This window comes from Orbicella faveolata, unplaced genomic scaffold (assembly GCF_042242905.1).
Source record: "Orbicella faveolata isolate gen_17 unplaced genomic scaffold, um_ofav_v1 contig_15, whole genome shotgun sequence".
NCBI classification, from domain to species: Eukaryota; Metazoa; Cnidaria; class Anthozoa; order Scleractinia; family Merulinidae; genus Orbicella; species Orbicella faveolata.
This window is the reverse complement of record NW_028301542.1, coordinates 7121804-7265982: the sequence shown is the minus strand read 5'-3', so window position 1 is coordinate 7265982 and position 144179 is coordinate 7121804. Positions and strand designations below refer to the sequence as shown.

The window sequence follows — 144179 nt, the reverse complement described above, 5'->3', positions numbered from 1 at the left end:
TGAAGGCTTTTGCTTTTTCTGCCCGATTCGAGTGCGTTCGAACAACACTCGCGCTTTCGGCCGGGCATTCTGTAATTTTTTTCGGCCAATAAGCCCAAGTCCGAAGATACCCGTATGCCTATGCTTATTTAACAGAAGAAGTTAAAACGAAACTTTTAGCCCTATAATTCTTGTGCAAATATAAGCTATCGATTTCTAGGCCAGAGTAAAAAACAAATGTTTAAAAGCCTTGGTTTTGCTATGACTCTCTTAATCTAAGAACTGTTCGAAGCAATGCGACCGTTGATATGAAGACAGTTGTTAAACAGTTCAACTTTTACTGACTTACTCGAAGGGCTTGCCTTTTCCTTCTCCTTCAATCGTGAACTTGTGCCCGTTTACAGCGCCTTCCATACGCAGCTTGATCTCCATGTCTGGTTTAATCACACTCTGTGGAATGAAATTGTGGTAAATCTGAGATCTGCGAATCTTGGAATCTGAAGCAAAACCTTTTCTACGTACAACACTCACCATGATGGTAGACGTCAAAGCACGTTTTCAGCCTTATACAGCTCGATGTTCTCGATCTACTCTCTACCTAATCACTGGAATAAATGGGACCTCAGCTCTAAGAGATGCTGCTATAAATCTGAATGTCACACCCAAACTCTACTTGAACCAATCCGATAACAGAAACCTTTTGTACCAACGCTGATTTGATGTCCATCATAAACCTCATTTCGTTAGGGTCAATTTGTCAGGGGTTTTTCCAAGCTTAAGCCGCAGTGACTTCTACTTTAAATACAGTTGCACGCACAAAACAATTCTTCATTGGTGCGACAGATTATTAAATTCCGATTTGTAAACACGCAATAACACCAGACGACTCTTACACGGCTTCAATATGAGACGGAGAAAAATAGGAAACAGGAGGACTTAAAAATAGTTTTGAGTTTAAAATTGAAAAATGGTATCATCAAAAATGTGTAAGGGCTGTTTAACAGATCAAAACAAAGGTCATTATTAACAATGAGGCTTAATTAATAAATGTAAAGAAAATGCATAGCAATAATATGCTGCCCCTGAAAGGACTCCCACTTTGGCTTAATTTACAACGCTTAATTGGCTTGTTGTCGATCATACATGACCGTATCGCGGGCTAAATTTAAAAGTACGTACGCTTTGGCTTAAGGTAGCTTAGTGGGTTTGTTATAGATCATATATGAAATTACCTTGTAAAATAGATGTCGGCGATTTTTGTTTTCGGTACACAGAAGAGAAATTAGCAGAAATTTGATCAAAAGTCGATCAAACAAAAAATAATTAATTTTGGACTTGCAACGAATCGATCAAGCATTAGCCGGTTTCACTGAAGTCGAAGCCCCCGTGGGTTCTCTCAGGTTTCTCAGTAAGCCGACATCAGTCGACATTTCTCATCACCTGACTTTGATTTTCATGGCAAACGTTCGCACTTCGCGAATGTTAGTTTACTTTCTATGATCATATTTGTCATCAGTTCTGAAGTAAAATTATCGCACGGTGATTGTGTTTCTCACCAAATTTGTTTCAAGCCGAACAAAAGGCTTTAAAGGCACCGTCGTCTCGCCTTAGAGCAGGACGACAAAGCTGACAGATTTTATTTTATTTTTTTTAATTTATACGCTTTAATCTGAAGAAAAACATTCATTAATCTTAATTTGATATTGCTTTTCAAAGAGCTTATCCAGGCCAAAATATACATTATGCTATCAAACTATGAGCATGGATAACGAAAGAGGTTATAACGACGGCTCTTCTTACTTTGGGATGTTAACACGCGTTGCCGCAGAATCCACTCAACTTCAATGGCTCGCAAATTTAAAGATAGGTTGCACGTCCAGGTACAAATAAAGTTGGATCAGCACAATATAATTCCTGTTCAAACTTCCCATGATTGACACTTCGTGGTTATTAAATACCGTAAGTTAAATACCGTTAAGCAGTTCTATTATATTGCTTTTGAAAGAGTTTATCCAGGCCAAAATATTACATTTTGCTATCAAACTATGAGCATGGACGACGGAGGAAGTTATAACGACGCTTCTTCTTACTTTAGGATGCTAACACGCGTTGAGGGAGAATCCACTCAACTACCGTGGAACGCAAATTTTCATTCAAGTTGCGCGTCCAAGTACGAGTAAAGTTGGATGAGCACAATATAATTTCTGTTCAAACCGCCCATGATTGACATTTCGTGGTTATCAAATACCGTAGTATGGTGTTTCCAAGCGCCTACACGATCACCAAAATTGACAGAACTTGTTGAGATATTTAGGTGAGCCATACCACTTTTATCAACTCAGTGCATACGGTACCTTTACAAATTAAAATGAGACCTGAACAGTTTGTTGACATTCTCTCTTTAATTCTATACTTCATTTAATTCAGTTTTCTTTTAGGACTCGTTACACCCCTCCAACTGAAACACATGAAGTATGAAACTTAAGGGTTGCCGCGTACCAAAGTCGATCAGTGCCGCTTGCGCTTGTACTGAAAACAATGTTTGTGAGTTTGCATGGTATTGGCCTAGGCAGTAGTGCGAGTGATATCCGCTATCTTGCTTTTGTCAGAAAAGTTCTGTTTCAGACGCCTCAATATACACTTGTAGAATGTGACAGTTATGTATATGTGACACTCCAAGTGCTGACTATTCTAGAAGCACGTGAACGGGCGTTAATTGTCCTTCTACAAGTTTTTTTTAAAAACATATGAGATAAATACCAGTCAAGAAAGGCCATTGCAAAAGATTTCCTGCTTATACTTTGGATTAGGGCTATTTTGTGTTGTCTTCGAGAACATTTTCAATGAGAAATGAAAACGTCCCGGACCCAAAGCACAATTAACATTCCAGAAATACTTGCATGTAGTGTTCACTTTTTGCACCGAGAAATCAAGGGTGAATGAAATCATCGTGTTTTCTCTGGGCTACACATGAAGCAATAATGATAAATAATGATATAAAATTGTAAGATTTCTCAACAAAGATTTCGAGATGGACTCCTTATCGGATTATTAAGTTAGTAAGACTGAAACATCTTAACTTTTAATTTTACTCACAACTAACGATTTCCACAAAGATGGACATTCGCTGTACAAAGCAGTCACGTTTAAGCTAACCCATAGTCATCATGTAAACATTGGTTCAAGTCTACCGTACTAGCTGCCAATGAAAATTTTTCCAAACTACTTTGCCATTTAGCTTCCACTTACTTATTTTGTTGCCCTTAATACTGTTTTGGAAGAGCGACGAATTGATCAATTGAATTTGTCTTGATCGGTTTGCGAACTGAACCGGCCTTTCTCAAGTAGACCAGGGTGAAGTGTGTTATTTACCCCGTTCAGAATGACGTGAACTACGAAGAACGCGTGCGACTTTTGCAATTTTCTTTTAGAACAAAAATATGAAAGTAAATTATAATAATCAATTTTCATGTTAGACTATAATGCATGGAGGTTACACCCGATGAATTGCAATGACCGAATCAAGGTCTGTACAATATGAAATCACTGTACAATTTATTTTCAACTCTGTTATGAATGTCGTTTGTACACAATCCGTAAATTTCATACTTAATTAATTCTTTCTGAACACTGTTATTTATAAGTATCACAATATGGATCAAAATGCTCAAAATTATTTCGAAAGTTTAGATTTAATTAATACCACTAATTTTCTTTCTTTCTTTCTTTTTTTTTGTTTTTTCTAATCTTCCACTAATGTGCTAGCGCTTGATTAGGTCAATTTGCCGGCGAAAGAATGGCCGTTATAATTAGCGATTTGGAAAAGTCCCATGATGGAAACCTACCAGTAAAGTCAGTGGAATACATCTCTTTCTTGTCTCGTCTCTTATTCTTTACTCGCTTTTTGTCTTTATTTATTTATTTATTTATTTATTATTATTATTATTATTATTGTTATTATTATTATTATTATTATAGATGACTTTGAAAACGATGGTTAATTCTGCGGAAAAAGGTCTTTTGCCCAAAAGTAAGTATTACCTCGTAGTCCTCGTAAATAAGCGACATGAAGGATATCAGTCTTTAAGGTTATTTTCTACGACAACTTTATTCCAAGATCTCACATCAGAAAGTTTAAGAATCAGAAATGTCGAATTATAGCAGGTTGCTTAGTGATGTAGGACGAAAAGAAAAAGGGATATATAGCAGAGCGAAGTGCGTGCCTTTGGGGAAGAACACGGCTCACAGCCTCGCCTCCTTTTCGCCCGAACGCTCTCGAGAGACCATTTCAAACAGTTATATATTAAATACTGAACTTGAGACAATGGCGATCAAAATTCATTCAGCAAATGTCCATACGGAATGATAGGCTGGTGACGCGATACGTTCAAACAAATCGTGCGTGAAAGCTGAAGAAGGTATCTCTTGGGTGGGTGTTTACGCAATTGTTCGAATACAGCATGCCTTCCTAACTTTTTTGGGGCTTCTTGTATGATTTCTTGGACATATTCACGCCATATTTTTGATACATTTGTACCGTTCATATTATATGGGCGATATATGGGATTTCTAGTCTTTTGTTTGACTGGAGCAAACAAAAGTGCTTGGCCGGGGAATTTTACTTCAATTTTTGGTTACAGTTTGGATATTAATGCACTGCCAGTTGTGGTGCTCGTATTGCGTCAGATAAGGCAGGAGATGTTCAATGGCTTTATGATGAAAAGCGTTGAAGATTGCATCAAAAAACACAGTAGGAAGAACTAGAGATTCTCATTTATACCAGACATTTTTCTTCTTCGCTCAAGGACAACACTTGCTCCATTGTGGAATTTATAATCCAACACTCCTACAGCCGGCTCGTAATCCAACAGCCACTTTTCCACGGCTTGAAACGGTGAGGTATTTCTCATGTTGCCTGGAGTAAATGCGTTATGCCTCAGAACGGTATCGTCGCTTATGAATATTTAATAATGGTAGCCCGATCTCCCATTCAATGCTGCAAAAAAGAGTACATTTCTTCCTGACGCCCAGCCGGTCTTGGGATCAAACAAATAACTGACGTGTGATTGATTGTCTTGTGGAGTCCGACATCTGGCACGAAAACGTAATACTATGGCATCACAGTCGCAAGTCTTGGGATCACCAATTTGAGAAGATGTTGCCAAGTTGGCAGGAAGGCACTGCTTGGTCTCTGTGAGATAGATAAATGGCTTCATGCCTGGCAATTCCATGCGCCTTTGTGTTGCGCCGTGTTCATGAAGGTGAAAGTTGTTGTAGGTAAAAAATGTAATCTCTGCCTGCCGGATAACCTTGTTTAACTTGTGAAAGGTTTCCGACACATAAAAAACCACGCCGACTAATATAACGGAATTAAGGGCTAACGTGTATACAAAGCTTACCCTTAACTTCATTTCAGGAGAATGCAAGAAAGGTCTTTATGCGCGTTGCGCAGTTTGGAAAAACCTGAAGGAGAACCAAGTTTAGTCGCTGATCAGAATAAAAAGGTAAATAACTGTTAAATATTTAACACTTAATGACTGGCCCCAAGAGTACAAGTGAATTTTGTTTCCCGAGAATTTCATTGTTTCTCGAGACGAAGGCGAGGGAAACATAGAGATTTTTTACATAGCAAAACAAAAGCAAAAGCAAATTTTGAAAAACGCGCTGAGATTCCAGCGACAACATCAGGCCACCTTCAACTGCACGCTCTGCAGATCACGTGCAACGGCGGTCAACCTTTCGCGGGTAATAGTGAACTGTTTCCCACAGTTTTCGCAATGTTGCCCGCTCGTGGCATTTGGCGGTAAAAAGTTCCATTGTTAGATGTCATGTGACCATGAACTAGCCAATGAATGGGCGCGCTGTTGCGGGAAAAACTCCACCTATAGGGGAATCCTTGGGCACTTTCAATTCGACCAAAAATTCCGGTGAGAATTTTCGGAAATTTCCATGGGCGAATGGTACAGACTTTTCCAGCGTGGAAAACCTCAAGCCGCACAGGTTTGTTCGCCTGGAATTTTTCAATGACTTCGAGGTTTAAATCGCAAACATAGAGGCACAACAGACCACAACAGCAGGGACCTTATACAAACCACAACGGCAGCGAAAAAGTCGCAACAAAAGGGTTTAATGAGTCGTAAAATGGTTCTGCACGCGTTATAAATCTTTGTGCATTTCCTAGCCAACCTTTGCAAAACAATCAGGCCATTATTTTTATAAAACGCTTTCTTCACGAATTTAGCTACAGCTAGTATTTATCGACATATAATTGGAAGGATTCTAAAGTATATTCATTTTCGAATACGCGTCGCCGTCATCCTTGCGTGAGATGTCCAACACGCTGTGATCGCGGCCAAAAGAACTAACGCTGAATAGGAAATTGCGAATTTGTAACCTCGCAAGGTATACCGAAGTGCAAGGAGCGCGTGGTAGTGTTTAGGTGATCGCCTGTCATCAACGTGAATAAATTTGGAAGTGTTGTCAACTGAAGTAGCGCTCAGAAGGCGAATATACTCAGTTTTGTCCATCACAACGACTCCCGAGCCTTTACCTGGTTTGGTAATAACGATGACGTCACGTTTCTTTAAACAATTCAGGGCTTTAGAGAGAGCCTTGGGTGGATTGAGACTTGAACGCAGAATATAATTTAAGGCGATTGAGCGTAACAATTGAGGAAATTGCAAATACACTCTCTCCGAAAAGTTCCAGGCTTGCCCATCTCTATGGCCTTCCTCAGACTCAGAAAGCCACGTTAAGTATGAGGCCCATTTTATCTGCCACCAGAACGTACAATTATAAGCTCGCCAAGTGGCTTGAAGAAAAGTTTGGAGTTCAATTTGAATGACGTTAGACATGTGAATGTAACATTTATTTACCCTCGGCAGTGTTTATAGCACAAAGGCTAGTGGGGTCAAGCAAATAACTGAAAGAAATAATTCAAATTAAACATAACCAGTTGGCCATTTACAAGCGTGGCCGAGGATTTGAACTCGGGGCTGCCGTGATCATGAAACAAATCCAGGTGGTGGTCAGAGCGGGACTTGAACCCGGAATCGCTGTATTGCGAGTCGTCGCGATGGCCACTCGGCCAGGCTGCGTCCACGGACATTCCCAGGACATTCCCGAAGCGGAACAATAATTCCCTTAGTAGCAGACGACAAACTTGTCCAGTATTCTCTACTTAATGCCTTTCTTGTAGTATTTTGCGAACAGCTGTGCTCGTTGATCGTAATTTTTCTGTATACGACCAACGTTAGCCACAAAATTACTTAAGAGAAAACTACTATTATAAAAAAAAAAATTATAATAAAAAATAAAAAATAATAAAAAAAACTAATATCCAGAACGATCGAAACCGCGGTAATGCCTGAACGACAAGGCTACAAGCCTCCTAACAAAAGAGGGACTATTAACACTCTCAAGTTAACCTGACAACATCGCAAATAAAAGCAATAAGGACCACAACCTGGAGCTGGATGAACAATCATAGGAAGAACTCCTAAATTCAGAGCTTTTGCCTGAACAAAACCACACAATATCATAAACAACACGCAAAACAGTCCACAGACCTGCGCGTGAACATCTACATTTGGAGTGCCAGAACGAACAAACTGGAAGAACAAAAAGCTCGATGAAATTGATGCAAGAAACATAAGAACGTCTCTCTAAGACAGACTTATAGCTAATATTTAGGGAACTTAAAACATATCTTGCAGCACAAATGAGCGGAAAAAAAAAAAAAAAAACTAGCAGGTGGCAAAAACAGAGGTGTCAAACTCCACAAATTACACGCGCATAATAGCGGAAACCACACAGGCCTAGGCCTATGACCTCTAACGGCTCTACTCTGGTGAAATGTCCTCCAAAAGCCACAGGATTATTGCTTAGCGAAACATTCAAAGATCCCTCTATCGTACCATACAAAAGGGGCAGATCCTTAAAGATATACTATTTCGAGCAAAACTTTCAAAGCGGCTATTACACGTGGTTAGGAGTTGTGTAGGCCTGTCACCCCATTGTTATCACTAAATTGAATATTTACAAAGATATATGTGCTCTGAAGCCGCCCTCATTTTGTAATTATTGAACATCGGCTCACTAAAACAAGTATTATCGAAGCTCAGTTTACAGTTTCCAAGACGAACCTACACGTATTGCACTTAAAAACGGCGCAAGCGTAGCTTCTACATTTGTTTAGCGGAGGCTTCTTTCATGAGAAAAGAAATTGTCGAGACAGAATAACTGGAAGGGCGCTGATGATAAAAAAATTTAAGAAAGGTATAAAGCTAGCTAGGAGAATGTTAAATTAAGACTAACAGCCATTCTTGCATTCTGATGTCATTCTTACAGAATTTTATTATTAGGTCATTTCCAAGTTACCTTGTGCCTCTTTTTCAAAACAAGTCTTTATGTAAAACCTTTAGAATGAAATTTATTTATTTCTTTTTTTGTGTGCATGAAAATAAACATCTAGACAGAACACATTTTCATATGATTGGTTTCGCATGAACACTCGATTTGTTGCAGAGGGAAAAGGCAACTCGAAAGTGGTTTATTTTATTTTATAGATAGGTTTTTCTGATTACATTCTTTTTCATCTTTAGCTAGAACGTATGCATTTAAACGAGCCTTTAGATCACGGACCTTTTTTGAAAGAACGATAATTAAGCGTTATTTGGATACCAATTTGTGCGTGTTAATAACATGTTTGCTTGAGATGTCACTATAATGTAACAATATCACGCAAGTTCACACTCCACGTCATGCATGAACGCGCACGCTAAGGAATGAAACGAACAATGATAGGGCAGATGGCCACTGCATTAGCTTTTCCTGGATTTAACAATCTTGGACGTTCGGAGACCCCTATTTTTCTTTTGATGGATCGTTCTCTCTACCGATTTTCTACGTTTAGCGAAAAAATGGAGAAAATCTATCGACTAGAAGTTTAATTTTTTTGCAAAATGCATCATCGAATTCCGTCATTTTTTTAAAATTCTTCGTTTACCTGTGCGACGGTTTCAAATGCCTCCTGAAGGGTTAAGTTTTGTGAAAACGTTGGTAACATCTAGAACTATTTACTCAACAGACCCCCTTCTACAAAATATGACTAAGATCGTTTGCCTCGGTTGACTCACCTTTGATATTTTTAACTATAAAGCCTTGTAGACCGTGCCGAATTACGAGCGTCAATTCTTCAAACTCAGGGTAGTTTTCCACGCGCTTAATCTCTGAAACGAAGTCGGTGACCCCCAATTTTTTTTTTTTTTTTTTTTTTTTTTTTTTCATTTCTGACACGAGTAACTCATTATCTGACTGCAGCAAAAATTAAAAAAAAAAGATCTATCGACTGGAAAATTTTCCCGCGAATGTCCTTAATCCTTATGTTTTCTCCACCTAATTGGAAGCTCAATTTTCACTGAAAACAGTTCTAAACTAAAAGGGTATTAAATTCTCTCGAGAGAAGATGACAAACTTGTCTAGTCGACCCTACTTCCACTCATTTTTGCCATCTTTTGTTTACAACTGTAATCTTTGATCGTAAGTTTCACAAACAACATTAGCCTTGAAATTGACATAAGGGAAGGAAGAATGCTCAGTTTTAGTCTTGACGTTACTTTTGGATGATCTTAAGTTTTTTTAAAGTTTCTAGCGTAAGGACAAATTTTATGTTTTTCCTGCTCGATGAATTTTTCGTTAGGTAAATATTGCGAGGCATACCTCAAACAAACCAATGTAGGCATGCGCTGTTTTCCGGTCTGTTCAAGTGCCGACAGGTATTGGCAGTTGTAACTTGAGCTTCCATTACATATACTTTCCTACTGGTAACCGAGTTACCTGAAATAACCACTTTCCTTTTAACAAACGGGTTAATTCTTTGAAATAAATCGGCTACTTTTAAGAAATTGAGATTCAAAAATAAAAACCTTAGCAATAACCGAATATAATAAGTTTTATTTGAAAAAGTTAAAAAGGCATGAAACTAATCTGATGCTTTGTATGCGCTAAAAGCCACCCTAATGGTGTAATTGTTGAACATCGCATCATTCAAAAAAGTATTATTGAAGCTCAGTTTACAGTTCCCAAGACGTACCTGTACGTATTGAACTTAAAAACAGCGCATGCGTAGCTTCTACATTTGTTTAGGATAGGCTTCTTTAATGAGAGAAAAAATCGTCCAGAGAGAATAACTGAAAAGTTTTCTCATAATGAGAATTTTAAGAAAAGTAAAAGGCCAGCCAGGAAAATGCCAGGCTAAGACTAACAACCAATATTACTGCCTTCCTAATGTCAGTCTTACAGAATTTTATTAATAGGCCATTCTCAAGTTGTGCCTCTTTTTCAAAAAGAGTTTTTATGCAAAACCTTTGAAATGAAATTGATCATGTGTTTGATTTGCATGAAAATAAACATCTAGGCGGAACACATTTTCATATGAATGGTTTCGCACGAAGAATCAATTTGTTGCAGAGGGAAAAGGCAACTAGAAAGTGGGTTATTTCATTTTATAAAAAGGTTTTTCTAATTGCATTTGCTTTCATCTTTAGTCAGCACGTATGTATTTGATCGAGCCCTTCGATCACACACCGCGTTTGAAGGAACGATAATTAAGCGTTATTTGGATACCAATTTGTGCGTGTTAATAACATGTTTTATTTTTTTCTCAGCCCGTGAGCGGGCGGAATGCAACAAATCCTGCAATCTGATTGGTTCCGGGAGCGGGCGGAATTTTCTCATCCCGACCGCCACAGCGGACGGAATCCGTCGAGTTGATCTATTCTCGTGAACGAATTAGCGGTAATCGTCAATTTTTCGCCCTTTTTACACTTCCATCGACGATTAATCAACGCAACTTTATTTCTATTCACCTTTAAATGGCAAGGAAAGTCACTGTAAGTAAATTCAATTTAGTTTTTTGAAGTTGTGAGAGTTTGTTTGCCTGTTGGTAGCTCGACGCTGTAATGGCGCGTAATCCTGCGTGTCTCTCTCTATACAATTTTAATTTAAAAATGACTCAATTTCAGTCGAGTTTACCTCTCTGATCGTTGCTGTATTTGAGAAAATTTCTGTGGAATACACTTAACGAATTTCCTCGCTATCTGCTACTCAATCTACGGTAGAAAACTCTGATTTCGAGTGATTCGCAACGACTGACAGAAATTGTTTTTGTAGTACAACTTCAATCTTTGCACGAAATTTCACACCGGAGAAACACTTTCGGAGAACTTAACCGGTGAACTAAATGCCACTAACATAAAGTAGTTCGAAATAAATCTGTTGCTTAATACATCTTACCTTGTCTAGTATCTGAGTTACTCGCTCGTTCGCTAGTTAGATTTTTTTAGGATTGGTTCGTGCACGGCGCGTAAGCCAATTCAATGACAAAGTTGCGTAAACAAACCCACTTGTAAGCCAATTTACCGCAAGAAAAAAAGATAAACATGTTATTGTCCGTCTCAGGGTCGGTCCGTATAGTGAAAAACTGTGACCTCGGGCTTGAAAATGCTGCCCGAGGCCGCAGGCCCCAAGCAGCATTTTCAAGACCTCGGTCTCAGTTTTTCCCTATACGGACCTCGAAGGCCAATAACATATATTGCTTGAGATGTCAAAATAATGTAAAAATATCAGTTTTCGCAGTGTTTTAAGTGATTTTAATCCTCATGTTTTGTCCATCTACTTCAGAGCTCAATTTTCACCGAAAACAGTGCTGAACTAAAAGGATATTTTACGTATATTTTCACTACTGGTCACGGGTTACCTGAAATAACCCCTTTGCTTCTAACAAACGGCTTGATTCTTTGAAATAAATTGGCCACTTTTAAGAAATTGAGATTCGAAAATAAAATCCTCAGCAATAACGGAAGTTAATAAGCCTTATTTGAAAAAGTTAAAAAGGCATGAAACTGATGTGATGCTTTGTGTGCTGTAAAAGCCGCCCTAATTTGGTAATTATTGGACATCGCATCATTCAAAAAAAGTATTTTTGAAGTACAGTTTACAGTTCCCAAGACGTACCCGGCTGCACGTATTGAACTTGAAAACAGCGCATGCGCAGCTCCTACATTTGTTTAGGGCAGTCTTCTTTAATGAACAAAAAAAATCGTCGAGAGAGAATAACTGCAAAGTTTTGCTCATGATAGAAATTTGATGAAACATGTAAGTCCAGCTTGGACAATGTCAAGCTAAGACTAACAACCATTCTTGCATTCCTAATGTTAGCCACATTGAATTGTGTTAATAGGCCATTTCCGAGTTAACTTGTGCTTCTGTTTCGAAAAGAGCCTCCATGCAAACCTTTTAGAATAAAATTGAGTTTGATTTACATGAAAATAAGCATCTAGCGGGAACACCTTTTCATATGAATGGTTTCGCAAGAAGACTTTTCGTCGTATCTTGCATGGAGAAAATTTGTACCTATGTTGATCACAATATGATCAACATCAACGAGAAAATAAGTACGACAAGAAACCGGATTTCTAGAATTTAGCCGAGGAATCGAAGAGATTTTGTTTCCGTTTGAATCATAATATGACACGTTTGTTTTAAAAAGTCTACTTTTTCTAGCGTTATTCTCTTCGTTACCTGTCTTTCAAATTTGCAGTTCATAACATTGGTAGAAAAATCAACGTTTCATCACCAGTCCCGTGGTGCAGCTCCGCCGACCCCTTTTGCTGAAAAACTTCGCAGCATTTTTGCTTCGTAAGGTGATTCCTGAGAAATAAAAGTTGTCGACCGATTCTTTAATTTTGGAACTTTTTTGAATGTTCCAAAAGTGGAACTAAAGGACAGGTCATCGTTCTAAGCCTACTTGCAGCTCTATCCACCCTCCCCACCCGGGGAAAAATGGGGGCTGGGCACTGCTACATGTAAGCTACATTGTGCTCGAAAAAGGGATATGATTGGCCATTTTAATTTATTCCTGTACTGGTTGTAATCAAGTGCGTTATTTCATCGATTGACGTTGCGTTTTGCGGTAGTTGAAAGAAAAGTAAATTAAACTAACCTGGAACAATACTGGTATGTTTAATACACATATCTGGAACAATCATAAATTTATATTTTTGCCATTTTGGAAATAGGATTCCCTTTCTGACGCTTTGACTTTTTTGGCAGTTCATTTATCTCTCTCAGACATGTCTGACGTGTCGACCGTTTTGGGGCGTTGTTTTGAGACCGCCATTTGGTGGTTTCAAACTGCTATGACAGTCATTTAGCCTACGTGTAGCCGTACCCACCCCCCGAGGAAAAACGGGAGGGAGGGAACGTCTACGAAGAGCTGACACGAATCGTGTTATGTGACGTCACAGTAATTTATGTAAGTTATGCAAACAAATTACATTTTCTGTCTGTACTCGTGTCCTCGCGCAGACAAAGGCCTCGTAAATATTTATTCTTTCGAGCTTATTTGCAAGTCAATGTCCCTTTTCAGTCCCCTTTTCAAGTGTATATTGTGTTTTAAAGAGATTGAAAAGGATTACGAGCGATGTTTGATCCAAAGCAAGAAGAAGACAATCTTTGATGTAAACGTCGCGCTCGCAAATTTGGAGTTCCATGTGTACGCTACATCAGAATACATTTGTAGGCAGTGTCATGTTCTCCTCAATAAGAGAAATGATTTGCAGGAGAACCTGGAAGAATTACAAAAATCTATGAGAATCAACTACGCCACAAGTTTGAAGAAAGTTGGCCTTGTTTTCCAGCCGAAAAATTCGCTAGAATGCGCGAATTTAAGTTCGAAGAGGTTGACTAGCCTAAGCGACCTCTGCGGTTCGTGACATTTGTACATTGCCGTTCTCTGTTCGGTCACTTGACCTTTTTTGTCGCTTCACTCGTATTTATGAAGGGCACTTCATGTTGTGTAATAAGAAGGAATTTTGAGTAAAGTTGAGCCGTTAGATTGTGCTATGGCAAATTTTTAAAGGTCATAGGTCTGCATAGTTTCCGCTGTTATCTGCTTGTCGCTTCGTAGAGTTTGACACCTCTGTAATTTTCCATGTGTTTATGCATTGTTTAGGCTCATTTCTATTGCAAGATATGCTCTCAAGTCTCCACGAATTTGCTTTTGGGGGACAAAATATGAAATTTACCGTGAACATGTTGCTTTATGCTTGCATTCTATATTGTGACGCCGGGCCCGGCTGTGGCTATCTTTAAAACGGGAACGGGGAATCGGGGAATGGGAATGGGAATGGGAATGGGAATGGGAATGGGAATGGGAATGGGAATGGGAATGGGAATGGGGAACGGGAATGGGGAACGGGAATGGGGAACGGGAATGGGGAACGGGGAACGGGGAACGGGGAATCTTTAAAAATGGGGAATCTTTAAAAGCGGGAATCTTTAAAATGGGGAATCTTTAAAGTGGGGAATATTTAATAGCGTTAATCTTTACTGAAAAGTGAACGAGAATCTCTCAGTTTCCCACCGGAAGCTATTTATTCTCTCACATGTATCAACTCAACAGGTACAGAGACAGTTGTGGAATTTATTCATTGTAATTTTATTGCACGCTATTAAAGCACATCGATTTCGCGTGATAGTGGAGCGGTTCAAATCTCGATTCTCACTCTGAGATCCGCTAGACCGACCAAAGAATCTAACCGCCTGGATTTATCTTAACTCCGGACTGTGACGTTTAGTTTCGCAGCGATGGATATTTGTCGTAGCCTTATCATGTGCTAATGGAAGGACTTACGACTTGACGACAAATATATGGCAGGGAAAACACGTTTTTGATTGTTTAATCGATAAATCAACAGTCCCCTCAGATGACGTCGCTAAAATTCAAACTACAAAACTGTTAATCATCCTGAGATTTTACTTTCATGATGTGTAAGAGCAGCTGAAAACTAATAGTCATACAAATTTTTGCTCCAAGTGGGTTCTTGGTTTTGTAATAGACTGCGCTTGAATTTCTAATCTTTTGCGTGACGCGGCATTTACATGACGTGCAAGAAAGCTGTCATGTTGGTTAAAAGAGTGACTTATTTCGGGGAATTTGGCTATCTGAGCAGTTCATGTATTAGAAAAAGTATTATTTTTAAAATGTTTTTGAGTTCTTGAAGAGATAAATTCACGCTTTTGTAGCAAAACTCAGTGACAGATGTTTCGTTGGTTTCCGGCCGCCATCCGGATGGGCGCCAGCATGGCGTCTCCATCAAAATCTCTATAAATTTGGGTAAAAAAATTCTCCGCATGTCTTGCGTAAGAAACATTGCTGTGACCTGAATCTTAGCGAAAGTCATTGCATATTTACCTTCTTTCTCTTCAAGATTCTAGACTTAATCGTTTGAACTGGTTTCATTTTTATTTTGTTTATTTTGAATTGCATGACACTGAAAACCGGCAATAAAGCAATTCGATGCTCGATGCCCGAACGATGTGACGGCGAATTTCGCGTATAATCCGTCATTGCGTGCTTAATGATACCTCTTTCTACGCCATGCAGTCATGCGAAGACAATTTCAAAGTGCCCATTGCATTCACTTTAAAGAAGAAAGAATCGGTCGCTTTGAAGGTCTTCCACAGTTTAAGTGGAATAATCTCGGCGAACAAGATGTGATAGGGGAAGGGTCGTTTGAAGCCGTTTTTATCACAAAAACCAGGAACAAGGACGGAAAGTCAAAACAGTGGTTGACAAGAAATCACCCGCTTTTAATAAAGATTCCCCATGTTAAAGATTCCCGCTTTTAAAGATTCCCCATTTTAAAGATTCCCGCTTTTAAAGATTCCCCATTTTAAAGATTCCCGCTTTTAAAGATTCCCCATTTTAAAGATTCCCGCTTTTAAAGATCCCCCGTTTTAAAGATTCCCGCTTTTAAAGATTCCCCGTTTTAAAGATTCCCGCTTTTAAAGATTCCCCATTTTAAAGATTCCCGCTTTTAAAGATTCTCCATTTTAAAGATTCCCGCTTTTAAAGATTCCTCATTTTAAAGATTCCCGCTTTTAAAGATTCCCCATTTTAAAGATTCCCCGTTCCCCGTTCCCCGTTCCCCGTTCCCCGTTCCCCGTTCCCCATTCCCGTTCCCCATTCCCGTTCCCCATTCCCGTTCCCCATTCTCATTTTCCGATTCCCCGCTCCTCGTTTTAAAGATAGCCCCCGGCTGTGATTAGAGCTGTTTTTACAAGTACAGTAGGAAGATCCTTATCACGCATATCATATTTGTTGTTGGTCATTCTGACACCACATGATTCAAATGTAGCTGTTTACGCGTAAGTCTGTTGACTGTTTTGCGTGTTGTATATGCCATTGTTCGGCTTAGTTCAGGCAAGACCATGGTTTCGATCCTCCATGCGGATCTCATCAGTTGCCGGTATTTCTAAAATGCTCAGAACGTCTGTAGTTGCCACTTACTAGCAGGAGTACCCGTCGGATCCGCTCCGCAAAATATCCGCTCTGCAGACTAAAGTTGAACTGGCTGGGAATTTTAACATTAAACAGAATCTTGCTGAGAATTTAGCTTATCGAGAGCTAGCTAGCTGGAAAATTTTTTTTGGTGTTCAAATAGCTTACATCGTGGTTTTACTAATCAGTTCTGGCTGGAAATTACATTCCGGATGGGATCACTGACTGAAGTGTGTCACTTGACACTCTCTGACTGCTTGACCTTATAATGTTAATTGTTTATTAAAGTTTTATTTACCAGCAAACAATAGAAGTCTGTTCTGCTGTCATTTATAGTGTGAAATCAGATCGTTTTCTTTTCCCTTGACGCTCCTTTTTGCCACGTTCAGTTGCATGTTTCACCACCGTTGATCCGGTCGCGGAAAATCATCGTCTGTTCTGCTTTCATGTTCTACCTTGAAACAACTGGTTATCTGGTGATGACGTTTGTTGGTTCGTGCAGTCTTTTCACATTTTTGCCTGAGGCCCGGTGAGACTGCGGTAACCTCGTAATATTTTGTAACTAAAACATTGTTCCCGTATAATTTTGTGTCCAACGGTCGGTTTCAAGCGCGATCAGATTTTGCCGACCAGTTGTTTGAGGGTTTGGCAGCCAGAGAACTCTGAGGACTCCACTCATAAATTCAAAGGTTCCTACTTTGGAGTTGAACTAGCTGAATCAGCTTATATATTTAATATTCAGTGATAATGTTTAAGCAATGTGTGCGGGAAAAGCCGGCGCAGGTTTTCAAACTGTTTTCGCCACTGTATTGTATTTCAAACCCAACGGAAAGTGCAGCTTCAGTGAAGACAGTGATCATGAAAGCAAGAAAAGGCCTAATATGTCTCAGAACTTGGAAGGGTTTTCGAAATTGTCAGTGCATTCATCCACAGTGATCCTACTTCCAATTGTAACTTCAATTCTGTAATTTTAACGATCAGTAAAATTCGATCCCGGTGCTGCAGTCGATGATGACCGCTTTTTAACGCGTCGAACGTTAAAACATGAACTATTGAAACACATTTGCCGCGTCTTGGACAAACTAACGAGATATTGAAATGATTATTTTTTCCCGGTGTAAGAAAGTATTGTTTCCATCGGTTTCTTTACTGAAGTGCGATCGTGTTCTTGATATAACTGAAGGCTGATTACCTATTGCTGCCTTTTGATATCGCCGAAAATTTGCCCTGAAAGAGCTGTTGACCAACACACCTGATTGATCTAGTTCAATGCTAATTGTACTGTACTTTGGGATTTAAAAAGGGAATACAAAGGCTTGCCATGTGAAAGGTGAGAAAAGACCAGAAGGCAATCATGTCATTCCAGATTTCGTTCTTTCGGTATCGATAGCGCCAGGACAATAATCTGTAATTAAATTTCTTATGCGTTCCCATTTGTTAACGCGCGTGTTTTTCGCACATTCAGTTTCTGTTAGAGAACAAGTTATTTTGCATGCCTACGTTGTTACCGAAAATGGAGACATTTCACCTTATTGTCCTTCTTTTTATGATGGCACAGACAGTGATTTTGTGGTGGAACAATTATCGCGCGGTTCAGTTCATGTAGCTAAGGCAAAGCGCGAAACATGGCACACGAAAAAATAAGGGAGGGGCGTGGCACCAGTTCACACCATTCACTGAATTCACGCTTCTGGGTTATAGTTTGATGACGAAATGAGCGGTAAAAAATTATTCCACAATTATTTTTCTTAAACAGTTAAATCCTTGCTTCTTTGACTTGCCCCAGGGAATGTAATTTTCAGCAATGTAACATCAGTTAAAATCTAAGAGATTTCATTGAATTCTCTCATGAATGAGCTATTTTTGTGAACATAGTTCTTGATCTAGATCTTACATTGAGGGGCCCGATAGTATCACCAATTTTGTATATTATTATGTGTCCGTGGCTGTATGCGTATTTGGATGCATGTGTGTGTGTGTGGATGTGGGGAGGACGCCGGTATAAGAGGGATTGTGCAGTATGTTACATTTTTTAAAACATATCATTTTTCAGGTGTAAAATTAATTGCGTGAACTATAAGAATCACAGCTAAAGATGCTGCAAACGTTACCCGATGTCATGGACTGGTACCCAAGAAAAGATGAGCAAATTTGTTGATGAAATCACGAGATTAAGTTTGTGAATCTTTTATGCTGATCGGCCAGTGTATATTTATGACATTACATTGATCTGATTGATACATTTTGTTCACGAGTTAACGAGGGTTGATGCTGTTAATAGCAATACTTTTACGGTGAGCGGCCTTTAACATTCCAACAATGCCGGGGTCTTTGCTGCGAAACTTTGCACTTAACTGTGTGAAACTTTTACGGTGAACGGCCCGTAACATCCCAACAATGCCGGGGTCTTTGCTGCGAATGTTTGCACTTAACTGTGTGAAACTTTTACGGTGAACGGCCTGTAACATCCCAACAATGCCGGGGTCTTTGCTGCGAAACTTTGCACTTAACTGTGTGAAACTTTTACGGTGAACGGCCTGTAACATCCCAACAATGCCGGGGTCTTTGCTGCGAATGTTTGCACTTAACTGTGTGAAACTTTTACGGTGAACGGCCTGTAACATCCTAACAATGCTGGGGTCTTTGCTGTGAAACTTTGCACTTAACTGTGTGAAACTTTTACGGTGAACGGCTTTAAACATCCCTTCAATGGGTATTTATGAAATTTTTACGGTAAACTACCTCTAGGAATGTGAGTGTCTTGGTTGTTTAGCTTTCAAGTTAAATTAATTTTGTGAAAGTTGTGTTGACAGTGCTTTGCAGTCTTGGGTAAGGCATGGATCAGTGACATGGACTGAGATGGATCACCAACATTCAAGGTATGTATTATCAAGATTTTTTTTACTCATTTTATGATAAAAATTCTAATGTGGTTTATAAACTTTTATCTCGCAATTCCAGAGTGGGAAGCTCAGAGAAGACAGTTGTCCAAAGAAAAAGAAAAACACGTTTTTCAATGCTTTTGAGGTAAACATGGTGTTACTAATCAGCACTAAACCAGCTCCCTTTGGTTGTTTTCAGGAGCTGGCATAACCCTTTATTTTTCAAAAAAAAATAATTAGAAATAATTGTAAACTACTAAATCGGGGTAAACATATAAAGTGTGTTGCTGTTGTTGAAATTACAATCATTATTGCGCTAGCAATGTAGAAGTAAGGCCGATATGTGGTGGTAAAGGACTTCAATATTATTTTTTGTTCATTTCCCTTACAGCATTATATAAAAGTAATTTTGCAACAAGCATTTCTTTGGTGAAACAAGTTTGATCTGAATGTCTAGAAGGATTAGAGGGATCTTATTTTAAACATAAGTGTGAATCGTTTTAGATATCAGAACGTAAAGTGCCCAACTGTCACACGTATGCTGAACCTGGAAGGCATCTGAAGTATCGGAAAACAGCGTGCTGGGAGACACCTTGTCCGATCCGCTTAAGACATAAATGGTAAGTTGTATTGTTTTTTAAGGGATAAGATAATCAAAGTGTAGATTTTGCTCATAGCGGCAAAAATGACCACTGACATATTTAGTGACAAAAATGACCACTGACATATTTAGTGACATATTCCTAATTTATCTCTAATAATATATAGTCAACAGACAATAGGCTGTTGAATAAAGGTCCTAAACAATGCGTTTGTTTTTAATCTAGGTCAAAACGCTGGCCAGAACATTTTTTCGCCTATAATTGCCTTGCTGGCATTTAAAATGTTACCCTTTACTGCTGGCTGGCTACTTGGCTAATTGCCATTTTTCTAGCTCGGTATTCAAAATTGTCATTATGTCTGGCTGGCAGTTTATGAAATAAAGTCGATCTTGCTAGCAGTGAAGAGCGGATATTTTTTTCCCAGGAAAGTTGCTTATTAATGGTAATTGACGTGGGAGCACAGAATCAGTGCTTGGGAAGTCACATATTAAATTTCTAGTGAAAGTGTCGTTGGGTACTCCTGTTACTAGCGCAACTCTAAACTCGTACAGATGTGAGAATGTGAAACATTTTGCGGCTTGGCACAAATCTATTTTAGCCAATCAGTATTCTCGAAAGTATTGCTCGCGGTCTTTATCCAATAAGGAACCATTATATATTTCCATGCAAAAGCGTGACGTCACATAACACGATTCGTGTCAGCTCTTCGTAGACGTTCCCTCCCTCCCGTTTTCCCTCGGGGGGTGGGTACGGCTACACGTAGGCTAACAGTCATTTTGATAGAATTCCTCATTCTTTTTCAACAACACTGCAGATTTAGCACCTTCTTTATCTTCCATTACGAGTATTTAAATGAATTTTCAATCGATTAGATATTTACGTTATTTCCTTAGAGATCCTGAGAAAAGTTTGAAAGTGTAGGTGCGGGGTGAGAGAGAAAAGATAGCGGATCAAAGATGAGAGATGTTATTTCGTAGGGAAAGTTCAGGGCCATAGCTTTTGTTGTCGATGGATATGCATGGAAGTCATTGTATATGGTCTATCCAACTTAATTTCAAGTCTTTGAAAGAAGGACGGGGAATAGCAGTGGAACGCTCTGTATTCGACCAATACGTGTTTCTTTACTTACAGACCTGATCTGAGTTCCTGCTTGATCCGGATCGTTTGAGAGAATTAAGTTGGGACCTTTCGAAGAAGAACAGAGCCGTTCCTGCAGCTTCCGTAATTGTTGCACTTTTAGTTCATTTAATGAATGACCAAGTTTCTTCCCTACAAAGAAAGGGCATCGCAGCAAATTTGCATCGGCCGTTTTAACGACTTAACCGTGTTGAAAGCAGTCGTCGATCGATGAAGGACTTTAAAGAATAGCGCTTTTATTCCCTGCCGTTCGTTGCGACTTCGATTCTCAACGTTATTTAATCAAGAGGGCTTTACAGAATTTAAGTTTTCCCTGACTAATTCCGTCTTCTTTATTTTGTTCGGACTCTTGTCGATACAAGCTTGATCTACATAAGTTTAAAGCATTTGTTAGGCAGAACTCTGGTCGATCGCTGGATAATCTAGACTAAAACAAATAATTCCAGATCGGTTTGAACACGCTTTTGTCTTTTTAGGAGGCGATACTACATACCACAGCTTTTGCCGTTTGTCAATATTGCTGACTACATACTGCACTGTACACAAATAAATTCATTTGAGTTACGGAAGAGAACTCGTAAACGTTTTGATGGAAATCATTTTCTGCTCCCGCGACGATCGCGCGCGGAACACATGAAAAGTGCGAAAAGTCATCGTGTTTTTCACGCCAACAATTTACGCTCTGATTCACATTCATGCAACTGAAACTAGTTGACCACTCACGACTTACGTCGCTCGCACTTGCCCTCACGACTTCGTCGCTCGAAGATTACCCTCTCACTTCACTCGAGGGAGATAAATAAGTCAAGGATTAAGAATAGGTCTACTTGTGACAAGTCTAATGGGGATATTGCAGAAGCATTTCCATTCTAGAGGAAAACTTCTTGAGACAATATAGATCTAAAAAAGAATTTTGCAAGAAAAGGAATCGATGCCCTCACGAGCTTTAAGACGTCTTCAGAGATTTTGTCTGAGTTCGTCGCCTTAGATTTTCATGATTTAGGCAACAAAGAACTCGCTTTTGAAAATTCAGTTATTTAATGTTCTTAGTCATGTTTGGTCCCCTTAAAAATAACATACCGGTAATCTAAGAACAACAGATCGTTCCCACCGAGTTCAGTTTCATCATCATGTACATGTTTTAGCACAGTAGCTCTTGCGCTAGTTTTAGGTTTCAGATCATACAGTCGTTTCAACAAGAATCAAAACTTGACCAGGATTTTAAGTTAGGCATGGAATCATGTCGTGTTTTATATCGCACGGCGAGCACCCCAGAAAACAATTTCTGTAAACGGTTCCGCGAGACTGCCGCGCACCACTCGTCGGCTTGTGTCGATGTGCTTCACCAACCGAGGGGTAAATAGATAGCCTTCATTTACCCTCGGTCATTGTTTATAGCCCGAAAGGTTAGTGAGACCGAGCAACTCAATTTCAGGAATAAATAGTTCAAATTAAACGTAAGCAGGCGAATATTAACGTTAAAAGCCGACGTTTCGGTGTCATCGTGACACCATTCTCAAGGCAAAGTAAATAACTAATGCGAAGATTGGATTTCTACAATGTATACAGTCTCTACAAATTAGCATAATAACAAACGATCATAAGTTCTTCAAGTGAATACCTTTGCGCGAATCGAGTCCGTTTGCACGTCTAGGAATGGTTTAAGTTTTCTTATAAAAAGGATCTTCTTAATTAGGCAATCCAATTTGTTAGAACATTTAGAAAGCACGTGAAATTGTTCTGAAAGACAAGGAGGTACGTTCGAGTTATGTTCGCTCAAATAGACGTAAATATATGTTTACAAATTGACGACGATTTATGTTTGTGTCTATCAACGCGTTCGTGGAGGTGGCCGCGAGTGTAACCAACATGTATATATCCTGCATCACACAGGTTAAATTGAAATTTATATTAAAACTAGGCATTGTTGGTTAACAATGCTAATTTGTAGAGACTGTATAGAAATCAAATCTTCGCATTATTTATTCACTTTGCCATGGGAATGGTGTCACGATAACGCAGAAACGTTGGCTTTTAACGTTAATATTCGCCTGCTTATGTTTTAAGAAATGATTCTTGATCAAGAAATTAAACGTAATATGGTAAAAACCTCTAACTCGAAGTAGGCAAACCGTTAACTATGTACAAACGTAGCCAAGTAGCTAACTCGGGTCGTGAAACAACTCCAGCTGTCAGGGAGAGAATTGAATATGCCACCTCCGGATTTCAAGTTCAGCGCCCTAACCACTCAACCAAGCTGCCTTCCGGCAATAATCTAATTAATCGCCAAGGCTGATGGCGAATTTTGTATTAAATTTCCTAGCTTTTAGTTCCTAATTTTGACCATGTCGATGTGATCTATAGAATTTTTGCAACTTACTGTTTTGTCAAGATTCGATTATGTACGGATACCTCCGCTAAAAGCAGCGACGAGGCGGGGATGGGGGAAAGCGGTAGGGGGTACAAGGACAGCGAAAGAATGCATTGCTGCGCATTACTAATTAACTCAAACCCAGACACAACGATTTTGGTCGTTTAAACACAAATTAAAGTTAATCTTTTGGCCCTTCGTTATATCTGGCTTCCAATGTAAACCCAAAATAGTTTTGTCCCAACAGACCAAGAAATAAACCCAATGAATTCACTTACGCAGTTCATACTAATAGAAAAAGCGTCATTGAATCTTAATTGTTTTCCGTTTCCTGAAGTTGTTTATTTCCGTTTCCGAAACCGTTCAGTTCGTTTCCGTTAGTTGTTCGTGTTTCCTTCTTGTTTTTTTTGCGCCTAATTAAGCTCATGTGCCCTACTGTACATTATGCTCGAATTATCTCAAGCATGTTAGAGCGACTAATGATAAATTAGAGCATTTTTTGATCAGTTCTTGCACGAAAATCATAGTTGACTGGTCGTGTTTCAGAAAAGGAACAAATAAAGACAAAGGTAGTTCGAAATAAAAGACAAAGAAACTTGAGCTCTTGGGCTCAGTTCTCTTGACTCGGTCGCAACCCTCGAATGTCCACAGAGGACTCAGCAGCGATAAACTGTTTCGCCTTGTCGGAAAGCTTTAAAAAATTTCAAAATACGGGTATCAAAGAGCGTTATGCTAAGCACTTGAAGTCCTATACACCAAGAATTAGGCTTCCACGCCTACCAAAGTGTGGAAAACAGAAGGCACAACAAATATTTTCCAAGGTTTTCTAAAATTAGATTTCCGTTTCCTGAAGTAGATTATTTCGTTACCTGTTTTTTCTTTGACTTGGATGTAATTCATTAAATTCACATCACGCAAAAGCATGAATTATAGAGGGCCTATTAAGGTATAAAAATAACGTCTCCAACCATTCGTTGTCAGTTCTTGAGGAAGGTGGTATTTTACATTGCGTTTTAACCTGTTGCAAATTTCAAGGAAAAGGTAAAGATCGAATATTGATTGATTCTGTCACTGCAGTATTTTAAGTTATACACAGAGACCTTTGACTGAAGCTACGCCAGACTGAAATAAGCTCTGAGTGAGGTTCTAAAGAGTTTATACACGTAGGGAAAGTTCAGGGCTATCTGAACGAAAGTAGTTTCTTTTTTTTTCTTTTCGTCTCATTATAACAAACCCCATGAACAGATTTTACTATCATCTCTCTTGTACCACAGTAGATGTGCGAATTTACTTGTAGCTCTGATTATTGTTTTCGATTCATTTCTTGAGTTGCCTGTCCAAGAGCAAATCAGTTCATTAGCTCCGATATTACAACGTATGGTTTTATAAGGAATCTTTGCCTGTCAGAGAGACCTCGCAGACTACTGACCGAGATATTCAGAGCAGGGAAAGGGGTATGGAGGGTGAACATGAGTTTAAGACTCGGTATTCTTAAGGGCTTTTAACATCAGACATGATGATAGACGCGAATGCAGCCATAACACTACTGAACGGAACCTTTTAGCACTGTTTACTGAATTTGATTAGTTGCATCTCATTTAATTTGATGTTTTTTGGGACGTGCTTGAAAAGACAAGAAATGCAAGCAAATGGACTAAAGAAGGCTTCTGGTTGGATACCAGGACTTGAATCCACATCAAGTTCGACAAGTCGTCGTTACTTATTTTTTATGCTGACTTAATTATTGTACACGAGTTAAGGAGCCGCGCGGGAACCATAAGTGTCACACTGACGCTTGAAATCAACCATGTGCAGCTCTAGCATGTCTAAACTTGAAGCTACTTTATATAACCTACACATTTTGTTTCTTTATTTGTCAAGGAATATGAAGTGCTTTATTTTCTTCCTAATAACTTGGTCCTTGGTGGCGCCATTCCCTCTCGATAAACAAGCTCAGGTAAACACGATATCTTCATACCTCTCTACCTCTGTTCATCTTTTTTAAGCAATTGTTCTTTTTTTGCCATATATGATTATTATTTTTTTTCTTTATCAGGATGAAGATCGAGGCAAGGACAAAGATCCTGGTTAGTATACCACTAGGTTTCTTCTAGCATTTTCAGATTCAATATCACTATTTAATTTCTCACCAGCTGCTCATTTCTATCCCTCATCGTCAACAAGACCACAAACAAACAAACAGATGACGCCATCACACGTGGACCTTGAAAATGTTGCCAAAGCCTTTTTCAGCGTGTTTACAGTTTTCAGTCATAGATTCGAGTAACCGATTGGTTCTAAATTGAATTTGCAAAGAGAGGCCCATCAAAATCGTATAAAAGAATGTTACTTAAGAAATAGAACACATCATATGTTTTTATATTACTATCGAGGTAATGAAACTCGAGTAAATTTATAACGTTATTGTGTTGTTATTTAGTCTAAAGCTAACAAAAATAAGTCTTGATAGAGAAAGATACGATAAAATTTGTTTTATGAAATTTTGCAAGGCTGACGAAGTGAAACGTCGTTTTGCATATACAACATATTATCTTTTGGGTGTTTTAAATACATCATGTAAATTAAATCAATGTAATTAAAAATAGTTCCAAGTTATCTGATCCTCATTACCTTTATTAGCTTTTAAGAGTCCCTGTCCATAAAAATGGAAAATAACTCGGCAAGGGTCGAAAATTGGATTTCGCTCATATTTTCATGGTAGATAGGCTAGGGCATGACAAAAACTACTGGATAGTTTTTTTGGCAAAACATCCTTTTATTTCAAAGAAATATGCAAATTACCAAATTCCGTTAAAATCGCCATTTGACGCACCATTTTATTAAACAAGTTTGAGAGCCTCGCATGCAAAACCGCATCATTCTTCCGTCTATAACACTCAAATATTTTTGTGCAATGTTTAAATGTGTACTGGGTTGGTTTTAGGGAATGTTGCGTTGTCTTTTTGGGTGCAAAATAATTAAATTTCGAAGACATGTATCTCATTCACTTAAAAGTACTTCGTGTATATTAATTCATTTTCACCATGTGCGAAACCTTTAAATGGATTAAGCTTCTGGTGGTTGAATCGCAGAAGGATGATTTACAGATTCCTGTAAAAATTTCTTTGGGCAAATGATTATGAGCGACGCGAGGGCTTTTCGAAGTACGTCAAAAATGCAAATATTTGACCATTCCCTCATCAAATTTCAATTTACGGGTTAGACGTATATTTTAGCATGCGCCACATGACTTGACTAATGTTAAGTTGAAACAGACCCAGAGTTGATAATTTCGAAATGCTCTTACCTCATGTGCTGTAAAAGGCAGGTCCAAAGCCGATTTGACGTGTTTCTTTCACCATTCGTCGCAGATAAAGCAGAAGTTTGCTTTTGTTTACACAACGTCCGATGTACATCGCCAACTGTCAACTTATTTAATGGTCGAATACCATGAATCTGTGACCCTCTTTCGACACATATGATCACCACTGCATCTAAGTCAAAAACGACTAAGTCATTTGTAGATAGCTGCTTGCTTTGCACTACACCAAAATATTACGTTTTAATCGTCATGGTTTGATGGCTTGAATCCTTGCTTGCAACGGTTCCTTGTTCGTCACGCAATGCTGTCATCCCATTTGAGGGGGTAGGGGTAGGACAATTTCTATCCTAATACATAAGGCTCCGTAAGGCTGGGAACCACTGGGAGCACACAATCGTGTTGAGTAGGAAGAGATTAAATTAAGAAATGAGAGGAATGAATAGCTTTCCATTGCCCCTGTTGTTATCTTTCACTCGACCACCGCTACCTACATGCCCTGCATAATACTGTAACGCTAAACTCATACCTAGGTCTTTTCGCGCTGTGCAATTATTTTTGGTTTACATGTAATACAGTGGGCTACCCCCGGGGAAATGGGTGGTGACCGCTTAATGGGGCTACGCGCTTAAATAGAGGTTGGTGTACCTTGAATATTTAATTTTTTTTTTTTTTTTGTATTTTATTGATATTTATATAAGTTTACAAATAAGAGTGACAATAACAATTGAAAATACATTTGCAGATAAAAGAAAAAAAAAAACTAGACAAACAAACGTGAGTACAGATGGAAAAAAAACGAGGAATACTATTAGTAATAAGACTACTTAAGAGGAAAATACTAATACACCCAAAATACTTACTATTTATATTAATGAATAAAACTACGCTACTTTTTACTTTTTTAGAAGAAACTACATAGACTAACCCTAGTATAGATGAAAAAAACAAAAACAAAAACAAAAACAAGAAATACTGTTACTAATAACACTACTTATAAGGAAAATACTAATATACCAAAAATACTTACTAATATATTAATAAAAAAAAATTTCACTATCAGGTTATAAATTTCTTGGTGAACATGGAGTCAATTCAAGACAATCATGATCGACATGTATTTGAATTATCACTCGTCATGCACCTTCAATTTCAGACTGTTATCTGCCATCGCCCATTCCAAAACAAAGTTTTTAAATTTTGGGTGGCCACTTAATAGGGGTAAAGACAATAATGAAACCCTTATCGGAACGACCAAATGGTGGCCGCGGAGGTAACCGGTCAATAAGTGTTTTATTTACAATATTTTACTGACAATAATTTTGGACTGTATTGACAACAGTCCTCTATTTCCTGTTACAAACATACCAATGCCTCGCCACGAGGCAAACAAAATACGCCAAATAAAATGGCATGGCCAGGGCTATTTACTCACGTAATTACTAATTAAATTTAGTCTGTTTTTCTCACGAATTAGACACGTTGCGATTTTCTATTTTTATTTCAGCTAGTTCTTGCTTCATTGATCTATAATTTGTTTCATAGCGATTTTTTTTAAATTCTAGTGAGTACAGGCACTAGCTTTATGAGCTGTTGTCTGAAACATCAAAACGTACAACAAACGTGATTTGGACCTAGGCCACGTACACTATAAAATACGATTATATAAATTTACACATGTTATTATACATATGAATAAACAGATGAACAATGATTAAATTGTTTCATTTATCCTGAGAGTGCTCTATACAAAATAGATCAAAATGTGCAGCGTATGCCGTGACAGCATTGCGTGACGAATAAATAACGGCTGTAAGATTGCGGCTGCGCCGACACGCTTATCAGCAATGGTCAGCAATCGATCAAACGTATTATTTTGGCGCAGTGCAAAGCAAGCAACTATCTACAAATGACTCAACCGTTTTTGATTTAGATGCAGTGATGTTCATATGCGCAGAAAGATGGTCACAGATTCATGATATTCGACCAATAATAGGTTGACAGTTGGCGATGTACATCGGACGTTAACCTTGTGTAAACAAAAGCAAACTTTTGCTTTATGTGCGACGAATGGTGAGAGATCGACTAGAAACACGTCAAATCGGCTTTGGACCTGGCTTTTGCAACAAATAAGGTTAGAACATTTCGAAATTATCAGCTCTGTGTCTATTTCAACTTATTATAGGTCAAGTCATGTGGCGCATGCTAAAATATACGTCTAACCCGTAAATTGAAATTTGACGACGGATGGTCAAATATGTGCATTTTTGACGTACTTTGGAAAGCCCTCGCGTCGCTCATAATCATTTGCCCAAAGAAATTTTTACAGGAATCTGTAGATCATCCTTCTGCGATTCAACCACCAGAAGCTTAATCCATTTAAAGGTTTCGCACATGGTGAAAATTAATTATATACACGAAGTACTTTTAAGTGAATGAGATACATGTCTTCGAATTTAATTATTTTGCACCCAAAAAGACAACACAACATTCCCTAAAACCAACCCAGCACACATTTAAACACTGCATAAAAATATTTGAGTGTTTTAAAGACGGAAGAATGATGCGGTTTTGCATGCGAGGCTCTCAAACTTGCTTAATAAAATGGTGCGTCAAATGACGATTTTAACGGAATTTGGTAATTTACATATTTCTTTGAAATAAAAGGATGTTTTGCCAAGAAAACTATCCAGTAGTTTTTGTCATGCTCTAGCCTATCTACCATAAGAATATGAGCGAAATCGAATTTTCGACCCTTGCCGCGAAATTAAGAATTTGTCTGATTTTTACAGACAGGCACTATTAACTGCTTTTGTTTAAGGAACGAGAATAAAAAAAAAATCTTCATATATCTTTCTTGTTAAGTCCATAAAAAATCCTTTTTCCCGATCTGACAAGCTTAGTATATAAACCTACCGATAATAACGAGAACTACGGGTTTTAGTGAATTATATTATGTCCTTTCCATAGAAACACGAGTGAACGACCCACAGTACCTGCCATACATCCCTTATATCCCGTATATTGGCAAACGTCAGATGTCGTTTGGGGCCACCGGTGGCAATGTTGGCCAACAGGGAACCAACTCAGGGAATGTTGCGGTCGGACATCAATGGAACGGCCGACGAGAACTAGGTGGGGTACTGCAACTGGTAAATATCAGTGTAATCAATAAGTTTTCTTCAAGCTATTAGGCCACTATTTCTGTGCACAGGAAGTGTCTGTGATCTGTTGTCATGTTCATGATCAATCTTCTTGTTTTGTCTGCTTAGTGCGCGAAATATATAAAACCCGCTTATGTTTATAGAAAACTACGGGCTATTGTTCAATTGTAATGAATGCCTTTTTATTTAACAGAGGCACGCTCACTTTACCTTCCGGAACCATACATCCCGGAAATCCCGCAGCCATATATCCCACACATCCCAGAGCCATATATCCCGTATCACAAACGTCAGATGACGTTTGGGGCCACCGCTGGTAATGTTGGCCAACAGGGAACCAACTCAGGGAATGTTGCTGTTGGACACCAATGGAACGGCAAACGTCAGATGTACTTTGGCAACACCGCTGGTAATGTTGGCCAACAAGGAACCAACGCAGGGAATGTAGCTGTTGGACATCAATTGAACGGCCGAAAATGAATGCGCATTCCTTTCCTGGACATGCAAAACGGCTGCAGTTGTAGTTTATTGGATATTTGGGTTCATGTTAGCTGAACACATGCAGAAAGAACTAATTGTAAAAGTAGTATGGCAATGAAAGGGGTTTAAAAAGCAGTTTGACTGTTTGTGTGATGAGCTTTGCTTTGATTGGTCTTGCATTGGTATTGCATTGTGGGAAGGTTAGGACAAGAAAAAGATGCCGAGAATGTTACAGAAAACTGGATCCAAAAGTGTCACAAGTTGCAGCTAGTCTAATTGAAAACTAAATTTTACTAGGGTTGTGCCCAACCCGTGTTAATGTGCCTTAAAACTCCCATGACGAGCTCCTCTCCGTACTGAGTACGGGGAGGAGCCAACTCTAAAATTAAACCAAATGCAAAAATCTCGGCTGCTAATATTTACGAGCCACTGCCTGAAAATATGGAGAATCCGACGACAGATCGGAAAATTCGGATTTTCTTTTATTGCGTCAAAAAGACCCTTTTGGTGAAGTATTTACAGAAATATACTTTCAAAGTTCCAGCGACTTCGCATTTTTGTGAAATCTAAGAAAGTTCGAAATACCGATCACTCAACCAAGATGGCTGATGAAATTTATGCAAAATTGCACATTTTCAACAGGCCAGTACAAGAAGAAGGGTGCTTGCCTGAATTTCGTATTCGCGCAGTTTGTAATTTACACTTTGATCATTCCTCTAAGCTAAAAGTCATTTTGAAGTAAATGTGTTTTGTCTACTTCTTGGCCGTTTGAAAAATACAACTATCGCAATTTAATTTACATGTAAAATTTCAACTGATTTTAGAAGGTCATAACTCTTCTAGTATACGAATCTCTCAACAAATAAAAGATCGATTCTAAAGGAAAAGGTATGCTATAGGTATACCATATCTAAATGGCTAGTTTGGCCTGTGAAAATTAAGCGCGCTAGACGAAAAACTCTAAAGGGTATTTTGACCAATCGCGCCTTTTTTGGACGAGCGAGCAAGAACTTCGATTTCGGAGTCATCTTTATGAACATAATTCGACAAGTTTCATCACACAAATTATTCTTTATGTATAATCACCCGTACGATTTGCAAATCGGACAACGGTAATTCGGGAGTCTCATATTTTTAATTCAATACATACAGTCGAACCTCTGGTTGCGAACACCCTGTCGTACTGCAAGCGACAGTATGACAAAATATTAAAACTTTCCAAGAAAAATCAGTATATTTGTATACCTCTTGTAAGCGACGGAAATTTCTCAACGAGAAGTATCGGATTTTCTCTCGAAATTGACTTTTTTATATAAATAAAATATAAAGACCAAATGAAAGCAAAAATAGAGCAAAATTAAAATTTGGCGGCACAAGTAGGTCTTACACGGATATGAAATGCGATATAGTTTTTTTTGAGCTCAACGAGCTTTCAATTCCAGAAAACCGACATAAAACGTTTTTCGCCCAGATGGTTTCCAAAATGGCCGATCGCAGACTGAAAACTAAGAAATCTGAACATAATTTGTGTTCGCGTGTTAATGAGAATCAAAACTTGTCGATCCTTTTTTGTAAAAGTACTTAAAGTATCCAGCTATTAAAAACAAGTTTATACGTTGACTTGAGTGCGATTCGAATTTCTAGTTTTTGCAATCGCAATTTATTTATGCCGCATGCTACCATGACCCAGTACTGTTTCAGTTGCAGAAACAAATCTTGAATAAATAATTAGGACTAAATTGAATTCAAAATTTCCATGAAAACTGTGATGCTGTCAAATCGTCTACTATTTGAGCTGTTAACAAAAGTCAGTTGTCTGCCCCAAAAACAGAAATCAGTCTAAACAAAAACACCCCAACAATTCTCTTGATACGTACTTAATTGCGTGGCATAATTTTGTGGCATAGCCATATTGTTTTGATGCAGAAATGTAGTTTACATTATTTCTGATGCCACCCTTATTTCAAGTCGTATGGGGTGAGCCAGAAATTGAAGTATTTTTCTGCCCCACTAATTAATTTATTTTCCTACCTTTTTTTGTTTTGTTTTTTTTTTTTTTCATTTCTCCACATCTTTTTTCCAGTGAATGGTCAATGAAAAAGACAGGATAAAACCGCTATTGACCCTAAAATACCTAGTCGCCTTTTGTCTAAACTGGATCGGAGATCTTTTGACCGCAATTTTCACCACCGGCACTATACTTAAAATTGGGAAATCGAATGTAACGGGTTTTCAAGCGGTCTTGACACTTCTTTCGCTGGCCTCACAAGTTTGTTCCGTCGATAAATATTTGTCATAACTTAAAGATTAAGAAGCCTAGAAAAATATGGCTAGGAATGCGCTGTTTCAAAGTTCAATGCAAGGAAGTCTTGGAAATTGTAACTCAATTTTGTGTTCAACGATTGATTTATTTCAAAGAGGCAAGCAATCTGTTAATAGGAAAGTGACTGTTTTAGCTGGTAACCAAGAGTGATACCTCTCTGCTACATGTACATGTGCGTGAACGACAATTAAGCAAAATTTCGATGCCAATATTTGTACAGCAATTATCGTATTAGCATTAAATGTAACTACAATTTGACAGCATCCGAGTTCGTGAGCTGTTTCGATGGCCACGTTTCGTCGTCTTGGAGTTCGATTTGATTCACGAAAGACATGTGGATGTAACCGTTATTTACACTCGGCAGTGTTTATGGCACAAAGACTAGTGGGGCCAAGAAAATACATGAAACAAATAATTCAAATTGAACGTAACCAGTTGGCTATTTACAAGCGTGGCCGAGGATTTGAATTCGGGGCTACCGTGAAACAAATTAATCCAGGTAGTGGTCAGAACGGGACACGAACCCGGGACCGCTGGATTGGGAGTCCGACGCGATGGCCACTCGGTCAAGCTGCCTTCAAGGACATTTCCAGGACATCCCCGAAGCGGAACAATAATTTCCTTAGTAGCAGGATAACAAACTTGCGCAGTACTGCCTACTTCATAGCCTTTTTTTGTAGTATTTCTCTAACAACTGTGCTTGTTGATCGTAATTTTCCTGTATCAGCATTAGCCATAAAATTACTTAAGTGAAAACTACTATTATATAAAAAAAAATTACTAACATCTAGAGGGATCGAAACCGCGGTATTGCCTGAACAACAAGATTACGAGCCTCCTAAAAAAAGAGGGACTATTAACAGTCTCAAGAAAGTCTGACATAATCGCAAATAAAAGCAATGACGACCACAACATAGGTCTAGATGAACAATCATAGGAAAAACTTCTAAATTCAGAGCTTTTGCCTGAACAAAACCACACAATATCATGAGGGTCCCCAATAGGTTTGGCGGGATGCGGAATTTTTTTGTTGTTGTTTTGTTTTGTTTCGTTTTGTTTTGTTTTTTCACCGTGATATTTGGGATTTGAGCTGAAAACAGGGGCGGGAAGCTGGAATTACAATTACGAGCGAGAGCGGGATTTCGTGTTTTGATAGGGTTGGGATGCGGGATTCGTAAGGGGAACAGAGCGGGGTACGGGATTTCAATTCTTACATGACCTCATAAATTGTTATTGACCAGCGCAAAAACAATAAGCTGGCAGAAACGTGCGAATAGCTGTGTCAGGTTTTTCAAGAAATGAATAGCAACAGCTCTGTACCCTGTCAGGTTCTGTCAAACGTATCCATTATCGCTTGACTACGTTACTATCATGAGACTGTATTAGGTCTTTGAGTCCTCTTTCTATTGATTGCGATCATTTGTGTTGACCTCTGACATCAATGACATCTGTCCATTTCCGACATTTTCGACGGTTGCGTCTGTAATCTTGGCCACTCGATGATCCTCTCTAGTTTTTCAAGTCGTTCGCCTTTTTCCAGAGCGCTTTGGTTTGTTTTGGCCAGGATGACCACACCGGATATCGGTGATAGTGATTTACCGTAAGAAGTATGCGAATTACGAATTGGGTCGCCATATGTTACAAAATGCGCGAGCAGGAATGCCTTCTTTCGGAAAGAAAAGTTCTGAGCCCAGATCTCAAGGAAAGTGAAGACGATGAAAGCTTTGAAAGAAAATGTCAAATGTATTTACGGGCCACCTCTTAAATATGGTAATAAAAAATCTTTTTCATTCTCAGATTGGTGGACAAAAGAAAACAAAACAGTAAACCGTTTACTGAAACAAGCGTTATGTATGGTATTGGATTTGTCCAATAGCGGTATAATTTATGAAGTAGGTGAATCCTTAACTCGCTCATGGACATTAATGCTTGATCATATGATAGCCCATCAGTTCTATTCAGACAGCGCTCTAGCTTAGTTATTTATTGTTCAATTTTTCTTTAGTCTTTTTCACCTTTCACTATGCCCGCTAAAAGTAAGAAATCCACCAAGAAGGCAAGTGGATCAAGCCCCTCGCTCTCTTCATTCTGATCTGTGAATGATCTCCCCGATAGCTTCCTGGAGGTTTTGAACAAACACGACATAACTTGTGAGGAGATTGTCGTTGGTCTATCTGAGCGTGATATCGCCGACCTGGAGCTCTCCGTAGGCCATAGAGCGCTGCTTCGCCGTGCAATCGCGGCTCTTACCTCCAAGGAACCTGCTGCCGTGTCTGGGAACATTACGTTGGAGCAGGACAAACCCGTCCCGACAACCGTGCCTCTTGACATGGCACAGCAACTCGCGACCATCCAGGCCGTTTTTGGCGCGGGTGCCGACATAGTTGCGCACGAGGCCGAAGTCACTAAGGTCGCTTCGTCTGCCTCTGAGGATTTGAGTGCGCAATACTTCGACGTTGTTGTCGCACTTAAGCCTCCCGCTAGTACGACTCGCGCTACAGAACGGCGTTCATCTGGTACCGACGAATTTTGCTTTCGCTGGAACGTTAGTACTGGTGGTTGCCCCAACCCTCAGTCGTGCAGGTATAAGCATGTTTGCATTCATTGTTCACAGTCCTCTCACAAAGGAAAAGCCTGCACTGGGGCTCCCACCGGGTTTAATCCCAATAACAACAAGAAATGAACATTTCGCTCTGATTGTGCCCCGCTTGCGGCCTCCTTCAATGCTTCAATTTTCACCCCGCCTGAGGAATGTCCCCTGAATTTCCACGCTTGGCAAAGAGAACTTTCTTTTGATTTCGACACAGATTTTATTCTCGATGGTCTGCAAAATGGTTTCAAGCTAATTAAAGAGCCAGATGTTTCAGGCATTGCTGGTTTCGCTGACCCCTAGTCCATGGACTACTCCGATGGACCTGGTCCATGGACTACTTGAATGGACTACCCGTGGACTTCCCTAAATGGACCACCCTGAAATTTGTGGCAAACATAAATTTAACGATGCTAGAACCCGAACAAAAGATGCGATCGATCGACAAATACATTACGGAACACTTGCGATGTAATAGATTTAACGATCCGAACAAAAGATGCGATCGATCAGAACAGTTGCGATTTAATCCTCAAACTTTTCCTACCTTAACATTTGGACCTTTGTTACAAAATATTGGATTCGAGCGAGTTATTCTTTTGTTACCTACATGATAAGACACGACATTCACATAACCCCATAAACCCATACACCTTCCATACACCACCATCATGTATGTCTACCGCTGGCCAAATGAGTGTAGCTAGCAGGCGCAGTAGTTGCTTACGAGTCACTCACGGTCGCTAACAATATGGATAGCACACCAGATGGTAAGTGGAAATTTTACATATATAATGCATTCATCTCTGACTTGTGAGCCAGCTCTTTACGCCATGACAGGGAACGAGAAAAGCAACTCATTTCCTTTATTTCGGTCGCAATATTTTGTGACAAAGGTCCAGTTGGGGATTAAATCTGTTACATCGCAAGTATTCCATAATTGTAGGGTAGTCCATGGGTAGTCCATTCTAGTAGTCCATGGACCGGGTCCATCGGGGTAGTCCATGGACTAGGGGTCAGTGAAATGTACCAACCCTTGCTGGCTATAACGCGGTGGATTATACTAGTGCTACCTGCAACGAGTTCAAACCACAACTGGACGAGTTATTTGCTAAGGAACTTGGTCTCGGGAGAATCTCTCGCGTTTTAGTTAAGCCCAAGTGTATTCATGCCATCGGTCGTGTCCCTAAAAAAGATTCCGGAAAATCCCGCCCTATTACTGACTGCAGTCGTCCACGGGGAAACTCCCTTAATGATTACATTAAACCTGCTTTAGACTTATTTCGCATAAACTCTCTCGACACTGAGACACGCTGTGTTTCATTCGTCCAAATGCTGCTATTTTGCTGTAGTTGATATTGAATCTGCTTGGCGCTGGGTTCCTGTCTTTCCTCTTCACCGACAGCTGCAAGGCTTTCGCTTTACGTTCGGTGCACTGGACTCCTCTAAATACGAATATTTTATTGACAATCCTCTTTGCTTTGGCCTTTCGTGCGCTCCGTCGATTTTCAATCGCTTGTCTAACGCAATGGTACGGATGATGTCTAGACGCGGTTTCCGCTCTGTTATCAATTACCTTGATGACTTCCTTATCATTGGATAAACATATGAAGAGTGCCAGCAGGGTCTTATCACACTCATCCGTCTGCTTCACTTGCTTGGATTTAATATCAGTAGGAAAAAAGTGATCTCGCCCACTCAACGAGTTACTTTTCTTGGTCTCGGGCTCAATTCATTGTCCATGTCCCTACGACTTCCCGCGGATAAACTGGAGCGACTCCAATGTCTCGTTCACGTTTCTCGCAGCAGGTTTCGGCTTCCAAGCGTCAGCTACAATCTCTCGCAGGTTCTCTTAACTTTGCGTGCCACGTTGTACAAGGCGGTCGCACGTTTTTACGGCGTGTCATCGATTGTGTTAACAGGCTTAGGCATTCGTCACATCGTTGTCACCTTAATTCTCAATTTCGCGCAGACATTAAATGGTGGCAACAGTTCCTCTTTACCTTTAACGGTCGAAGCATGATGCTCGATTTTCGGCATCCTGTCGTTTTTCAAACCGACGCGTCTTTTCTCGGTTATGGGGCCGTTTGTTCCGATGACTGGTTTGCGGGGGCTTGGGCCCCCAGTTCCCTTGTAGACTACAACATATCGTTATATCCTCACAACTGGTGTACAGCTGGTCACGCCATTGATCATTCCCATCGTTCCCAGTCCTTCTCGCCGCTCGTCGCTGGGGTCCCCGCTGGTCGAACAATCGTGTTTGTGTTGAGACAAATAACACTCAAGCGATGGCATTTATCAACAAAGGATATTGCAAAAACCCGCTGGCTATAGTCTTGGTTGCGCGAACTCTTCTGGCTCAGCGTGCGCTACAATTTTTATCTCTTTTTGCGTCACTTACCTGGTCGGCATAAGATTTCCGCCGACAGGTTAAGTCGCTTACTATACTCGTCAGTGGCCTAATGAGTCTTATTCGTTTTGTCCTTAGGGTATCTGTCGCAGCTTTACGAGCGTGCCAAGGTAGTCTCCGCCGCCGCCTATGCCGACTCTACTTTAAGCACGCGACGGTCGCAATGGCGTGTTTACCTACGCTTCTGCTCTACCTATGGTTTGGTTCCCATTCCAGCCCAGCCTCAGACTATTGTGAGATTTTTAACTCATTTGTCTTCATCCTGCAAATACTGCACGATCATCAATTATTTGTCTGCCATAAGTGTTCTTCATCGGCATTTTGGTCACAGCGTCACATTTCAAGAAGTGTTCACAATCAAACTGGTCAAGCGAGGGCTTCGCCGTATTTTGGGTGATACCCGAGAACAGAAACTCCCAATCACTCAAGACATACTCAGGCGCATTTGCCCTCTTCTCTCTACTGACGTAGACTCCGACTTTTGGGCAGCCATTCTTATCGGCCTTAATACATTTTTCCGCAAGTCAAATCTCGTCCCCAAGTCTGCGCAGGACCACGACTCTTCCAAAAACGTATCTCGTTCCGACTTTTTCATCCGCCCATGGGAACTGGTAATTTGTGTGCGATGGTCTAAAACCATACAATTCAAGCAGCGTCGTTTGTTGATACCAGTGGTTCGCCTGCCTCCGGGCCACCCTTTATACCCAGTACAAGCTTATGAACACCATCTGCGTTGCCACCCGGCTCCATCCTCCTCACCAGTCTTCCTCAATTCCTTTGACGGCGACATCAGACCCATAACCTACGAAGTGCTTGGTACGAAATTACGCTGTGTTCTCGCTTCCGCTGGCCTAGACCCTTCCAAATACTCCACTCATTCCTTGCGTCGCGGTGGTGCTTCTTATGCTTTCAAGTGTGGCGCCCCTGTCGAGCTCATCAGCCGTCAGGGAGACTGGTCGTCTGACGCAGTTCTACTCTATATTGCACAGCCGCTAGAGAGACGTCTCTCAGTGGCCAGGCTCATTGCTTCGAACATTGCATGCCACCCCTCTTAAATACTTTTCTCGTCACCTTCACCTTTTTTTTGAACATTCCTTTTGTCTGGCGGTTTGGGCGGGCCGCATCGTTTCGGGGTGCTCCTTCAGTTGCCCCCCTTCCCCTTCTCGATGTGGCTTTTCTATTTCCGGCAAACAATAAAGGTTACTTAAGATATTGTATATAGTTGTTTATTTGATCGCGTGATTGCGTTACAAGTAGAATTATGTATGGTATTGGATTTGTCCAATAGCGGTATAATTTATGAAGTAGGTGGATCATTAACTCGCTCATGGTTAATGCTTGATCATATGATAGCCCATCAGTTCTATTAAGACAGCGTTCTAGCTTAGTTATTTACCCACCCACCCACCCCGTGGGCCGCATCGTTTCGGGGTGCGCCTTCGGTTGCCTACCGCTCTTGATGTGGCTTTGCTATTTCCGGCAAACAATGAAGGTTACTTAAGATATTGTATATAGTTGTTGTTTATTTGATCGCGTGATTGCATTGCAAGTAGAATTATTATCATTTGGCTTATTTATCTGCTACCCATTGAATTCTTTTGTAATCTTTAATACGATTTTGACTTTTAAAAAGTTTCTGTGTTAATAATTAAATTAATTATTAATTTAACAAATTAATAATTAACGCAGAAACGTCTTTAAAAAGTTGGTAGGATTGGGATTTCCAGGCAAAAAGGGCGGGATGGCGGGTTTAACAGGAAAAAATGGGCGGGAAAGCGGGAATTGAGAATCCTATTGTGGACCCTCTGTCATAAACAACAAGCAAAACAGTCCACAGACTTGCGCGTGATCATCTACATTTACCGTGCCAGAACGAACAAACTGGAAGAACAAAAAGTTCGATGAAATTGATGCAAGAAACATAAGAACGGCTCTAAGACAGACTTATAGCTTTCCACAAGAAAAGCTACAGCTATCTCTGGCGAAGCCGGACAAAGAAAAATATGACACTCGTGATAAGAAGCAGCATAACTTGCAACAGTTTATCAAACAGCCAGGCTCGCCGTAATAATACAAAATACAAGTAACTAAGGCCCAGTTCAGACGCCGAACTTTTCATGAGCCGAACTTAATTCGAATTTGGACCGACCCAAATTATCAAAAGTACACCTGTTGATTCAGACGTCGAACTTAATTCGCCGAACTTTATTTAGTTTAAACCAAAACACATCGAAATGTCAACGATTTTCAGGCAAAGTAAAAACTGCTTGTAAAATACGTTATAATAATTTATACATTAGGTTCGGCTCATGAAAAGTTCGACGTCTGAATGAAAGCCGTTACAAAGTCGAAATTCCCGGCTGAGCTAGGCGGGAAGAACGGCTGGGCCGTTCCAAATTCAAATAGCCGTTTTTAACTGATTCAGACGCCGAACTTTTCATGTACTTAATTCAATGTATTTGGTTCGGCTCATGAAAAGTTCGGCGTCTGAACTGGGCCTAACATGTTCAGGGAATATTTCAAACTCTGTTCCTTCAGGGCTAATATTGAGAGAGCTTAAGAGGTGCCCTCTGTAAATTTCAACTATGGCCATTTGGACCAGAAAAAAATCAAATTCCTCAAACTTTCTCACATGAATGGTCTAGATAAGTGATTCACAAAAATATAACTTTCAGTTTAGTTCGATTCGTATTTTAGCGCTGGCGCCACCATCTTGGTTTTGCCCCTCTGAGAGGGCTTTCAGCGGCCATTTTAGGGCACATTTTAACAATTTGCTTTACAAAGAAAACGATATAAATTCGGGTAAAAACCCTTTAGTCGAGACAAGCAAATGTTTCTTGTTACATTGAGCGGCTGTTTTGGCAATTTGATCATCATCTGATTTTTTTACAGAATTTTAAATTTCTTCCCTTTCGGACTACTCATAAAGCGCCATAAAAAGGCGAAATTTACAGGAAAATATCGTAAAAAGTGCATCACTTGAGGCAGTTAAAACTGTAAAATGTTAGAAGAGGAAGTTTAAGCTGTTCTTTTGTCAACAAAGACCGCCGTCCCAAATAGCATAATAACGTGAAAACAAGTGCGATCCACAGAGAAAATAATGATATATTCCACTTACCTCGCGATATGTCGACAACTGGATGTTCCATGATGCCTCATGTTATATTTTCAGTATGTTTCAGCCACATTTTCCGTGATTAGTGTACGAAATCACTCTCAGACATCACCACGGTTAAGCAGATTTTAACTCTCCGAAGCCCGCTTCATAACATCCATCAATACTGATTATTTGTCTTTCGTGTCATAAGCCGCCGTTTACAAGACGTTTAACAATTTGCTGAGATACTGACTCAGAAGTCTGTTAGTAGCCTTTAAAATCCTCCTCTTAATCGAGGATTCTCATCAAGAACTCGTTTAAGCTCAGTTTTGTTTTGATATGTTGTGCACCCGCCATTATTACATAGATTGCGTTACATTTGACAAATGCACATTCAAACGGGTAGGGGTAGGGTGGGTAGTGAGTGAAAATGTAACCGACATTAAAGCCACTGGACGCATTTCTGTGGCTAAACTAGTAACTGGCTTTCCCAGAATGATTTGAACATGAGCTTCTGCTTGGAAATTTGAGGCATTTTAGAGGTTATTTTTGCAGGGTAGGTGGGAAAGGGGGGGGGGGGGGTGGGGGTCGTGTATTGTGCGTGTATTGTGTTAAAAAAAAGGAGAAAAGAAAACGACAGACAGTATCAGGTTAAAAGATTATGATCTGTGTATAATCTCTTGATCAGCTTTATCAGTCCATCAGTGAGGCCCTATTAGGGGTTTTCAGCATACTGGATCACCGTTTGGGTAAAAAATTAATAGGACGCAAGAAATTTAGGGGAGAAATTACTGGCGTAGAGCATGTTTAGATCAGATAAAGCGGGACACTTGTGTCTTTCGCTGCCAGAAGTGCTATCAAATTTTGCGAAAGGCAACAGCCTGACGAACAGTTCGCAGGAAGTAATGGTAAGCGGCGTTTTATTGAAACTCGTTATATTTTGTTAGCTGTTTCACTTTTGCATCAGAAAAGAAAATGCTCAGAAAATTACTGAAGGGCAGTTAACGACGGTGCCTTTTTTTTGTTGGCACACGGTCTGTGCATCACGTAAGGCATGGTTTAAACGTTAGGCACGCGCTTGGACTGGAATTGACGTAATTAACTACCCTACCAAGCGCGCGACTTAGAAAAAAAATCCTATTGTGGCCAAAACAAATTTCGCACTAAAATTACGAGCCTGTACTAAAACCGGGATTACCAGAAAAGCATCATATCGCTAAGCACCAACTGTGAACGGCTTTCAGCTGAAAAACTAGCTTTTATCGTATCCGTAGAAAAAAAATCATACTGAAATTCAACTGTAGATGGCATAATGCGCGCGCAAAACAACTGCGAGAGACGTCAATGTTTAACTTACTTGGGCAGTACCAGGGAAAAATGTAACGGAAACCGACAATGTTTTCGAAAGGATGAAGCAACTCATTTAACTTTTGAAAAAGGGGTGATTACAGCTACATTGTATGGTATGAAATGGAAGTGGCAAGCCTATTCAACAATGCATTAGTTTTTGGCTGTCAGGAAAAGTTATGTAGACTGTATTTTGGTTAAGCCAGAGGAGTGCTGTCCAGGGACGCTCAAAGGGCTGTTGCGACGATTCTGTTTTAAATACATATCAAAAGTGGTTTTTATGTTACCACTTACCACGTAGTTTAAAGATATTTTTTAATATGTTTATTTTTCTGCATATAAAGGCGAACCCTAGGAGAATCTGTGAAGAAATATCTCTACCTTTTTTCAGAAAAATGCTACCGTCAGCAGTTTTCTTCGAGATTCAAGGCTAATTGTCTAGGAAAAATTAATGACTACCCCCAGTTTTCTTTGTGGATTCTTATAACCCTGGCTAAGATCTACTTTTTCCACGTTTTCTTAATCTGGCGGAAACACGTTTGTATTTTGTAGGCACCATTCGTTAACGGCCAAATGATATAATAATAATTAATAATAACGTTCAGTTCTGTGATTTAATTATCTGTTTATTTCTTCAGCCCCGTCTTTAACGATCTATTCAGTGTAACAAGTGTGGGCTTCGTAATTACTAACAAGGAGCTGCGTTACCTAACATCAAAACCCCCTAAAATTTGATACAAAACTTTCATATTCCATCGTGATATAAGTACTACTGAAGAATCCAGAATAAATGCTTATAGCAGTTGAGATACTTTTATTTTATCCTAAATAGCAGACCATTGCTGAGGCCCCATAGTGGGAGAGTGGGAGGGGGGGGGGGGCAGTGTCGGTGTATCTCTTATTCCATTAATTTTTGTCCTAAATATCTTGTATCCTTCAATTAATGTCCTGTTTTATCTGATCTAAAAATATGCTCTACCCCATTAATATTTCCCCTAAATTTCTTGCATCCTATTAACTTTTTACCCAAATATCCAGTATCCTGAAAACCCCTGATAGGGCCTCACTGATGACTTGATGAAGCTGGTCAAGAGATTATACACAGATCGCAATAGTTTGACCTGATACTGTCTATCGTTTTCTTTTTTTCTTTTCTTTTTTTTTTTTTAATACAATACACAACCCCCCCCCCCCCCCCCACGTCCTTCCCATATACCCTGCAAAAATAACCTAGAAAATGCCTGCAAGCAGAAGCTCATGCTCAAATCATTCTAGGAAAGCCAGTTACTAGTTTAGCCACAGAAATGCGCAAAATGGCCTTAATGTTGCAAAGTGTTGGAGCGATTAATATATAATCAGCTCTACCTGTTTTTAGAAAAAAAAAATGATATTATATATAAATATCAATTCGGCTTTAGGAAAGGCTATTCTACCAAGTTCAATATATAGTTGTTGGTGAAAAACACACTTGGTGATAGAATGATAAAACAACTATTGAACTCGGGTGTCGCAAAATGTCGTGATTTTTCAGCGTCTCGCAGATAGATTTTTTTTTTTTTTGCCGAAGAGGAGGCTGAGGCAGATAGTTAATCTGCTCGCCAAAGATAAATCTTGATATTTTGCCCATGCAACCTCGTCCAATAATTGTCCGTTTCAAAAGCATAGTATAAAAACCCATGGATGATTACGAGTACTACGGTATTATACAATCGTAATATATAGATTTAGCCAAGCCTAAAAGTGGAACCCCCGGGTCGGGTTGTTCAAAGCCCGATTAAGATAGCCCAGGTTAAGCGAGAATTTTGATTTGGGTTTTGTAACTTTGCAGTGAGGTTTTCTGTAGATTGTTCGGCCTTCTATTTTGAGTTTGAATAATCTGAAAATACAGAAGACAAAAGCAGCGAAAAACATTTGTATACAAGAAATATTTGTACTTCTGTTAACTTCTACAGTGTGTAAAAGCTCGGTGGGACAGTTAAGGTACTACGTTAAAGGACTTCGCACTCTGACATCAAAAATGACCTTTCGCAGGTCACGTGACACAATAGTTAATGAATTACTAGCTCCAAAGTGTTAAAAAGTGGTTTTTATTATTAAAACGATAACGCAATAATGAATACATCTGAGGGTAAAAGGCCCCTTTAACCGGTTTCCGAACAAGCCGGCCCCGTTAACAACAAGTTAACCTGACATGAGCCTGCGATCCAATAGAAAACCAGCACTTGGCCAGCACGTGACCTCGATGAGCTCTAGACTTGAGCCTGCAATATAGTCACGTGATACTGGTCAGCGGATACCTTGCTTAAACAATTGGATGTGAAAACATGGATGTTCAATATTAAAGAAGGAGGCTCTAAATCAAGGCTGCATGTCTCTGTCAACGTAGCCGGATTACGGCCGTCGCCTTGTGCGACTCCGTCGTCGCCGTCGTGCGTACGCGTCCACGAGCATTACCGCTCACCATGATAACCAAGACAAAATCAATTCATGGGTATGGGGCTCCGCTTGGTGACCCTTCAGGCCGCCCGAGCTTTGGTACTATGCTCGACTAAACGATTCACAGTCTAGGGCACGGCCCCTACATGTACATGAAGTAGACCTGGTCGTGTGGTCTACGTGGTTATATGCCGTTTTCTGCTTGCAACGTTGGTCAACAAGGCACCAACTCTCGAATGTTGTTGTCTGACATCAATTCAACATCGGATATTATGGCCGAAGAGTTGGGGTTTCCTTCTTATACATGTACCTGTCGCTTAAAACCGCGAATCATTGGAATCTGACCGGAGTATGAATTCATGTTAGGGTTCTGTCTTCACGTTTTTTCAGGATTCTTGATTTCTCTGCACTTTGCTTCAATGATAAACCACCATACAAAAAGTCAAAATTAGCTAGCAGTTCTCAGTTAAAACCTAAAAGGCAATAAAAGAACGGTCCAAACTTAGCCCTTTTCGAAATAATTTTTGGTCCCTTAAACCCCAATATTATACCACTTAATAATGATGTCATGTTACTCAAATAGCCGCCATCTTAAATCCGCCGTCTTCGATTTTTTGATTTGACAAAAAATTCAAAAATCTGTCAAAAGAAATCAAACTTTTAGCACAGATGAATTTGACATAAAGAAGCAAGGTTTGTCATCAGCTTTTACTCAAATATTTAAACAGGTATATATAAACACTTAACGTAGGAACTTTCTACGCCACGGGTTCTGAATAGAGTTAATCTGCTCTGGTTCTGAGTTATAAAAGCTATTGTCAGACGTAAATACTTTAATTGTTTACTCCTGAAAATTGTAAGGCACAGAGAGAGGTAAACTATCGAGTGACGAATAGAAGCACACAATTGACGGTTATAAAAGGGAGCACAGTTTAGAGACCAATGAAAATCAAGATTAAGAAAAGGTTGCAGCCTATTCAAATGTCTCCAAATGAGGTGAATAAAACAGTAACAATGCATGACAGGGTTATAAACTGTAAATAAAATTAATATATTGATTTTAAGCCCGTTCGATGTTGAAAAGATTTTAACTTTGGTCTCTAGTTATGAAATTTCTTCTGGTGTCACAAATTGTGGTAAGTTTCAACCGTTTAAATATAATTTTTAGGTTCAAGAGACAATTTCTCATCGAAAACATAAAAGGAGAAACTGTCAACATAATTCTTACTGTAGAAATGGCTAGTTTCCGCAGTTAGTTCACTAAAATCTGAATACAGTAGATAAACTTTTATAATACGTTAATGATATATGATCACAAGACCGAGGAGGCTACCGTAAAACGAAAAATGATGTTGGATAAGTGTGCTGAATGACACTGATTTTGTCGCCTTAAAGTGTATGGGTTCGCGTGCAAACGAAGTATATATAACCCGACATTGTCTTCGTTAAAAACAGAAGCAAATCCGAAAACTTTTAATGATTTGATCTTCTCAGGAAAGTACTTAAGAAAACTACCCTTTTCTAAAACTAGTAAGAAAAAAAAATGATGTTGAGGCGATTTTGATGCTATTTCCGTCGTTTTAGTTTTAGCTCGAATATTATTCCGGGATACTTAAACAGCACAAAATTTCATTTAATTATTTACGGTAGCTCATTAGGGGGTGTATTTTACCAACACCGTTGCGTAAATTTAACATAGGAATCTGGAAGACTACATTGTATGTTGACGAAAGATTTTTTTTCTTTCAATAAACATTGTCGCTCTTCTTATATGAGAACAATAGTTTAAGTTTCGTTTTAATGTACAGCTCAGAAATGCATTTGCACGTAAATTCTGCGCGATCCGCAGAAATACTTATCTAGAAACAAAAACATCCAACGTTTTCAGTCTGTTTGTAATGGCTTTATGAAGTTAATTTCAACGATGGGTATCCCATTATACAAAGGAACTTTAATTAACTGCGCAAGCTTCTTCGTAAATATTTACATCATTTTTATAAGGCAGCTGAAAAGACAATTGAGCTCGTGTCTCTGTAATTAATTAAAAGCAAGTAAAGGTAAATTATACCAAGATATGTACTAGCTGGTCCAGTTTTTCTCTCGGTTAGCTGATCGGGCTTATGTTGTCATAAAGCGGCCAATTTCATTTCTTTGGAAAAATAAGGTAGACAAAATGACAACATCTTTTTTGGTATGTAAACAACTAAGAGCTAATTGCAGCATGCCATTACAATACCAGATGAAAATTCGATGACATATGGCTTGAAGTAGGGCAACCTACCTTTTCTCGAAGGAAATTATTTACTATAAACGACTGACTTTCAGCAATAAGGTTTTGGATTCGAAACAATAATATTAATGGAAGTTTGAATTAAAATCGTATTCCGTTCTGCGCAAGTTAATTGTTTTCTTGCAACATATTGTGAAGGCGTTCATCATATGGGTAGTGATACCGGCGTGATGTAAATAGAATAATTCTCATTTTGGCCACGAAACTTCTATCTGTTCCACCCTCGATACTAGAAGAAGTTTAGTCATAACCAAACTACAGACCCGGACAAAGTACTTTAATGAAGTATTTGTACATGTGAAAATGGCTCTTTGACAGTAACTTTGCTAAAGTAAAGCATGTAATTACGTTTTCGAGGTCACTTTTGTGAAAGTTTAGCTCAAACTGTCGGGAAAATATGAAGTGAAAGGACTTAGGTGTAATTTATTGTTGAATTTTACATCCTTGCAAGGAAATGTTTCATCAAAGCAATATATGAGTTGGTGGAATTCTAGAGTTACAAAATGTTAATACAATGCTTCGTGTACAAGGCATGGAAAACTCGATACTTGAGTAATCAGGCATCCACTCTACTGCGGTGCAATAACCATGGCGATGGACATTTTCTGCGTTCTTAATAAGCATTTGTCTTGTTTTCTCATTCCACTTTTCAAATGATTGGCTTGGGTGTTACAATTTCGCCAGCACTTGTGTTCCATCACGTTCTGGGTGATTTGGAGGAGCTATATATATCAAGATATGATTAAGTTGATTTCTTCAAGATCGAAGAAAGTATCAAGAGTAGTTTATCAACAAAGAAAACGCTTAGAAGGTAATAAGCCAAATTGTTATCCAACTGCAGCGAATACAGTCCAAATAACAGTACAAATATACAGCGATATTGTACAGTTGTTTGTACAGTAGAAAACCTGTTTGCCGTTTAGGTCGGCGCGCGCACGCAAAACTGTCACACTCTCCCTCTTTTATTGATAAATTTATTGACTTTTATTGACTTTAGCAGTTGGATAATAAATCTCTTATAAGATGTTTTGGTGTGTAGTATCGTTTTATATTTTTACTAATTGTTTGTATTTTGACTTGCCCTACGGGCTCGTCAAAATACAGCACAACTCGTAAAAATATACAGTGATACTACACACCAAAACATCTAATAAGATATATAAGGAAAGCGGACAGAGATGACCCCGGTTGCGAAGCCTTAAATAAGTAAAATAAATTACAATATTTAGAGAGGAAGCCACATCAGCTTTAGCGGCCAGATGGTTTTCATGGCTGTTTCCTATCCTGTTCGAATTGGAATTTGTAGATGTTGGTTTTTGCGGGGGAAGAAAACCGGAGAACCCCGCGAAAACCCTCGAAACAAGGTAAGAACCAACAACAAACGCACCCCACATATGGCACTGGGCCGGAATTGAACCCGGACCACATTGGTGGGAGGCGAGCGCTCTAACCAGTGCACCATCCCTGTTCCCCACACATACCACAGTTGTACAAGCTACATGTATAAGCATACCATAAGCTTTGACACATTAATATATGGTTGATGGTTACGAATGGAGAAGCGCGAGTCTGATTTCGACAAACGAGCTAAAATGATAGAAAAATGGGCTTTTTTTAATTTCTTAAATCACCGGCAAATGCAAAACCATTACTGATGTTTTGATCGAAATGCTTCACGCGTACATATACGTTAAATTCTTGATTTACGACTAAACTTAATTATAAGACCGTTTACACTGTTATTTTAGAACATTTATAAAGCTACTTTGAGGAAGTGGGTGATAATATTACTACTTTTTATTAATCTTTTATTGCAAGTATATTTCAGCATGCTGCTTAGTTGAGAGCACGCCAAACGTTGCAGAAAATTATAATTGAGGGCAAAAAGTTGAAATTGAGTACAGAAAGATGAAATTGAATTGCATGTATATTATTGACAAATAGTCAAATTATTTCTCTCGTGAAACCTGAAACCTGGAGGACTTCCTTCTATTCCAAGTTGCACTCGAAATCATTGGATTACGAATCACGCTTTTAATATTTATGCCGCCGTTTATGTTATAAACGCACAAACCTACTTAACCGCCGCCAATTATTGTATAGTACTAAGCTAATTAAGAAATCACTTCTGTATTTTTGCAGAAAGTTCACATTTTTGTTGTGACAACGTTTGTTTTCCATGTCATCCAAACAATTCAAACAGGTAGGTACAGCAAACTTCTTGCTTAATGGGGAATTCAACGGAATGGGAAGAAGGGAGCGGTAGGTGACAAATGAAGGGAAAGCCGGACAGAGAAATAGTAGAAAACACAAACATTCAATAACTTGATGATGTATAAACGAACACATGATTGATCATCGCAGTTATACGGACAACTTGAGCAGTAGTGAAATTAAAGCCTGGAAAAAAATTCAGCCTTGCACGGGATTCGAACCCATGACCTCTCCGATACCGGTGCAGTGCTCTATCGACTGAGCTATTAAGCCAACTGGGAGCTGGTTACAATGGTGAAGATACAATTCTGTATGACCGTTCGTATATTCACTTAATAATGGAACCATGCAAACGCTAGATACCACCTAGAAAATGCAAGCCAATGCCAAGAATCGTGCCCAGAAACTTTGACAGGCTAACATCCCTCCCGTACAGTTACACCAGAGAAAATTCCCTCTCGTACAGTTACGTCAAACCCTGAAAATCCTTGAATGAAAGATTCATTTATTAACTTATCTCCTTATTACTAACCTGAACGTGAATATAACTTAGATCTAACAATCGCCTTTTATTATACGACCATTTGGTTCAGTGGGACAATAACTAAAGCAGCCGCCCTAGCCTTAGCTTGATCTTTTTCTTTTCCGAGCTTCATAGCACTCTGTCCGTATTGATAAGACTTCAGGCGGATTATGATTATTCCAACACGGCCTGGTTAATAAATATAAATCTACGTCTGATATTATCTAAATATCAGAGCACAGTTAAGACCCATTCCAAGCCTAAAGTCATAGCGCAGAATTGACATCGACTATTAGGAAGGACTTTATGGTTAACAGTACCTCTCGGAATCGGACGAGTTGTGGATGGTTCTTCAAACAATGGGTGACAGGCAAATCCCAGACCCCACTCCTAGTTTTTTTCAATATCCTCTTGGAATAGGCATAATAGGACTAATGCATCGTGAAATAGCTTCTTTAAAATGAGTCAGTTCATGATACACAAGCGCGTGTATTACTGGCGATTAAACGATATCAAATGGATTTCGAGCCCAAGAAGAGGCAAGCATATCACTGATCGTAAACCCGCTGTCAGCAGATAGTGCAGTCTTGATCGATTATGAAAAACAACATTTTACTGTAAGTAAGTAAATAAGTAAGTAAAAAAAGTCCTTATTCAACGAGGGTAACACAAAACAGTATATACAGACTAATAAACTAGTGGTCCTCTCACAGGATAATAAATGTACTAGAATTAAGATTCACCCAAATAAAGTGTGTACTTGAATAACAAATACCTTGGCAGGGTTTAACGTTGCATTTGTATCGATTTCATAAAACCATTAGAATGTGAAGAAGATCTCGGCATGGAAAGCGGTGCAATATTGGACGATCACATTACCGCATCTTCGACGTATAGCAAAGGTCTTTCGGCCAGAAAAAGCAGGCTACACAGTGACAAGGCCTGGTCGGCTGATTCAAAAGATGAACATCAGTGGCTCCAGATTGACCTGGGTGTTGAGTACACAACAAACGTTACGAAGGTAGCAACGCAGGGAAGCAGTGTATATGATGAATGGGTAAAAGAGTATAAACTGGACTACAGCAACAATGGGACGAGCTTCCAGTACTACAGGGAACCAGGACAAAACACGGACAAGGTAGTATCAAGTTTCCCCTCAAAACGGTCGTTAAGTTACATTTCTTTCATAATTAGTGAGCTTTTTTTAACGATAAAACAAAGCCTTGCAAGATAACTAAGCAAAGGGCCTTGGTCTTGTTTCGAAGAATAAGCACAGAGGCAACTTTAGACACGGATTGCCTTTGTCTGAAGAATTCCTGCTCTGAATCTTCGTAAATACTTAGTGAAAACATATTTACAGGTCGATTAAACGATAAAAACTGTTTGTTACCAAAAAATACTGTTCACGAGTCACTCAATTACCAGTCTCTGTGTTAACTTGGCAGCACAGCAAATGTGGCTTACCTTCGCAACCTCGCCTGCAAGTGTAATGCTGCTCCCGCGATGTTATTCAGCGCTCGAAACGACATCATTTTTCGACAATTCAGAATGTGAGCTTTTTTAATCTACTTCCGGAAACGAACCTAAATGGAAGTACAACGACTTATGGTCTAACAGTGATGGCTCCAAATGATACTTCTGTGACATTTTTTTCTCGTTACCAAATTAGGAATTTGCAGGAAACGTAGACAGGGACACTGTTGTGGAACATAGCCTAACCCCACCAATCACAGCACGTTATATTCGTTTTCGACCGGTAGAATGGAGGACGTGGATTTCAATGAGGGTGGAACTCTATGGTTGTCGACAAGGTATTTTATTTTTGAAGGTCTTCTAATAAGCCACCTAAACACACTGCGCACTCAGATAAGACCTTGTATATTGTTCAAAATTCCAGTTACAAAAGTAATCGGTATCTGATACACGTCAATTAACAAATCAAACCGAGTTCGTTACAGCGGGCTTGCGTTCTACGTTATACTTCGACTAGAATAACTTAAAGGATGTTTCCTTTAGATTTCGACGAGTGCGCTGTTTCAAATGGGGGCTGTAGTCACCAGTGTGTAAACACTGCACCAGGCTACAGATGTGAATGTCCTGCCCCGGAAATGAGCTTATTGTCTGACAACAAAACATGTGTAGGTAAGTACCTAGTCATGGAGATTCAAAGAAAGCGATGAATACTTCCTTTAGTGTGATGTGTAGGTTAGTAACTAGCCATATAGATAATAGGTAAAGGTAAAGTCTGCATACGAGCCAAGTGGCCCGTTAGGCCGGAGCTTATCCCGGTTTCTGTAGCATGAAGCGAATGTCCAGACCCAGAACTGAGCTTATCGTCAGACAGCAAGACATGTGTAGGTAAGTACTCAGTTATGCATGTTATAAATCTGTGTATGATATTATCTAAATATCAGAGCATAGTTAAGACCCATTCCAAGCCTGAACTCATTGAGCAGAAATAGCATCGACCATTGCGAATGGCTTGGTTACCACTAACTCTAGGGACTAGCTGTGTATGGTTTTTAAATTAACAAATAAAGAAGCCTCGACTGTGCTCTGTTCTGTTGTAAAGCACGCAGGAAGCGGTAGAGCACGAAAGAAGTGTAGGGGAAAACGCGAGACGTAGTCGAGTGTTTTTCCCTACTTCTTGAGTGCTCTACCGCTTCCTAAGTGCTTTGCAACAGAACAGAGCGCAGTCGAGGCTTCTTTATTTGTTTTATGATAAACAATCCGATAATTTCCCCACGCATTTGGCTGAATTTTCAAACCAAACTTTATTTTACAAACGAACAAAAGTGGCGTCAGCCGTGCACTGTTCTCTGATAAAGCACGCTAAAATAAGCCAATCACAATCCTTGTTAGAACTGTTCAAATAATTTGATTGGCTAACGAAGCGACAGCTGTCAATCACAAACTGGACTTCAGCTAAGCTTTCAGTTTCGAGTAGTTTGAGCGGCTTTTGAGGGAAGAAAGATGCCTTCGAAGTTCGCTTTTAAGTTGATTTTTAAATACGGATCTAAAGGCAGGTGAAGGTTTATAGTCCAGAGGAATCCAGCCGTATTGTGGCCCATGAAAACGTGTACTTTTCCAGTGGGAATTACGAAACGCGGAGCTCAAAGCTTTCGGATGAAAATGCGAAATGCCGAGTTGAATTTGAAAAGAGCTACAGTTATTTACGGCTTGTAGCCGCATGCAGCAAGATTGCCCGAACTAGCGTAAAAGTTAGAAAGACTAAACGGCTCCCACTGGTACTACTCCGAGTACAGAAGAGAATATCAGAGCAAGCTTTGCACTGACCACTCGTCGGTCCACTTCGCTGAGATGACCGCAGAACGAGCGTTACTACACTGCATGTAAGTGTTGTTTGAGCAATTGAGAATTTTTCAAAAATAAAGCTTCTCATCATAAACAGAGACTGTTCAATTGTTGTTTTCTGTCGTTGTTTTACTTCTTAAGTATAATTTCTGCCTTTGTAACAAATATAATGTCTTTTATCGAAGCACTGTTTAGGTTGAGAATTTGTTTATTTCGCTACGTGTTTTGTCGGCGGGAATATAGCAAAACTTGTTATTTTAGTACAGCTATAACACTACTGTCGCTAACAATGGTCTCTGTGAGCCATATTTACTACACACAAATAACTCGTTTCCATTGCGTTTGTCTGAATCACAGGGAATGTTTAATTTGGGGCAAATTTGTCAAAATTCCGAAGCAAAAATTTGAAAGCCAACTTACCGTCATCAACCCATGCTCTGTTCTCTGATAAAGCACGCTCTTTCAGCCAATCAGAGCGCGCGTTATATGGAAACTTTATTATAAAATTAGATAATTGGCAAGTCCCAGTTCTCATTCCGATGATTTCAAGCCTCTCTTGGAATATGCATAAAAGGACTAAAACATGGTGATATAGCTTCTTTAAAATGAGTCAGTTCACGATACACAAGTGCGTGTATTACTGGCGAATAAGCCTTATCATATGGTTGTAGAGCCAAAGAAGAGACAAACTATCACAAATTGTAAACCCAATGTCAACAGATAGTTCTTGATCGATTATGAAGGAAAACGCTGCAGTGTATACTTGATTAACAAATACGTGGGCAGGGTTTAACGTTGTATTTGTATCGATTTCATAAAACCATTAGAATGTGAAGAAGATCTCGGCATGGAAAGCGGTGCAATATTGGACGATCACATTACTGCATCTTCGACGCATAGCAAAGGTCTTTCGACCAAAAAAAGCAGGCTACATAGTAGCAAGGTCTGGTCGGCTGGCTTAAACGATGAACATCAGTGGCTCCAGATTGACCTGGGTGTTGAGTACACAACAAACGTTACGAAGGTAGCAACGCAGGGAAGCAGTGTATATGATGAATGGGTAAAAGAGTATAAACTGGACTACAGTAACAATGGGACGAACTTCCAGTATTACAGGGAACCAGGACAAAACACGGACAAGGTAATATTAAGTTTCTCCTCAAAAATGGTCTTTTAGTTACATATTTTACCAGGCTTTTTAGAAAAACAAACAAAACAAAACAAAACAAAACAAAACAAGCAAAGGGCTCCCAAGATCCTGGCACTTGTGAATCTCATGACTCGAATATTAAAAGCAGCATGTTGAGTTCAATCTTTTTCAAACTTTCCCTTGGTCGATTTCAAAAAACATAAAGTACAGAGGCAACTTTAGACATGAATTGCTTTCCTCTAAAGAATTCCTGATCTGAAACTTCGTCCAGACTAGACTGTTCACAGTCCCCTATTTTTCCGTGAGATCGTAGCTGTCAATCGTTGAGTTCGATGGGCCGCCATCTTGGTCTCTTGATGCGAGCGAAACCGGGGAGAGTACAAAATGCCCGTGGGTAGTGGCGGTGGGGTTAATAGCGTGGTGGTGACGGGGCGGAAAAAATAGGGAGACTGTAACAGCTTCACTCTGTCTGGTGTTCGCTGGGTTAGTTGCTCCAGCAACGGCAACACCTGATTGGTCGAAGGGACAATAGAGTTCATCAGAGCATAGCAGAGCGTTGACAACTTGAGTGACAGAAAGTGACATTCATCACTTCGCGGCTCAGGCCAAAATGCCATCGATTTCAAGAGATTTTCTGGAGAATGGTTTGATTTTGATGGTCTGTCTGCTTCTTGTCTTGGAGGATTGGTGTTAAAGCGCGAGCAAAAGGAGGCCGTTTCTCGTTTACTCGAAGGAAAGGATGTTTTGGCGGTTCTTCCAACTGGTTTTGGCAAGAGTTTAAAATATCAAAGTTTCGTTTTGGCGAAGGAAATGGCTGAAAGCTCCGCTGGTTGCTCTTATTTCCGACTGAAATTTTACAATAAATGCCACAAAGACGGCACGCATCTGAATAATTGGAATTCTCTGGGGGCTTTGCCGCTTTTTTTGGAGTCAGAGAAGAGTTCTTCCGTCCCGCATTCATTCGACTCAACTTAGTAAACCTTCAAAATGTTTCGAAACTCACAACACAGTAACATGTATTCATATCATCTTCCCTGATTTGACAGATTTTTTCTCAGGGGAGGAGATTGTTAATTGATTTGACTAACGGAGGCGCCAGACTGGCGGCCGCGCCCCTTGAACACAAGACAGAGTGAAGCTGTTACAGTCTCCCTATTTTTTCAGCCAGCCGTGCCCTGCACCACCCCTACCCACGGGCATTTTGTACTCTCTCCAGTTTTGCTCGCATCAAGAGACCAAGATGGCGGCTCGTCGAGCTAAACGATTGACATTTACGATCTCACGGAAAAATAGGGGACTGTGAACAGTCTACGTCATATTTACAAGCGGACAAAATGATAACAACTCTTTGTTACCAACAATACTGTTTACGAATTTTAATGACTGGAAACCATTCCTTGAACGTTTTGGCCTATGTAATGACTGTTCCATCGGTAGTCGTTTTCTTGAATTCCCATGGCATCGAATAAGTCTGTTTTGGATAAATGCCTTCAAAAAAAAAAAAAACTGAACGGAAATGCCATTCAAATACAAGCTACTGTTTTAACTTGGCAGCAGAGAGAAGGCTTACTTTAGAAACCGTGCATTGTGCTGCTCCCGCGAGGTTACGCAGCCGCTGAAACGACATCATTTTTCGACAATTCAGAATGTATGATTCTTGTATTTACATCTGAAATCGAAACTAAATGAAAATATAACAACGTACAGTGTAAAAGCAAGGCTTTCAAATGATACTTAAGTGACATCTTTCTCGTTACCACTTTAGACATTTGCCGGAAACGAAGACAAAAACACTGTTGTGTCACATGGCCTAGCCCCGCCAATCACTGCACGTTATATTCGTTTTAGACCAGTGGATTGGAAGGGTTGGATTTCAATGAGAGTGGAACTCTATGGTTGTCGACAAGGTATTTACACTCAGATGACAACTTGTATATTGTTCAAAATTCTAGTAACAAAAGTAGTAGGTATCCGATATTCGTACATTGACGGATCAAAATGATCTAAGTTTTTGACACTGAGGGAGCTCCTCACAGCGGGCTTGCCTTTTACATTATACTTTGCCTAGAATAACTTAAGTGATGTTGCCTTTAAATTTCGACGAATGTGCTGTGTCAAACGGCGGCTGCAGTCACCAGTGTGTTGACACCGCACCAGGCTACAGATGTGAATGTCCAGACCCAGAGCTGAGCTTATCGTCTCAAAACAAAACATGTGCAGGTAAGTACCCAGTCATGGAGACTACAAGAAAGAGATAAGTGCATGAACTACTGATTTTATAGTGTTTGAAATAATATTGAGTCAAGTCAACTAAAGTCAAGTCCGTCAATATCTGTAGTCATATACGAAATCGTATCGTGGTTATATGGCTTTTTCACAAGTCGCCTGAATTCACACTAGAATACGATATCGATAGGAATAAGATAAAACCTTATATGATCACATTTCTTTAATTTATGCGTTAACAGTAATGCAGTGGAGTTTTAAAATGCTTGTGTAGTTTAGTCGTTGTCTGATCTCTAAATGGATCTTGTTCCACAGACCAGATCGTCTGTCGTGTAGGTCGTGTAGGTCATTTCATAAATTTATTCAGATATTCCAATATTTTGCGTTTACACTGGAAATATTGATCAAACAAAATCCACTTCAAATACAATGGGGGATAGATAATAAGACTTGTGTAGGTAAGTAACCAGCCATGCTGACTACAAGAACGCGAAAACAGTACCACGTTAACTTTCTGTACGGGGAACTTCCTCCTTGCAATTGTTGACCTTTTAAGGTCATTCCCTCGAAAAAGAACGCACAATAGATTTTCATTCAAATTTAGCCTGTTGGCTGCTTATATCAAGAGAACTTGAATTGTGAAATGAAAAGGGGGGGGGGGGGTCCTGGTATTCGAGTAGGAACAAGAAGACCTTCAATAAACCCCATAATTCCTTAAATTATCTGCTTTTGGAAACGTTTATATTTGAACCACTCACTTTACGCTTTGTGAGAGCAGAAAAATAGAGAGAAATTTAAGCGAGAAATACAACAATGGATGTATTGCATCAATGTTAAGGAGCAGTTTGATGTACGTTTCATGATAAAGGCACCCACATTTAGTCCACAAGGATTCAATATTTCCAAGCACACAGTGTTCTTGAGGGCATATATTATCTTTAAGAGTGCTAGCTATGCCCTCATTTTCAGTGATAATTTATTTCTCCGCAATAGAAATTGGTCTATATTCACCGTAAAGAAAGAAGGTGATCGCTGCATACAAACTAAATAAAAAAAGTTTAGGTCCCGGTGCTCGTTTCCGAGAAAGAAATGATGATTTGCCTCTCGCAAGCCAAGCCGTTTTGTTGTGTATGTGCACGCGCTCACGAGCGTGCGCTAATGACGCGAAAATCGTGCGCAGTAGGGATGCGCAATGCAATTCTGAGGAATAACATTAAAACAAATTCCTTTTAAAAAAATTGCACGAGCCTTACTTGTGTTCAACTACGACATCTTTGATTTAATACCAGCATCGATCGAAGAACGCTATAGATTTGAGTATGTCCAGGCAACTGCCCTCATACACAAGGTTAATGCTTCACGTTCTCTTCCAGGCCTCTTAGCATGGAATTCTGCAAAACACACCTGTAAAGCCCTCAGGTCCAGGCTTTTTGGGATAAACCCAGAAGCCTCACAACAACCAATATCAACAAACAAATATTTACATGCATGATGATTAAGATAAGATAAGATAATTTATTTAACGTCATATACATAGGGGTGGTTACTGAGTCCCCGAGCTGGAGGCTCATCATAAAAGTGTCCTACAAACTAAATTTTACTGCATTTATCTATGCAATTAATTTGGTCGAGTGTAAAAATAGTTAATAAAATAAATAAGTAAGGTCCTTGAAATTTCTTACTTTCACGTGATTAAAAGTAAGAAACAAGGGATCTTAAGACCAACTCGTACTAGCTGTATAAGTACATGTATGTTAACAAATCACTTCGATTAACCTTCACTTCAACCTGACGGAGTCTTTTTATCGTGTTTAGCTTTAATTCCCATTCAATACGAACATTCCGGCGATCACACGGATAATGTTTTCTTCAGATGTAAACGAGTGTGCTGTGGCAAATGGAGGCTGTAGTCACCAGTGTGTTAACACTGCACCAGGCTACAGATGTGAATGTCCTGCCCCGGAAATGAGCTTATTGTCTGACAACAAAACATGTGTAGGTAAGTACCTAGTCATGGAGATTCAAAGAAAGCGATGAATACTTCCTTTAGTGTGATGTGTAGGTTAGTAACTAGCCATATAGATAATAGGTAAAGGTAAAGTCTGCAAACGAGCCAAGTGGCCCGTTAGGCCGGAGCTTATCCCGGTTTTTGTAGCATGAAGCGACTAGGAGTATTTCTACTCCCCCCTGGATGGGATGTTAGTCCATCGCAGGGTTAGCCCCAGCATTAAGTTCGCCGGTACCCATTTATACACCTGGGTGAAGAGAGGCACTGTGAGAGTAATGTGTCTTGCCCAAGAACACAACACAATGTCCCCGGCCAGGGCTCGAACCCGGACCGCTCGATCCGGAGTCGAGTGCACTAACCATGAGGCCACCGCGCCTCCCTAGCCATATAGATAATAAGAACACGATAACAGTTTTACCTCAATGTGACGCGTTCTATTTAATTGCACATTGTAAGGAATTTATTCCAATTGTTTACTTTTAAACGTACTTCCTGCACACTCACTAAGCAACAACCGAACTTCGCCACAAGTACTCGTTACTGTCTAATATTTTTATATATAGCGGAGCTCCTGCGCGCCGAAGGTGTGTGAGTGGAGCCCCATACCGTAGAAAATTTGGTTACCCATCGATCTAAAAATTTTTTGACGTGACTGTCCGTACGTCCTTACGCCAAGCCAAATTGGTTGCTGGCCGAGCCCAATACCTTGTACCCTACCTTAGGTACATCTTTGACATTGGACATCCGTGTCATTTTTTAATTGACAGCTGTCAAATCAAGGTTTCCTCTGACCAGTATCACGTAACAATATCGCGGGCAACAACAACAACTTTATTTGTACTCGACATAGAAATTAGGGTTAGATGAACAAAAATAAGTTAAATTATCTAATGTTAAAGATTCCATAGTTTGTTCTTGTCTTTGGGAGAGCATAAGTCGTTCTAGATGAAAGCCTTGTATTGCGGTTATGGGTATCTTTTTACCGAAGTGAAAAAGAAGAACTCAAATTTGTAGAAAGAGGATGATTTTGAAATTTGTACATGAAAACAGCATTGAGAAAAGTAACTGCATCCAATAACTTGATAACATTTAATTTTTTAAAAGTGGACTGGAATGTTTAAGGAAGCTAGAAAAGGCAACGAGTCTGATGGCTTTCTCATGTATGACAAAAAGAGGTTGCTAAGTAGATTTATAAGTATTACCTCAATCTATTATACAGTATGATAAAAATGGATCAATTAGAGCATAACCAAGGTCTAGCAAGGTTTTGTTATTAAGATAATAGCAGAGTTTAGATAAAATGCCCACACTTCTTTTAACCTTTTTAGCAATGTAATAAATATGGCTTCTCCAGCTAAGATGAGAGTCAATATAAATTCCTAGATATCTAATAGAGAATTCCTGAGTTAATAAATGATTGTTAATAGATAACATAATTGACTTAGGTGATTTTCTTTGGACTGGGTGAAAATACAACAAAATTTGACTTGTCAATATTAAGGCAGAGTTTGTTTGCACATAGCCAGGAATGAACCCTACTAAGTTCATTGTTAAGATTGCTTTCAAGTATATCAATATTATTATGTTTATAGAATAGGTTTGCATCATCAGCAAAAAGTGGGAAATCTAATACCTTTGAGCAGTTATGAAAATCGTTTATATAAATTAAGAAAAGCAGGGGTCCCAGTACTGAGCCCTGGGGAACACCAAAGCAAACAGTTTCCTTAACAGAGTAAGTATTACCAAGAGATACAAATTGTTTTCTATTATTCAGATTCGAAGTAACCCAACATTTAACAATACCGCGTATGCCATAGAACTCAAGTTTAGTAAGTAGTATCTCATGGTTCACAGTATCAAAGGCTTTACTGAAATCCAAGAATACTCCACAAGAATATTCATGGTCTTCAGTTGCCTTTTGTTCATTATCAATAATACTTAATACTGCATGGTCATTTGAATGATGGGAGCGGAACCAAGATTGCTTACTGTAGATAAGGCACCTCGATTGGATCACAGGCTCAAGTGAGGTTATTACTCTGGGGAAGAAGGATCGAATACGTGCAAAGGCAAAATTTTAGCGCAATTCAACCCCTGGCGCGTTGTTGACTTCTTTCCCGACGTATTCATTGCACAATCGTCTCTTGGAAAGTCCCTTATATATTTCGTACGAAATGTCTACAATCACGGGTACGCTTATTGGGTATAATTTGCAAAAATTTGACTGAAAAAAAAAAAAAAAGCGAAACCACACAATGAACAATTACATGCTCACAATTGACATTGTTTTGAATTTCTGATCCGAGAAAACAAATCCTCTTTTTCCTTTATGGTTAATTAGTGCAATCAGAAGCTCCGCTTTTAGACTTGGCCTAATCTATATATTATTAAATAAATATCGTCAACGAAGCGCGTTGGTTTGGAGTTAATTTTCCCCACAACTGAGTTAAGACGCAGCTGAGCTTCCTACTTCAAGTTCTTTCCCACGCCCGGACCTTTAACTGGAATGCGGTAAAATATACTTATGACAGCACTGAGATGCAGACGTGTCAGATATATCCAGGACTGAACGCAAACGAGATTCAAATTCCTTACGATGATCATCACAAAGTGTCCTCATTGGTAAAAAGTCACCAAAACATATGCAATTCTTTTAAATATGAAGTAATATGAAAATGTCAAATAACCCTGCCAAATATGAAGTACTAATTGAACAATCCTTGCGTTCAATCCTGGACATAAGAAGGACTTGTCGAGATATATTCAGAAACTTAGAGAAACTATGTCACAGGTTTCTGGCCACGCAAAAAAATACCTTTAAACTGAAGGTAACCTGAAAACAGTAGATCACTACGTGCAACGCCTTCTCAGTCGTTTTGATTGCGTGACGCATCCCGTCATGCTTTAGTTTAGATACGGGACCTTTAGTTGACTTCTCCTCGTGCAAAGGAAAACGTTTTGAAACGCTACCTAGTGTTTTTGTAGCTTCGCTACCTAGTTTAGTTGTAGCTTCACCCGAAGCCACATATGAGTATGGTTCATTACAGTCTTTGACAGTCCTGAACCCGGATGATTTGTAAGCCTTCGTCGCAACATTGTTGCTGAATAAACGGATTGGATTGTTAGACGTAGGACTCGTACCACTGCGTTCTCGCGCCCCATTTCATACCGAAAGGCGGGCGCTACACTACGATAGAAAACACAAAAGATATAATAATACACAAAACAACACGCAAGGATGGTTAAGGATGCAAAAGATTAACGCGGATTACAAACGACGATCTTGAAAAATATAGGCTAAACTTTTCAAGATGCGAGACTGTGAGGTAGCTCTTTCATTGACAACAATTAATTTAAGTAATAGGCGAAAAAATAACATATGCGTGCACAAAACGCTAGCGCGAAAAGTGGGTTGACAAATCGAGTTGACGAAGGTCACATAAATCTGCCCCAGACTTAAAACCATATTTTGACTTTTATAGAATCACGAGGACTCAGATGACCAAATAAGATGTAAAATATGTCACTGTTCAAAGCATAAACTTTACTTAGACGCCAAAAACACAATTCTCAAAAGCTGTTGTTGCTTTCAGTTCTTTCATTTAAGAAGCATCTGATTTGAGGAGGCCGCGTGGCCGAGTGGTTTAGGGTGCTGAATTTCAAATCTGGAGGTCCCTCGTTGAATTCCTCGGAAGCCCCGAGTTCAACTCCTCGACCGCGTTGTGTACATAGCCAACTGGTCAGCCTCTCACCAGTTGGGATTCTTGATAGCTTATGTTATCTTTGAAATATATTTTTTTATTTATTTACAGTGTCCCCAATCAGCACATTAGTGCTAAAACACTTAAATAAAGATAAATTATTAATTTATACTCATCCGGATAATTTTAGCATCTCCTCAACAAATTGGTCCGCTGGCGACGCGGTTAAAGAAGAGAGAGAAAGAGACAGAAAAACAAACAAACAAACAAACAAACAAACAAACGAATAACGTGAATTTTCAAATATACTCTTCCGATCAAAGAGCTTCTTTTCGAATTTCTGTTGAACTGGGAGAAACGACGTCCATTTGTACCAAATTGCTTGGAAACTTCAAATCACAATGGTGAAAATAAATTTTCAAATAATAATTGTTCAAAGATTGCAGTGCTTTAAGCTTGTCTAAGCTTTACTGTGGTGTTATCAAACCTATTCCATTTTTAGCATGTCAACAAGCTCTAGGGATGGAGAATGGTGATATCCTGGACGAACAAATCACTGCTTCTTCAGAAGAAGGTAGCAATCATGCCGCTCACCAAGGAAGATTACACTTTAAAAAAGTTCAAGGTATATTTGGAGCTTGGACAGCTGATAATGACGATCTTCACCAATGGCTTCAAGTTGATACTGGCAGTCCTTATACTAAAGTAACACGTGTAGCAACACAAGGAAGGGATGCGACCGGTACCAACCAGTGGGTGACCAGGTACAAACTGCAATACGGGAGTAACGGCGTACACTTCCGGTATTACCGGGAGCAAGGACAAACCACAAACAAGGTAAATTAAAAACGGCCTGTCTTATCAAGGGTTCTCAATGGGGTTAACCGTTAGCCGTAATACAGGCCAAAAATTTAGCCGTCAGGCGTACAAATTGGAAAAGTGTACCCTTCAGTCATAAAAAAGTAATAACCGTCAAAAAAATTGTATCCACAAAAGTGAAAATCTCAATATCGTTTGTCAATATACTCTTCGCTTGCACTGTCACGCAATAAAAATATGAATTCGAAAACCATTCAGTGGATAAAATCAAGAACTCTTTATGTTGTAGGAGATAAAAAAAGAAGACACTTTTCCAAGTTTTAGGTCTGTGCGTTTTCCCAGACTTCAGATATTCGACGAAATATTTTGCACAAATTTACAGAGCCCAATATGGAGCCGCCATGTTGGTATACCCGTTGTACACCAACAAATAATTATATGGGCTCCTGTGGATTTCATCCTTTTGATTGTCATCTCGTGATAAAAATAGTAAATTAAAATCAGTCTCAATTTTGAAGTTTCAATTTTGTTTACAAATTAAATTTGGTGGTCCAGTTTACAATCTCATCCAAGATAAAATTCGTAAGACGAAACCTTTCACGAAAATACTTACGAAATTAAAATCCAAAAGTTGGATATATGATGTGTAATTTTTGATTTTAAATTTTGGATAGGTTTTACGGAATTGAAAAGCAATTTCAATTTTTTTTTCAATTTTTCTTCAAGCATGAATCCGACTCCACAGTTAGGTATCTGAAAACTCATATTTCATAAAAACAGTATTTTTTTTTTTACCTTAGCTTTTCAACACATCTTTAACCATGAAATAACTTTCCAAACAGTAATGTGATGATCAATAATGTGAGAAAGAGTTGTTTATGTTTATGATATGCCCCAAACAGGACTTTTCTGGAAACACGGACCAGAGTACTGTTGTTTCACATGAACTAAACCCACCAATCAGAGCACGCTACGTCCGTTTTCGACCAGAAACCTGGTACGGCCACATCTCAATGAGGGTAGAGCTCTATGGATGTCAAGGTAGTGCAAAAAGGCTTTCATTTCGCACTCATATAAATAATGCTTTGTACAGTCTAATCTAAAGAAAGGAAAATGAAACAGAAAATATTAAGTGTTTTGAAGCACATGAAGAGGTCTTTGCCATTCCCTTGTTACCAAATAAAGAAATGGTTGACGCCCCCATCTCGTTAATAAGCCATTTATGAGTTGCTTTAGCTTCTGTTTCAAACGAGTTTTGGTGCATATGGAAATGAGATTCTATTGCACTTTCACTATCACGCGAATCAAACTCATTTCCACACTAAAGGTTGTGCGCCAGAACTCGTTTTAAAACAGGGAGAGATGAGCAACTCGGAAATAGCCTATTTGATCTCACTTCTCCCCGGCCCAAACTTCTGGTGGGATGCTAGAAAAACCTCTTTATCCCAAATATATGTATACTAAAGCTGTCGAATTCGTACAGAAAGATCACCAAATTTTCCATTGGCGTATGTCGTTCGAGAACTTTTAATTATCGAATTACGCACAAGGATTAAGCTCTCGAGCGCTGTGGGCAAATTTTTCAATTGTTAGGCTTCAAGGAACAGATAACAAATCTATACCATTTCAGAAAGATTCGAATACGGGAAATGTGATTTTACCGTGGAAATGGATTTTGTTATTTTAAAAAAAAACTTTGTACAATACTTCCTTCTTTGTTGTTTTGCTAACCCCATTTCTTTAGAGATAAATGTGATGCTCACCAGCAAATTGCTCTATCAGCCATAGATCGATGTACTCTTCTATACATTAAGTATTTAACGACATCTCATAGGGAATACGATTTTTGGTAGAATTTCTCCCGTTAGTCATGATCAATATTTGTGCCATATTCGAATTCGTATTCGTGTTCGTACTGCTTCCATAAAATTTTTAGAATGTCATGATGCTCTCGGCATGGAAAGTGGTGCAATCTCTGACGGGCAAATCAGTGCGTCTTCAGAATATGACCCCAATCATGCCGCCAGCCACGGCAGACTGAACTATCGAGGACAATATGCAGCTTGGTCAGCTCGGACAAATGACGCCAATCAATGGCTTCAGATTGATCTAATCAGCTACTACATCACAGTAACACGCATAGCAACTCAAGGAAGAGGTAGTGATGTATACGACCAGTGGGTAACTAAGTACAATCTTCAGTACAGTAATGACGAAGTGACCTTTAAACACTACAGGGAACAAGGGCAAAATTCAGACAAGGTGAGATACATTTCATTCGCGACCGACGAACGACTAAACTTTCCTATTAACTATCATTGTTCTAAAATAAGCTTTCAAGGTTGGAAAGGTCTCCCCTTGTTTCGACTCAATTGTTTATGATATATTTTTTCCCTGTATCGTTCATTCGTGTGAGCTACTTACTATGTATACATTCAGTTCCATAAATCTCTCAAAGTGTTTTCTGATTATGTATTTGCGAACATTTCTTTAAGGAAAAAGGATAAATAGGAGTAAAGCGATTCACGCCTCCCTAGCTTACATTTCATTGCATTTCAAGGCGTCGATGAAGTTCAGCTGTTGTTTATGAAATATAAAAAAATACACCAATTGAGCACAATTTTGAACAAAATCGGTGGCATATTTAAAATCTCCATTCAAACAGTTCCAGCTGTATTGAACTAAATTGTCAAATCCTAGGAGTTCGTCAACTAATTTTACATACGTACATGGAGAGCTAAAAATTTTCAAACTGTTTTCTACATCTGCTAATGAAATAATCCGACATGCACCCGACTCAACGCCTTGTCTTTAAAGCGCTTTTTTATACGTAATATGGCTCGACGGCACGACGTCAACGGCATCAAAAACGTCACGAAACAAAAGATTTAATAAGCAGAGCAATGGCTATGCACGTGCGCTATAAATCGTTGTAAATTTTGTGGTCGTCCTCTGCAAAACAACGTGAAATGAGCAAGTTCTATGTATCAGCGACTCTAGAGAACACATACAATGAGGGCAAATTTTTGGCATTTCTATTTTGGAATTGATCGGAGGCATTACATATTTAGTTTGAGCAGGTTTTCAGACCGATTGGCGTTATGAACAGGTTCAGATAGTTACGAATATCGAAAGTAAAACATAAATTCCTTTTTTACTAGGCGTCGTACCTGGTGTCGCCGTGGCATAGCTTAAGCTCTCTAATATAAGCTCAAGTCTACGGTTCCTTGAATGCCTTCTATACGTAAATTATTGTTAAAGAACAGAGCAAGATAATAGGCTGTGCTCTTATTCTCGGTATATCTTGGACTGGAAATAGTTTGCCGTGGAGGTTCATGCGGGAGACAAATGTCATTTGCATTTGACGAGACTCTCCTCATTTGTCTGAGGCCCCGTCTACACGCATCCGGACATTTTTTTAATCCGCAACTTTTTCTTTCCAGATACGGCTTCCGTCCACACGCATCCGGCAAATTTGGCAGCGAATCCGGATAGTTTTGAATCCGCTCTCCAGTATGGAAAAAAATAAATCCGCAACGAATCAGGTAACGTGTGGACGGTGAATCCGGATATTTTCGAATCCGATGACCTAGCAAATCGTGTCCAGTCTATTAAGGAACAACAAACCAATATGGCGGCACAGCGTGTATGCCTAGTTTCTCTACAGTGAATTCGGATACCATCGGATGCGTGTGGACAGGCAAATTCGATTTGAATACGCTACGTGTGGACGGGGAAAATTTTGAATTCGGAAAGAAAAAGTTGCGGATTCAAAAATGCGGATACGTGTGGACGGGACCTTAATTGCAAGCTAGTTTCAGCCCAATATCGAGAATACGCATGCGGCTTATTGCAGCAAGAGTGAGGAGCTCTAAAAATAAGTTGTGGAACGACTCATCTCGGCTCGTGTTCCCTCAACATTTGCTGTTGTTCCAAACTTCCACTTGTATTTCTATATCTCGATAACAAAGAGATTCCATGTTGCCGTTCATCCGTTCAGTAATAGTTCACAGATGACGTCAAAATGCGGTAAGAACAAACATATGGCACAGGAGCCGTTAGCGGAGTGTGTCACTGATGTTCTTACAGCACATCTTGACGTCTTCTGAGAACCATTACTAAACAGACACAAGGTAACATGGAACCTACCTGTTTTATAATAAAGAAACAAATAAATGTCCTCCAATAGATCATTAGGAAGAACAAAAAACGTAAGAGGGAGAATAATTTGACTTTTATTAGACAGAATAATGGATAATTATTTTATTGACTATTTTAGGTTTTTGCGGGCAATACAGACAGGGTCACCGTTGTGTCACATGACCTGAACCCGCCAATCAGAGCGCGATTCATCCGTTTTAAGATAGTGACTTGGGAAGCACACGTTTCAATGAGGGTGGAGCTCTACGGCTGTCCAGGTTCTGTGCATTTTTCCCAAAATAATCATTCAATTATAACTCTTTGAACCCAGATTGCATGCATTTAGAGATCTCTTAGATGATAGAGGAAACATGGGAAATCTTGAGGTCACAGCACGTCTTGATGGGAAGGCATGTGAAAGTCGCTTTATCCCATGTAGAACATATATATTGCAGTGCAAAAACTCCTCTCCCTCGCTTCCAAATTAAATGGGGCCTTCCTTTCTCTGAACGTAATAAAAAAGGTTAAGGCAAACGATCATATAGTGAAAGCAGATTAAATTTTGAGGATTATTTCAAATGAAGAAATAACAGGGGAACAAGTGAGACATTAAGCCGGTTATACGTGAAATGTATACAAGGCAAATAGTGTTTGTCTGTTTACCTTTTTTTTAACAGTATCTGTCTGTATTAGGAGCATGTTTGCAATATAATACAACACCTCCTGCGGGCCAGTTTTTATCAGTTCTAAATTGAAAACTTACCTGCAATTTAAAAGAGTATACCAGCTAACAATGCCCCGGCTGCTCCAAAGTTTGCGATAAGACCTAGGGAATCCTTGTAAACTTGTGCAACTTTAGATCGGTTATTGATCTAAAATGAAAATGAAGGAAAAAAAGAAAAGAGAAAACTCATTACTGACGTTGTAGTTGTGTTGATTTTAAGGGTTTTTGTTTCGAATTAAATTGAAATCAATTTAACTTTATAAAGCTCAGGTGTGTTTTATTCATCTATTAAGGGCTTTTTTTTTCGAATTAAATTGGAACTAGTTTTTACTTTATGTAGCTTAGTATATTTCAATAAGTAAATAGTGTTCCCAATTAGTTGTTTTGAGCTAAATACCATAGACACCGGAATAAAGTATTTCATTCATTTTCTCAACCTTACCTTTAGAATGTCAAGAAGCACTAGGTATGGAAAGTGGTAAAATAACTGACAGTCAGATAAGCGCCTCGTCCAGGTATAATGACTTTGGTTCCGCCAGAATGGGCAGACTACACAATCAAGAAGGAAGTGGAGCTTGGACAGCCGCCACAAATGATGCCAATCCATGGCTCCAAGTTAATTTTGGAAGTTACGTTACCAGAGTGACACGCGTAGCAACGCAAGGAAGGTATGGAGAATTTATCCAATGGGTCATTGACTACAAACTACAGCACAGTCAGGATGGAGTTAACTTTCAGTACTACAGGGAACAGGGACAGACCACAGACAAGGTGATAAATAAGAAATTGATCGAAGCCTTAAGGCTTTCGAGACAATATCAATAGTAAAGAGTAAATACCACTGAAGCGAACAGTTCACTCAAATCACTAGAACAAAGCTATTTAGTTTATAAATAAAATGCTCGACTGTGTTGGTAGGAAATTGAAATAGTTACCTATTTAGCAACTTAAGCTTGATAAAAGTAAATCAAGTTTACTGAGCTAGTGATTTTGTGAAGTTGAGTTTTCGAGAGTCTTTCGTTAGAGCAAAGTGCTCTGACGAGTGCTCTTTGTTCTTTTGAACTTCAAGTTGATGGATGTCTTAGTCATTCAATTTCCTTGTCATCCTGCCTGATATCATCAACCTGAGCTTAATTTGGGTTAAGAATTGTTCTATTTAAATAGCGAGGAGATTAAAACGAGACGTAACAGGACATGTAAACGGAAAGGTGGCTTTTTAATGGCACCCAACAGGAAAATTGCGGTGGCCATGCTAGTGGCACTGCTGGAAGTGACGAATTATATTATTATGAGAGAGAATCAGTGGGGGACAGAATAACCAGCAGTTCAAAAAGTATATGTTTTTTCTTTTCTTATTTTTTTCTTTCTGCCATTTGACCGATCTAGGTCTTTACTGGGAACACAGACCAGGACACCGTTGTGTCACATGACCTTAATCCACCAATCACTGCACGTTACATCCGTTTTCAACCAGTAGAATCAAAGACGTGGATTTCAATGAGAGTGGAACTCTATGGTTGTCAACAAGGTACTTAGTTTTGAAGGTCTTCTCTCTAGTAAGCCAGTTACACACAATACAAACTCAAATGACACCTTGTATATTGTCCAAAATTTCAGTTACAAAAGCAATGCCAGTAATGGATATCAGATATACGTCAATTAACGAATCATAACGACCTACGTTACAGCGGGCTCACCTTTAGACTACTAGTAGTCCCTCTTTCGCTTAGTCCGTCTGGCGAAATCCTGGGGGCCAGTAGCGCGCGAAAGGAGGGACTACCACCTAAGCCACAGAGTTTGACCTTCCACGGCCGAGTGATTTTTCGGTGTAGGATTTCTCATCTTGACGTCCTATTATTATTAAACCTTGGGAGATATCCTGAATAAATGCTCAACTATACTCTTCAAGTAGCGAGGCAAAAACATGCCATGAGAAGTAGATCTTCGTGCAATGTTCTTTCAGCGAAACTGCCAAAGAAGTTTTAAAAAGAAGACGGCGACGGAGGGATCTTGTAACGATTTTTGCTGCGTCTGTAGGTGTAAATCTAAAAGTTATTGCGAAAATTTCAAATGCAAAATTTCAACCGAGAATTTACATTGTGTATTTGACATAGGATATCATCCAACTGCGCTGAAATATTTGCCGATAGCAGCGGAAAATTTCGTGTGAATGTTCGGTCTCAAGTGAAAGTCCGGTTCAATCTTTCAAATGGACGGCAGAAAGGCCGAGCTCAGCCGTGAATTCATATTTACTGAATTGTTCTTGGACGATGCTGTTGAGCGGCGAAATCACTATCACGCTCGCAGTCGGGTTAGAGGCGGAAAGCTTTGCCAAACAAAACACTTAATAGATTTAAATCTTTCCAAAGCCTGTTTGCAGAATCGCAAGAACAACACGGCTTGCGAAGCCCGATTCCAAAGTTTCGATTTGCTCCGGTTCCAAAACATTCCTGCAAGACGTCACACGTTTCTCGAATGTTGACAACGTGTTGTCAACGCTCCTAACATAAACCAATCATATTTTTGCGTTGTGAGAGCAACGCATAATTCAAACTCCTTGACTTAGGCGGTAGGCAGAAAAATTTTTTGGGACCATTTTTCGACCGAGCTTTGTAACCGTCCACAAATGTGACGGTCGAGACCTGGGTTCCACTTCACTAAAAATGGCGGCGGGTTCAACTCTGAATGGCGCGGCGTGAAATATGTTTATCCAGATCGACATTTTTTTAGGGGAAAAGCGAACGAATAAGTTTCTCAATGGCAAGAAAGCATGTGTGCCGAAGGAACAGATGTTACAATTGTTCTAGAAACTTGAAGAAGATACTGATGTGGTCACGAAAAAATGGTCCCAAAACATGTTGACAAAAGAGCGAGCGATATTTTGAGACCACTTTGGAGTCATGATCAGCGATTCAATTATGGAGTTAAGGTAAGAACTATCGTGTCAGAACCGAGCATTTATTTCAGTAAACTGTCCAATGCAATGAAACCTGCCAGCTGTACATGTTACTGGCGTTTAATACTAACAGATTTAATTAATAGAAATATTAAGCTCTTTTTAAATGCGGACGCATCTAGGCCCGTAATGCGTCCGCACAGCAAACCTTACATTGTGTTGAATGCTTTTGTACTTGTACCACAGTGGAGTGAATAGAAGTAATGTTCTAGGGCTGGTAGAGCAGGTATAGGCAATGATCTCAATCCTGGTCTTGTTAGTATTTGTTATGCCACCTGGTTTTTATTTTTTGAGGCATAGAAAGTGGTTAACATGCATTTGTAAAATTATGAAGATGCACGGTAACCTTTGAGAGATTGTTCTTGGCTAACATTTCCTGTTTCTCCTAGTATGCTCCCCCCTGTCTCCCACCTGCTTTATATCTTGATTACTTCAAACAAATTTTGTAAAACTTACTTAGATGTAACCGATCTCCACCCCACCCCCAAAGACCTTGTACCAGCTGATACTAGTGAAAATAGGGGCTGAAACATCTTAACTGTCAGAGACATATTATTGGTGGTTTAGTTCAATGTACCTGCATAAGCATGAGAAAGAATATGAGATTTGTGCATCTTTTCAGGCATTTACAGTTTTGTTACTTTGACAGTACCTAACGAGCGTGCCGAGCATTGGGAAGGTTCAGTTTCACATTTCTGGCCAGATTACGCTGGCGTTTTGTGTTTGATGCAGTCGTCCGTAATTTCAGCCGGTGTTTTCCATTAGTTTCTTTCCCCTTTACTCCATTCAAAGGTGGCTTTGGACCACTTGTTTGTGTTGTTGATGTTTTTAACTTCGATTTCTTCTCGATATTGATGTGGGTTGTACTCTGATTTTGACCTTGCTGTTGTGAAGAATAGGCAGTGTAAGTCCGTTTTGATCTTTACCAAAGTGTACAAACGCTGTCGCAAGTGCAGCAACAGGTGCCTGACCTCTTGCTTTTAATATTATCTTTCTATAAACTTCTAAGTATTTCATATAGCATGCCCTAAAATTGTTATCAGTCGTTTTGAGCTTTAGTTGGATGTCATCTTGCACTTGCCTGTGAAGTCTTAATATGTCCTGTAATTGATTGTCTGCTTCAAATCTAGATTCTTTGTCAGATGACTGACTGCTGGAAGTGTCATCTTGGGTTGAAGGGAGATCAAAATCTACATCCATGGGAACACAATAGTCATTGGTGTCCATGTCAATGTCAGCATGATTGTAAGGGTGGGGGGGGGGGGGGAGGGGGGAACACGACACTGTTAATCAATCAAACTTTCAATAAAACTTTCCTTTAATATATAATTATTTACTTTTATTTCCTCATCTTTTGTTTGTACCTCAAAAACTACTGTTTAGTGTTGCATCTCAAGGTGATCAAGATGGTACCAGAAAATATCCATACCCATCCCAAGGAGGGCTACTGGAAATTCCATACAGAATGAACCAAATCTGGAATTTCCACAGAGATTAGGGGGAGGGGTTCAGACCAAATACCCCTCTAAGGGACCAGTATGGATATTTTCTGGAACACGTTTTTAGTGGCAAGTACAAACATAATTATCACCTAGAGAGACAAAAATTACTGCAATATTTAAGTTTAGATGGTTAAAGATTACGAATAACTACATTTTGTTCTACAAACAACAAACATGTCGAGGGATGAGGGGGGCTTACTACCTGAACTAAAATGAACCAAGGGCATAGCACCTTTTTAAACCCATTGATTGGAGCTGGTAGCTCATTGTTCTTGAGAGATGTGATGTCGTGAGAGATGTCATTGATGACATGCTTATTGGTGTGAGAGAGAAAACAGAACAAAACTGACTTAATAGGCCACTTTCGATATATTAAAATTTAGCTTGAAGCGAGGGCTAGAGGACACAAACAAAGGAAATTGAATGACCATGTTTATTCATTTCTTTTGTTTCTGTCCTCTAAGCCTCACTATCAAGCTGAATTTTAAGATATCGAAAGTGGCCTATTGACTCTTCTGTCTTATTTAACTTGGGTGTATTTGTTATACTTAGCAGAAAATCTTCTGAATTCTAAAATATCCAGGATAAGACTCCTAAACATAGGACAAAAAAAAAAAAGAAAGAAAGAAAGAAAGAAAGAAACTAGGGGGCGGGGGGAGGGTGGTGGTAATAATATACAACCTCTCACCTGTGCTTTTTACAGAACATTTATCTCTGTTATGTTGAATGCTTTCAAGACCCTTTGAAAACCTTTCTGATGAAAGTAAAGCTTGCAATACACTATTTGCAAAGCAATTATTGTTTAAATTCTGAATGCCTCGTGGAGTCAGATACATCTTCAATGCAGCCAGTTATTCCAACGGAAGAAGGTGAAACACAGAGAGCCGCTTGAACGAGTGATAAAACAGGGAGACGTTCTGTATAAAATGGAGAACTCTGAGCGCGCAAAATTCCCGCCAGAAATTAATCTTACAGTACGTTACGAGCCTAACTATTTAGCTAGCTATTTGCCATTAAATTGAGATAAAACATTTATCAAATTTCAGTCCAAAGTGGTCCCAAAATATCGCTCGCTCTTTTGCCAACATGTTTTGGGACCCTTTTTCGTGAGCACATCAGTATCTTCTCCAAGTTTCTAGAACAACTGTAACATCTGTTCCTTCGGTACACATGCTTTCTTGCCATTGAGAAGCTTATTCGTTCGCTTTTCCCCTAAAAAAATGTCGATCTGGATAAACATATTTTAGGCCGCGCCATTCAGAGTTGAAGACAAGCAATAAACTGCAAGGCTGATACTACGTGAAAAACGTTTCGAGACACCAACATGACAAGAACCGATAAAGTAGGATCGCAACAGTGGACAGCTGTTTCGCCCTTCTTGGGGCTCGTCAGCACTGTGTAGCGAAGATATGTAACGCCAGCCCAACAGCCAACGCACATAAATTGCAAAATGACCCGCCGCCATTTTTAGTGAAGTGGAACCCAGGTCTCGACCGTCACATTTGTGGACGGTTACAAAGCTCGTTCGAAAAGTGGTCCCAAAAACTTTTTCTGCAGGCGGTAATCCCTCCTTTTGAGTGCTCCTCGCCCCCAGGATTTTGCGCGGCCATTTTTTTCTCGCGGTTTTCTTTCGCGTCACGTACCACGGACTAGGCGAAAGAGGGACTACTCGTAGTCTACATGTAGCTCGCCTTCTACATTGACCTTGATCCGCCAATCACTGCACGTTACATCCGTTTTCAACCAATAGCATCGAATAATTACATAGCAATGAGAGTGGAACTCGATGGAGGTCAAGATTTTGCATCTTCCAGTTATTTAAGTATTTTTATTACTAGTGTTATTATTTGTTATTTTGGTAATGTTATCGACTCACAGCATATAGAAAGGGGCCGTCGATAAAACCAGGAACATGGAACATTCCGGAACATCCCGGAACATCGAATAATTAGAATAATTATGAGAAAAATATGTAAAACTGAATATTCTAAAATAAAATAAACAAAAATAAAGTGGTATCAGTTCCAAATATGAAAAGATATTTTGGAGGGTAGGGGAGTCGGTAGGGGAGGGGTAGGTCATTCAACTGACCACAATGAGTGCAGGTTCCTCTTCTTTCCCGCAAATTGTGTCACGTAGCTTTACAGCACTCTGTTTTTCAACACAAACATGAACGATTCGGACGATGAATAGCGGAGTTGCGGAAGCCCGAGTAACAAGCAAGTTATTATTAATAAGCTAGTAGTAATCAAAGATTAGAGCAGTGCGTTCACGTGCGTGCTTCAAATGTTTGGTCTACTTTGGCGCTCGAATGGCTCTATAAAAGATTAGTGTGATCGAATGTCAGATAACAATGTAAGATAACAATTCAACTAGCGATGAATAGATTATAGCCTGTGGTAAAAGTGTTTTTAATCAATTAGGTATTAACTTGTACTGGACAAAACATTTTCCAGGAAAGACATTTGAACTGTTGCCGACATTTAGAATTCAATTTCTGATCGCCAACATGTGTAACGAATATTTCTTGAGACACTAAAGTTTTGACCAGCGACCCTGCAAGACAGCGTGTCGCCAAACGTTTTTAAATTTTGTGTTTGTATTTGTTTACACTGTCATTAGAGTTTTAGTAGTCCGAACTTAGACAAGAAACTCAACGCGGAAGAGTTTCTATTTCTATCTCGTGGAGCAACTATTTCTTCATGAGAAATCGTGTATACGCATATCTTTGAATTGTGTAACGAATTGAATAAAGAAATCATACTCGCGTACTCATAAGAGTTCGAACGCCACTCCCTTGGATTTCTATGAAGAACGAAATCTGGGAATAAGGGACAGTCACGTGGTTAAACTGATGGCGAACGATCTGAAGGAATGGATCAGTCTTCTAAGTTGCAAGCCTTCACTCATCGCAATCATTATTACTTTTTTTTCCTTTATTTTTTTTGTTTTTGTTTGTTTGTTTGTTTGTTTATTTCCCGAGCTGAAACCAGTTTATTTTTGCATAATTTAATTTTTGAAAATTTAATTTTACATATTTTTCTCATAATTATTATAATTATTCGATGTTCCGGGATGTTCCGGGATGTTCCGATATGTTCCGGGATGTTCCATGTTCCAGATTTTATCGACGCCCTATAAAAAGACAAGAATTGAAAAAGAAAATATATTTACTAGAATACGATAGGCAATTTCCCTGTTCGCTTTTGCCTCGTGCGAAACCATTCATATGAAAATGTTTTCTGCGTAGATGTTCATGTTAATGCAAATAAAATTCATTTTTACATGAAAGGTTTTGCACGAGGCGTGAACTTGGAAATGGCCTACTCTGAGTTACAATCCATTACTGATAATAACTGTCCCAATTCACCTAAAGAAAAGGTGTTTGAAATGGCAGGGAAAGCAAACTGAGGTTTGAAGACAATCTAAACTCAGATTGAGTAGCTTCTTTGCAAAATTAATTCAACTAAACTAGCCAAAATCACCAAAATTGCTCGAACTCCACTGACTCATAAACAATTCCAATCGTGTCTGGAGACTGTAACCTGCGGTCAATAGATATTTGATTGATCTGCATTCAGTAAGGTTTTTTTTTTTTTTCAAATTTTACATATGGCTTTCACGCCTTTCATCTAAAAAGTTGACGATACCTCGATGTGATTTTTCAACTTGCGCGCGGAATAAGACAATACAGTGTTTCATTTCTCGGAACTATCGGTCTGATAGTTGCCCCTTGAAAATTTGATGTTCTTAAATCTAACAAATATTTGTTTTGGGAACATCCAATTTTCGCGGCGCAGCTATCTGCCGTTATTTCCTCGACAGAAACACTTTGTTGTTTAATTAGTAAGCCCTATTAATCTAAAGCTTCTAGAATTAAAAAGTTAGTGCGTAAGCTAGAAACACTAGAAACAACGTGTGCCCTGATTATTGCTTCAGCCTCATCAGTCCATTACCACACCGTAGAGACTCGAGCCGTTCAAAATCTTATTGTCAGTAATAACGAGTTGTTGTTGATGGGAAAACATTTTTACCGATACACTTTTTTGCACTGTTGTTTTTTTCTTTCTGTCAAGGCTGTGGATTAGTGGCAAGTAACTCCGTAAGCAGTCCTAGATATCCTGACTACTATCCAAGCAATACGCACTGTGTCTATCAAGTTCCAATTCTTCCCTACTACGAATTAAACATTACCTTTAGCTACTTTCATCTGGAGGAGAGCAGCTCATGGTAAGTGGAGGCATAACTGTGGGGTAAGGGGACAGGAATCCGAAGCCACCCGATACCCTATCCCCCTTACTCTCCGTTACAGAACCCTCTGTAGAGGTTCCTATTTTCATTTCCCTTTCTTTTTCAAAATATTGTGCCTTTGGGTTTTAAATTTCGTTCCTATTTATTGCAATTCTCGCCATTTCGGAGCCTCTCATTTCCCGCCTCACTTAGCTTCCCGCTATCTTGGGTAGTGGGAAACTATTTGCCAGGATTGTAACATTAAGTATTTTTCTTTTTAGCTCAGCTGATTATTTAAGGATTTCCAACGAGAATAATCAAACATTTGGTACGTACTGTGGCCAGAAGACAGGACATAACGTTATTGTTAATGGCGAGTACGCCTTGTTAACATTTCACTCGGACTTCGCTTTGGAAGAGATAGGATTTCAGATATCTTTTACAAATAGTAAGTGCAAGCAAATCTTTGTTAACAATCCCTGCCTTATTAACCTAAGCGCTAGCGTTATACTTTTTGTGTGACTTGCGTTTAAAGATACGTATTTACATTCGGTCGATTTAAACTGCGACAGTGACAACGAATGTAAATATTTCATTCTGTTGCTATGAAATTCACGTGTGCCGCTGCGGCGTTAATTAAGTCTTAATTATGATATAAGCATACATTAGGTTTCACAGTTGAAGTATATTCATCTCAACTCTCAAGCTTTCAAATTTTATTTTACGATTTATTTAGTCTGACGGTCTGGAAAATTAATCTTGTAATTACTCTAGCCCTCAGAGGCCTGTGCCCCTGGTTGGGGAATAACACTCTGAGCTGCACACCCAGCCCTGTAAACAAGTCATGAATAAATATAGGAATTAAAATTGAACACAGAATGTATGGTCACATAAGCGCTTTTTTTAACTTAGAAATTTTGCGCGTTTAAATTCACTTTTATTTTTGGGTAGGGAAATCTCTTTAACCGCCGATTGGTTAGCTCAGTTTGTGTAGCACCGGACTAGTGTGCGGGAGGTCGCGGGTTCAAACCCTGGCCGGACCAACACTTAGGGTCTTTACTTGACATAATTGAGGAGAAAGTGCTGCCTTTGTAATGACATCTGCAAATGGTTAGACTTTCTAGTCTTCTCGGGCCAGATAAGCACGATAAACCGTAGGCCCCGTCTCACAACTCTTCATAATTAATTCTGTGGGACGTAAAAGAACCCACACACTGATCGAAAAGAGTAGGGGACGTAGTTCCTGGTTCCTCATCTAATGGTTAAATGCTCTGAGATATTAGCTGCGTAGGCTACTCTGAAATTCGAAGGTAAATAAAGTAATATATGTATGTATCTCCTCAAGTTCTAAATGAGCTAAACATGCTACCAATGTGCAATGTGCAAGAAAGACTTGTACTGCTACAAAGTAAAATCTATCGCACCGCGAGACAGTTTAGTTTGGAAACCAGAGACTTGTGAAATGTTTATTAGCTTCAATTGGTGTTATTGGGGCGATATTTCAGACTAATTTGTCAGCCTTATCAGACGGAGAAAAATATGATCTACCGAACTGACATACACGCTAACGATTTTGCACCTATTTTCCGTCTGTCTCGCTGGTAAATTCTCGATGTCTTTGCAAAAAAAAGCAAACAAACATTTTCCATGGTTCACATTCAATCCTGAAGAATTGAAAGTGATTCCATTAGATATTTTTCAATGGAAACCACCCGCGTCTACCACCAGTGATGTTATATAGCAGGCGTTTTTCCCGCTACAACGCACCCATTTATTGGCTAGTTCATGATCACATGACATCTAACAATGAAACTGTTCACCGCCAAATGCCATGAGCGGGCAACATTGCGAAAACTATGACGTCGAACGGGAAGCAGTTCACTGTTACCCGCGAAATGTTGACCGCTGTTGCACGTGATCAGAGCGTGCAGTTGAAAGTAGCCTGATGTTGTCGCTGGAATCTGATCAGAGCGATTTTCGAAATTTGTCTTTGTTTTATTTTGCTATATAACAGATCACTTAATGACTGGTCCCTTGGGGAACAGTGAAGTTTGTTTCCCTCGACTTCGTCTCGGGAAATATTGAGATTCTCGGGAAAAAAAAATTCACTGTTCCACTCGGGACCAGTCATTAAGTGTTAATTGCTTGGGCCTAAACAGACTAGTTTGTAGCGGGCGCCATCCTTGTGGAATATCAGATAGTTAACTATACAAAGGCTTTGTCGATTTTTTTAATGACCTTAATATATCGCAAAGGAGTACTTGAATGTATGTTACCGGAAAGCATTTTGGTCTCTTAAAGGTTGCGGATCTGTGGTAAATAACACACTGAGGAGTCCCGGATATCCTACCACCTACCCAGGAAAAACAACTTGTGTTTACCACGTTCCTATTCCACACCGCTCGGCGATGAACATTTCATTTATTGATTTCAACCTAGAGTTTGAGAGTTCGTGCAGGTAATTGTATTGTTTTAAAAATGGACGATCTTGCTCCTAGATGAACACCACATGCAATTTTAGCCAGTATCAGTCACTCAGCTAACCAGCCAGTGAGTAAGTGAGTGAGTCAGTCAGTCAGTCAGTAATTCAGTCAGTCAATTGGTCGGTCAGTCGGCCGGTCAGTTAGTCAGTCAGTTTGTCAGTCAATTGATCAATACATCCATGCATCCATGCATCCATGCATCCACCCACCCATCCATGCATCCATGCATCCATCCCTGCATCCATGCATCCATCCATGCATCCATGCATGCATGCATGCATCCATGCATCCATGCATGCATGCATGCATCCATGCATCTATCCATGCATCCATGCATGCATCCATCCATGCATGCATCTATCCATGCATCCATGCATGCATCCATGCATCCATCCATCCATGCATGCATCCATGCATCCATCCATCCATGCATGCATGCATCCATCCGTACATTCATGCATGCATCCATCCTTCCATGCATCCATGCATCCGTCCATGTATCCATCCATGCATCCATCCATGCATCCATCCATGCATCCATCCATGCATCCATCCATGCATCCATCCATGCATCCATCCGTGCATCCATCCATGCATCCATGCATCCATCCATGCATCCATCCATGCATCCATCCATGCATCCATCCGTGCATCCATCCATGCATCCATGCATCCATCCATGCATCCATCTTTCCATGCATCCATCCATCCATGCATCCATTCATCCATCCGTGCATCCATCCATGTATCCATCCATCCATCCATCAATGAATCAATTAATCAATCAAGCAGGCAGGCAGCTGACCAGGAAGTTAGGAAGTGTTTCAATTAGTCAGTCCGTCAGTCAGTCAGTCAGTCAGTCGAGCAAGGAAGTAAGCAGGCAAATAATTGTAAGTAGCTAATCGAGCAATGAACTGTTCATTATTTACCATGACCCCTTAATATTCGAACATTTTGAATTTAGGCTCACTTAGGATTTTTGTAACTGATTACAAACAATAAAACAAAAAGAAAAGAAAAAAAAACATATTATTCCTTGATCACAGGGGCCCACCCTCTGCCATCTGCTACTCTCCGAACGTAAAGTCGTTCACATGGCACCTACTAACTTGGTTGTTGTTGTTGTTTTTCTTTTTTTCTCATACACTGCAAGCATTGTTATTCTCTTTAAAAAATTCTAAGTGTGTTGTACATGAAAATACAACAACAAAGAATTTTTATATCTTTACAGCTTTGACAGCTTGACGATTGCCAACGACACAAATCATGTGTTTGGCAAGTACTGTGGCGAGCAGAGCGGGAAAACACTTCTAGTAACTGGTCTCTACGCAGTCCTCACATTCCACACAGACCCTGCTGTGACAGCCACAGGATTTCTGTTAGTTTTTAATCCCGTTCCATTTGGTAAGTAAACTCAGAATTTTCCGAGCATTAAAACAAGCAGGGGCCTGGGAACAAATTGTTACACTAATATATATTGATTTAAGTTATGTCTATCTACCTGCACCTTTCCTCGGGTCTGTTGTATGCTTTTAATTTTAACCCGGCCTGCATAATGCAGTCCGCAGTGTGCTTTGTACATTGACAAGCTTCAAAATGCTTCGATTGTTTTATCTAATGGTAAACAGCATATTTGATAAAAGAAAAGACGCTCTTGACTTGTGTTTTCAAAGTCTAAGCCATTTTTTACCTGAGTATAGTCTTATCCGTTTGTGCAAATGAATTTATTTTGAATCGATATTGCCATCATATGCATGTATAGAACGATACTTTACTAATCCTTGGGATTGTTTTGGGGTCAACCTAAATGTTGCGTTGTCAGGAAAGTTGTGAACTTCTATCTTTCCTGATAGGGCAACCACCCCGCACCTCAGCTTCCTCTCCCCGCTCCCTACCACCACCACCACCACCACAACCACCACCACCACCACCACCACCACCACCACCACCACTAGACTCATAACGACGCATCTTCACCTGGAGTTTGACCTCCCCTATGAAATAAAATTTTGTTTTACGTAAGTGACTTTTGTGCTATTTCAGAGTATGGACGTGACTGTTTAGATGTGCTTCATAAAGGGAACACTGAAGATGGTGTGTATGGCATCAACCTCGATGGAAATGACGTCATTTCCGTGTTTTGTGACCAGCAAACCAATGGAGGCGGCTGGATCGTCCTGCAACGGAGATTAGACGGCTCTGTGGACTTCTACCGCGACTGGAATAGTTACAAAAGAGGCTTTGGAGACTTAGCGTCAGAGTTTTGGCTGGGAAATGACAACATCCATAAAATTACCGCAAAAGATTCGCAACTCTTGATAGAACTTACGGACTTTGATAATCTAACAGCGCATGCGTCCTATGACTTTTTTCATGTGGCAACAGAAACCGAAAGGTATGTAGTGCAACTTGCAGGTTTCTCTGGAACAGCAGGAGATTCCATGTCTTATCACAACGGGATGATGTTTAGCACAAAGGAACAAGATAACGACTTCCACGGAAGTGAATTCTGTGCACAGCGATTTACAGCAGCGTGGTGGTACAACAAGTGTCACTATTCACATTTAAATGGCCAATATGGTGATAGTGCTCATGGCAAGGGTATCAACTGGAAAACGTGGAGGGGACATGAATATTCTCTCAAGGAATCCGTGATGAAAGTAAAGCCACTTCGAGGTAAAGAGTAGAGGGTACTGCATGGTACATGGGAGGCGCAGTGGCCTTATGGTCAGTGCGCTGCTGGACGACGGATTGAGCGGTCCGGGTTCAAGCACTGGCCAGGGACATTGTGTTGTGTTCTTGGAAAAGACGCTTTTCTCTCACAGCGCCTCTCTTCGCCAAGGAGAATGAATGGGAACCAGTGCATTGTTAGTTGGGCCAACCTGATAGGCTAGAATGCTGGTACTAACCTGCGATGGACTAAGCGTCTCATTCCGCGGGGGAGGAAACTAACAAAACTCCTAGCCGCTTGATGCTACTGAAATCGGGGTAAAGTAATGAAAGCTACCAGACAACTGGGCTTACAATGAATACGAAGTTTATAATTTACAATAGTGAACATTTTTGAAATTTAATGTTTGAAGATTAAGTTCGGGGATGCAAAGTGAGCCACCCTCCTCTCACTATTTATTTCCAAAAACTCATAAAAATGTGATTTTCATTATTGATTTCTATAATTCTTAAGTGATGTAAAGACATTAAGTTTGAAAAAGTAGTTCAATATATATAAATTACCTTAGCGATACTGAGAGCCTTGATAATTGCTCAGCTCTCCCTCATTTTGGTAGTTACCTTTCCTAATATTGAAATCTATTTTTGTCCGAAGAACGTGACTGGTCTTATGAGCTGATTTTCAGTGGTGAGTCATCTGACGTCATACTCCTTCCTCGAATAACTGACCTCAAGGACTTTACAGCTTGCTGGTGGCTTAAGACGGAATTACCAACAGGGTGGTCAACAATTTTCTCATTTCAGAATAATGAAAATGAAAGTCTGGTAAGCTTTTCCTTCCACGAAAACGGGAGCTACTCATTTCACATACACAATGATCAAAGGTAAGTGATTAAATGCGATTATAAATCACTTCGTTTAAGTATCATAGTATTAAGCACCTCTGCGCTGGTTGGGGCACAATACATAGAGAAAAGGGGTATTAAGGTATTAAGGTATTTAGACTACTGGGGGCTCTAACTATCTGACCTCATTCACACACCCTGACTTATAAGTGATAAACTTGGGTATCATCCACCCAGGGGCTAAAACAACTTCCCTTCAATAACAAGCAAGATGCCATATTCAACTCTACTTACTTTCTATCCGGCCTACATATATTCAGTCAAATCTCTCCTGATGGACACCTTCATAACACAGATAATAAACTCTATCCATTGGGTGTCTGTACTATAAAGTTTCTGATCTAAATATGAACGCATTTTTTTATTATTCTTTCTGAGCTAATTGTTCATTTAAGTTAAAATATTAAAAACAAACCTTTCCAAACTCACCAGGATTTTCAACGCCCAAAATGACGCCATCACAGGTGAGCGCTGGCACCACGTGTGCATCACGAGGTCCTCTGCTGGTGGCAATTGGGGATTTTACGCAGATGGTGTGAAGATAGCGGAAGGAGTAGGCTTGGGGTCTAATTATAGCACAGACGTTGGTTTTATGATCGTAGGAATGTTCAAAGGAGTCTTAACTCGCTTTAACATGTGGGACGAGTTCATCGACGATCTCTCTCGGATTGAAAAAATATCGTATGCTTGTTCTTCTTTAACCGGAAATGTCGTACCATGGCCGGAAGTACAATTATGGAGCAAAGGAAACGTTATAAAAAGGAATTATACTCTTTGTAAATTCTCAGGTGAGATATAAAACAAAACAAATCAACTGATTTCCTTTCACACTTTTGTAAAAATAAAAATGTTTATCATGTTAAGTCTAACATTCTAAGCCATAAGCTTTAACCTCTATGTTATTAACAGCTTATTAATTAATGGCAAGCAAACCTTAAGTCCCGATATTATTTTACAGTTGTGAATGACTACTGTCACTTTAAAGGAGGCAGAAAGGAATTAAAATACTCAACTTTACGAAAAGATTAAGTCACCTTTCTTTCTTTTTTTTTCTTTTTCTTTCTTTGGCCGACAGAGTTATTTCATTGGAACTTTGCGAAATCTAGTTCGGACACCAAGAGGACGAGTGACAGCGTTTCTGGCAGAAGTGGAACTTTTAGAGACTGGAAATGGTCCATTGTGAACGGTGTGGCAAGCATACAAAGTTCGGACTTTCTCGATTTTGGCGATTATAATTCAGAATGCCTTAGTGATCCCAATCTTTGTGATCAAGGGCTGTCGCTAAGTTTCTGGTTACGTTACAAGCGTAAGTAATGGTGTATTCAGCATTCGCAGAAGATAGCTTGAAAAAACCACTAATCGCTAATGAGATTAAAAGCTGAGTCCTGTTCTTTATCAGAATCTTCATCAGTTTATGGCATCTGTAGTAGTATTTTATTATGTAGATCGTTTGCAACCAACATAATCGCCGCCATGTTGAATGACCATTAACTAAATAATTCTCATTAACTTTATTGTTCCTGTCCTCCTTCAACATGGCCGCCAATGTCTTTATCATTTAAATCACTCGGGAGTGGTTGCAAACTACCTATTTGTTCAGGAACCTACACCATCTACAGGAAATTGTGGGTTTAAAGGTGCAATATTCCCAATATTAATCGACGCAATTTTCTTGCTTTACTCAGCAGCTCGCTCGAGAACCAGATGTTATTCTGCCTCTTGTTTTGACGTCAGTTTTTTTATGGGTCTGTTCTCTTATTGAAAATAAATTGCGTCCCAACATTGTCAAAGTGGCTTTGGAACCACGAGCCACAGGCGAGTGGTTCCGCAGTAAACTTTGACAAGAACAGGATATTGTCAATAACAGGCCAGACGCATTAAAAACTGACATCAGCTTTTTTACGATAACCAATTGCCAAATTGTCCGCTCTCGCTCGTTGACGCATCGTGTAAATTATAAATTAATGTGTCTGTCCGCTTATTGACAATGAAAATTAGCCAATGAGCGCGCGAGAATTTCTGCAGTTATCGTAAAAAACTGAAATTTAACAAATCAACGTCAGTTTTTCATGCTTCTGTCGACCTGTTATTGATCATGAATTTCGTTATACCATTGTCAAAGTAGCTGTGGATCCACGAGGCGATAGTCGAGTGGATCCGCAGACTACTTTGACAATGTTATGAAGAAATTCGTTGTCAATAACAGGACAGAAAAACTGACGCCAGTTTGTTTTTTTACGATAACAAATCGTCAAATTTTCCGCTCTCGCTCGTTGCCGCATCGCCTAAATTATAAATTCATTTGTCTGTCCCCTTATTGACAATGAAAATTAGCCAATGAGCGCGCGAAAATTTCTGCAGTTATCGTAAAAAACGCCTGTGAGAGACAGAGAGAAAATAATTTCTTTAGGTGCAGTAATTCATTCATTTGTTAGGTGCTATGAAGGCGGGAGCTATGTGGGTACTAAATTTTTTAATGAGATTTTCTACCAATCGTAACTGAATTAGTGCAACCTACGTTTGCAATTCAAGATCGTCAGTAAGCTTACGGCTTCTTACACTGCAATTACAGCACGCTTCATGACAGATATTTCTGGCTACAAAGATGAACACGATGATATTCTTGGAACATGGCTGGACTCCATCCTTCCGAAAGAAGGAAAATGGTATCGCTGCTTCAGAAGTTATCCAGGTTGGAAAGGCAGCAGCTTTCACTACTGGTGCGATGGCAAAGGACCAACTGTAATACTCATTCGAGTTCAACAGAATATATTTGGGGGATTTCTGGACAAAAACTGGGGAGGTAAGAGAGTCTACCCTGATAACTCGTAAAGGTAAAAATGTAAAAGGTACAGCAGGCTGGATGGCCCTATTCTCCGAGAGGAGAGCAAGGACTAATGATGATAATAATGATGATGATGATGATGATGATGATGATGATGATGATAATAGCAGGCTGGAATTGCCCCCACCGCCTAACAACTCTCTCTGGTAGAGCTTTATTTGGTGTTACTGGTATTATGAGACGCTGGACGCCTCTATTTCCATCGTTCTTTGGTTGTCTAATCACTGCCCTTCTATAACATAAGATGGGTTGTTTGCGGTAGAAGCATTCGTCGTTTCAATCAATCCACCAATCTCCTATCAATCACTCTTTAATTTATTTTCGTTCCTCAATTTACATTTTTACAGTGCCTGCCGATAGCCCAGTCTATCAAGATCTAATCACAAACGTTTTTACTAATAAATAGATTACAATGGAAAATAAGTAAACAGTAAATAAATGGAAAGGTGACAAGAGAATGACAAAACATGTAAGGGGTTATCAGATTAATTATATAATATACTGTATGTACATCTATTGTTATTTTGTATTACTTTTATTCATTTACTACCGTCATTTTACTTAAGAAATAATCTTGTGTACCTCAATAATGGAATCTTCTTCGAGAACACTTAATGGTACAGTGTTAATTCTGATTTTGAATGAGTTATTTTTGGTAGTTCTCTCAGAGAGCATGGTATCTCATTCCATAGTTTAGAACCGATTCTTTTTCTATTTCAAGTTATGAGGGTTTTATGTAAAAATTATTGGGGGTAAAAGAACGTATATTGTAAGAATGGACGTTGGATGTTTTCGTAAACATTTTACGTATTTTAATTGGTGCTGAAGCAGTGCTAACGTCATGCATCAGTTCAGATAAGCTTTAGACTATAAAAGTTTCAGGTAATTTCATGAGTGACCACTTTTAGCTCTGATCTTGTAAGGAAACTTTCCAGTCGGGTACATGTAGAGGGATTGGCAAAATCAAAATATGGTGTCTAAATGTTATTATGAGTGCCCCAGACAACCAAATGTTGCATTAGTTTTCCCAGTATCATTCTGTCTCATATATACTTGCTTTTATAAATTGTTTGCTAAATTTGTTTTTCAGGTACAGATAGATTTATTTGGAGTGAAAACGCTTTCATTTTCAGCTTGAAGAATTTACGTGGATTGCCTCCTTTTAAAATGAATCTTAAAAGCGACAAATTCGACAAGGCAGCCAAGCAAGGAAGCCACTTTGGTCCCATTTTTGGTGACAATGATATCGTTATAAACTCGAAACCTACCTCGATTACCGAGTCCTCGTCAAATCTTGACAACTCTTATGAGTTTCCAGCTGAGTTAGCCCTCACTTCTGACGAGCGTGATAACCTTCTAGCTGGTAGTAAATACTTTCTGGTTGATGACATGGAGGCCTTTTATTATGAAGGTAAGCAAAGATGCTCTAGCTCCGTTCTTTCTAGAGATGAAATCGAGGCTGATTCCATATAGTCCTATTTTTTTCTTTCCAATTAAATTACTTTGTTTAATCGGGTACCAATATATGTGAACTGCGAATGAAAGAACTTAAGATCGTTACAACAGGTACTTTCTTAACCTATTGTAATCAAGGTCGTGTTCTGTTGGGATCAACCGTTTCTGGTTGGTTGGGTTAGTTGTTTTTTTGTGTGTGCTTACATTGGGAAAAATCTTTTTCGGTTGGTTGGTTTAACCAACCTTAATCCAGGTTAAAACGGTCGAAAAAGCATTTGCGTGATTCTGTCGCGTGATTGTAGCTCGCGTGGGGACTATTCCCAGGCGTTACCGCGTTCCAAACGAAAACGGTTGGAAAAGTGTTCTATCGAGAAACCTCAATAGTATCAACCCAGACCAGTTGCGGTTGAAACGGTTGATCGACCTAAGACTTTTATCTCGCACTTTTGTTGTATTCTGTAAAATTTCTTGCAGCTTCGGCCAATTCACGTTATGTAAGATATGCAAGGTACATTCCTGATTCCCATTTAACTGCAAGTTACAGTCTGGACGATACCACTGCAGACGGACGACCAGAACACGCCATTTTAAACAACAAACAAGGTTCATGGTGTTCTTTTTACATTCGACAAGATGAATGGCTCGAATTGGACTTGGGATCAAATCACACCATATATGGAGTTGCCGTACAAGGAGCGCATGACTCAGACAGCAAGGTTACTAACTATACCATTGGACTTCGAACGGATGGTGAGCCGGTCGATACATGGCTGCTTCAAAAGGTTGGTGTGGTTTAACTGCAATGATGATTGTACTATAACTGTGGGATTCTCATACTGAGCGATGTGCAAGATTTCCAGTTACTTCACAAATTCATAATACATCCGAGGCTTTCGAGTCAAAAGTGTACATTTTTTTAAGTTTCTTTTGTCTCTCAATTCCCAAAAGAGACTTGGATACAAAGAAATAACCACCAGATATAGAAGTTTCCAGAAAGCCAGCTGGCCATGGGAGCCATGTTAGAATATTGATATATCGAACGTGGCCTGTTGCAGTTAGTTGAAGCATGTCCACTGTAGCTATAAGCCTTTAACAACAAAGGATTGTCTTGCGTTTTAAGTGATTAGGTTCAAGAAAATAAGTTCCCTCGTTTTCCCTTCGAGGTCAGATTAAGGGTAATAGAAAATTTAGCTTGACGGCCAAAGTCTAAAACCCCTTCATTATTTATTTAATTTTTGTATATTGTTACCTTTCTAAACGACCAGTATACCCATTCCATGATACATGGAACTGTTAAACGACATGGAAAGTCCCCAGCCTGTTGCATCAGTTATATATGCCAACGCCTTAAGTGTGTTCCGCGGCGTTTAGCGTCATTGGGTGTTATCATATTTCCCCCCAGATTTCAGACGGATCACTGGATTATTTTTACCCAACGGAATACGAAGCACGATATGTGCGATTCACAGTGAGGACCTGGTACCGAAGAGCTTGTATGAGAGTTGGAATATTAAATGGCAAGTTGCATGCCCATTATGCAAGTAACAATATTACTCTGCCAATAAGTATATTTTTAAAACACTGGTCAACAAGATGCTTGTTTTGGCAAACGTGTCCTTGAAACGTCGAAATAACTTCGATTTACACTCTGTAATCAGAATGTTTAACATCATGCTTGTTGTAAAGAAACGCCCGAACTAAAACTCTGCAAACTTAAGAGTGATTTATGTGTAAGCTGTCAGTTTTCCTTAACGCAAGAGATTACACGCCCTTAACGCAAGAGAAAACACGCAAGAGAATACACGCCTAGCTGTTTATTGCAAGAGACCTCTAGGATGATTTCTTATAATTATTTATTAATTATTATAATGATTATTAATTATTATAATGATTATTAATTATTATAATGATTATTAATTATTATAATTATTACTAATTATCTGTGAATTTAACTGCACATAAGATAGCCAAGTCAAGCTATGTCAAACTGGTTATCTATAAAAAATAGAATTTTGATAACTTGAATGAAAGCAAAAGCAAAACACTGCTTGCCCTAAAAATGCATACATAAAGCTATTTTGACGATTAAGGAAATATTTCTCCTTATTTGGTCAACAGAGTACTGCCCTTCTGGCTGGGAATACTTTCAAGGTTCTTGTTACTTTTTCTCGTCGACTTCGAACTCGTGGGACGACTCCCAAACACACTGCCAACAGTCATTTGCAAACCTGGTCAACATAGGATCTATGCAAGAAAATGATTTCATAAGCGCTCAAACAAACTTCGATGGGTGGATAGGTCTTAGAGAAGTTCCAGGAGACAAGATGAACTGGACTGACGATAGCAGCGAACCTGTTTATGTAAACTGGCCGGCAGGAGAACCTGCTCATCAAGATAACCAAAGTGATTGTGCCTTTTTCTCAGTGAGTTCTGGAACCTGGCACACAAAAAATTGTGACGAAGTTTTGCATTTTGTCTGCGAAAAAGGTAAGACCTTGTTCTCTAAAGGAATATCAATGCTTGATCCGCCAAAGTAACTTTGGTGGAAAATCCGCCTTCTTGAGGCTGGTTTTCACTAGCGACGGAGTAGGAGTCATAGTCGGAGTGCTTATGAAGTAGTGAAAAGCTAGTCATACACTCGACGGAATCGGAGTCGGAAGAATCAGAACGTTTCCATTTCTTTCGATTCCGTGCCTCCGTCGCTTATGATCCAGTGAAAACTAGATTGTCGGAGTCGGACGCAGGAGCAGAAGAACCAACCAATCACAAGGCCCTGAATCAAGTAGAGTGATTGGTTTATTTTCCGCTTCTACTTCTGACTCCGACAGGTTTTTTTCAGTTTTCACTAGATCATAAGCGACTCGTCATAAGCGGAATCGGTGTTGCTTCCGACTTTGTCGCCTTGATTTTCACTCGGATCGTATCGCTCCACGCTTTTGACTACGACTCCGACTACGACCCCGTCGCGAATGAAAACCAGCTTTCAGTACTTTCCTGCAAACTGGCCGGTGGTCATATTATTACATAGGAATGTACCAAACTGGTGATTTGCGGAAAACCAGGAAAACCTCACTGTGGAAGGAGGGGGAGGGGATTAGAGGAGGATAATCTGTAGTATGTTTCAGAACTAACTCTGTACCTTTACTGTTCAACAGTACTTGCGACTCTTGACGTCAGCCAATGGTCGTCTTCCAGCTGGAAATGCATGACTGAACCAGAACAAGCTCGACTGCACAATAATGGTGACTGCCACGCCTCATGGTGCGGCCGAGTCGAAGACTGGCTTCAGATAGACCTGGGGGGAGAATATAGCGTGAGCACCATACATACCCAGGGTGCCAAAGATCAATATGGATACGTGAAGATGTACACGTTGAGTTATCAAATATCGGGTGGTAATTCTTGGGAAGATTACTACGAGAACGGAATCATCAAGGTATCATTTGACAATTAACCATCTATGTCCTAGATTGAACGCAAGTATTGATTAACCCTATTTGTGGAGGTGGAGGGGCGGGGGGCGGGGGGCGGAGTGCCCAAAATTCTTGAACCGTTTAAACTTATTCCAGGTTTGAGTAAAAAAACCACCAAGTTTTACTGCCAAACATTTGGACTTAACCTGGAATTCTGGGACAAAATTGGTATGACAGGTTAAGAATTGGGAACTTAAATTTTCCATAGCAGAACTATTTGTGTTTTGGTGAGGATTTGCAAATCAGGACCAAACCTAATACCCCGCACAGAGATCTTGCATTAATTAACACTCAGTCCTTTACATAACTGGACAAAGTACTAAGTCATAAAACATTCCTTCATGTTAATCATTAGTTCGAAAGAGCCAGCGTTTCTTGTAATCAGCGTCACAAAGTAAAAGTGATTCTTTGAGACTCTGGAGTTAGTTAGGGGCCCAAGTTTTTCTCTTCATTAAAGCAACTCTATTATCGTGCAAACTGTAACTTGGAGCCAGGGGGCAACGCGAAGAGGATTTGAAGTAACGGATCCCTTTGAGATTCTGTTTAATCGCACTCTGAGTGCAAATTCCAGTTTGAAACAAATGAAGTAATGACTAAACAGTTCAATTTGTCCTACGTGTGTAATTGCATTTCAACAGTCTTCTTTCCTCGGTTCATTTTCAGGAGTTTTTAGGAAACTTTGATGGCAGTACCGTGGTCAAACACGTCCTTTTGCCGACGTTCACAGCAAACTTCGTGAGATTTACTCCTAAAGAATGTAAAGCTACCAACCATTGTTGCATGAGGGTGGAAATCTACGTATCAGGTGAGAACAATGAAAGTTCATCCGCCCCCTCGATTTTATAAAGAGGAGGGTTTATTGAAACGGCTTAATCGTGATGCCACTGACAATCGTGTTTCTCGCATAACTTATCCGTGCATTAGAACCACTTCATTTCTGTGTCTCAACGTCTATCGTGTCGCAGAGAAGGGAGAAATTCGCTGCATGCACGTTATCTTTGCATGAGACCGTTGATGACTTAGCTAAAAGATAAGCACTCACAGTAAACTGCAAACGATCGATCAACCAATTAGGACATTTCCCTATCGTCCCGAAAAAATCACGTTTGAAAGTGAAAACACGCCCTTTGCGATTTTTCTACAGTGAAGGGAGTGGGCGACAGTGCGAAGAGACACCGCAATCATTTCTTTGCCGTGGCAATGCTATGATGCTTTGTCAAAATTTGACCTATATTTTGTTCCCAAACTAGACAATAGAAGACTTAACGTGTTGAATAAAGTTGATATGATGATTCTGGCGAATGTTCGTTCGTAACGGAATGTGGACTGAACGGTTGGCCAGATAATAAAGGCAGCTCCTAGGACTGTTCGGCTGCGATTTCTCTTCAACATTAAAAGTTAGAATGGTTACACACGTTCAATCAGCTTGCGCAGTAAAATACACAGTATAATGTACTGTACCTGATGAGGCTGCAACCTCACTGGCTGTTGTTCTAATATATGATTGAACTCGAACACAGCTCTAATCGATGTAACCGTGTCTGTGCAGGCTCGCAAATAATCCCGGCCCGCAAATGATCTCCGAACCGAAAATGATCCCTCAAATTGGACCGCAAATGATCCCGGGACCGGAACTGATTCCAACCCCAAAGGTTAGGAATGGCGTGGACTCCATGAAAAGTCTATGGATGGATACATATTTTCTTAATTATCCTTGGAGAAGAAAAGACAAGTACCTCAGGCATAAAGGCGGCAATAAAAAACGTTTGACATACTGCGCATAAATTTTTCGTTTAGGAAACGCACCGCAAAAAGAAAACATGAATCTTGGAAGATGCCTCTACCATCTAATTAACCGCTCAGAACTTTTCCCTGTACACGTTTTATACTTGCGTCCTAGATAGCCACGGGCTCCCACGAAAGTGCCTAAGATTCCTTCCTGCTAGTTACCGTAGTAAATATGTAGTTAATCCACTTGGAAATTCTCAGTTGTCTCCAAATTCGAGGACATAGTGAACATCCTGAGTTATCATACATCTCAGGCCTGGACCCAATAAAGTCATTCAGGGAAGGATCTAGCTATTCTACAAATTTCAAACACTGGATTTCGTGACGTTGATTATAATTTTTAAAGTTGTGAAATTTTCATTCAAATTGTTCAGTACTGCACATTTTCTTGCGTTTCACATAGTAACTGTTGTATCAAAATATTGTATTATTACTTTGAAACTCAGAAAACCGTGAATACCAGAAATATTTAAGGATTATTATTGGGTAGTGTTCAATATATCAATATTCTAACATGGCACCGAGGTTTTCAGAACAAACTTCTATGTTTGGTGGTGTTTCCTATGTATCCAAGTCTTCTTTTGGAATTGAATGACAAGGAAACTTAAAGTTTTGCAATTTTGACCCGAAAGCCTCGGTTCGATGTTAGAATATTGATATATCGAACGTGGCCTATTGGTTGTAGTTTTTTTCTCGCGTTTCCTAAACTTAATTGTGATTGGTTCAGTACCAAATTAACCTTTTGGAATCAAATCCAAATATTCACGGTTTTCTGAGTTTCACAGTGATAAAAAAAGCGATTGCATAAATTTTAAATCCACTGTCCAAATACCTGAGTCCTCACATTTCCAAGTTTTATGGCCAGGGCGACCATTTCCGGTCCGGGATCATTTACGGTACAATCTGGGGATCATTTCCGGTCCTGGGATCATTTGCGGTCCGGGATCATTTGCGGGCTTGTACATGTCGCATGATTTTTTCCTCAGGCCGCTGTCGTCCAAGCTGGGAATATTTTCAAGGTTCCTGCTACTTGTTTACGAATTACCACAAAACATGGCCAGACGCGATGCGATATTGCCGTGACCAAGGTGGGTATCTTCTTAAAGTGACGTCAGAGGAGGAGAAAAACTTTGTCAGAAGGAGTGAGAAGTCATGGTGGCTTGCTCTGCGACGTGATGCCATTCACAAGGACATATTCAAATGGAATGATGGCTCCTTGCCAACTGTCACATTTTGGGCCCAGAATGAACCTAATAACTACATGAACCAAGAAGAATGTGGAGAATCACGTGACAGCGGAATATGGAACGACAGACCATGCGATACTAATAGGCACACGGCTTGCGAAAAAGGTACACACAATTTGATGAATTAGCGTTTGCAATTTTTGAGGGTGTTACGAGTATCGTTGTAGAGCAGGGTTGTTTCCAGACAAAACTCAGGATCGCTGGTAACAGCAACAAACTAATTTCTTTCCGTAAGGTAACTTCACGAATTTACAGCACTAAGCTTCTTCTAATTTGAATCAATCTTCTCTTGCAGAAGAACCTCTCGCTCTAATATACATGAGGCTTAAAGTTCTAGAAACTTCTGTTTGGAGCTAAATTAAGTAGTTTGACACAGTTTCTAATCTGAGTAATGACATACGGATTAGAATGTTCTGGAATGTTTTTATACAAATTGGTCACGGCTGAATGACTTGCGGTTCTAGATTATTCTAGAACTTGACTTAGACAATTTTTCGTAACAGAAGGTCGTGCGGGGGGGGGGGGGGGGGAAGTTACTCACAGAAAAATTTGGTGGGGGTGTGCGGCCCGCTTCCCAAAACCCTTGCCCTATTTATGACCAGACCAAAAATGTGACCGTTACAGTTGACACAGTTGCCCAAAACATAGTAAGTTTGAAGGGCTTTTGTTTACGGTCTTATCGATAATGATGAAAAAGTAGCTTCTTCTGAACAACATACCCAATTCAAGACTAGAGTACAAGAACCATACACTATTTAAGACCAAAATGGCCAAAATAGACACGTCATTTATGACCAAAACGGCTGAAAACCATACCCTTTGGAGGCCGCATATACCTATATAGCCAATATAAGGGAGCACCCCCCAGGGAGACGTGTTGGATCGTGATTCAAACAGTGCAGGTTACAGCGAACTGTTAAGACAAAAACCCTGATAAAATGCTAATCCGTTGAGAGAAGCAACTTCCCTAGCCAACCAGGGTCATTAAATTTTAACTTACGACACGCACCGATGATCCTTGAGCTTCTTCTGTTAGGATATGAACGGATTGGTGCCCTTATCTACTGAATTATTTGCGCTTTGTATGTAGTGATTACAGTTGAATATGTCACTTTGAAGAGATGCTGGATAGCGGGTGGTTTTCATTGGACCAAATATTCCGGTTTGAACTTCGGGAAAATTCCAGCTGCTAATGGAACTGAATTCTGCATTCTGCAACTTCCTGAAAGGGCGAAAACCTCGTGAGGTATACCCACGCAGATTTTCCAAAATCTCCCACCGATAATTTCCTTTCCATCTAATTATCAATCCAACAATTTCCGGATTTTTCGAAGAAAAGGAAGGAAATTCCAGGGAAATCTCCGCTCTATTTGCTCCAGTATCAAAAGGTCTGGCAAGTTGGGTCGAATTGAAAGCGCCCAGGGTTAACTGATAGATATAGCTCAGAATTAATCAAAGTTTACCGTTTAAACTGTCAGCTGACAACTGACGCGCTTTCGACTGATAGCCGAGTTGAAAATTTACTAGTAGCTGATAAATGAGCTGAAATTTTCACTGACAGCTGAGAAAACTTCCCTAAAAGTGATCTGCATTAGTATTTCATTTCAAACAAATCTTACAGTAATTAGCTACGAGGGTGCCAATTAGTTTTGGAAACAATCCGGCTGTCAAACAGAGCAAAGACAAAGCAGATAAAACATAACACACAATCTACACACAACGGAACTACAGACAACCAGATCAGTACCCTAAAAGTACCTTTTAAAAGATTCGGAAATGATCCCGGAGGACGGGGGGAGGGGTGACTCCCATATAGAAATGACAGGGGTGCTCGTGGTACCTTTTAGGGGTTATAAACACAGTTTTGGTACCTCTTCGGGTGTTCAGCCTCAAAAGGTCCACAGCGGGAGCTTTTGCAGTAACTTTTAGGGTATTGAGCTGAAAAAACATGACAGGAGATAATGTGTTATGTAAGACTTGGTAAACCTCTTAGGGGAGAAAAAATAATTCAAACCACACCCCCAGAACAGGATCTTAGTACCTCTTTCCAGACATGCCGGATATTCAAATAATCAATTAAGCGCTTAAAGTTGTTTGCGTAAGAAGATTAAGTGACAGCAATGGAACTGCAACTTGGACTCATACCCCTCTTTCCTACCTACAACCAGTTGGTAGTCGGTTTCTTCTGCAGTGTAATTTTGACTTAAAGCTACTTAAAGTTGCTATACCGATTGAGTTTTACAAAGAAGCTCTGTGCGCTTGGCAAAAAATTACCAAAAAGCAGGTATTAAATGAAATTGTTTGGAACAACCATCACATTAAGATAGAAGGTTATTCCATTTATTACAAAAAATGGCACGATGCTGGAGTAACTAAAATTGAAGACTTTTTTCAAGGTAACAGATTCCTAACTTTTGAGGAATTCTGCAGCAAGTTCAAAATTAAAACACACTTCTTAAACTATTTCGGTCCATGTCACGCAGTCCCTCAAAATGGATCAATATTCTCAAAGGAAATGTTACTGAACCTTTAGAAAAACGTTCTGAGAAGGATAAGATATCTTTTAGATAAACTCTCTTGCAGATCAGCAACTAAATTCTTTGTTAAGAGTAAATTCGTTACGCTTACAGCCGAAAGAAGGATGAAAGAAGCCAGTGTAAAAGAACATACAATACAACTCATTGATAGCCTTCCGTTTCATGTTACCAAAGACACTAGACTCGCCATTTTCCAATACAAAATAATTCATCACATTCTACCCACAAATCCGACACTTTTTAGAGATTCAATCAAGCAACATGATAAATGTCATCTCTGTGGAGAAAGACAAACGTTAACCCATCATTTTGTTACCTGTTCCGAAGGTCGGCCTTTTTTCGTCTCTCTTTACTAATTGATGAAATTCCAAAAACGGAGGTAGGATCACTCTCGGTAAAAATGAAATAAATATATGGCGTGACAGACAACTTCGCTCGTCATCTTGGCTTAAACCTCTGCTTGATTATAACCAAATATTATTTATATACTGCCTCGAGAAAAGAAGAAGAGTGTTATTTCGTTGCGTTCTTAGCGATTTTGACAAACAAAATTAAGATTGAGAAACATAAATCTAAATCACAAATCAATATGTGAGAAAGCCTCCTATTGTAGCTAACTCCCTATATGAGAGTAATGTAAGATATTAACAAATTGTAAATAATGTTAGTCTTGTAAGTTTTGTTGGTATTGTTAAATTGTAAGTTACGTTAACATTGTAAGTAGAGTAGGCATTTTTTTTTTCGTATCTCATGTAATGTTATTGCAATAAATTAAAATAAAATAAAATAAAATAAAATAAAATAAAATGAAATAAAATAAAATGAAATAAAATAAAATGAAATAAAATAAAATGAAATAAAATAAAAAGCCTCTTTCCAAAGTTTCCGATGAAAACCCACGTCCTTTTTATATAGGAGCCCCTCCCCCCCCCCCCCCGGGAAATGGGAAATGATCCTCAGTGTAAGAACCAGATTAAGAAGGAACACATATTTGCTAATAAACCTTATTAAAAAAAAAAAAAAATGTTCCTGGAACAATTTCCATTCGATCAAGTCTTTGAGTTAAATTGCCGGAAAGATCCAGCGGCGAAAAGATTAGCATTAATTTTTCGGTTGACTGCACCGGGAAGCAGATAGAAAATGGCAGATTGCCAGAAACTTCCGAAAAAGAGGACAACCTCGCGAGGTATAGCTGGGCCTTTAAAATATTTCTAAGTGAAATTTGCATTTTCATGATTGAATTACGTTGAGATACTTCACATTTAATTGAAAAGCTTTTGGGTATTTCCTGGAAATTACCTAATATAAGTTCCTTTCCCTGAATTTCTGCAATTTTTGATGGAGGGAGTTTTTCATTTCCGCAGAAAATATCGACGTCATTCTGACAACACGAGGAATTGGTGAACACAATTCTGGCATTCTCTTTGGTTACCAGGAATTTACGCGCACATACCATCTGTCAGTCTCGACGTCAAATCAAAATTGGGAATTGCGACTCCCAGACTACCCTCTGGGTTGGGTGCACGTGGGCATCACGTGGAGTAAGCAATGGGGATTGCGCTTCTATCGCAATGGTGTCCTAGCTGCCGAGTTAACGAGCCCAGCAAGTCTTCTATACCACTATGGCGATATATTTACAACGTTTACGATAGGGCGGGATAGATCTCAATCAGCTTTAACACGGGAAAAGCATCTGCAGATTGCCGATCTAAGAATCTGGGAGTCGGTCATTCCCCAACAGAAAATGCAAGAGCTTTATGGTAACACAAGTAAGTAACCAGAAACTAAAGTTGACCTTCAAGAATATTTTCTAAATTCTGCATTTAAAATCAAAAATCAAAATATTCCTAGCTTCGAGGCGAGCAGTTTCCAGGCATGTCACTCAAACAGATGAAACAAATACTACAAATGTAGCATTTCCTTCAGCCGTAGCACTATGATATTACTGAAGTAAATAGTTCCTGGAATAAACGAAACGATATAGTGAACAGTATTCAGGGATTTCATGTTAGCGTGTACCGCGTATCATTAAATCTGCCATTGGTTGTAAAATAGTTAGTAAGTTCAAATAAATTTTCTGAGAGCCAATGAAGATTCAAGTCTATTGGGTTTGTTATCGTATCATTTGTTTTTATTCATTTAAGCGCAAATCTACAAGGTGTTCTATATTTTATAGCTCTTCCTTGGTACATGTGGAAGAACAGCGGCAATCCAAGCTTCCCCTGGAAGCTCAAACGTGTATCTGCAGCCGATCATCTGAGCCAAAGTTACGACGTTTTATCTCGAGATTTAGGTGAGAATACGAGGAGTCTTAAGATACTCCTAGTTGCAGCCCAGCCGTTATGACCCAGACATGGCGGGCTCGCTACTGTAGGGGATTGAGTGGGATAGCGAAGGAGGTTGGGAGACGGAAAGCGCGACAAAAGCGCAGAGCGAAGCCTGTTTTAGCTAATCCCTGAGGGGAAACGGTAACGAGCCTGTGTAAGTCTCACGCTGAGAGCTGAACTCATTCCCCCAGAGTAGATAAAGCCTAATGTGATCTGCGAGCACGCTGTTAGGAGGACTCATTCCCCCAGGGTAGATAAAGCCCAATCTGATCCCTGAGCAGAGACCCTAATCTAATCGCCCAGCTCAGCGGGAAGCCCGATCTAACCCTCGAGCAGAAATCCTTCTTGCGGGCCAAAGCTTTACAAGCCTCTTGCACGATGTACTCAGATTCTCAAAATTCGCCCAGAGCCCCGTTCGGCAAATCTTAAAAAAAAAAAACCTTTGGCACCTTCGAGCCGTCACGTGCGTATCCTTTCCATATATATCCATAGGTGCTTTCGCAATTTGTTCGGGATGAAATCTACAAGCTTACCCTTCGAAGCGGGGCTTGGGTTTAAAATTAGCAAGTCTCACCTTAAGTTTGAAAGAACGGCATGCTACTTATATGTTCCAACCCGATAATGTTGTTAAAATTGATGAAAAAGGCAACAAAGCATCAGAAAGGAGCCACGTCACGGTTTGCGCATCTTGAAAAGTTTAACCTAAATTTATCAAGTTCGTCGTTTGTAAACCGTGTCAATCTTCTCCATCCTTAACCATTCTTGTTCCTTTATGGCTTATTATTATCTCTTTGTTTGTTTTTTTTTTTTTTCCATTTTACTTAACTACTGTTTTCAGGTTTCATTCAATTTAAAGGTACTGAATTTTGTACCTTACCAAAATAACTCAAAATGCGGTGATTGTGCTCCATTAATAAACACAGAATTAATTTATATGAGTTCAGATAGCATATGAAACCCACATCTCATGTAACTCCTTTCGTTCTTAGCATAATACAATCAAATAAGTTGTTTAAGCGGCAGGGGTAATTTACAGAACGCCGAATGCCGAGTGCACTGTTTGCGGTCTGCTTTTATTTGTTAGGCAGGGCCATATGCAATATAATGCTGTCCTTAACAAGCAAAAGCTAACCGCAAGCAAACATGAGTGAAACTACTAAAACGCAAGGAAACAGTGCATTTGGCGTTCGGCGTTCGGCGTTCGGCTTTCGCCGTTCTGCAAAATACCCCTACCGTTGTTTAAGAACAGAATCAGGACCACCAATGAAAAGTCTAGAAATCAACGACCCAGCATATTAAGCCGACTTCTCATGTTGCCTCCTTTCATTTTCAACAGAATACAATCAAATAGGTTGCTTTAGAACAGATTCAGGACCACTGATAAAAAGTCTAGAAAACAACGATCCAGTCTTGGATGGTGAATACACCACTCGTGAAAAGAGCGTTGAGAAATGTCTTAACGCTGCCCGCAGGAAAGGAAACAAGATGTTCGCTTTGAAAAACGGAGGAGAGTGCCTGTCTTCTACGGGCGGCCATCTTGACGTTAAAACAACATATGAAGAGTCTGATGAGTGCGTGAATGACAAGGGAGGAGTTAATGCAATGAAAGTATATATAATAAAAGGTAAGCTACAATCTATATATACTGAAAGGTAAGTAACTATTCAAGTAGTTCTAGCGAGTTAGATTAGTCCAGAGGTTACAGACGTTTTAATGCATCCAAGACATTGAACGTTTATAAATATTTTGAAATCCCACAGAAGAGGGGTGAAGAGTATACGAAACAACTTAAGAAACCGAATATTCTCTAATTAGCTGGGTACTTGGATGCCAGTATCGTGTAGCAGAGTAATGAAATAAAGCTGGAGAATATGATGCTGGAGCTGGTTCGAGTTTTCAACCCAAACAGTTGAAGATAAATGGAAACCTTCCACTTGAAGCCAACTGATTTCGTGTAATTAACAAGTTACTAGTGATTGCAGACGTAAATAAATTTCTCTTTACAGAAAACGACAACGCCGCCTACAAGAAACCAGCTTCCCAGTCAGGCGTAGTTAAAGATCCTTCCTTTGCAACAGATGGCAGTCGCTTCAATTCACCCACAGAAACCTGTAGCCTAACCAGTTCACAGAAAGACCCGTGGTGGCGAGTTGACTTGGAAAAGGAAATTTTAGTTCGCGATGTACACATCTATATATTTTCTTCATCGCAAGTGAATTACGTGCTCGAGATAAGAATCGGAAATCATGATGAGCCAGATTTAAAGGATAATTCTTTATGTGGAAAGTCGTTTCGTTTTAGGAGGGAAGCTTGGCGAAGAGCTCGTTGCCCTATCCCACTGCTAGGAAGATTTGTCACCATAACCAGGCTCGTGGATAACGGAAACTTAATGCTGTGTGAGGTTGAAGTTCGACCAGAAGGTAAGCTTATAATTAAGGGAAATCTTTTAGGATCGAAATTGTGACATCACAAGGAGACTCTGCAGGAGTTGTGTAATTTGGAATGGAGGCTTTTTGTCAATATTTTAATGTCAAATTTCTTAACCGGCTGATTAAAGCTTTACGTTATGCTGACCAGCATTTTGTCTTTTGTTTTTCAGCAACAGATCACGTCCAAACAAGAATGTCTTACCCTCGTCAAAGAGGTGATCTCTCTGTTCTCGAAAGTCATTATGTTGTGGGAACAGTAAACTGTTTAAGCTTTCTTTACTACATATCTGGAGAGGATGTTGGCAAATTAAATGTCTACATTGTTGGACAAGATGAAGCGACATCGTTGCTGTGGCGATTGGCTGGTAACCAAGGAAACGAGTGGCACCCTGCTCAACTACCTGTTAATGCTACCGAAGGTTTCAAGGTTGGTTGGACAGGGGAGAAAAGCTTCATTTTTCTTGTTTAATTTAGTGTTTAAAATTACCTGCTTTCTGTACTGCTTTTTTTATAGATTAAGTTTGAAAGTGTAAGTGATGATGGAAGTTCTGGAGAAACTGGCATCCGGGATATCAGGACAGGGGTGAATTCTAGTTGCACATGCACTCCGCTTCGGGCATGTGCAAGACTGACAGGTGAGGCTACTAGCCCTTTGCCATTAGCCGTCCTAACAAGGTGGGGTTGGAATATATAATTAAGGTGATCGACACTAATAGGATTAAAAGTTAACTCAAGTTAGGTGAAACTTTTCAGTGTTCTCCCGAAATTTGACGCCTTTGGTTCATCTTCCTCGAATTCTGCACTCCGAAGGGACAAGCGGTGTCATCTTGCAGTTGCTTCAGTATGACCGTATGTCCTTGAAACGGTCCCACAAGCCACTGCAAGATAGGACTCGCCCAACATTTTGTCCCGTTTCTTAATTGGTGAGATAGAAAGCAAAAACGTGTTTCTAAAAACGTTTTTGAACTTCGTTTTAAGACAAATTACTTGCAATTTTACCATGGCAGCTAAATGTTCAGTCTATATAAACAAGAGCCTCCATTTGGCGCGAAAATATGCTAGGACATTTGTCCGCAGACATTATCTGTTGCGAGAAGCGAACAGTTTGCCGACAGCGTAGCTCGAGGGAAACTGTGAGCTTCGAGGAACAGATAATGTCCAAGGACAAATATCCGAGCATATTTTCGCCCCAAATGGAGGCTATTGTGTTTATTATTCTTCGAATCTTTTTCGAAACGCGCGCAGTTTTGAAAAGTGGGGAATATTCTCGGATATTCCCCAGTTTTAGCTGGGGAATATTCGTTCACGTGACGCGTTTAGACCAATCGCGCGCCAGCGAAAATATTTGATGGATTATAACACCTGACATATGGTGAAGATAACAAGGAACTTCAGTATATACTGCTTGTTTGAAACGATTAAACAAAAAGCAGCTAAGCTTTAGTCAGTCATTGTGATCTTTATATAAGATTGCTTATACAAAGTTGAACCGATTCAATAATGATTGCAGGATTTCACTCGGCTATAATCGGCCACATACCTAGTTATCAGGACCAGCTAATGGAGTGGCTATCTGAATCAGGATTTGGCGATAAGTACTGGAATCCATGCTATAGAGGAACAAAAGATGGCTGGTCAAATGCTAACTTCCACAGTAACTGTGATAACAGAGGCCCTACAATAACTTTGGGAAGAAAGGATTCCTTCATATTTGGAGGGTTCTCTGATCATAGCTGGAATGGTTAGAAACAGACCACTAACTTATCTTTACCTTAATTAAACTCAAGTTTGAATTTTGTGGTGCCCTCATTGCCCTCAGAGTGCAAAACCTGAAAAAAACCTGAAGTCATGGGTTAAGTTGTCACGAAGAACACTTTAGAATTGTTAAAAGAAAATACTCGAATGTTACCCTCCGCTTCTCTTACTTCCGTTTAGTGCGCAGTCGGAAAGTAAACTGTGGTGCATAGCAACTCGCTGTCAAAGTGCCGACGAGTTCTTGACTTTGTCATTTCTTATTCAAATCGCGAAAAATTAGCTTGCGGCTTATCGAGGTACAGAAGTACTGTTGCTAAGCAACACCGCTGGTACAAATTACGGACTCAATCAATTCTCACATACAGAGTTCGATTCTGAAACTACAGTTCTTCTATTCCTTCTATTTCTTGACTCATTATTGATAATGACATTTCGTACTGAGTCCACTCCTGCATTTGTACTTTGCTACTCTGTTGATGATACTTCTTGCTCCTGTTCCAGCGATTAATCAAGCTCAAAACGTCCCTTCAAGCAACGCGTTCCTTTTCAGTCTAAGTCCCTTCAACCCGAATGATGGGCCTAAAAAGCTAGCAGTGTTACCTGAGAAGAGACACCAGGCTATTAGGAGGTACAAGCAAGGCGGCCCTTGCTGGGGAAAAGATAAAGACGAGCTATGTTTCAACAACCAGCAGGTTACTACAGAAATCAATGCTAGTGGCGTGTACGATGTCAGCGGAATTTCCAATCCCACTACATATTTTACCGGCGAATCTTCCTTCCAGGCTGATGATGTTGAGGTCTTTACAATTGGAGGTAAGAATTTAAATTGATTCAACCTAGCAGTAACAGTACTGTGATGTACAAATGTACTGTGATTTACAACCGGGTTCTATATAAGCTCTTACAAGTAAATTTGTTAAAGAAACCCTAGTGTGTGACCATCCATATGATAGCTATTGAGTAGCACTGTCATGTTGTACTGTTTATTATGCTGTACAAGGTGGTTCTGTTTTCTAGTCCGCTCCGTGGATGAAACCCTAGCCTGCGGTGCAGTCGGACAAAATCCTCAAAATACAGCGGTGTAGACTGTCTACGACGCAGGCTTATGAAACCCTAGTGTTTGTCCATTCTAATGAAAGCTATTCTGCAGTAAATTTATGTGGTATTCCTTATATGCATGTTTATTGAGCTTTTAATTACGTCTGACGTGTAGAAAGACGGTAAAGCTAAGAAAGTTGGGAGAAAAGAAAAACGAATCTTTCATGTTAATTTCAAGTTTATTATTCTTTAGAAAAGTAAGCTGTGAAACAATAAGACAACGTTCCATGGTGGTCCCGCAGGATCATTCGGGATTGTGCTCTCTCCAACAGAGCAATCTGATTGGTTGATTTTTGTTATTGAACCTTTGAACAAAGTGGTCATTTAAGAAAAGAAAAAAAAATTTTTTTTTCGTTTTAGCCACTTGACAAGCTTGTTATATTTTATGCTGTTTCATCAGTCAAATAAGTCCGCTATCCGTTTCTGGCAGATTCTTTGTGCGATCCACCTTGCTTGGGAGGGGAAAGCTGCGATGAAATCGCGGGAAAATGTGTTTGCGATCCAACCAGGAGAGACGAGGAAATGTGCAGGCGACGGCAAGGTAATCCTTAAAGTACCAAGCAAAACAAAGCGTATCGCTTACTTGAACTTGCTCGAGTACATTTTGAAAATTTCCAACTTTCAATCACTTCACTAGACCTACGGGCATCTAAGTTCAAATCTTAAGGATCTGATTGATCGGCCCTGGCACTCAATTCCCGTTTGCTTTGTAGCAAGCGACTTGAGTTATTCCTACTCCCGTTGGAAAGGATGATGATGTAACTCGATATCCAACTGCAACTTAGGACTACAACTTTATTATGACTCGCATATTTACAATTTTACAGAAATATATACACATAAAGTTAAAAAAGCTTGACAATAGCAACAGCGCGAACCCGCAGGTAGTCTGGGCTAATCTAGACGGGCCACATCTATATTTATATTAGACCATTAATACATAAATAAGATTGTTATGCAACTACTTATAGAAGGATTTACGAAACCGTTTAATACAAGTATATTTACATGTTTTGATTGACACTAGGAGCTATGATTTACTAGAGATAAACTAAACTCTGGGTTGGAACTAATCAGGAACTTAATTTAAGAACTTGAGTCAGCGTGTGGACTTCAACATAATCATCCCCATGTGAAAGAGTCTCAAATAAAAATCTACGAATTTTTTTTTTTTATTAAAGATTGGTTTAGATAAATCTCTCCAGTCTGAAGAAATTTGATTCCATAATATCGCTCCAGTTCTCGAAAAAGAGCGTTTGAAAATTTCTGACTTAACTTCTTTCTGAAGATAATTCTGTTTTCCGGCATGCTAGTGAAAAGAGCTCCGATAGGCGAAGGGGCTGGTGTTTTCCAAATATCATGCATGAGATTCACAATCGCGTCAAAATAGATCATGTTTACTTACTTACTTACAGGTAACATCTTTGATTGAATGAAAAGAGGAATAGCATGAGCATCACTGGGCGCAAAATAAATCAGTCGAAGAGCTCGTTTTTGTAGTTTGCCAATGTACGACTTGGCTGCGCGACCCCATACACAAATCCCGTAGATAAATATGGCAGAATAAGCGAGCAATAAATCATTTAAAGAGTTTCAGTTGGAACAAATTGTCATAGTCTGGCTAGAATTCCAACAGTCCTACTTATTTTCAATGAGATAAAGTCGATATGGTGCTTCCACTTAAGGTTACAATCATTAAGAATTCCCAGAAATTTCACAAAATCTTTACGATCTAGAGAACAGAGCTTATTGGCACTGTTATCATACATTTTGATACTAATTTCCTTATCAATCTTCTTCTAGCTCGGACAAAAGATAACAAAATTTGGATTTTTTGAGATTTAGAGTAAGCTTATTTACAATTAACCACTCTAAAACTTTACTCAACTCTGAGTTAACTACTTGTTCAAGTACTTTTAAATTTTTGTGAGCAAATAGGATAGTGATGTCGTCGGCAAAAAGAAAAAAAAAATTATCAGAAGATTTATGAATATCATTAATATAAATAAGAAATAAGAGAGGACCCAGCACAGATCCCTGGGGGACACCACAAGGATTTAGTTCTTTAGGTGAGACATGCCTATCGATTTGGGTTACTTGATCTTCCCTTAAGATAGGATGAGAACCATTCTAGTATAATTCCTCTGATTCCATAGCGGTACAAGTTATCTAATAGGATTTCATGATCAACCGTGTCAAACGCCTTTTTCAGATCCATAAACACTCCAGTAGAAAACATCCCTTTGTCCATGTTGTTTTGGATCCTATTTACTATATCAATTAATGCATGCTGTGTGGAGTGTTTCTCTCTGAAACCTTACTGTGACTCATAAAACAGACCATTTATCTCAAAGAACGATTTTAAACGCTTGCACATTAGTCTTTCAAGGATTCTGTTAAATGTAAAGAGCAGCGATATAGGACGATAATGATTGGGGTCGGTATCCTCACCACTTTTCAAGACAGGGACCACTTTAGCTAGCTTTAACATCCGCTCCATTGTTGTATGCGATGAAATAACTAGCATGAAGATCAATTCATAAGGTTGAATGCTTTCAGTTCAACAAAATGGGACTATTTAGCAATATTTTCTAACTTGTATTATCGTTTGTCTCACGATGTAATCACTTGAGATGTAGATCGCGACGTTTCGACTGCTTACTGCTAGTCTTCTTCAGGCGATAAGGTCGACTGATTCCACGGTATCATTTATATCACAAAGGTCGGCTGTGATTGGTGCATTTCGATCCTCCTATTGTTCCATCGTTCCGGCGAGTAGCTGTTCCCTCAGTGGTCCGCTGTTGTACCGTTCTCCTGTTGTTGTGTTTCTTGATCGTGGGTATCCATGCTTCAGGAATTTCAATTCCACTATTCCTGTTGATGTTGTTAGGGTGAAGTCTTATGTGAATAGCTTCCTTGACCCTACGTGTGTACCAGTGAGGATCTCGATCAATAAACTTGACCTCATTCCAGATAGGATTGTGGCCGGTCTCGTGGGTGTGTTCAGAAACGGTGGAGGTCTGGGTACGGGCGAGTCGTATATCCCTGTCGTGTTCTTTGATCCTCTCCTGCATAGATCTCCCTGTTTCCCCGATGTAGACTTTGCCGCACTCACAGGGAATACTGTAGACAACACCATCTTGTTTAGCCGGGTTGACGGTGTCCTTTGGTCGCAGTAAGTGTGACCGAAGTGTCGTGTCGGACTTAAAGACGGTGCGAATGCCTTGTTGTTCCAGGCAGCGGTGGAGAGACTCCGAAACTCCTTGGACATAAGGTAAAACGGCGATGGATTTAAATTCAGCGACAGGCTCTCTTCTTGGGGTTGTTCGTGCCTTTGTGATCTTCTGTACAAAAGAGGAGGGATATCCGTTAGAAACAAGTACAGATGACAGATGTTTCTTCTCTCCAGCGATTACTGATGGTTTGGTGACGAGACGTTTAGCCCGGTCGTACAGACACTTCACAATACCGCGCTTTACTGACTGAGGGTGGTGTGAATCATACGCTAGGTACTGATCAGTATGTGTTGGTTTCCTGTAGACACTGGTGGTAGGGCGGCCACCAGGTTCTCTGTAAACTGACGTGTCGAGAAAGGCGATCTTGTTGTTGTTCTCGATCTCCATGGTGAAACGGATTGATGGTTGTTGACTGTTCAGGTGTTGCAGGAAGACGTCAACTCTATCCCGATCCAGGATGGTGAAAGTATCATCTACGTAGCGTTTCCAGATCTTAGGCTTGTAAGGTGCGGACTCTATTGCTTGTTCTTCAAATATCTCCATGTAGAGATTAGCAGTAACCGCGGATACAGGGCTCCCCATGGCTGTGCCGTCTCGTTGTTCGTAAATCGATCCGTTGTACTGGAAGTACGTAGATCTTAATACGAAACTCAAGAGGTCCGCGATTTGAACTGGTGTAAGTGTCGTGCGGTCAGCCAGGCCTGCGTCGTTCTCCATTTTTTGTAGCGCGGCTTGTACGGCGCCCTCGATCGGTACGTTGGTGAACAGTGACTCTACGTCGAAAGACACCATGATCTCGTGGCAGATACGAAGAAAGAAGCCGAATCAACAGCACAGAGCATAACATCTGCTCTTTCTGCGGATGACGCTGCAGAGGTACTCGACAAGGTTGAATCCACTACCCAGCGAGTCTTTAATACCACCAAAGACCGTCAACAGCGCAAGTTTGAGAAACTTTTGCGAGAGAAACAGTCTTCTGTTTCTCCTACAACTTTTGTTGACAAAACAAAGTGGGTTATCAACTTGTCATCCAGGACCCTTAACGAAGCTGAGGTGTCCTTACTGAAGAAAGGTCTAAATTTCGCCGTGACTCCTACGAGCGTCCCAGCCACCGAGATCATCGCCAAGATTGAGTCAGCAGTCAGGCCACTAGATGCGGAGCGAGCAGACACAGTCAGGAGATCCGTCAACACCATCCTTCAACAGGCACAATCACCCACGCCCAACATCACGAAGGAACAGCAGGAGGCTCTTAAAAGCTTAAAAGAGGACAACTCCATCATGGTCCCTCCGGCCGACAAAGGACGCGCCAGCGTAATCCTGGACGCTGACACATACCACGCAAAAATGTCAGCGCTAATTGATTCCGGACCGTACCAGCTGCTCAACAAAGATCCGACAGGCCGCTTGACCCGGAAGCTATCTGAGAAGCTGCTAACCCTGAAACGGAGTGGACACATATCAGAGACGGTTTATAATAAGATCAGACCCCGACACAAACAACCACCTAGGATCTATGGTTTGCCGAAGATCCACAAGGCCGACACACCGCTTAGGCCAATTGTGTCGTGTGTCGACACCTTTGCATACGACCTGTCTGCTTTCTTGGCTAACGTATTATCTCCTCTTGCAGGTAACTCGAACTTCACAGTGAAGAACTCAACTGACTTCGCCTCCACCATCACCAGTGAAGAGATCCAGGACCACGAGATCATGGTGTCTTTCGACGTAGAGTCACTGTTCACCAACGTACCGATCGAGGGCGCCGTACAAGCCGCGCTACAAAAAATGGAGAACGACGCAGGCCTGGCTGACCGCACGACACTTACACCAGTTCAAATCGCGGACCTCTTGAGTTTCGTATTAAGATCTACGTACTTCCAGTACAACGGATCGATTTACGAACAACGAGACGGCACAGCCATGGGGAGCCCTGTATCCGCGGTTACTGCTAATCTCTACATGGAGATATTTGAAGAACAAGCAATAGAGTCCGCACCTTACAAGCCTAAGATCTGGAAACGCTACGTAGATGATACTTTCACCATCCTGGATCGGGATAGAGTTGACGTCTTCCTGCAACACCTGAACAGTCAACAACCATCAATCCGTTTCACCATGGAGATCGAGAACAACAACAAGATCGCCTTTCTCGACACGTCAGTTTACAGAGAACCTGGTGGCCGCCTTACCACCAGTGTCTACAGGAAACCAACACATACTGATCAGTACCTAGCGTATGATTCACACCACCCTCAGTCAGTAAAGCGCGGTATTGTGAAGTGTCTGTACGACCGGGCTAAACGTCTCGTCACCAAACCATCAGTAATCGCTGGAGAGAAGAAACATCTGTCATCTGTACTTGTTTCTAACGGATATCCCTCCTCTTTTGTACAGAAGATCACAAAGGCACGAACAACCCCAAGAAGAGAGCCTGTCGCTGAATTTAAATCCATCGCCGTTTTACCTTATGTCCAAGGAGTTTCGGAGTCTCTCCGCCGCTGCCTGGAACAACAAGGCATTCGCACCGTCTTTAAGTCCGACACGACACTTCGGTCACACTTAGTGCGACCAAAGGACACCGTCAACCCAGCTAAACAAGATGGTGTTGTCTACAGTATTCCCTGTGAGTGCGGCAAAGTCTACATCGGGGAAACAGGGAGATCTATGCAGGAGAGGATCAAAGAACACGACAGGGATATACGACTCGCCCGTACCCAGACCTCCACCGTTTCTGAACACACCCACGAGACCGGCCACAATCCTATCTGGAATGAGGTCAAGTTTATTGATCGAGATCCTCACTGGTACACACGTAGGGTCAAGGAAGCTATTCACATAAGACTTCACCCTAACAACATCAACAGGAATAGTGGAATTGAAATTCCGGAAGCATGGATACCTACGATCAAGAAACACAACAACAGGAGAACGGTACAACAGCGGACCACTGAGGGAACAGCTACTCGCCGGAACGATGGAACAATAGGAGGATCGAAATGCACCAATCACAGCCGACCTTTGTGATATAAATGATACCGTGGAATCAGTCGACCTTATCGCCTGAAGAAGACTAGCAGTAAGTAGTCGAAACGTCGCGATCTACATCTCAAGTGACTACATCGTGAGACAAACGATAATACACTTTATTAATGCATCTACCACGATGACTAACAACAACCTTTTCCTCGCCATTTTCTAACTTATACTATTTTTCACATAGATTTAGCTCTCCAGGCGAATTGTGGCGAATCACACAAACTCGAATTAATAGAAAAATTCGATTATATCTGAGAAGAAAAAGCGAAATATTTTAAATTTCTCATGTTCATTTTTTTTCCCTCTTCTTGTTGAAATTTGGATCATTAATGATGGAAGTGACCTATGAAAACAAAATGGGGGATCAGCGATCATTTAAAGTGCATTTGACATGAAAAATATTTTTCGCTTATTTGAAAGGCCTTTCAAAATACAGAAGAATGGTGCTTTTCTTTTTTAAATATCCTTTTTCGTTTTAGAGATATTGACGTTTTTCCATTATGCAAATTAGATCAGTGATGACGTCATATTGTTTCCAACTAAAAATGGTAAAATACTGAATAAACAATATCTCTAGGAATATTGAAGCAGTATTCTTGAAACTTAGCACCACAAATGCACATCACAAAAGAAACAAAATGACACCCTTAGTGGTGCTGCCATAACAACTCTTTCAGCTCCAGTCTCTGTCTGTCAAAAAAGCAAATATCCCCATTTGCAACCTCTAAAGTGAGACAAAGGGTTCTACTTGGAACAGACATAGTTGTTGTTGTTGTTGTTGTTGTTGATAGTTCCCATATTGTCTTAACTCCCATCATTAGATTGGGTAGGGTAGATGGTTCTTAGTTTAAGACAAAAACTGGGAATTTCAGTTTTTATTAAGACAGCACCAGCGGCAAAACTGTTGTCATGGCAACAGCACTAGGGGTGTCATTTTGTTTCTTTTGTGATGTACATTTGTGGTGCCAAGTTTGAAGAACACTGCTTCAATATTTCTAGAGATATTGTTTATTCAGTATTTTACCATTTTTAGTTGCAAACAATATGACGTCATCACTGATTGAAAAACACCATTCTTCTGTATTTTGAAAGGCCTTTCAAATAAGCAAAAATTATTTTTCATGTCATATGCGCTTTAAGAGAGTGGACTAAACGTGAACTCAACGAATCAGGAATCAAGCTCTTTCCTTGTTTATACTTCTTCCTTAGCGCGCGTGCTCAATGCTTGACTTGGCGTGACATTGCAACATGAGTTTAGAGCGTTCTTACGTTCGTACGTTCTGAACAAAATCCTACCCTTAGTTTAAGAATAGGTTTTAAACAAACAATATATAGGATGCTATTAGGGTTTGGGTTTGTGATTTAAGCCCCAGACCTGACACACCAAAGGCCAGATCTATAACGCACCCGTAGATTATTGTGTATCCCTTGTATTGTTAGTATACAAAAGGCTATTATTAAGAACGAAATGCGTCGATGTCGTCCTCAATGATATCTCAATCAATAAATTAAGAAATCAGGAAAAACAATTCTTGTCCCTTATGTTTTACCACAGAGTTGCAGAAGCTTAGAGACGAACGATGTAGTGTTCAATGGAATCCAATACGAAAAAGTAACTGTTGGGGACGATTCTTCGCTCGATATGACAAAGGACATATCTACTCTACTCCACAGTGGCGGTGTTACTATGAAGAGGCGCTGACCAGGGATCGCAGGCGATATGACACAACAAAACGATCATCTTGTTATCACACAACACACAGCGAGTTGGAAAGTCTCACAAATGAAGGTAAATTTGGAAATAAACGAGATGGTGTTGTTCATTTCGGTAATTCTTTGATCCAATCTATGGCAAATTCAATTTAGTAGCTCTGATATCTTCTGTGTCCATATTGATCGACACGTTGTTATTTACTGTTAGGGCAGCGTCCACACTACGCCGGAGAAATTTGAATACGCAGCTTTATTTCTACGGTTAGGCCTACCGTCCACACTTATCCGTCACGAAAACGGAGGTTTTGGAAAACTCTCTTCAAACCACAGGAGTTTGAAAACGCCGGCTTCTCGTTTTCGTGTCGACGGAAAACATTTATAAAACAGAGCTTTTCGAAAACGATGGCTTCACGATAATCACGTGATTTCCCTGACCGAGTTTTCTTCGCACACAAATCCAAAATGGCCGGTGGTTGTTGCGATTTTAAATTCCTCCGGCGTAGTGTGGACGGAAAACATTTGAAGCGTTTTTAGAGTGAAACCTCCGTTTTCAAATTACACCGGCACAGTGTGAACGGGGCCTAAGGCATTTACAAACGTGTCTACGGCAGCGACGCAATGTTACAAAGCAGCCATATAAACGTACGTTAAAACAGATTTAAACCGCGTTCTTTCCAACTTGGCACAATAACTACAGAGAGTTTCACTCACGTGTGGCCAGCAACCATGCAAACTTGCTGGAACACTGAAAAGAAATCGTCTACCTAAGGAAGAGTCAACTTCCACTGGATCGGTTGGGAAACCAACATGGCCGCCGTTTCATTGTTTTGGGACACCAATATGGCTGCCATGACGTCATATGAAAACACAATTTATTGTTTGTTCCTTCTTGTAATAATACCAGTTTCAAATTAAAACGGGTTTCATGGACTAAAAACTAAAAGGAGCTAAACGTTTACATCATTTCGTCCACTTATACCTTAGACAGAAATTGTCAACCTCTTGGAATGGGGAGCGGCGCCATACTTGACTCGCAGATTACAGCTTCTTCTGAATACTCTTCTCCTCTCGCACCTCGTGGAGCGCGGCTGAATTCTCAAGTTTATGCGGGTTCCTGGTCGGCACTTGTTCTTGATGTTAACCAGTGGTTGCAGGTTGATTTCTTACAAAACGTTACGTTGTCTAAAGTGGCGACTCAGGGAAGACACGGCTATCCCCAGTGGGTGCTAAGTTACTTGCTGTCTTACAGTATGGATGGAAGCGCTTTTGAAACTTACAAGCAGTGTGGTGGAGATAAGGTGAGCTAACACATACATGGTTGAAAAATTGTATGGCCTGGGGACGAGATTAGTCGTGCAAACGCTTGGAAGACTATTTGGGGACCGGAAGAACGTCGTGAGTTGGTGTGTGATTTTGTTTTTGTCTTATGTTTGCGAAAATAAGAATGAAAATCCTTCGTAAGGAATGTTGAACGTTTGGCTCGCAGCGACAATTTAATGTAAAATAGAAAATTGCCTGCATTCGTCCCAACCACATGTTCTCTAACTGGTCCGTTATCTTTTACGACTAAGGATGACCAATCCTAATATCACCACAGCATCCATTGTTCACTTCCGCGTTTACTCCATAACTATGCTTCAAAGCGAGATTAAGCAACGGTAAGGTCAAGCGAAGGAACTTCACGCAAGATTTCATAGCCAGACCAAGTTTTAAACGGTGGTACAAAACGAATTTGCTTAATGAGACAATCTAATGTTATTGACATTTTGTGGCTAGGAAATATGTAAAATAGGTGCAGACACGTTTACGGAAGTGAAAACTTTGTGGAGTTGCATTTGTCCTAAGTTTTGGTAGAGCGAACAAATTTTGTCAGCCCAGGATGGGCCATAAAAGACAAGAAAATAATTTTCCTCGTATTGTTGCTTTCATGCCTCCCCCCTCCCCCCTCCCTCCAATACTTCCGTAAATTTCGAATACGTGTGTATCGCGAAGGATCTTAGACTTTGACCCTATTTAAGGATGAATCAAATAAAAATTGATACCCTAATTAAGCCCCAAAACCCGAGCAATGACACCCTATTCCAGGGAAAACAAAAATTGAGAATAGCGTGAACGGTTCAACTTTATTTCGTTTCTGTAACATTGGGAATTTATGAATACAGTCAAACCTCCGGTTGCGACCACCTCTCGTAAGCGACCACCTCTCCTCAGCGACCAGTTTTCCAAAATACGAAAAGTTTCCAAGTCGAATCATTATATTTTGAACCTCTTGTTAGCGACCACCTCTCGTAAGCGACCTCCACGAGCTTTTCTCGAAATTGACTTTTCACATGACTAATAAAACATTTAAAATATGGGGTAAGTCTCTGCAGTTACCACATGCTAACGAGGCAAAATTTTGATCCAATATGGTGTAAGCTCTCGTAAGCGACCACCTCGACTTGACATTTTGGGTTGTCGCTTACGGGAGGTTCGACTGTAGTTTAGTTTTAACAAATCATATGTCTTCCATTTGACTGGGAATTTACGCACTGCAATTTTAGCTGATACCCTATCTAAGAATCACACCTGGAACACAATGCGAACAGGGAATAAAATGATACCCTATTCAAAGACCGAGAACCCCAAAGCCCTACACTATCCCGCGGAACATACCTATAGAACAAATATATGAGAGTAACCCCAGGGGTTTGCATGGCCCATCTCTCTGAAATAATACTTGCAGAATATCATATTATTTTACCTCCTCAGATTTTCAGTGCGAACTGGGATCAAGACACAATTGTTTACAACACAATAAATCCTGTAATTTTTGCGCGCTACATCCGGGTACTACCACAGACCTGGTCCGACCACATATCCATGAGAGTGGAGTTCTACGAATGCGACGGTGACAATTCTTAAATTCTACCAAGTTTTAACCTACTTGTAACTATTAAAATAGGTTTAGATCTGCTATATAGAGCGGTTTTAATTAACTGTCGAAAGTAACTTGGCAGTTATATTGGATTTGGTTTTAGTACGGTTTGAGATCGGCTGAGTGGTCTAATTGGTTTGTAGCTGGTTTGATTTTGGTCTTACGACACTCAATTGAAAACCACTCTGGAATCTCTCAATATCTAGATCCCAAATTGTAACGATATCAAATCTCTGCAGACCAGGAAATTCCTGACTGGTATTGACCCATGGTCCACTGGTAGCAGTGGCGTGCGTACATGTAGAAGTCTCCCAAGTTAGGTGGGGAGAGAAGTTCTACGAATAAAATGTCTCGCAACTAGTTCATACATCTTAAGTCACGACAAAAAACCCTGTAGCCCTAACACTCTAACCATTAAACAATTTTAGTAGTAGTAATTGATCCAGATATCTATTACAGTTGAACCCCGATATTTAGAACCTTCAAGGGAAAATAAAAACAGTTCGAAATAGCGGGACTTGGAAATTGTTTAACTTCGATAGTAAGTGCCTTTAATGGTCAATCCAGTGTCGACTACTGGAAATGGTTTTGAGTTTAAAATGATTGGCAATTCGAAAAATGTATTGCAATGTGACGCTACCATGTTCTATGATGAAAAATTGTCTATCCTTCCCGCAAAGGTTTTAGTTTCATCCCATATAAGACCTTCTAAGACCTTGACGTTTTTCAATAGCAAAACTCAATGACAGATCTTTCTGTAGCTTGTGAGCTGCTTCACCTTTGAGTCACTCGCGCGAGTGGCGAAGAGCAAAGCGATCCGGGGGGGGGGGGGGGGAGGAGTCTGATATTTCATACGATTTCACATAATATTAAAATTTATTCAAACCAAGATGAATCATAATTTAAACCAGTTATTTACGCGACAAATCCCAAGTCACCTGGTCCGAACGGAGCAACAACGTCCATAATGAAATTATTGATGGTTTAACTGGTCCTATTTTTTCACAACTTTTCTGTCTCCTCCCAATATAAATAAACCAAACTAGGCATTTGTAGGACTCTCAGTGGACCATCCCAGCCCACTACTTAGTAGCTTTCGTTCCGTTACACTGATCTATAGGTTATAGCTATGACGTATTCGAAGCGGAGGAGCTGATAAAAGATGCCAAGTATCTATGGACGTTTGACGACAAGGTCGATATCAAAGATCAACAAGGAACGACTTGGGCTCAACAAAGTAGTTTCTTGCAGACAACTGGAGGCATGCGAGGCCAAGCGGTGAAGACTCAAGGAGGATCTGGTCCCATTCTTCTAGCTCACGACACAAGCTATTATTTATCAAGACCCTCACATCACGCTGCTGTCACTGTCAGTCTGTGGCTCCTCTATCAGAGCACTGGTGTTAGTCAGACGTTCCTGGCTGCTGGGGATCAAGAGAACTCAGACAGAGGCATTCATCTTCACCAGGAGGACGGAAGTAGGGAAGAGCTGACTTTCAGTACAAGGGTTGATACAAAGATGTGTTTAGTTAAGTTTGGAGTTCCTCAACGGATTTGGACACACTTAATATTTACATGGTCAGCTATTAATCATGTTCTGACTTCGATCACTGCCTATCGTGATGGAAACATCATAACAGATATGACACGTTTTTGCACCGACGGTTCCTATCCTAACTTAAAGAGTAACGTCATCACGTTAGGCTCTTCAACTTTACCGACAGCTTCCATCGATGACGTCATGGTTTTAGGAGTATCTCTTTCTACGTCTCAGGTGGACAAATTGTTTAGATACTACAAAGGTAAGCATGGCCTTTCCTGTATTTGAAGGTTGTTTATAGGCTTAAACTTATCCGCACCATGTTGGAAAATTGGGCTGGGACACTCCACGGTATAGACCCAAACAGGACAAGAGTCCCTCCCTCTGAGCTATGAACGCTCTGACTAACTTAAAGACACCAATCTCCGTTTTGTACGCTTACTCTATTCCGCTGCGAATATTGTAAACTCTCTTTTTAGCTAAAACTGCGCCTCGTGTCCCCTCTGGCACGCGGATCCTTGCTTCCAGAAGAGCGCCCATCTTGGCCGTGGTGTCGCCGAGTTGCTATAACTTGCTTCTAGCATTAATCTTTCTTACACATAGATGAAGGTTGTTTGCTCTTAAAAATTTCCCACATACTATTAAAATAGTTATAAAACTCCGTCAACACTTACGCACAACCCCGCGAATGAGGAATATAAAATATTACTCTTCAGAAAATAAACCCAATGGCCAGGAAGTCCTTTTTAAACGTGCATGACAGATATATATCGTAAAATTAAGGTGGCTTGCAATACTTGGAAAGGTGTTAAAGAAGATTGATGTGACCGGCCTCTTGCAAAACGTAAAGTATAGTGAGATTAACCTTTTCTGCTATTAAGCTGTACTAATGAAATTGTTTGTTGAACGATAAAACAGTTATCCTGCACAAACTTGTGGAAATCTTCTTTTTTGGGGTTCGACCTAGGGCCTCATTAGCCAGAAAGCAGCAGACACTATATTTTTAATGGTTATCCCGCAAGAGGGAGATAAAGAGATTGTTTTTCTTTCTTTCGTCTTTCAGGCGATGCTAACCTTCAAGTCAACGTTAGTGTAGAATTGACTGGTGAAACATTTCACACAGAGTTGACGGTAATAGGTTCGGAATTGTTTACGAACAAGTCGCATTGGATTGAGGCTCAGGTGCGTACATGTGTTAGTCACCTGCTTCCAATAAAAAGACTGACAAAAACTACAAAATGATTTCATGAAGACGAAACTTATTGACGTATAATGCAAGAACAAGTTCAGTCAACCCAACAAAAATGCAAACAAAACTAATTGTATGGCTACTGTTCGCAGTCAGGTGAAAAAAAAACAACAACAACAACAACAACAACAACAATTTTACAAGATCTCTGCTGAAAGTCAGTATACGCAGTTAATTCTTAGACCGGAATGACACCTGGGATCTCTTGAGAACTAGAAAAAATTCTTGGGAATTTTCTAGGTAGCTCACCTTTGAGGTCGCTCTTGTGTTCCCATAGACTTCACAGAAATTTTTGGTTTTGGTTCCATTATCACTTTATTTCTTAAAATGTATATTTTACAAATCTCGATTTGTGCATGTCAATTTTGACAGACATCAAGACAATATTCCTCAGGAAATCCCTGGAATTATCGAAATCTGCTTTAACTAAAAGAAGCAAAATAGTTCTCTATTTTTACGAGGCCCGTGAGAAGAACGACTTGAAATTTGAGGTCCACAATTAATCAAAAGATTGTTTCAGCTATTTGCCCATTAGATAAACAAATACTCATTAACAAAGAAGGACGGTTATAAATGTATAAGTGAATGTACCTTATGTGTGCTTCTGAATTTGGATCATGCACTGCGCTTAATCCAGACACGATGAGCATCCTTTCGATTCAGGAAGGTTCTCTACCCCTTTGCATTCGCTCCTAAAGTGTGAGACAAAATTATTTACTTCAAGAAGTTATTACTGAACAGACTCACCGCAACATGGAATCTACTTGTTTTATATGATAAAGGAACAAAAAACAATGTTAATGACATCAGCAATAGATCATAAGTAAGAAAAAATCACAATGAATGATTATTGAATGATTATATATGGATAGAGAATTCTTTGCTGATGAGTACTGACAAGTATTATTATTCTTTAGGTCAGAAGCCTTTACCAAGAAAATACTTCATTACAAGTGGAAAACTTTCTTTTCTGGTAAGACTTCGTATTTCCACAATAGTCACTCCAACAAATTGTTTCCTAAATTATGTTTATTCTTTTTTTTACTAACAAATAAGATAAGTCTGTCCCTAGTGCAGACATGGCTACTGTATGAGACAAAAAATGGGAAATATTTGTGCTATATACGATCCTGTCTGTCTGTTAACAGCGTGCAAAGAAAGTTGTGTCCGATAGCCCGGGTCTAGTGGATTCTATTCCTTACTTGTCCGATGGATAAGTGAAGCTTTTTGAGGAAATTCAAATTACAGAAGAATTGTAAGAGATGAAATTATCGCATTAGGTTCATTTTAACTTAATAGCTCATAGAAGTAATATTTTTGGGGGGGAGGGTGGCTAGTGACAATGACTTTCGGGGTGATACATCTTCGACAATTGGCTTATTTTGCACCCTATACACCGACTCGTCTTAAATTATTGGCCAACGACAAAACGGGCCATAGTCTGAAGTGGATCTGAAAAGAATATTGAATATTGACTCAGGTCATCGAGAGGTGTTTTAACAATTGAGAATGTATCGAGAAAATTTGTTGCATAATTGTTTCAGGAACCTCACGAATGTAGCAGTGAACTTCACTGTGCGATTCAAAGAGACTGGGTACAAACAAATCGAACCACTTGAAAGAAGCATCGAGTCAAGAAGCATGCTGGGTAGTACCCCGATTAGACTGGTTGCCATGGAAGCTAATGACGGTTAGTTTCTTACTACAAAGTAGTCATATAACCTTTTTGGTTTGGTCATTCGAGAGCTTCAGCGGACAAGCTATCAGAAGATGCTTAGCCGAATTCAAAAATTGAAATACAGAATAACATTGAAACTTTCAGAACCAGGTATACAGTGGAATCCCGATTTTTCGAACCTCCAAGGGAAACGAAAGTTGGATAGTTCGAGAAATCGGGGGTAAGATTACAGTGTTCGACTGAAGAGGGGAAACGACTTTTAGTTCGAGTTATCGGGAGGTTTGAAAACATGAGGGTTCGAGAAATGGGTACTCCATTGTACAACTACTTTTAACAACATCAGCACTAAAACGAAACGATCACCCATTAAGGCAATGAACCAAAAATTAGTGCAAGAAGAAAAGTAAAAGTTATACTTATCTTACCAACAATACGAACGTTCAGAAGAGTCAAGTTTAAGATGTAGAGTGAGATTTATCAAATGAATCTGTACGGGAAAGAGGTCGCTGGAAAGAATGGATTGCTCGCATTTGGGTGACGACATAGCACAGAAATTTCTGTTAGAACACCTTTTGTTTTTGTTCTTTGTAATGTTTCTATTTCCACTCGCGTGTCTGATTGCTGGTTATCTTTTGAAACAGTCTACATTAAGCCGCTCCAGGTCTATACACACAACACAAGCTCTACATCGGTGGCAGTCTCATGGGATGAACCCGGAGACTTAACTCACGGAGTTTTCTGCGGGGTTGAGATTTTATATCGCTTGAACGATTCGTCACAGAAGTTCGGCGTCAGGGTTGCATCAAGGATACCAGGATATGAGCTAATAGACCTCATGAAGTATGCGGTGTACGCCATAAGCGTGAAGTCCTTCACCCTGGAGGGAGAAGGGAAGGAAAGTGACGAAGTTCTGGTTAGAACAGCAGAAGACAGTGAGTAACGGAAACGCGTTATCTTGTTCAAAAATCTTATATTCCGATTTGTTTTACGACAAAGTGCAGGTCGTAAAGCTGGAAAGTGAGAGTCTGAAGAAAACTACAAAGGAAAATATAAGCCCTGTACAATTTATGATCACGCTTCGCAAGACTACTACATATTGGTTTTTTGGACATGCTAAACAATTCTGCTGGAACTAGAGGCACTATCATTAGCCTATTCATGAATGAAGAACAGAACATGCAAAAAATGCAAACGAATAGTGTTGTATGCAAAAAGAACCACTCCTCATTCTTTCAAAGTCTATCATTCCACCCACCTATCACCTTTCACTCAAATTGCCTTAGTTTTAAAGGGGTATTGCGCTCAGGATGCTTGGCTACAAGTACGATTTACAGTCATAATTTTGTACACGCCTTTTATCACGTTACTTGTGCCCAATCTACCGCCGCCAATAGTTTTAGCGTGATAATGATCCTGGGTAAACAGGTTAGTTTGATGACGTAATCCTCGAGGACTATACTAACAAATACATTCTTTATAATTCGTACCGATTCATTTTTAGTTCCCACGTCTCCTCCATTAAATGTCAGCGGCTTTCTTAACGACACCAAAAAACTCACCGTCACTTGGCAACCACTTCCCTTGGAGCATCGCCTTGGAGTTATTCTAGGTTACCACATCATGTATGAGAAACAGAATAGTGGCAACCCTCAAGAAATGAACGTGAATGCCTTCAATTTATCAGCAGAACTACAAAACGTAAGGAGGGGAGGACTGTATGAAGTTAAAGTTGCTGCGTTTAACAGCGTAGGAGAAGGACCACCTAGTCCACTTATTGTGCTCAGATCACCAGATGGCGGTAAGTAAAATTTAATTAACAACATACATGCAGGGAAAACAACTGCTCGTGATTAATACAGAGTCAACAGCGCTTTGTGCCCCCATCCCATTCGTCTTTCTCTAGGCAACACAATAGAATGGTACAGCCACAAAATATTTCGTTGCACCAGACAGACTAGCCGTACATATCTAGATGGAGGTGTAGCGAACAAGAAATATCTGTCAGCAAAGTCAAAGCCGGTGATTGTGAAGAGTCTGATTGACTTTAAAGTAAAGAGCGCCACAGTGTTTTATGTTGGGAGAGGCCAGTTATTGAGCGAGAACATGAACGACGAAGGAAGGAGCACAAAGCGGGAGGAAACTTACCACTGCTCACGTCATCATCAACCGTGTTTTGATAGATCATTAAGGGGCTAACATTGTTTGCAAACCAAAAGAAAACTTACATCATTAAAGCAGCACAGATTTTTTTACTTAGTTAATAAGGAGACCTCAAGAGGTGTGTGTTTTTATCGAGGTCGTTCAGACGAGAACAATTTGTAAAACAAAACTATTGCGTAAGATCTCTGACACCATAGCACGCAGGCAACTTGAAAGTAAAACTAGTATGAAGTTAATATCTCGCGAATACGAAAACTTTATAATTAAACAAATTAAAAAAAAAGGTTTAATCGTGCTTTGTTCTATTATGTACTCCTGGAAATGACATGAGCACTAAAGAAGTAGGGAGGAATATTGACTTGCAGTTAGCAGTTCACTCTACTATTCTTTAATGCTATCATCACTTCACCTTGCGTAACAACAGAACAAAAAGAACAAGCATGTCAAGTCTAGTTTATTGTTCGCCAAGAAAACAGAATTTATAAACCCATTTCGGACTAAAACGACCTTTGAGGCGTTAAATCGTCATTCATTTTGAATATATGGGTTATTGACTAAGCGTATTTATGGACAGAGGTGGAGTCGAGGCCCATAAACAAGAAAAGAAAAAAACAAAAAAACAAAAAACAAAAAACAACAGGCCAGTATCGAGCTATCATGACCGAACAATTCTGTTAATAAGGGATTTATTGTATGGCTTTCGTGAAAATTTTTCTTGCGGGACACAGCGGGTAGTCTGCGAGTGGGCAAGATATCACAGCGCAGGATTTTGTTCATCCTGCCCGTTTATTGAGCTATTTTGCCTTTTTTTGTTTGAAGTAGGGTTAATGTGCCATCTATTAATACACATAATTCCTTTTAAATACGTCTTATTGCTTTCACAATTTGTTCATACTAGTTCCCAGTCTACCACCGCCAGTAGTAGTAGCCCATAGTACAAGCTACTCGAGTGTAATGGTCACGTGGGCAGCTATCCCAGAAAGCCATACCAATGGCATTCTTCAGGGTTATGTAACGATGCTCGATGACATCGACGAACGTTTTTATGGATGTGACCAAATAATAAAGATCGATGGGCTGGAAAAATCCAAAGCTTACAAAATTAAAGTTGCTGGTTACACCTCTAAAGGACTTGGGAACTTCAGCGATGAAGTAATAGCAATCACTAACATTGATGGTAGGTCATTGAGTGAGCGCAGCCAAGCTTTTATTTGTCGTCTACAAACGTATGAACAAATGGAATTTAAACTGTCAGCTTAATATTTACTATTAAAAGCGAGCAAAGGCGCACGTGCATCATAATCAAACGACGCACGTTCAAGGCATTAGCAAAGTTAACTTTTCTTCGCCAGATAAAATTATTTCCAACTGATTCATTCTTTTAGCTGTGTACCATTGACTTATGATGTACTTGGAAAGTTTACAGAGGACTCAAGATGTAACTCTTAAGTTTCTTTCGTGCTCTCCAAACTTTCTGCGTGCATCATAACTTAATGACACATGCTAATTAAAGCATGAACTAATGGCTTATTGAGTGTTCTAGCTGAATACACTATGTACGAATATATTCGCCGAATGAAAATGTCGTACATTCCATTTAACCCCTCTTCTCCTTGTGTACCGTACCTCCCAAAATCCCCTACACGACCCTGATCCATGGTATGTCTCAGTCGGTAATCTTGGGATATTTTCACAAATGTTCGGAAACGTTGCCATGACATAAAACGGTTTAAGTATACTAATTTCTTATCGCTTTGATTTTTTCATTCTTCACAGGTTGCCAGGCTCTTGGTATGGAAAACTACAACATTTCCAACTCACAAATTAGTGCATCTTCCAAGGCTGGGGCTGGGGACGTTCATGCCGCTAGCAACGGTCGATTAAATTTTGACCCAGACAATAGTTACATCGCGGGCTCCTGGAGCGCTGACGGCAGTGACTTTGATGAGCCCTTTGATCAGCCCTGGCTGCAGGTTGATTTCCTAGAAAAAATTACCGTAACCAAAGTAGCAACTCAAGGCAGACTATTAGATTCACTACGTTTCTTTCAGTGGGTGAAAACTTACTCGTTGAATTATAGTCAGGATGGTATTGATTTTGAAGCTTATGAACAGTTTGGAAATGTGAAGGTAATTTTACATAACTGTCATTGTTTGGTATAAGCAGTAATTCTTGAATCACATCCTCTTCGCTTGTGTTTTCAAAACGTTTATGTGCCAGTTCTTCGAAAGTGCTCGAAGCCAGTAATGCATCATTAGGCGCTAATTCGACCATGGGATGTCCAAGTTAGTGTTGTCTAATCACTCGTCAACCCAAGGATGAACAGAATCTTGCTTAGTTATTAACCTAGTTATTAACCTATTTAGTTACTTATTTAGTTTAAACCATACTAACGATGAATCTGCACTCCCGCAAACACGGAAACGGGAATGTTCTTTATAAACTGCCTGGGTTTGGTTGCAAGAATACTCCCCAGTGTAGTTCCATGTCTCGCATGACTTTGTTTGACTTCCAGAGTTAGATCCACTTCTGGAAATCTTCGCTTTTACTTTCTTCGCAGATTTTTCAAGGCAACTGGGATAGTAACACTGTTGTTTACAATGCAATTACTCCGCCTATCAAGGCGCGCTACATTCGGATACTACCAAGATCTTGGGAAGGTTACGTGTCTATGAGAGCGGAGTTTTACACCTGTGAATACGGTAATATAAAATACGATATTATTACCAATTCATAGCATACGTTTGGCCAATTATGTAATCTGATGGCAATTCAAATGGCGAAAGATATTCGGAAAGGATCCTAGAAAAGCATTGTCCTGGCTTCTAATGGAGACGAGCCTTGTTTGAAGACCAAGAGTAACCGCTTTGCATAGAATGGCTAAAAAGTCTAAAAAGAAAAGGAATAAGGAGCTAGAATGGAAGTGTTTCGAGGCCCGCCAGTGGCAAGTGGCATTGAATGGGTGATGCCCTTTATGCATACCACCTGGGCACTGATATAAAGTGACTTTGGTTTGGAATAAGGATAAGTGCCCTGCACTTCTAGCTGAGTGGTCAGGGTTCGAGCCCTAGCCGGGTCGTTGTGATGAGATCTCGAACAAGACGCCTCGCTCTCACAATGCCTCTCCGCGCAAGAAAATAAATGGTTTTAGCCATTTTAATGTTAGCTGGGTCGCGGGAGAGGGGAGAGTGGCGAGTCAAGGCCCCCAAGAAACTGACATCTCATCGAAAGAGAGTAGAAATTTTCACAAAACTTAGAGTTTTTGCATTTTTTCGCTAAACGTAGAAAATCGGTAGAGAAAGCGATCCATCAAAAGAAAATTTCGGAGTCACCGAACGTCCAAGGTCGTTAAATCCAGGAAAAGCTATAGCAATGGCCATCTGCCCTTTCATGTTCATTTTATGACTTAGCGCGCTCGATGCATGACGTGGCGAGTGAATTTGCGTGCACAGTCAAGATGCGCAGAAACAATTAGCACGAACGTCCTTAATAAAGTTCTTATCTTACCTTATGCTTTCAAAAATAAAGCTTTTGTCTCGGTGACAATGTAAGACACGAAAAAATAATGGGTGTTTTAACATTTTCTTAAAAGAAAATGCCGACTAGTACTACGTTTGAGTGTCGAGTCTCACCTTATTGTATACTGATTACATTGTAATTTCTCCAAACAAATTGAAGCGTTTTAAAAACTATTTGCCCAAAATTTGTCTTGTTGCCCCAAAAACTGACTTGCCCAAATTTTGAGGGTGCTGCAGCATCCCCCCCCCCCTAGTCCCCCGGCCCGTACTCGTATGGTTCCCTAGGGCTTTACGCCGACGACTTGGTACAACCACGTGGGTGCCCGCCAAGGAATACTTCTGAGATCATCTTCCCAGTTTGCATGTTTTGCATCTTTAGACTAATGCAGTTATATTTTTTTTCTAGATTTCAAGCTTGAACCAGTTAATATCACGTCCTCTGAACCAAGCTCCACTGGAGTCGGTCTCCAATGGAAACCACTGGACCCCTTTAAATTAGGCGAGCCCGTCTTAGAATACAGAGTAGAAATCTTTGATTTGTTGAGAGGAGAAAGTTTTAATTATACGGTTAATTCATCAATGACAGATGTAAACCTGAACATTTTGAAACCGTTTACGCCTTATAAAATCAAAGTGTTTGGAATTACGAGCTCATGGGAGGGAAATATCACCGACACAATAGGACTACAAACACAAGAAGACGGTAGGTTGAGTTAAAGCTAAAACTAACTCTGACATATCGCCTTAACTGACAGCTGAAGTAATGTATTTCGATGCATATATTAAAAAGTACACTGTTATGAGTATGGCTTCTTCACATCAATGCAAAATAAAAACTAAAGTGGTCCAGTTCTGTCGAAAATTATTGTACCAGTACACGTAAGCTGTTAACTATCGAGATGTCATCATGAGTGACGTATCAATGGAAGTTTTGATTTCAAATTGAAAAATAGTCGAACAGGGCTGTTTAGACCATTTCCTTACGTCTTTGAAAAACAACTAGAATTTCTCCTACCTATAACAATAGGCCAATTCCGAGTTACCTTTTGCCTCTGTGTCAAAACGAGTCTTCGCGCGAAACCATTCATACGAAAATGTGTTCACACTACAGATTCACGCAAGCTTTTTTTCATATGAAAGGTTTTGCACGGGGACTCGTTTTGAAATGGCCTACAGTGAAACCCCTCTCCACGCTTATAACGGACAGTTTTCTTTGTCCCGACGACTAAAAAGCTCATGTATATTCGCTTAAATTAACCCGCTTAATACGGACACCCCGGCCAGATAATGCGGACACTTTATCATGTCCCTTTGGTGTCCATATCAACGGGGTTCCATTGTAGTTATTTAGTGTTTTCACCTTGCTGGTCTGGGGGAAAGGGTATATTATGTCCGAATAGAGGTACTTAGTCACAATTTTGCGCCATTTGACTCCAAAATGGAGGAAATCCCATGATAGTCCTCCTTTTGACGGCAACTGGACAAAACGACTGTAACAATAATTTTAATTTTTTTTTGTCCCCAATTAGTTGTGAAAACTAAATACATTGACACATTAATAAAGCTTTTTACTTTTCCTTTTTTTTTAAACAATTTTCGAGGATCTGAGTTGATTCGTGTTCCCAGCTTTTCTTATTTTCATTAACTTCCAAAATGGGCTGGGCGAAAATGTAATCCTTTTAGACGTTCATCTATTTCACGTAAATACAAAAATAATAATGATATTTATACATTTCACCTAAATAGTCTAGTATTTAGATAATACGTTGGTGTGCTGTGATAAAACTTTTACAGTTTAATTTGTTGATATCTTTTACAATATTTTAGACAGTTTTGGTCTGTATTTTGCCAACAAAGTAATATCCTTTTGGGAAGAATTTACGGCTGTTTTCCTTAGGTAAACATGCTGGGCTTCACCACTCGTGTTGCCTACAGGTACGTCGAGGAACGATAATTATATAGAGAGAAAAATAGATATACAAAAAAAAAATTACTGAAATCACTTTGAAACGGCCTCAAAACGTCACGAAAACACCGGAAGCACACAAAAGTGTCGACGTAAATAGTTCTAATTGAATGTCTTCACCATATTCTGAATAAGCGATCGTTACAGTCCTATACAAACTCTTCTATTTACGCTGCGTTGCGCAACTGAGTCCAATACATTAAAATGTTCACGGCTCCCAAGGAGCTTGTCCCATTTAGTGAAAGACCGGAATCACTTTCATTTTGCTTTCTGTTAATGTAGTTTATTATTTTTGTTTAATACCACAGCTCCCAGCGAGTCTCCTAAAAACCTCAGTGTCCAACACACCGGCAGCTCAGAATTAACATTCCGACTGGAGCCAGTAGATAAATATCATATCAACGGGCGACTCCGAGGGTATAAAGGAAATTATCGAGAAAGCCTATCTCCAAATGAGCCTTGGAAGACCTTCGTTATCAATGTAACTCAAACCAAGCGCAGGAAAAGAAGCATTGAGGACGAACAAGTTACCTTTAACCTGGAGGGTTTAAAGGCGTACACCTCGTATACAGTCACTGTGTTGGCATTTACTGTGAAAGATGGCGTTCCCACATTGGCGGCAAACTTCACCACCGCAGCGGACGGTATGGCACACCATTTCATAGACTAGCAGATATACATGCAACTTAGAATGAAACTATGTTCACTGTACTAAAGAAATCTTTAGTGTTTTGTAGATTACTTCTCAAACTCGTTAATAACTCATCAAGTTAAAAACAAGAAATCATGACCATGACGGGTTTGGATATCTGATCTTAACTAACTTAGATTTTGATGATTTTGATTCTCCATTTTCTCCTTAATTTAAGTTTCGATTGAGAAGATACATTAAATACTCAAGACAATGTTTGACCACATTTCCAAACACCTCGGTGTACCTCAAAAATACTCCGCTACGCGTCTCATTTTGAACTCTCTTCTCGGTGTTTGAAAATGTGTTCAACTACGGTCTTTCGTGTTTGATATATTACTTCAATTCATACATGATTTGCATATTCGTCTCTCTCTTATCTACGGCCATTATTTTTTTCCCTCGGCATCTTCAGTACCAGATCATCCTCCGTCAAACGTAACCGCGTGCAACACTAGCTCCACAAGTGTTAATGTCACGTGGCAGCCTATCTCTTTAGACCACAGGAATGGAATTCTCCTAGGATATCACGTAAGATATTGGAGACACGATAAAGCAAACGATACTATCTCCGTGGTAACGGTAAACAGCACCAGCCTCCATGCAGAAGTGGAGGGATTAGGGAAGTATAAGGAATACATCATCCAAGTAGCCGGATCGACAGTAGCTGGTTTGGGGAATTTTTCTGAACCTGTGTTTGTTCGTACTGAGCAAGATGGTGAGTAATTATAATGTGTATTATATTGTAGTCTCACCTGTGGTTGAATGAAAAGTCGTCGATGTACTTAGCTACAACTAGCTAGTTCTCAGGCATGCTAACTAAACTGAAAGAAAGAAACATTTCAAATTAACATAATAGGCTTAAACATGCTAACTGGCGTGAGGCAGACTAGTTCGCTATTTGTTAGCATGACCGAGGAGTTGAACTAGGGTCTACCGAGAGACCACTCAACTTAGTGGTCAGAGCGGGACCTGAACTCGTGGCCTCTGCATTTCAAGTCCGGTGCCTTTGCAACTCGGCCACGCTGCATCCTATCGTAGCCTTTTGGAAACAAGGAGAGTAGAGCAAGTGTTTTCGTGGCAAATTCTCGACACGTTTAAAGCGTATATAACAGGTATGTTTTCATTTGCTTGATAGAATCTACGCGAGATCATGATTTGGAAGCCGAAATAAAAATTGCATATCGTTTTTTTTTTCTTCGCCGCGTTTTAGCCATCTGAAGACGTGAAATTTCTCTTCCGGCTGGGTCTGAAACAGGGGGGGGGGGGGGGGGGGTCAGGAAGTAAATTTTGGCGTTTTCGAATGGCTAAATCGCGGTGAAAAAAACAACGAAATCCATTTTTTTTTCTATTTCCATATCAAGAGCTCGTGTGAATTCCATAAGGAGAACTAAAAAATATATATCTGTCATACGCACTTAAATTTACAAAGTAAGTTGTTCGAGCGCTAGTGAACAGTATTAATTGTTTCCTTAGATATAGTGTCGTGATGTAGTATTGTAATGCATCTCCTTTAAAATAGAGATTTGAAAAGGGGGTTTCGTTTTCGAAATAATTTTGTTCTTTCCTCGACCTTAGTACCCGATGAACCACCAGGTAACATCAGAGTTCACGGAATTGAACCCACAGTTTTAAAAGTTGACTGGCTTCCAGTGCCTTACGAAACTATAAACGGCATTGGAATAGGCTACAAGCTCGCTCTATTCAATACCAGTGCGTATAACATTAGAAATTACACCTTGGAGGCTTCTGTTCTTTCACTGAAAATTACCGATTTGGATATCTGGACAAACTACAACATCAAGATGTCCGCTTTCACTGTTGTTGGAGACGGTCCATGGAGTGAGTCAGTACTTGAAGATACAGACGAAGAAGGTAAGCCACGGGCATCCCATCTTTAAAATTTGACTCTACAGCAAATGCCCATGAAATCTTGGATGTCACCTAAAATTATCAGATCATCCATGGCCAGAAGTCTTTATCCAAAACTACCTCGTTTTAAAAGAGAGGTACAAGGTAACTCGGAAATGGCCTATTGGTGTGCGGTGCGTTTCATTGATTCTGGTGTTTTATTCACAGCTCCTTATGAAAGTCCAGCAAATCTGACCGGACAAAGCACAAACTCGACCTCAATCTTCGTTCAGTGGAATGCAGTTATTTTACCCAATATTCGCGGGATTCTTCGAGGTTACAGGGTTTACTATGAAGAGGCTCCGGGCTCCGTCCATGCAAGCGTGTTAAGAAACGTGTCTGTCGATATATCTGTGACTGAAGCTGAGCTCATCAACTTGCGCAAATTTACCGAGTACCATATTTGGGTAACAACGTTCACTACCAGAGAGGGAGAGTTGAGCAATTCCATATTCGTGCGGACACGAGAGGACAGTAAGTGCGGTCTTTCCGGCTTCTTTGTCGCCCTTTTTACAAATAAAATATAACAGAGAATTGTTACTATCTACCTTTTCTATAAATGTACTCGACTCCTAGTAACTCAAACCCTTGCTAACTCGAACTCTTGCTAACTCAAACCAAATCAATATTTCACCTGGATTTCCATCATACATGTACTGTAATTTTACCCTCGGTAACTCGAACCCTCAATAACTCGAACCTCTCGATAACTCGACGCAATTTTCGTTTCCCTTCAGATTACATTCCATATAATTTTACCCTCGATAACTCCACTGTGTTTGTCAATACGTGACAACACAAAACAAAACAACACATTGAAAGTATTTCTCAAAAAAGTAAATCGCATGAACTCTGAAGCAGTAGCCCTATCGTTTTTCTCCTTGAATTCTGCAAAAACCTGCTTTGCCTTGCTTCCTTTTGTTTCCCATACCGTTTATACGTTCTGATATATACAGTAAACACCATTTATTTTCCTTATTCCCGTCATTTGCTCTCAACTCCCGATAACTCGGAGTTGACTGTACCAATGCTGAAATTCCTTGTGAATGTAGGTAATTAACTTGATCGTATTTATAATAGCTCCAGGACGCCCACCATTGTACATCACATACTCTTCGCCAAGTTCCACTAGTCTTTTAGTTGAATGGGGTGCAATCCCTCCGCAGTTCAAAAATGGAATCATAAGAGGATTTCAAGTTCACTTCCAACACAATGGCACGAAGGAAGTTAGAGTGCGAGGACCACTCCTCTACTGGGTCATTCTTGATGGTTTAAAGAAGTTTACAGTCTATCATATTCGAGTTTTTGCCTTCACAAATGAGGGATATGGACCAGAAAACAACATAACGGCGGTCACGGCCCAAGATGGTATGGAACTTACCTACAATATTTGTTTTCTAGAGAAAACAAAATTCCTGATGGCGGCAAAAGAGTAGGAACAATAATTATTTAAATCCTTGATAATATAAGTCCTTGAAGAAGTCTCGATTGCATTCCGATATAATGAAAGATGATTTAGTTGAACTTCTCTAAGTTTAAGCCGAGTTTCAGCCCCTTTTAACCCCATTTCGAACGGCATCCCATGAACACGTTCACACCAAACTAACCTACGTCATTCTCGAAACAGGACAAGTTTCAAAAATTTGCTCCTTCGTGATCGAATATAAAGGAAAGGTTTACCAATGCCTCACTGATGAAATGGCTAGTTCTGCAAGTTTTTTTCGCGTACTTCAAAAGAACTAATATTCTTTTCGTTATCGAGAAATGGATATTTTTGAAGAAAGTTTGACCTTTATTGTATTGCTAGAACAAGACAAAACTGTTTTCTTTTCTCAAGTTCCCAGCAGGCCACCAGAGAGCATCATCGCTGAAAGCCACGTAACCCTGACAACCATTCCTGTTACGTGGCAACCAATCGATTCCAGCTATATCCATGGCATTTTACTTGGCTACAAGATCAGGTACCAGGCCGTTGCGATTGGAGAGGAGCCAGTTGAAGATCAGCCAATCAGAGAGGAGATAGTCAGCCCCTCGACCTTCTTTCTTGTGTTGAAAAATCTCGAAATATTTACTTTGTATCGCATTGATGTGATGGGATATACGATCATGGGCAATGGTCCACCGGCTACGGATTATGCAGGTTTGTCTAATTTTCAAGCCAATCATACAATGTCTCGGCGCATAGAATATATGTTTTTAGTATAAATCTACTAGTGTTCTATCTCTGATTGGCTACGCTACTCACTATCTATTCTGTGATAGATAGTGAGTAACGTGACAGTGTGCCTTTGCTAACAAAATGACGACCGCTTCTTGCCGTTTTCGAAGTGTCTGTGAAGAGGATTTAGATAAAGTTTTGAGCGACTAGTGGATTTATACTGAAACAATTAGATTGTTCGCTCTCGATTCCTATGCGTGATAGCTGACTCGGGCTCCGCCCTCGTCAGCTATCACGCGTTAGAAATCGAGAGCTCATAATCTAATTGTTTAATAGACGGATTGGGCAAACGTGTTTACATCATTTTCCCTCCCAATTCAGCTCATGACATGACTCACTTGGGAGGTTACAATTGTTCTGTTTGTATATACTCCCATACAATCAGTTTCGTTTGGCAAATGTCACAACTGTAACCTCCCAAATGAATCATCACATGGTCTGAACTGGATGGCAACAAGGATGTAAACACGTAGCCGAATCCGTCTATTCTTTATCTTACTCCGTCCCTCTATTTTGCCGCTGATTCAAGGCGTATGTAATAAGGAGAGACGTAGAAATTAACTTCAGATGAAGGAAAGTTTAAAACCATAGTTACTCAGGGAGTACAACTATCACAGCTGTTTAGTATAGTAAAAAGGGTAGCTTAAGATTGGGGAAGATTAAAATGGATTGCGCACATCGAAATGATTTGTTTTTTAAGATGCGCCATTCGCAACGTGGCTCTTTTCAAGGAGAAAAGAGCCATCCGCAAACAGTTGCTGCTATTAATTGACTTTAATGTACTACAATCTTACTTTCAAAAATTAAACAAAGGATTAAAACTGTGCCAATTGTTGTTGCTGTTGTTTTTTTTAAGTCAACTTCATTTCAAAACTTCAGCTGTTTATGATACTTCTCTCTACCTGCCAAAAAACCCCTATTCTGTTATTTACAGAGACCTGTCGCTGCTACGAACGTCTAACAACGAGTTGGTATGAGTTTCGACCATACGTCCGATTGTCTGAAAATGGCTTCCCTGACGGGCTTATTCCACCAATCCTCAAGAAGCTAACCTTCAGGTGTTGTGAAACCTGCCAGTCGCATGGTACTTCTTATGTGGACTTGAATTCAAATGGCTTCAATCAGTCGGCAAAGCTTTCCAATCTGCGTTCACTGCAGAAGAGTATCGTTAATCCAACAGACTTCTTCTTCCCCGTCTATGGCTTTAAGGAGCAAACTCATTTTGCTAAGCAGTTTGGCTACCAAGGAATAGTGGAATCACCTGGTATGGCGTACATTATCAATACAAACTCCCATGATGACATGCCCAACGCTATCTTGACGAATATTGCTGCCTGTTGGCCAGCGATCGCCCTCGCTTTGGTCATCACGTATCTAGCTGGACTTGTGGTATGGTTAGTGGTAAGTTAGGCAGAATGTAATCAATAAATAAGGAACACAGACTTCACATGCTAGGCGTGTGAGTTAGGATGTTCAATTCGAACCCGAACATTGTACTTGGGTTGGGTACTTTAGATTAGGAATTATCCTCACATTATCCCAGCGGACTTTTTGTTACATACAGAAGATTAATCTTTCCATGTCCAAAAGAGAAATTCCACATCGAAAGATCGCTGGACGGCTGCGGTGCAGGCGACCAAAAGCTTCCTCCAGCTGCTTTGAACTCGGGTAAGCACAGCAATTTAGATTGGAAGCAGAATCTTTTTTATATCTCCATGGAATGTTAGAAAAGACTGAGAATCCGGTTTGTACTGTCGTCCTAGTTTTTCTTACCTTGAGGTGAAACCTTAATGGAGCATATTCCTTAACCGGTACATGACCAAAAACTTGAACTCTGGCAATTGGGAAATTGATATCGGATTGTGGATGGTTTCACTCGAAATTCGATTCACACGCTTGATGCTTCACAAGATCCTTTAGCAAGATCTTGCCAGGGAATTGATCAATTGCCCATGTTTATCGTGATTATCTATTATTCACACTCACATGGAAGCACAGTCGCAGTCTAAAAAACAAGGAAATATTTACTCCTGTGACGATACGTAAAAAGTACAATTTTACACTCGATTTTCTCATTTTTATCCATACAGGAGTCGGATTGCAACCCACAAGACTTTCCTCCATCTTTCATCGAGGGAGCATACGAGGCTTTTTATTGGTCCTTTGTTTCCATGACAACAGTCGGGTAAGTGCAAACCAATCATTGGTATAAGTTTTAGGTTATATTTTAACCAATGTTCTGAAAATAAAGGAAGGAAGGAGGTGCTACAAAAAGGAAGTGCTAAACCTTTGAATACAGAAAGAACCAAAGGGATGAAAACTTCATTCGTGGAAATATACTTTAGTTTAAAGTTCAGCTAATGCCCTGATAAAAAAACAAAACAAAACAAAACAAAACAAAACAAAAAGAAACAAACAAATAAACACAAATATAAACCTTCCCATTTTATTGGTGATGAAAATGTATATAAAATACAAGCTGGGGACTGATCACTTTTGGAAATTAAACATATAAAACCTCTTGTATTATCTCCTAATCACATAAGTCGATAGACGTCCGAAACAGTTTTCAAGTTATCTTCTCATTAGATACGGCGATCGTGCACCGATAACCATATTAGGAAGATTTCTCGCTATTGCCGTGATTTTGTCTGGGCTGGTGATCTTTGGAATTGTCAACGGTTACATGGCCACATCCATTACTAGCGTCTCCCTGGAAACAGACTACAAAATCTATGGAGCCAAGGTAGGTCAATACAGTAACGGGAGGGGTCCGAATTCTGTTTAGAAGAATTGACTGTGTCCGCTATTTGATCAGAACTATTGCTAAGAAGCATGAATTGTGGTATTAACTCCAGGTTCGGAGCACTCTCTGTGCTTATACTTTATTTGATTAAAAAACTAACCGTGTTCCTCAACAAAGATTTGTCCTAAGCGAAATTGGGTAAACTACAGAACGTTTTTGCCTCATATAGCTTCATATCACAAAAGGCGCATACGAGAGTCATTTGAATAGAATACTACTACGACATTCTGTACTCATCACCTGATTTTGTTAATGTGTACAATCACGTAGGGGCCAAACCACCCCCCTAATGTTTCATGAAGGCTATATTTGCTTGGTTTATGTATTTCTGAACCAAGTTTGGCAGATGAGCTTTCTTTGTTCTCCAGTTTATTTTGATTTAGAAGTTGTGACAAAATGTCAGATTATGACGTCATAATTGATGACGTCACCAAAACGTGCTATAATTTTTTGTAAAATCTGATTTAAAGATTATGTCATTGGAAAGGCCTTGACTTGAGGAGTAAAATGCCGGAAACCGTTTTTTGCTATGATGATTATTTTTTGAGATATGGTAAATTAAATATTTTTTTGTTGTCCCCCCCGGAATTTGCTTAACCATACTGTCCTTCTTAAGTCAGTCTCTCTGGTTTATTTTTTTCAGTTTTTTTCTAGGAAGGCTAATAATCTAGAAAAATAAAAAGCTTGATGTTGTCAAAAATCGTATGGTTTTAGAAATTTGATTTTCGGCTTTGTTAGGATGGTATTAACAGTGAAAAAACGGGTGACGTCACAGGTTATGGCGTAACAAAACTAATTTTAACGCAATAACACTAGAGGGATAATTTTTTATTCCGATTTTCTTCTTTATTTTTGCTTTAGTCATCTGGCACATCACATATGCAACATAGCTGCATTTGCTGGAACAAAATTACGGCTCCAATTTGGGGATTTTTCTCAAAGGGGGACCCCATATTTTGCAGAGTTATTTTTCATATTTAAAAATGCCATATTTCATTTAATTTTTGTGATATGGACAAAATTTTTTCAGGTTTCAACTCCCCTTGATGTGCTCTTTCGAACACATTGTAAAAAATATGCATATTAAAAACTTCAAAAGTGGCAAGAAACATGATGTCATCACTGTGACGTCACAACTTTGACATTTACTGACATTTCTCACGTAAATATAATTGGCAGTAGGTCTCCTGCTCATCTGCCAAGTTTGGTGTAGAAAGAGTCAATACTTTTTAAGTAATGCGAAATAATGTGAAATATCCAAGAACTGACGAAACATTTGGGGGGTGGTTTGGCCCCTACGTGATAGATATTCTCTGCCTGTTGAATCAAAGAATTCGCTAGTCAATGGCTGAGAAATGTATTATCTACAGTAATATGAGCTCAATTTTGTCAAGATTGAATATCGTAATTCAGCATTCGATTCTTTGGGTTGGGCGCAGCCTTTTGATTCATAATTTTTTTTTCAATGAAATTTTTGCATAACACGGAATGCATGACAGCCTCACCTATGTTACAGTATAAGCAGAAAAACGTGAAAGGAAACAACTCTTGATCAGTTGCTTTATTCAACCTAATTGGGAATGCGGTGGAAATTTTGATTTTTATAACTGGTAAAAAGCTGGACACGTTTTATCATTCTGTTTTCTCTAACCTTTTTGTAGGTTGCGGCAATTGAGGGGACGCCTGAATATCGAATGGGATTGAGGAAAAATGCTCGAATGGACCAAGGTAGATCGCATATCGTGTTGCCTGGCTGTTGTTATTATCAATCCGAGTTCCTCGACTGTCAGGTTTTTTAACAAAACAACCTCAAGTTGCTAAATTCCAATTTATGTAAACTGCAAATTCAGAATTCAACTCTTTAATTCCCAAGACACACACCTTGAATGTCTTGAAGAACCGTCGGCCTCGAAAGAGGTAGCCCTAGCAAATCTTCATTTTGTTATTAACGTAGTCAGCAAACTATGCAGTACTGCAGCAATGGTATATACTCAGTAAATATATATACTTCGATTGAGACACCCAGAAGCAACATTTTACAGCCTGAAAACAACCAATGAAAGGACGCTGTATGGATCTTTCTTTCTTTTTCTCGCCTAAGATCTCAGATGTTACATATCGCTCGCAGGAAACTGACGTTCGCGGGCGACTCATGTTTAAGTGCAAGATGGGTAAATTAATAACTTGAATGTAATTGTCGTAATTCTTCGATCGTTTACTTTCTAAGGTCGCGAGTATCACACGTTCCACGATATTTACACAGCTCTCAGCGAACGACACGTCATCGGGGCCTTGATAGATACATACAGTGCTGGGAGCAGCAAAGAAGAGTTTGAAAACGAGAATCTGCGAGTGAATAAAATCCTCGATTTCTCTTCTACTTATGGAGTAGTCATGGGCAAAGAGGCCAGAAAACTCCGGCAGTGCTTCAAAGAATATACTGAAAAAGGCTTCGCTATTGAGATTGCGCATCACATTCAGCGCAAGACGAAACAGCTAAAGGTAAAAACAGTTCAATCATGTGGTTTCTTAAAGTCACATAGGTCGGATTTTTTTAACTGACTGACTGACTGACTGACTGACTGATTATTCATTGACTGATTAATTAATTCAGTGATTCAATGATTCAATGATTCATTGGCTCATTAGCCCATTGCCTGATTTGCTCATTGACCCATTGGCTTTGTCCCCACCATTGCTTTTTCATTTATCGCCCACAATGATAAGTTTGAAGACTGGTACAATTAAAAAGCTGTCTATAATGGAAAAATTTGATAAAAGAGCCGTATCGTATCCACGAGGACAGCACATCACCGACAACGTGTTGATGAAAAAGACAGGTCCAAATATTGGTTCGTCGGTCGGTCGGCTGACCATTTGCCTAATCAAACAACAGAAAAATAATCACTTACTTTGATATTCCATTGCAGGAGCCCCCTGAACCACTGCCAGTAGAAAGGTCAACGGGATTCTTTGACAGTCACAGTACTGCATTTCAGAACACCTTGCTGATCAGCGGGGCGCTGTTAATATCCTGCATACTGTGTGGCATTATCTGGGATATGATAAGACACATACGAGAAAGGACCAAGATTAAACCACACGGTAGGTTTCGTTTTATCATCTCGGTTAACTATAATATGTTGCGTTGATACAAAGGCACTAGTCCAAACATACGCCTTTAACATACCTACAATGCTGGTCAAAACATCATGGGACAGTTATGACAATCAAGAGACAAAATACACTTCGTTAAATAAACTCTGAATGCACCTCTTATAAAAAGGTTGGCAATGTTGTTTTATTAAACCGTTTCTTTTGTCCCCCCTCCCCCAAACAAAGTTGAGTCTGACGAAAATCACTTAAATGTCTGACATCAACATTGCATCACGGGGGAGGGAGAGGGGAAAAATGCGTCATTGTTACGGGTTATTGCCTTTATGTCCCAAGAGTTCTGGCCAGGGTTGTAGAGAAAAGTTTCAAAACGTGTCAGCTTGTATAATTCAATATTTGTCGATTCCATTCATGTCATTGATTATGGGCTTCGAATCAATCCAGCATTGATTAGTTCATAAGTTGTAAGAGGCCGGCACTAATTAATAACGTGCATTTGAAACCTTTTTAATAGAACTATTGACTCACGTTGTATGAGAGGTGAAAGTTAAACTGTTGCCTTTACATTTCAATATCACTATTGAAAGAAAAAATAGTTCTGAACATAGTGTCGAAACAGATTTATCTTTGAAGCGTTTAACCGAACTCTAACAGCAATAAAAGAAATCACGTCATAACCCGTTGTATTCTTAGATTCAAGACTGGAGCTCGTGGTCGAGTTGAAAGTGCTGGTCGACAATTTCAACGACAACATTCATACAGTTAAGAAGAACATGGCATCACGACATGAAAACGAAAGAAAGAAATTGCTGATGAACTACAAGCAGCTACACACGAAATATGATTCGTCAATGATACTAACACAGCAACTAGACAACCCTTATTTTGATCCACAACCTGATGAACTGAGCTCTGCTCGCGGTGAATCTGAGGCCAACTGTTGATGATAAATTTAACCCTTTAGACTGCTCAATTTTATAATTAGATTACGGCAGATTCTACCGGACTGGCGGTAAAAAAAGGGTTAAAGACAATTCTTCCAAGACAATCAATGAAAGATGTTTAAACAAAACAGCAAATAAAATCCTTTAAGAATCCCAGTGTAGTACCTCAAGTTAATAATAAAGCCCTAACTTAACACAACATATCGCGACTTTGTTGGGCGCAACACGTTGCGCGCGTTTGGCCACCCTGTTGCGAAGTGTTGCTACATGCTGTGTTGTTGGCTCAAGTTTGAAAATGGTCACATTCAAGCCAGTAACACCCCATTGTCACACCACGTCGCAACAGGGTGGCCAAACGCGCGCAACATGTAGTATGTTGCTCCCAACAATGTTGCGATATGTTGCGTTGAAATGTTGCGATCGTTTGGTCGGGGCTTTACACTACTGTCGATTCTAATGGCTCAAAGGAGCCAAGTCACGGTATTTTGAGTTATTTTGGCCACGTACAAAATTACCTTTAAATTGAAGGAAACCTGAAATAAAAGTTTAATTAGAAATAAATAGAAAAACACCAAAGAGATAATAATAAACCGTAAAGGAGCAAGGATGGTTAAGGATGGACAAGATTGACACGGATTACAAACAACGAACTTGAAAAATTTAGGCTAAACGTTTTAAGAAGTGCAAACCGTGACGTAGCTTCTTTAAGCGCCAGTGAAAACTCGCCTTAAAATATTTATTTTCTTCTGACGCGAAATGTAAGAGAAATAGTTGCAAATGAATATAATAACATCGACGCAAAATGTAATAAGTGTTCAACGCGAAATGTAATAACTTTTTAACACACATTTAAATGTAATAACTTTTCTAACGCATAATGATGTAATAAAGCAACATGTGAAAGCTCTCAAACGACATTATGTTTAGTGTTACTTCGAAATCAGTTTTATAATAACTCAGTCGCGTTTATCTAATTTCATGAATAATCCTATGCAGGTTAATTATAGAAATACATGGGAATTACATATACAACTCAACTTGATTGTTTGCCACATCAAAGGGGAGAGGAGCCGGGACAAAGCCTTTCGCCCCTCCCCAATCCTCTGATGCAGCCCGTAGGTGGAAAGGGATGGGTAAAAAGAGCGATTTCAATACAGGTGAGGGTGGATTAAAGAAATTAAAGAAACACATGGGAATAACATATACAACTCAACTTTATTGTTTGCCACATCAAAGGGGAGAGGAGCCGAGACAAAACCTTTCCCCCTTCCCAAACCTCTGATGCAGCCCGTGGGTGGGAAGGGGTGGGTAAAAAGAGCGACTTCAATACAGGCAAAGGGTGGACTGAAAACTGATATGGCGCATTAGTGTCTTAAGCACAGTTATTGATTGACCATTTGGAGCTCCGTATTATAATGCCATAGGATAGAATCCAATACCTTACATAATCCTACATAATTAAAGAAACGCATAGGAATAACATGTACAACTCAACGATGATATCCTCGCGGGACAACGTTATTGAATGGTCGAAATCTTTGACAGATTTACGACAAGGAGTGAGACCCAATTAGCGGCCCAGAATTCCGAGTCCTCATCAGTCATGGGCTCAGAACGAATGCACGAAAGGACCTCCAGAGTAATGGGTAAGAGAACGATTGGCTTAACTGCAAAATCGTCCTGAAAGGTGCCATTGTGGTTGACGTGTCGATGAAGTACATTAATGGCTGGCAGATAATTGATTATTGTGTAGTATTTACAGAGGGTGGACAAATGGATGAGGAGTTAAATGACAGTTTTGTCTGAAGCTGCGATGGGAACCAAACCAAACTCTGAACAGGAGTGTACATAAATTCTTTGTAAATGTGGTAAAGAACTGCACGTGTTCTGTGTCTCGGATATTTTTATAATTGTATCTAAACCTGAGGATGAAAAAGAAGAAATATACTCATATATATCTATGTTAAATTAAGAACAAAATTATCTCTAAACAACATCACACTGGTTATGCTTTTGCCTTAATATGGCGAATAATTGGTTGGAGAAGAACAAGTCAAAACTGATAAAAATCCAGTGATCAACGAATCAAAACTAAGAATATCCAATGGTAAACTAATCAAAACGGATATAATACAATGACAATCAACCAAGTTTAATTAGAAATAAATAGAAAAACACCAAAGAGATAATAATAAACCGTAAAGGAGCAAGGATGGAATATCCAATGGTAAACTAATCAAAACGGATATAATACAATGACAATCAACCAAGTTTAATTAGAAATCAACCAAAACAGAGAAAATCGATCCGTTACCTATCAAAAGCAACAAAATCCAGGACGTAGAGCACTACCAAACAAATAAAAACTGATAAAATCTAATGACCAACGTATAAAAACTGGAAAGGTGCAAGAATCAAACAGAGAATATCCAACGAATCTGAAAAGAAAACAAAAAACATCCTACGACCAAAAAGAACATCAGATGACAAACAACTGAAACACAAAGAATTCAATGACGAACAAATCCAAACAGGGAACGTCCAGTGACGACCAATCAAGACAACAAGAATATCCAATGACGAATTAATCAAAACAACAAACATCCGTAAACAGGAAACACCTTATGACGAACGAAACAAAACACGGGACACACCCAGTCACGAGCGAAATAATCCAAAAATATCCAATGTTAGTATATTCTCAGCTCCGACTATTGCATTTCTAGCTCTCTGATTGGCTCAAAAACTCCGACTATGAGCCATTAGTCGGAGTTTTACCTTATATGGAAAACAGTGCGCCAAGTTTAAAAATTTTCCGCTCTGTAAAATTGTTGAAATAAAAATCGGCGGCAAAAACCCGATTAAGAATATACTAAAACAATTATTCCATTCGACCTTGTTGGATATGAAGTGATCATAACCAACTCGCGCTACGCGCTCGTTGGTTATTTATCACTTCATATCCAACGCGGTTTCATGGAATAATTGTTAATTAAACGAATAGCCCTTTCACGGTTATCCAACATAGAAGCGAGGAAATTTCGAGTAAAATTATGCAAAATTGCCCAACATTCATGTTTGATCATATTGTGATGTTACCGGCGAAAAAGGGTTATTAACACAGAAAATTCATACTGACCGAATGAAAATAGACAATTGAGCGAAACATGCATGCATTGACGAAAATAGATGAAAACCAAGCTCGCGGCATCTTCGAAAGGAAAGACGGTTTGATGTCAATGAAATAGAGAGAGATGAAAATAGCGACTCTCTGTATAAACAAATTATATACCATGTTGGGTTAAGGAAGAGAGAGCTCAAAAGAAATGACATAGTTGGGAAACTCTTGATTGCAATTTTCAATTGGCAATTGAAAGAGTGTAAATGAGAGTTGTTAAAAGGCGCAGGTTAAATGATAGCGACAAAGCGGCTTTAAAATAAAAATGTGGACATAGCTAGCTAATTAAAAGGCACTCCTCGTCTTTATAAATGACGTAAGTTGAATCACGTGATTGGAAGAGGTAACATCTAAAAAGCCATGTTGAAACAGGTCGTTAGGGTACAGCCTCCTAAGGTGCTCTATTTCCCAGTCAAGACAGTGGCAGGCAGCCATTCCTCATCAAATCTAGTACGGAAGGCAATCTTTTTTGTTTCCAAGAGGAAATGATGACAGGAAAACGATATGTCTCCTTTTTCCTGCTCTTGATTGCGATCTTAATCCTCGTTGAGGAAAGCCAAGAGGTTACAGGAATATTGGTTCCTCGGGCTCCAAGACCTCCGGCAAATCGCGCACCGAGAAGACGAAAGCACTGTGTTCGTCGCTGTCGGCGACGCAGACCATTAAAGAGTCGCTCTTTTCTACGGTTGATGAGGTAAATTTCATGCCGTTATAATACCTATGTATTTCAGGGTATTTCTGAAAAATTTGCTGCATGCATTCCAGTGAAAGTCAGTTCATACACTTTGAATGTAGACACATTTTAACTTGTAATGAAGCAAACGGTGTTCGCTCTTTAATAAACCGAGATTGAAGACGTGAACACACCTCTCGTTCGGTCATTCCCATTAAATCGGGCAATCGATCACGCTAACAAGCAGTTTTAAGGCAAAGCTCTTACATAATATCTTTCTCGGGAGCACTGTTATTTAAGGTTACCGTAACCCCTTACGAGATGTTTCGCGTCCAAGCGATGTAGCGCGTCCGGTTTAAACTGTAGATACCTAAATTTCTATATCAAATTAAAGGCTTTTCGTTGATTCAATTTGCTTCTCAGTTTCCGGACCCAGCCAAAGCGTTAAAAAAGGTGTCTGCGTTTTGCCAAATTCAGTTGCGGTGAAAATATTTCGGATTAAAAAATGTGGAGAGATCGTTTAAAAATTGCTTTCGAAGAAAACATATTTCAAAAGTAAAAAAGAAATTGCAGACAATGTTTTGTTGCTCATAAGTTTAACTACGTACATTCAAAATCTGAGGGCAAACGAACAAATTCCCTTTGACTAGTAGCTATGAAAAGGTGACTCGGACGCTCGCATTTAGAGGTCGTGAAAAATTCGACAAGTCATTTAAACTGGACGCGCTGCATAGCTTGGACGCGACACACCTCTAAATGCATACGATCAACCTAAAAAAAAATAGTGCAGTTGAAGATGCTACTGGTCATTTCTGGCTCTTTTTGCTAGATAAAATGAATTTTGGAAAGACGTATTCACGTGGAGTGGTTCTGACCACGTTTTAAGGACTCCAAACCCAATCCAGATTTAATTATCATTCGTAACATGGCATACTGGCATTTGTCTTTGAGTAAATATCTCAAATGGAGACAGTCCACGAGGGCAAGTTAAACAAAGCAAACAAAAGCAACTCCTGAATAGTTCCTCGCTCTTAAGGTTGAAAAATAGCTTGTGAGTGCAGTCCGTTCGCTACGTTTACTGTGGGAAAGTTTACTGTCGGAAAGAGACGGCGAGAGACGGCGAGAGTCGGCTCCTTCTGCTTGCCGTTCAGGTTCCATCTCGTTCTACAGTTCAGCGGCTACCACTACTACTGTTGGCCCCACTGCACGTAGACAAATACAACATTGCCATTGATCCAGTTTTAATGTTTACATGGAATTACAGGTAGCTTACTTAACAGGTAATATGAAATTTCGGCGAGAAAACCACGTTTATTAATCATGTGCATTTTTTTTAACAGAGGTTTTCAGAAGATCCGGGATTTCTATGGAGACATATAGTCAGCAGTCGTTGGCAAGAAACACTCTCTACAAAGCTATATTGTGTTTTCTTTAATGCTACCTCGATTCAAATGCAAAGCGAGAACGTCACAGATTTTAAGTTTTATTAATGTAAATGAATACGTATATGATTATCATTATCACTGTGTATGTTTCTCTTTTTCTTAACGTTTTAGCTAGATACATGAACTCACAAGGAAATTTGTTGCTTTAAACCAAATCGTGTTTAAATAAAAGATTTTTGTTGTTGTTGTTGCTGTCGTTCAAAAACTGCTAATTTGAATCAAATATATGTTATAATTCTGTTTCTTCATGTTTTTGCAAGAAACCTTTTTTTGTATTCCAATACAAAAGTTTGATTCTCAAACAACAACAAAAAATATTTGCTGGCATGCTTTACACGAAAATAAACACTGTGGCCGCAGTATGTGCCCAACATTTACGGCACCGAAACAAACCGACAAGAGTTGATCGCTAGACATTTTGCCTCGGCAATTGCTAGTGAGGACAACATGAGTGTGTCCACCTTCTTATACTTGTGCCTGCTTGCTGTGATGGTCGTGTCGTCAGTGTTCTTGCTAGTCCTATGCTTACCGGTATGGTGAAGTTGATAGTGACACCAGGGGAACTTTCCATTCGATGAAAATTTTCGTTTGAATTTTGGAGATTTCCAGCGACGAATGGAACAGCATTTTCCGGAATTTCCGGGGGTATAGCCAAATTTTCAGAAATCCCCCACCGGAAATCTCCGTTCCATTTGATTTTCTTCCGAGAATTTCAGGAATATTCCGTTGAATGTTTTCTTTTAGGATTTTCAGGAAACTTTCCCAAGAAATTTTCGGCCGTTTTGGGTGATTAGAAAGCGCCACAATCGTCGACGGAGCAGTTTCTAGATCGAATTACAGGGACAGTGTCCAAGCTGATTAACTGTATTCTAGAAGGTATGGCGGAGAACTT

General features: G+C 39.7%; 4 protein-coding genes, 2 long non-coding RNA genes and 1 pseudogene across 7 annotated transcripts in view; 5 read left to right on the top strand and 2 right to left on the bottom strand.

Annotated features, from left to right (window-relative positions):
• LOC110044318 (GFP-like fluorescent chromoprotein cFP484) overlaps window positions 1-866 on the bottom strand; it is a 3669-nt gene extending 2803 nt beyond the window's left edge. Inside the window, exons 1-2 of one of the 2 annotated variants that reach the window (XM_020749854.2) lie at window positions 511-866; window positions 329-429 (exon numbers count right to left, since the gene is read on the bottom strand). In XM_020749854.2, coding sequence (XP_020605513.2) covers window positions 329-429; window positions 511-513 — 104 coding nt within the window. In that variant the 5' untranslated portion in view covers window positions 514-866. Of the gene's footprint in view, window positions 1-328 lie in introns of both variants that reach the window. The other variant, XM_089288243.1, reaches the window with a different exon arrangement.
• Window positions 867-4105: 3239 nt separating this feature from the next.
• LOC149113316 (uncharacterized) lies at window positions 4106-5577 on the bottom strand (annotated as a pseudogene).
• Window positions 5578-18948: 13371 nt separating this feature from the next.
• On the top strand, window positions 18949-19875 carry LOC149113315 (uncharacterized). The gene is made up of 3 exons (XR_016206793.1): window positions 18949-19203; window positions 19286-19351; window positions 19711-19875. It is a non-coding gene; the product is annotated as an uncharacterized LOC149113315 (long non-coding RNA).
• Window positions 19876-25108: 5233 nt separating this feature from the next.
• On the top strand, window positions 25109-30414 carry LOC149113314 (uncharacterized). The gene is made up of 4 exons (XM_089288249.1): window positions 25109-25273; window positions 25373-25403; window positions 29606-29770; window positions 29993-30414. Exons 1-4 carry the CDS (start codon window positions 25124-25126, stop codon window positions 30277-30279), a joined length of 633 nt encoding a protein of 210 aa, XP_089144375.1. The 5' UTR covers window positions 25109-25123; the 3' UTR covers window positions 30280-30414.
• Window positions 30415-50353: 19939 nt separating this feature from the next.
• Window positions 50354-69327, top strand: LOC110055195 (uncharacterized). The gene is made up of 11 exons (XM_089288229.1): window positions 50354-50647; window positions 51179-51320; window positions 53652-53965; window positions 55740-55872; window positions 57263-57268; window positions 62412-62746; window positions 63631-63769; window positions 64665-64990; window positions 67008-67146; window positions 68041-68363; window positions 68979-69327. The coding sequence occupies exons 1-11, from the start codon at window positions 50354-50356 to the stop codon at window positions 69126-69128; spliced, it is 2301 nt and encodes a 766-aa protein (XP_089144355.1). The 3' UTR covers window positions 69129-69327.
• A 3564-nt stretch (window positions 69328-72891) lies between these two features.
• LOC110055206 (uncharacterized) lies at window positions 72892-138908 on the top strand. The gene is made up of 52 exons (XM_089288511.1): window positions 72892-72919; window positions 76058-76280; window positions 76562-76728; window positions 78582-78738; window positions 79995-80167; window positions 80807-81439; window positions 82089-82317; window positions 82771-83126; window positions 83414-83644; window positions 84911-85141; window positions 86274-86594; window positions 87113-87420; window positions 88041-88155; window positions 88757-89125; window positions 89794-90074; window positions 90775-90916; window positions 92886-93251; window positions 97048-97452; window positions 97860-97976; window positions 99347-99634; window positions 100017-100430; window positions 100610-100866; window positions 100954-101074; window positions 101950-102180; window positions 102696-103007; window positions 103723-103833; window positions 111123-111356; window positions 112265-112578; window positions 114032-114170; window positions 115318-115998; window positions 116800-116918; window positions 117903-117958; window positions 118530-118675; window positions 119305-119595; window positions 120165-120461; window positions 121722-122000; window positions 122600-122952; window positions 123384-123525; window positions 124748-125044; window positions 126616-126951; window positions 127414-127716; window positions 128577-128873; window positions 129078-129383; window positions 129990-130277; window positions 130747-131049; window positions 132062-132528; window positions 133218-133312; window positions 133717-133873; window positions 135595-135661; window positions 136161-136435; window positions 136864-137038; window positions 137741-138908. Exons 1-52 carry the CDS (start codon window positions 72892-72894, stop codon window positions 137989-137991), a joined length of 13254 nt encoding a protein of 4417 aa, XP_089144637.1. The 3' UTR covers window positions 137992-138908.
• A 2613-nt stretch (window positions 138909-141521) lies between these two features.
• On the top strand, window positions 141522-143471 carry LOC149113313 (uncharacterized). Its single transcript, XR_016206849.1, has 2 exons — window positions 141522-141863; window positions 143183-143471. It is a non-coding gene; the product is annotated as an uncharacterized LOC149113313 (long non-coding RNA).
• The last annotated feature ends 708 nt before the right edge of the window (window positions 143472-144179 follow it).

Bases quoted from the DNA above. Each gene is read 5' to 3' on its own strand.
- LOC149113314 (XM_089288249.1), top strand. From the start codon at position 25,124: ATGTGCAGCTCTAGCATGTCTAAACTTGAAGCTACTTTATATAACCTA. The intron at 25,274-25,372 runs GTAAACACGATA...TTTCTTTATCAG, and splicing joins CTCTCGATAAACAAGCTCAG to GATGAAGATCGAGGCAAGGA. The intron at 25,404-29,605 runs GTTAGTATACCA...TCCTTTCCATAG, and splicing joins AGGCAAGGACAAAGATCCTG to AAACACGAGTGAACGACCCA.
- LOC110055195 (XM_089288229.1), top strand. From the start codon at position 50,354: ATGGAAAGCGGTGCAATATTGGACGATCACATTACCGCATCTTCGACG. The intron at 50,648-51,178 runs GTAGTATCAAGT...TTACCAAATTAG, and splicing joins CAGGACAAAACACGGACAAG to GAATTTGCAGGAAACGTAGA. The intron at 67,147-68,040 runs GTTCTGTGCATT...CCTTACCTTTAG, and splicing joins GGAGCTCTACGGCTGTCCAG to AATGTCAAGAAGCACTAGGT.
- LOC110055206 (XM_089288511.1), top strand. From the start codon at position 72,892: ATGCAGCCAGTTATTCCAACGGAAGAAG. The intron at 93,252-97,047 runs GTACACACAATT...TCATTTCCGCAG, and splicing joins GCACACGGCTTGCGAAAAAG to AAAATATCGACGTCATTCTG. The intron at 128,874-129,077 runs GTAAGCCACGGG...TTTTATTCACAG, and splicing joins TGAAGATACAGACGAAGAAG to CTCCTTATGAAAGTCCAGCA.